The sequence below is a fragment of the Anomalospiza imberbis genome, chromosome Z, assembly GCF_031753505.1.
Source record: "Anomalospiza imberbis isolate Cuckoo-Finch-1a 21T00152 chromosome Z, ASM3175350v1, whole genome shotgun sequence".
Classification (NCBI taxonomy): domain Eukaryota; kingdom Metazoa; phylum Chordata; class Aves; order Passeriformes; family Viduidae; genus Anomalospiza; species Anomalospiza imberbis.
Window position 1 is genome coordinate 14,498,003 of NC_089721.1, and position 144,179 is coordinate 14,642,181.

The window sequence follows — 144,179 nt, forward strand, 5'->3', positions numbered from 1 at the left end:
TATGTCACATGAACATGTTTAGAAAAATATATAAAGAAGAGAGTTGGGGAGAGAACAGGGTGTCCTGATGCTTAATGAAGTATTTCTAACAGCTTTACTAATAGGTGGGAAGGGGATAGGGGAGTTATTTCTGGCATAAAATGAAAGAAATCTGCTTAGTCTAAAAAAGGCAAAATGCATTTATGAGCAGAAATTGTCTGACCTATGCTTTTCCTCTCATTCACTGTTCACACATTACAGAAACACACTTACTGTGCTGTTTCTCTTTTATTTTTCTGTGTTACATTTTGGGCCAGTCTCCCCACATAAGTTTTCTAATCATGTACCTCCATTAATTTAATTTATTTTCACTTCATTTACACCTCTGTAAATATTTTCAGGTTTCCAGGAGGATAACATAAAAGTTATTTGTGTTTCTTTTTTACTTAAATCAGTTCAATATAATATAACTGAACTGAGCTGAGCTGAGCTGAGCTTGGGACAAAACTAGAAGTGACATGAACCATTTTTTAAGACTGAAAAGCAACTAGAAAGACATAGTCTGAATTCACTTGAGCCATGACAATTACTTTCAAGTCCAATTGTCCTATGGTTCATGAAATTACTTGTAAAGCTCTTCAGAAAGTTTCTTCATGGCTGTTCATCTCAGCTCCAGCCAAAGCCAGCACAGGGGCTACATCCCCTGTGGAGGGATTACAGCATGCAAACAGATACATTTGCAATAACACTTAGGGCACCTGGATGCCAACATCTTGTCAATCCTTACAAATTTAGGGATCAGTTCTATGGGTTCACCTTGACTTTCCAACACCTAATTTTCAGTATTTTAATAAATGGAATGACCTCAAGCTATGATTGAACTTTTCCTCACTGAAATCAGCAATTGCTGCCATAACTGTAGTGAAGTCATCAGGTAAACCAACAGCTAAACTGACTTAAGAAAATAGGAATTTTAAAGCCACTTACAATAAATAAAAAGTAATAGAATAAATAACCATATTTGCAGACTTCTTGTTCAATTCAGCTGATGCTGTGAAGCCAAACATACTAACATTCTGGAACATGGTGTTTTAAGTTTGTGGATGACTTTTTGATTCACTGTTACCAAGCCTATGAAAAGAGTCTGAGGCTTAAAAAGGCAGTCAAGAATTGTGCTAATTGTCATGACACTGAGAAGAACCCTGTGGTTAGAATAAACTGTTAGCAGAATTGTCAGCATAAATATGCTAATATTTATGAGAGGGAGGCTAATAACCTGTCCCTTTTCTGATCTACCTGGGCAGGATAACAGAGACCTTTCACTACAAAGTTCAGGACCAAAACCCCACCAGAATAAATCAAGTCCTGATTCAGTCTTTAAACTGTGATGAAGGGGAAGGCAGCGAATAATGGCTGCTGATATTGTAGTTGGAAGAGCTAGAAAAACACCTCAAGAAGCAGCACTTCTTAACCAACATTGCATCACTTTACAGAATGACAGTCTTACCATATTATACTATATTTTGGACTATAGTGACAATTTCTGTATGCCTTGGAAAAATCTTGCTGAGTAAAATCATAGAACGGTGCAATGATTTGGCTTAGAAGGGACCTTGAAGATCATCTAGTTCCAAATCTCCTGCCATGGGTTCCTCATATAAATCTGCTGAAAAACATTAACCTGGTGCTCCCTGTTACCAAAGCAGAAGAAAAAAAGTAGAAACTTTCATGGTAAAAAATCGATTCCTAACTGTAAGTAAGTTTTATCCAAGGACAGACTCGCATGTAAAGCAGTCTTGTACAGTTTCCACACTGAAAACTCATCTGGAAGCATCCCTTCAAGATAAATTATTTTATTAAGAGGCAGATAGTCTTATCAGGTGATGGATATAAAGTTCCTTTCTATTCCCCCCTATTGATAGAAAAAAATATGGAGTTAATTTTTCATAAAAATACTGTTTGTCATCTGTGTTTGAAATCAGTAATACTTGATTAATACAGACTTCCTAAATGAAAAAGAAAACCCCACCCACTAGAATGAAGAACCCCACCCACTATGAATGAATAATACGTAGGAGCTGTTCAGAGCAGGGTGAATACATAAAACCAGAATGTTGTGATTATTCTTTCAATGTTATATCAAATCTGTTTCTACTACTTTCAGATCTGATTTTATTAATTATAAGCATTGCACTGGGGTGGAAGAATACCTGTTTTTGCGGACTTGATGATTCATTCCAAGTTATATTATGGTCATTACTCCCCACTGGGGCTCTGCATTAGAGCCCCAAGCCTGTAAATTGGATGAGCGCCCACTGCTAGGAACTGGACTGCCCGAGCCCTCTCCCGAAGCCCTTAGGTCTGCGAGACAGTTTTGCTGGAGAATGAAGAGAGAGGAGCGCAATTAATACCACGGTGGTCACAGAGATCCCCCTTTTACTGTTTCCACGGGCACGCACACCCGTCGACAAGTCGGAGAGGGAGGCTGGCGGGGGACGGCACTGGGCCAAGGGTGGGCTGCCGGGCTGTCCTGCCCGGGAACAGCCGGGCACAGCCCTGCCCGCGGTGCCGGCCAGGAGCGCAGCCGCCGTGGAAGAGGCGCGGGGACCGGCGGTGGGAGAGCCGCAGCCCCGGCAGCGCAGCCCGGCATTCCCAGCAAGGGCGGCGCGGGTCGGCGTTCCCGCCGCGGGCACGGAGGGGAGCGGGCTCCGCGCCCCCGGCGGCCGCAGCCGCCCTTCTCCCCAACCCCGCCGCCGCCGGCCTTGCGCAACACGGCGCTGCCCGCTTCCTCCCCGGTGCGGCTGGGGAGCCGCCCCGCCGCTCGCAGGACTCGCTCTTGGCATTTCCCCATCGCTCGGAAGGCGGCGGCAGCCTGTGCCCGGGGCCCGGGCGAGCGGAGGCGAGCGGCGAGGCCGGGACCATCGCGCCCGCCGCCGTCTCCCGGGGCGCCCGCCCGGCTCTGTGCATCCGCCTCTTCCTCCCCCCGCGCCTCCTCCGCCGGGGGAGCCGGCGGGGGCCGTACGTGCCGGGCCGGGAGCGAGGGGAGGGTCTGCGGCTCGGCGTCGCTGCAGCAAGCGCCGGCCCCGCCGCGCCGCCAGGGACCGGGTGCGGGTGCCGCTGCCGGCTCTCCGCGCTGTGCTGCTACTGCGCGGCGATCGCCGCTGCTGGCGGGAGGGGCAGGGATGTGAGCGGCAGCGGCCGGGTTGGCTTGGCCCCCCGCCCCTTTTTTTTTTTTTTTTTTTTTTTTTTTTTTTTTTTTTTCCTTGCCTCCAGAAAAAGACCAAACCAGCCAACCAACCCCAAAAAACCCAGAGGGCGTCGAGGGGGGGGGGGGGGTGGGGGGATCCCGTGTCGCCGCCGCCACCCTTCGCTGGATCCGTTGTGAGGAAATTGCCATTCACCGGCAGCGGCGGCACATCTGGGCGGGCGTATCTGGGCAAACGACGTCGGCTCCCGCCGCCTGCCTCCAACGTCCTCCAACCGGCCGAACGAATCTCACCGGACCCCCGGGGAGGCTCCTGCTCGTCAGCCCCGGGCTCTTTCGGGCTGAATCTTAAAAAAAGCCTGTCAGCGCGGGGGGGGGGGGTGGGGTGGAAATAAAGGCTGCTATTTTTTTTCCCCTGGGATTTATTTCATGGGGATGTGTTCAAGACAAGAGAGGATTCAGAAGGATATTGACGTTGTGATCCAAAAGTGCAAGGCGGAGAAGGACTGCCTGTTTGCAGGTGAGTTTGTCCCCGGGAGCCAGGTTGGCGGCGCGGAGGCTCCCGTCGCCGCCGCCGCGCCCGCCCCGCTCCCGCCGTGCCCGTGCCCTTCGTCGCCGTTCCCGGCCGCGGGGCCGCTCTTAGATCCCGTCTTCCTCCTCTCCTTCCGAGGGCATATGAGGGCAGGGGAGACCGGGCGCCGGCCGGGAAAGGGGCGGGCGGGGTGGGGGGGACGGCATCCCGAGCCGGGGAGCGTAGCGGTGGCCACGCAGCACCGGGAGTGTTGGGTGCGAGCCCGTGTCCGGCGCAGCCCGCGGCCGAGCGCGGCTCGGCGGGTTTCGCTACGCGGCTGTTTCCGGGCGGCCGCCCTCGGCTCCTGCCCTGATCCGCGGCCCCAGGCCGGTGGCACACCCAGCCGCAAACGGGGCCCTGTCCGTGCCAGCAGCCCCCGCCGCCCTCCCCTGGGGATTCGCGTCGCCCCGGCTGCGCCGGTCGCGATGAGCCGTCGCAGGAGCCCGGCTGTCGGCTGCCTGTTGCCGTGTGTGACAATGGAATTCCCTGCCGTTGCCATAGCACCGGGCACTTGTTGCGAGGGGCTGGGGGGGAGATGCTGCATTTCCTCTGGCTCACCCTGACTCCCTTTCCACCGCCCCCGTGTCGGGAGTTGAATGCTGCTCCGTAAAATTTCGGCTACTTCAGCCAAAATCAAGACAAGTTGTAATAAAGCAGCTCTTTGTCTTTCAGATTTCAGGTACTCAGACTCCACCTTTACTTTCACCTATATTGGAGGCTCCAAAAGGTACTTTTTTTACAGTAATGACTCCATTTCCTGGTGGCAGTAAAATGCAGTGGTTCAATAACGTGTCAGGTTTTTTGTTTCCTTATCTTTTGCAAGGATGATTAAATCATCAGCATTCGTGCAAGCGTAAACTGAGGAAGAGGTGTGGAGGGGGGTGATGAGAAAGGTGATCCTAGTCGTCAGAGGCTAGTTCCTCAGAGTCCTGCTCTGTGAAGCTTTATGACTTTTATTTTTTTCTCAATTTATGTAGAGACGTAGGATTCCTGCCATATGCAAACCTAACAGAAACATTGCAAAGGCATCAATGTATGGTGTAAAGTTAATTCATGTTAAGAAGCTGGGAAAAGTTATGATTGTAATAACAAATAGGCCAAATTTCCCATCAGCATTTTACTTCAGTGCATGAGAGCCATATTTGGTCCCATGGCAGATGCAAGGCTGTCTGCCATTGACCAGATTAAATTCCTGAGACTTTAAATGAAATGTCAGTATAACCTAGAAGGCTAAAAACATGTTGTATTGAATGTTTAAATGTTATTTTTAAGTGGTTCCAAGCTTGTGGTTATAAATTGGATTGTACCTGCACACATTTTCAAAATATATTTCAGTATTTGTTGTGCCTGTCAGTTTTCAAAAGGAATTATATGTAGAAACTTGAACACATTCTTCTTCTTTCCTGGATTGTTAGTTATCATTTACTTAATAAGGTGCTAAAAGTAAATGGTAAGTTGGTCTCCTTTAGCTAAATTTTTAGAATTTGATGTAGCAAGAAGTTTTGCATTAATTTTTTTGTTCCTTTTTTTTAAAATAATTCAGTTTCTCTGGTATCTTTGTCAGTTATTTTTCTTTTGCAGGGTACATCACATTAAAGTACTGTATTCTTTCATATTCTTTGCAAGTAAACCTGTCAGTGGAGGCAGCGCTCGTACAGCCATCGATGCTCCCTCTGTGCATACTTTGGGATCTGGCTGTAGGACCAGACTCCCAGATGGTCCCCAGGCTCCAGGGTTGCTCAGAAAAAGGTTTTCCCACCTCACTACCTTACCACTTCCTACTAAAGGAAAGGACAACTTCTGTCATTTTCAATGAAGTAGAATATTTCAACCAGTAGCTGAGAACCAATATATTTTGGGTTGCTCATAGTGTACTTTTGCCATCAGTATTTTAATATATGCTTTGTTTTGGTGTGGTTTTAAGACAGTTTCGAAAGGATTGATACTGAAACACAGGCCTCATGTGACATAAGCACCTTAGCATATGTATGAATTCACAAAACCTTAAAGGTGCAACTGCGGTGTTTAACTGTAATCACTTTTGCAGGCAGGGCCTAGCCCTGGTGGGCTAAGGTGATAAGGAGGGGGAGGCACGTTAACTATCACGAAAGGCAAGAAGAATGCACAGTCTTAAGTTTTATTTTAATAGATAGAAAAGAGAAGAACATAATCAATAAAGCACAGTTATAGCAAAGCGTAGTATCAGTTGGATAAATCTGATGAATATGATAGGAGCTATCTACCATGTTTGTAACCCTAAGATAATGAAACCACAAGTTACTTAAGATCCCAGCCCTTAAAACTGTACCTTTCAGATAAGGAAACAAAAAAGAGCAGATGCCAGAATTATACGAGTATAAAAGCCTGTGTAAAATGAACCACAGTCAGACATGCATATGGAGGGCTAAGTCCTGCATGTTCTTTTGGCATCAGTAAAAGTATGCTTTTTTTTATAGTACCTGCTGTGGAGTAGATTCCTGTGAATCAATATAGTAAAAACTATTTAACAGACACACCATTTATCATTTAACTAAAATGATTAAATTTGAAAGTTACTTTGAACTGTTCTCTAAACCAAATATCATAGCAAGGAGAACAGGAAGTTAAACCTGTCTATTGTTTCCATTTTCTGAGCTGAATAAAGTGAAAAGCCTAAGGGTATAACTGATGGCAAACAAACTGGTTTATCAATGTTGAAACAAAGTGTTGGCACTTGCTCAATGAGAAACGGAAGAGGGCCTTACGTTCTCCCAGCCTTGAATTTTAACAGGGATCAGCATTTGCTTGGTAAATTGATGGCTGAAAAACAGTCTCAGGACCTTGATTTTTCAAATAGAATTGAGAAACTATCGGTAATGCTTACAGAAATTGGGGGAAGTGGGTTGTTACTTAGAGCACACTCAAATTCCACTTTCACTTTAACATTTTAAGCACATTTAAAAAGCGTCCTTTTAGAGAAGGGTTTCATGTTCTCTGTCTTCCCTCCTTGTCTATATTGTGATTGAGGAAGTTGTTCTGTGGTATTCCTAGTGTACAGTGGTATACTGAGTGGCAGGCTTAAGGCAGTAAGCTCTCAAACATATGAAGTGTGTAAAATGAAAGCTGTTCAGAACAAAACTTCAGCTTCTTACATGAAAGGTGTGTGAGTGGTTTCTTCTTAGAGGAGGTTCTTGTGAAGCAGCAGCTGTAGTGCAACTTGTGCAGCATTTGGGCAAGTCTCCAGTACAGGGTCAACAGCAGTGACTTATACATGGTAACGGTTTAGGAGAGGACAGGGTCATCCTGGGACCTTCTTTTTGGCCTTTGGTTATGATTTTTTTCTTGCTGACACTGCTGCAGCTGTGCATTTTCTGAGTGGAAACACCATTTTTTGATTATTGCACTCAGGAGCTGTCCTGAAATCATATAGCTTCTTTTAGATCTTGGTCATGGACTCATCAGCCAATAGGCCCTGTTCAGTTGCTTCCCATACTCAGCCCAATGACTTTTGTTTTTCCAGTCCACAGGAGCACAAGCATTAGAGTAATGGGCAGAGGAGTGGATGTTCGCTGAATGGGTGTTCAAACCAAGAGAAGGTCTGAATGAATAAGAGTAGAAGGGTTTTTTAGGAAGATTACAGTACTTTAGTACTCATTATTAGCCATGCCTGGAACTAAGAATTTTTCACACTTTGTTTCCATTAAATGCTTTTTTTAGGTCAGTGTGTAATATGGCCTTGGTTTAGCCATAGTGCTTACATGGAAGAGCAGAAGCCCTTGAAAGAAAGGAATTTGTTTGAGAAGCAGGATTCTTTGGCAAGTGATGATTCTAGCAAGTTAAATATCTCTTTGGGTTTTCCTCAGCATACTGTAGTTGCCTCTAGTGCCCATTTTGTTTGTTTATCAATGATCTTAATTTATAAACCCAGAGCTAGATTAACAGAAGATTTGGGTCAGTGTGCCACTATTATTTCAGTTATTATGAGGACCTAAGGTTTATTTGTGGTTTTTTTTTTTTTCCAAACTGCTAAGTTTATTATCTCTGTGAGATTTTTTTTCTTGGGACCAGCTTCTCAGACTTTATCTGATTTTTCCCTTGTTGCTTGGATTGATTGCATAGCCTCTTCCTGCACTTTTGAAATATTGAAGTAGTACATAAGCATGCTTCAGATCCATCCAAATAGATAAGCCTGATACAGAGGACATTTATTATTGCTTATGTGGAGTTAACTTGTAATCCCATAGTAACTTAGTAGCAGTTCAGACAATCCTTTTAGACTGTATTCCTTAATGCATTGTGTTCACGCTTCCAAATTATTAAATTTGTTTGTCACTGCAGAGATGTGACCTGTTTTGGGAAGGTTGTAATTAGCTATTTATTAGTAAAAGCACGTCTTTGTGCTTAATGTGGGCACTAAGTAGAGGGCAGATTGTTTATCAATTTAATTTTTTCCCATTGTCAGAAAGCAATAAGTAGGTTGCTTTCTTATAAAAAGAGGTGTTCAGTCAGGTGCTGTGACTGTGCAAGATTTACTTTCCTTTAACTATATCTAGAAGAAAATTTAAAAATCAGTATTTTTTTTTCTGCAGGATCTAAAACAGATATTAAATTGTGAATATGTGGAGCTCTTCACTTTAGAAGAATCTCTGGTTTCCTTTTTCTGTCCCTGTATGAAACACTGTTCCTCCAGAAACCAAGCAGACTGAATAGATATGCTGATCTGTCATTTTTCAGATAAAAATGCATGCTGCCCTGAAGTTGTTATCAGTTTATATGTCATTTGACATTCTTACATAGAAGCAGTGCTTGGTTGTCCTGGAGAAAGATATTTTCTCTTCAGTATTTTTCCCACCCTGCTCTTTTTTTTCCCTGAGGCTAAACAAGGACATCATATCAGTCCTGAAATACTTCTTCATTCAAATACGTTCTTAACTCATTGGCAGTGAAGGACAATGACGATAAGGTTGTGCATGAGAACTAATAATGAGATCTAATACCGCAGTACATTGCAACTAGGTAACACCTGAACATACAGTTTAATTTTGCCAGCAAAGTTCTGATCTCCTATTCATGCAGTGGATTTTTGTTCTGCCTTCTGTACTTCAGCACAGTGATTGTAACAGTGGCAGTTAAGAAAAAGCTAGGAAATTTTGGTCTGAAGTATTTGTTTATTTTTGCTTAAAATAATCACAGTTTGTTATCTTATGTGGTTTTCATTTTGAATATTTGGCTTTTTGTATTTTATTCTGGAGGTTATTGTAGTACCAGACGCTGTCACGTAAAATGATGAGTTACTTCCCATTTTACTGTAGTAATGAAGCATTTCACAGACAGGGAACTTTGCCACTGAAAGAGTGACTAAATTGCTTGTAACTTTATAGCTAGAGATGAAACCACTAATTGAAGCTCTAGCACAATATGTCCACTAGGTATTTAAACCACTTGACAATAAATAGGTGCAGATAACCTTTTTCTCCCCTTTTATGGTATGCTCTATTGCTGCTTCTGTGGATTTATTTATAAAACTGCCTACATGAGAGATTCCATTTGGTGAATTTTGAAATTCTGGTGTAACTCTGATAACACTGAAGTCTTTGGTACACAAAGTTGTAAAGAAAAACATGTTTGGGATAAATGAAACATATCTTAATATTGATGTTCAATTTATGTAAAATATAGGAAAAAAGAGAAAACTGAAAAACAGTTTTTAAACTGAAACATGTAATTGTGTCCATCATAAAATACCAAAATGAAACACATTTGTTTGGTTGGTTTTCTTTATTTCCAAAATCATGTAGTTTAAGATCAACATCTTTTGGATTGGACTCAGCTCCTCTGTCAGTTTTGTTAAATGGCAGTGTGCTTACAGGCTGTGCAAGGATTGGAAAGGGAAGATTGTACTGTTCCTTTTGGAAACAGTGGTAGCTTACATAAGATGAAAGTGTTCATGAAAGTATGACTTACCAAGGTGAGAACTTGATTTTAATGGAATCCATTGCCCTGACTGATTTTAGTTTAGATGTAATCAGTTTTATGCAGAGCCTAGGAAGGGCAGGTGCAAGCACAGTTCATCTCCTGGTGCTGATGGCTGTGTGTAACTTTGTGTTCAGTTTATTAAGTAGGTAATTACATTCCTGAAATCTACTCTTACAGTAAGAGAGGAGTGAAAACTAGGTACACAGCTTTTACCTAGCCATCTATTAGTTGCTAATTCAAAATACCTGTAAAATTTCTACATATTTCAATTTTAAATTTCCTATCAAATATGACTTAACATTTTTGCTGTTACTACACCATTTCCTACACCATTTCCTACACCATTTCCTACACTGTTTCCATGAAAGAGAAGTCTTTGATATGAGATGGGAATCTAGTTTAGCTGTAACATGGCAAGAATTGTGATTTCAATTTTTTCACTAAAGATTCTGTAGATAAGGTAATGTTGAATACAGCCTTGGGTACTTAAAAATAGCAGTTTTGGGTCAGGCATTACTAAAACTTCACTTTTAAAATCTCTCTCTAAGACAAGTGTTTTCCATTCTATAAGCTGCTGTTAATGTACCTTCATTCTAATGTTATACTACTTCTAATATTGTCTGCGTGTAGTACGTACATGAAACCTAACCACACATTCCTGTAGATGGTTTTTTTGGTAAATACTGCAAGAAATTCAGTAGGTGTGATTTAACAAATTACTCATCCCAGAAAGAGGTCTAGTTGAACACAAAAGTAAAAGTGCATCATTAAGTCCAATGCTGAAAGGTTGTGAAAAGCATAATCTCCTTTGCCATTCTGCTCATGGTGTTACTGAGCTTGCCTTATTTTGCTGGGTTTGTGTCTGACAGCTCCTTCTTACCTTGCTATTAAGAAGTCTGTCTGAAATGAACTCTGTTCCCATCACTGCATCATGTAAAAAACATATACTTGAGGGAGAGCATGGTCTTGTGGAGATCCTGTTCAGGTCTGGTGAAGCAAGTTGCTGTCCTCTTTCAGCTGCCTACTGTACTGATACTAAGAGCAGCTACTTTAAATTGTGAACCTCTTCCTTTCAGTGAGAAAAATGTGGTTTTAGGCATTTAAATTAATGGTCTAGTTTTCGGAAGTGTCAAGCTGCCGCACCACGTAACAGTCCTCGTATTAACTTTGAGCACGTTTTATAAGCATCACAATTTTTTTTGCTATACAGATGTATGCACTGTTTTATGAATAGTTTTCCGGCACAGAGTTGGGGGGTAGAGCTTGAATGTCTTTACAGAAAACAATTTCAGTAACTTCTTTCTCTAATTTCATCACATATTTTAACATATTAGTACCTAAATATAAACCTGTAGGCTGTCACTGCTAAAATGTTAATGTGGTAAGACAAATAAATTTGAAAGCAGAGTTCACTCTGCCAAAATTAATTTAGATCATTTTTCTCTGTATTGGGACTAATGCCATTTCTGCCTTTTCCTGTTAGTCTCTACTAATTTCCCATATATTTAATTCCTCATAAATAAAGATCTGAAGATACCTATTGGCATTTTTTTTTCCATGGATTACTTACTGTGTAGAACATGAATAGTCATTTGAGTCAGAGTCTAACCACTCCCGAGTCCAAACAGTTTCAGCACCTAGAGTGAAAGTAAATTTAAACTTGCTGGGAGAGTTCACTTAAAATTAAAAGTAAAAAAAGGGTGAAATGTGAGTAAATCTGAAAAAAATGTCCAATGTATAATTCTGCTTTGGCATTAAATAAATCCTGTGGAAGGACAATTTATGTCCTCCTTGCTACAGAAGGGTGAAGATTTTTACAGGTATTTCATGGAATATGCCTCATCTGAGGAAAAGGAGATCCTTTTTAATGACATAAAATTGACTCATAAGGGTAAACTTACTGTCCCATGTAGCAGGAGCTAGAAAGTCTTACTGAGAGTCCTAACAAGGTACAGAATTAACATCTCCTTCCCCTGAGAGCTTTCTGCATGCTCACACAAGACAGCATCCATCCCACTTCTATGGGAGGAAAAGCAAGAAAGAGCTTTGAGTAAGGAGTGGGGGCAGTTGTTTCTTTTACAAGTCAGAGTTCTCCTGGGAGTTTTGCATCAGAAATTGTATTCCCCTACTCCTAAGGCATCCAAGTAAGCCATGGTCTTGCATGTGCTCATTCAAGGCAGCAGGCAGAAAACAGCCTTGGTCCAGTGCTTTGAGCACTTTTCTGTAGCTTGCTTGAAGGCAGAGGATCTGCGTGAGCCTTCCTTGTCTTCTCATGTCTGTCACAGAAGATGGTGGCATATCCTGGCAATTAGGATGGCACTGAATTGTTCCAAGGGAGAGGTCTATAATGTTCAGTGGGAGCCTGTCTGGAGCCAGGAATTAAGGGCAAAGAAGAAGCTCAAAGAAACTAGCTAACCCTTCAGATGTTTTCTTCCAGCCTCAAGGCACTGATCAGAAATAAAAAGGGAAACAGCATATCACCTGGATAATGAAGTATACTGTTTGCCAAAACAGAGTGCAAAAAATGGTCACATACCATTTCTAGAAAGGAGTATATAATTAAAAGATAAATTCCTTTCAGATTGTGTAGCATTCTGCATTTCATCTTGTGCAGGTTGCTATCTTCAAATCTTGTTGCTTTAAATAAGTGTTCCATTTTAAGCTTTTATAGAAGAATTTTTTTCACATTAAGAGCCAAGCTAGAAGACAGCATTGCTTTTCACCATTAAGCTGTCATGTTTCTACCCAAAAATGTGTAAGGTGTTTATGACAGACACTGGTCGCTGTCAAGTAGAAAAAATAGGCTATGGATTAGACACAGTATTTCAGGTCATTAGCTTTTCAGCAAATTACATATTTTGTGTGTGTGTTTCATCACTCATTCTTGCTTATTCTTCTTCCTTAATGCTGAAAAAGTCATCTTGAATAGGGAATTCTCACCCTAGAATATTCACACATACAGTGATACACTAAAATAATTAGGATGCTTTTCTGGCAGTCTGGAGTTGATAAAGGTGTTGAAACCAGGAAGCATTTCATTGTAATAAAAGTACCTGTTGATAGTCAACTTATTATCTGATATACAGCTCTGAGTCTAGTTCTGATGTGAAGAGACTCACTTGTGTGCACAGTCATACTGCTGAATATTTGATTTCGTGCTGACTACTCATAGTGAACAGTAGTTTGAGTGATTTTTTTCATCTGAGTGGGGGAAATTCTGAAGACTATGGTGTGATATTCTCAGTTCAGTCAGAGAGAAAAAGAGAAGGTTTTCTAACCAGGTAAGAGCCTGGGAGACAGTTGGGAAAGAATGTAAATAAATCTCTAATCTATCTTGTTCACATTGTTTATAGATATGTTCTGCCACCGAGCATCATTCATTGCACACCAATAGTGTGAGATGTTTTTACTCTTAAGACCAATGAAATTAGTCACACAATGTTCTCTGTATATAGAGTGGTGCATTTGAAATAAATCAGAGTTCATTCTCTTTGCCTTCTAATGTGGAGTCGTTCTCATTACTGTCCTGCTCTACAGCGACATCAGGGTTCTGTTTTCTGTCATCTTTGCAGATGTTTTCTCCTTTTTGAATACTTTTGTGGATGGTTGGGGAGCTGCAATCTATCCATTGGAAAAAAACTGTGTTTCATGCATGCTTACCAGATTGCTGATGTTGCTGAGGTCATGGACAGATGGCCAGTTGTCAAACTCATGCTCCTCCTCTGTCTTTCTAGCCTTAGCATCTGAAAACCTGGTTGTCACAGAGTCATCTTTTAAGAATGTAATCTTCTGGGCCACATTAAAAGCCTCTTTAACTGTGATTCAGTCAGAATCAGTATCAGTTCTTAAGCTGAGTCTGAAAATGGTTCAAGATCTTTTTGTAGGTATAACCCATTAGTTGAAAGAGAAATGATGATTTCTTCTCAAAGATGATTCAGTGAAAAAAACTAAAAGTATCATTCTGATTTTTTCTATATTTAAACGGTGTGAAATCTGGTCATTTCAATATATATTTTTGCAAAACAATGGAAACATAGGAAAAAAAAAATTTACAGTATTTCAGACCAAAAAAAAGTGGCATTCAGGTATTAAAAACTTCTGGAAGACATACTTGGTTTATGCTGTAGTGCAGCACTTATGGGCACTATCAATAGCCTTCCGTTACAGACGTGAACTTATATAAAGTAGCTAACTGTTTTGATGCAGTTCTATGAATATTACATGAACTCTTTCATACATGGTTGTACCTGTAGTAGAGTTAGAGCTGAAAATTGAACATAACTAATTCTGCTCTTTTAATAAAGTATAATGTTAAAGAACTATTTTGCTGTGAAGACTTTTAACTGTTCTGTAGAAGACAGCTTGTCAGACTTGGCATAAAATTTCAATACTAGGATTTTGTAGGCTCATGCTCAAGAAGGACTACTGTTTTATCAATGGGTGTCAAGAATCGTGAAATTGGATATTTTGATGTGTAATCTAGGGACATTTACAATTCCATGTTTTTGCTGTTGCATTTTATTTGTTCATTTTGGTATTCTATTTTTAAATTATGAGTTGTGAGTGAGTCTAATACTTTTTTGGTTTTAGCTAGATACAGTGAATTAGAAGAATCGCGTTCTCCCTGTGAATCACAGATGAGGAGGAAGCAAGTACAGGGAGACTCCAGGCTTTTTTTGTACCTGAATTTACATCTCACTCATAATCATTTACTTGTTATGGAATGTCCCTCTTGTGATGAATAATTGCTTATTATGCTGTTTCTATGTTTAATTATCAATGATTAGATATTAAAAAAATATTATTTTGCTAAAATGTATGCCTTTATTTAAGACATGAAGAAACACATTCATTCCGCAGTTCAGCAGAAAACTGACCTTTGCCAAGGGCAGCAAACACAAAGAGATATGTTGGGTAAATATATATCTTCTATATCTAGCACTGTCTGGCTTCAAGGCAGACATGGATGTGTAGAAGATGCTGGCCTCCCAGGGGAATGCTAAGGATTAGGCATTTTCTGTCCATGAAGAGAACAGGAGTTTTAGCTAAATGAGTCAGGATAAAAATTTACAAAAGCTATTGGTTTTATGGAGCACATAAATCGATCACCATTTGGGGTCAAGAAAAGCTGGCTACAGTCTTTACTTATTTCACCTATTAAAAAGTCATGATCAGCCAGCAGCACAATGAGTCAAGCTTTTGACTGGAAGACCACTGTGAAAGGTGTCATATGTGTCTTGTGTGGCGTGGCAATTTCTAAAGCACATCTCCAGCATATCTCAGTGTGTGTAAGTTGCAGAACTTTTGACATAAATACTGAGCAGATCATCATAAATTGCTGGCATTGATGAGCATTTTGTCCTTCTTGTTGCTGCTGACAACATATTCCTGTCTTTATTTTGTCCCAAGTTAACTTCTCTTGTACTTTTTGTGATGTAACATTATTACCATATTCTCAGCTAATTTAAATTGACAAATTGCCATGGAATTTGGTGAAGTCATGCCAATTTACAGCATTGCGGACCTCTCTATAATTATATTCGTCTTGTTAAGGAAGTGTAAATAGAGCAAAGCTAAATATAAGTGTTATATGCTTTGCCTTCTAAAAGGAAAAGTTGAGTATATGCATGATTAGTTACATACCAAAGTGAAATTACACATTATTTCTGTTTGCATTTTAGGTGACAAGTAAGGACAAAGTGCATCAAGGCTGATAAAGTGAGATACAAAGTACGGTTTTTAGGAATGGCTTGTATTGAAGTAAGGAGGACCAAAATGGTGCAGAGATGCCTGAAGTGCTAGGGACTTGAGATGTTCTCCCACATAGCAAACAAGTGTTCTCAGCAGAGTGGCATTTGGGTCTCAGGTTTGCATGTGGTACAACTTGTAGGCAAAGGCCAAGACACCACAGTGGTCTCTTTTTGTTTTCAGTACTAAGCTGAGCTTGGTGAAGCACTGACCAGTTTGTTTGTAATGTTGGTGGTCCCACGGGATACCTCTGGCACAAGAAAGACTTATCCCACAGAAAATACCACCTCTGTGCTCCCCCTTGGGCAATAATGATGACCTCAGTCTGCAGAAGTTAGAGAAAGTTTGACACCAACTCTGGCTAGTTTAATTTTGTCTGTGCCACTGGGGAGCATAATCTCCTTGCAATTGTCTTCCTATTTTTTCCCAACTTGTCATTTTCCACCTTCTTTCTTACAGCCTTTTGTTTTCCAGAAGTGCTGTGTGTACTGATTTATCCTGACAAAAACTTCTGGTGATTGTGTTTGTATTGTTGAATTTGTATTGTTGAAGCAGACGTGAAACAGTTGGTGTTACACAAGTGTGCCATGAAGGTTAGGAGTGTGGAGCAGCTCTAGACCACACATCTCCCAGTTCTTTTCAGTCTAGATACGGATTCTGAAATGCTTGTTTCAGTTCTTCAGAAGTTTCACCAGAATAATGGATGCATGTGTTCGTTGCTATGTGGCTAGGAAAAAATCACAGAAATCACTGCTGAAATAATTACAGCTGCTGCCTGAGTTGTTTACTGGTTTCAGTTTAAAAGTCCTTTTAAGCTGGGGTGTTTTTGTGATTTTTGTTGCACCTAAGTCTAAACTTAGATGTTCAGAAATGGTGTGTATTTCAGATCTTTAACTGTAGATGCTGCACAGGTGTAAGAGTAAATTTTAGCTTGAACCAGTAGAAGTTGCATGCTCTTAGTGTGATAGAACATGTAAAATAGAATGACAAAGGAAATAAACCCAATGTTGCCTATGTGGTTTCCCATTCTTCATATAATAGACTCCTTACGTTTTAACAAGCAGCCTCTGTAGACCTTTGTGAGTCTCTCTCCAGTAACTATTTTTAAATTCTGTTCCCCTAAATAAAAGAAATCCAGTATTTCGATCAGTAACAATGCATGGTTCATTAGGCACATGGTGGTCTTAATTATCACTTTGGACACTGAGGGTGCTTACTCACAGTACTCACTTTGGCAATCATGACAGTATTCTTTTCATGTATTTGGTCAGTAACAGGACTGCTTGATTGTGACTATTTACTACTCTCTGTAATGTTTGAGCTTTTCCTTGGTTGTATTCTGCTTTGATTTATAATAGTATAAGTCACAGATGAATTACTCGTCCTGTTAGAGGAGTCCTGATAGTGGAGTTTCAATAGTGTGAACTGGACACCTTGGGTTTGTCTGTTGTGCAGATCACCAACCCCAAAGGCAGAGTGTGGATGAGGTGTGCCCTCCATACACAGGGCCTGTAGTGCCCAGGAAATCTGCTGTGGGGGGTGTACCAGTAAGTACAGCTGGAGGGGTGAGCCATGGACCGTGCCCTGCACAGCCATGGAAATGGTGGGAGTGGGAAACTCTTGTGTGTGCACCTTGCGCAAAGGCTGCTCTGTCGCACCTCCATTAGTGCCCTGGCATCCACCTGCAGTGACCGTCCTTTTCCGAGCTTTTAGAGCAGGACAGAGAGCCATCCCAGCTGAGCTGTCCTGTCTGTGGGATAGAGCCTGGCAGTCTGCCACAGGAGACTGCACTTCCAAAAGGCTGCTCTCCTCCACTCTGAGGGCAAGTGGGACTTGAGTACTAGTAGCAGGCTGGCAGATAGCAAAACCCTGCAGGGCAGTTTGATGGAATCAGGTAAAGTAAAATAAACAATTAACTTCTAAGAAATTACATTGGGGCTGGGGGAAACATTTTGTTGTCAGCAAAAAGCATGCCAGGCTAATAGAAGGAATTCTGTAAGTTCAGTATCAGTGAAATCTGGGAAGAAAGGAGTTGAAGAAGGATCACAGACCTTTTTTATTGCCTCAGCTTCCCAGAGGTCTTGGAGTCCTTCAAGCATAAAATATTTGCTGCTGAAGAGGAACTACACAGAAAGTATCTCTTTGCCATTGCTAATCTTATGCAATAATCTAGCATGAACCAACCTGCAGCATTTGCAGCCACTCCAAACTATATACAGTGTGTGCACACACGTTGATTTTTGGCAAATGGTTCAGCTTTCTTGTTAGAATTCCGTCCTTTCTGAGAGGATTTATAGATCTGAATACATCTGAGCTCTTCATAATAAGTTTTTTTTTTCCCTTTCATTTTTTTTTCTCATTCAAATCTGTGTGTTTTTAAAAATACGCATGCAAATGAGTTTTCATTTCATTTCCCTGCTAAGTTGTCACAGTGGCCCTGAGGCTGGCAAAGGTTCTGCAACATTGCTTAGGGTGTTGCTAATATGTGACTGAAGGTGGGAGATCCTTGTCACAGGAAGAGGTTCACTGTTTTCTTTTTGTTGCTGCTACCATTGCATGAAGGACTACAGAAGTGAAATCAGGAGGAAGTAGGGCAAAGAAAGATTACAGGTCAATATTCAGTTCTGTTACATCAGTTTAAGGTGCAAGCCTGCCTGTGTAGGGAAGGTGTCTTTATTAAAGAGATCGTGTTACACAGCAAAGACAGAGTAAGATGTACTTTCCTCTACAATTAATACACATTAAAAGACAGTAAGGACAATGAAAATATCTGTTTCTGTTTACCTCTTATTTTCTTTGAGTTATTTTTAATTTATTTTTGATGGCAGTGAATAGTTCTGGCAAGAGTTTGAAGCCGGATGTATTACGTGCTATAGTAGTGTTAATTCCTTAAGTGATACAATGCCAGATTTTGTATTATTTTAATCTGAAGGGCTGAGCATGACTTATACCACACTTTGTTCAAATTTTCCACCTAAAATTCAAAAAGTAATATTTTTTGCACCTGACTGATGTGTGTTCATGGCTCAGATAGATAAAATAGTTGAGCTGTTCTACCCCTAATATCCTGAAGTTCCTTGTTGGGTGTAGCCCATCCCTCTGTACTGGCACATTATGCCAGTGATGGAGACATTTAGCTGCTACTGGCTGAGTGAGAATCCTTTACAGCTCCCAAACTTCAGTGATTTCAATGTCTAATGAATGCAATATGCTTGTGATGAACTAACTACATAATATACTGTACTGAAAAAATGCTTGGTTGGTGAGGTGAAGGCTGAGTGGGCTGGGGTGATGTTGGGACTTTCCTACCTAGATTGTTTCAATTTTGAAGTGAGTTGGTCAGAACTGCTAAGGTTTTTATTATAGTACTTGATAAGTTTCAGGAGATTATCACAGAAACATTTTCATTTTGCTGCTGATCAGTATGTTGACTGAAACAGAATATATAAAAGGTTTCTTCATTTAGCCTGATCCTCTCCACCTCTGGACTATGAAAGGAAACTGATGAGATGACATAAGCTAATTAAAGAGAAAGCACAGTTTAGTTTCTTTTATATGGTAATTTTTTACCTTTACTATTCCATTTTTTCAGTTAAAGTTTATTGGAGTAATTGAGGAAAATATTTAACTTCTGGCCAAATTTAATTTAGAAATAATCCCATTTATAGTTCAAATTGCTTTGATTATTTCTGTAGCTGCAATCATCTGTATAAAGTTGAAGCAATGATACTGGCTTCATTTACACTCCAAGAACTTAACCCAGTGTATCTATCTGTGTATCTTGGTCATCTATCTAGCTAACCACCCCCCTGCCCTGCCTTATGTTTAAGCATAAAATGAATTTATTTACAGAGGTTCAAGATTCTCTCTGATTCCTTAATATAATTTTCATTAAGATTGGCCATATCACATGGTCAATGTCATCAATAGCTTTTTGAGAAATTCAGTTTGCATTATTTCATAATCATCTGCTTCACAGTTACATTTAGTAAAGTGGCAAATGAGCCTGCAGAGGTGTCTTACAAAACAGCATGGTAGAAACATTCATCTTTTAAAATAAAATCTAGAACTTTATTTTCCACTGACAGTGAAGATGGATGAACATGCCAAGCAAGTGCCCCTGTACTAGTAAGAAAGCAGTGGGGCATTTGGGTCAGAGAAGCTTACACTTGTTGGTCTTTTGAATAATTTGCAAAGTAACTCACTCAGGTCTTACAGTACCTATCTCATAAGGTGTACTGGCCTTTCTCTGGTTTCCTGTGCACTGGAGCTGACAGTGTGGGGACCCAGCTCTGGGTGGGACTGTCAGGGTGCTGAGGAGAGGCTTTGCAAAGTTGTCCAGTAGGAAAAACTGCCAGGCTTGTGTCAGGAGTTGCACTCCCAGGGAATTTAGGTACTTGGCTCCTGTCTAGAGTAATGTAGCATTAGGTATCTATGCAGGCCCTTTTTGTTTCAAAATATGACTAATATTTTGTTCTCGTGGTTGCCCTCCATTCACTGTTGTAGGATCCCGATCTGTTCCTAGCGTAGAGTTGTCAGGGTGCTCAACTGTGTAACAGCATAATCCAGCCCCACAATTAGGTTGTACCAGCATGAAAATAGAGCATAAAAATTTCTTAAAACCTCTGCATTGTCAAGTCCTTTCTCATTTTTTACCTTTTACGTTTTCTAAACTTTGGTGTCAGGATCCTGAATCCTTTTGTAAAGATTTTTGAGTGTGACTAATTGTGCAGGGCTGCTTGGATGCTGGCAGCTTGGATGAATGCTTTGGAGCAGCAAGAGGTGCTTGGTGGAGATGACTGGTTAGGAATGGAGATGTGAAAGACTTTTTACTGAGCATTCAGTCTTTTGTCTTCTGGGTCATCTAAAGAGTTCTGTTGGTGAAGTGAAACCCAACTGAGTCAGTTGACATAGGTTCCTGTATTTTTCAACTGGATTTTGCTCTTAATCCCTCTTTTACTACAAAGCAGTTGTGAGATTCATGCCTTACTGTGGTGTTTTGAGTAAAATGACAGTGCATGTCCAGCATACTCTCTGTGTGAGGTTCAGGTGCCACTGAATTGTGACATCAGGCCTTTGACATCTTAAGATATATTTCACAGATCATAGAATTTTCTGGGTTGAAAGGGACAACCCATAAGCATGGTAGAAATATGCTTGTCCACAAGGATTATGCAGTCCAGCTCATAAGTGAATGACCCATATGGGGATTGAACCCACAACCTCAGTGTATTAATAATTAAAGAAAAATAACAGTTGATTCCCCCCCCCCGACCAGTAAAGTCTTTACATTGTGATCTCCAAATCTATATATCTCATTCTACAGCTTCACCTCAGGCTGCCTTGGTACAGCGTGGTTTATAACCTGTTTCTGCTCTTGTGTGTTCTTCTCTGATGGTATATTTTAAAAAGGTTAGAGATAATGGAGGAGAAGGTCTGGATGAACTTGTCTTTCACAGCTGGGTATTGCACTGATGACATAAAGTAACTTACGAACTCAAGCATCTATACTGTATGAATGCATAGAGTTGCATTCAGGTATTTGAAATTATGTTTAAAGTGGTATCTAATGGAATGAGGAAAAGTGCCATACCATTGCATCAGCATGAATGTCTGTGGATCTCGATGAAGAGTGCTGTTCTACCAATTTTAAAACAATATGATTATGCAAGTCTTGTCCTAATGTAGCTTTGGTGAATGTCTCATGGCTCAGTGAATGCTGTTGTCTCATTACAAAATCTACTGATGAAAAGGTTTGGTGACCTCAGGGGGTGTCCCTGGCTTTACTGGAGTGCTTTGGGATGTTTCAGGAGTAATGATCTTTCATTGCCTCATGTCCAACCTCACATGTTTCAGCAGCTAGGCAGATTGGAAATCTGACTTGGGAGTATAGCTCAGACTGGACACACAAGATCAGTGCTCAGGTGGGTGTGCTGGAGCTGCCTTACTGATTGGGAGCCAGGTATGGGTGCCCAGAAGGGGTTAATCAGGAGACAGCACGGGAGAATCTGAGGGAACTGAAGATGGCTGGCTATTAGTAGAAAGGGCAGGGGGAGTGACAAGGAGATAAACATATGATTTGAAAGGGGAAATGGAAAGATAGGTGTGAGAGTTTGAGTCAGAGAGAAAATGACACCAGTATGAGCATGTGAAGAAAGATGGTGTCTCAGGCAAAAAGAAAAGTAACAAGCTTGAGAAAAAAGGAGAGGAATATATTCTGTTCTAAGGAAATATAGCATTCCATATTGATGGGCTAGGAATAAAGAGAATAATAAACTTTGATGCTCTAGGGAGAAAATGGACTACACAACAACAAAATAGAGTAAAAATCAGAATCTGTAAGTGCATACATACTCAGTGCTACTCTGTAGATATGACAGGTTTTATCAGTATATATTATGGAGAGAAGTCTGTATGGATAGATACCTGGAACATCATCTTTCTCTTAATATCATATTCTTGATCTAAAGCTTGAGGCCTCCAGGTCTGGCAAATAAATATATATTTTTTCATGTGGGTAAAAAAATAGGTCTTAATTAGTCTTATTCTTAGAAATAATTGGCCCATTTTAGATTTTACTTTTTTCAAAAAATAAAACTAAAGATAATCTGTTGGAGGAAGTGCCCCCCAAACATTACAGGTTGATAAAATCTTAGGATATTTTTAATGGTGGCCATGATCAGATTCAAAATTGGATCTAAATTAATTTGTGTCCCTATATTTTGTAAGTGTGATTGCAAACTGTAATGTAATCACTAGATCTAACTCCTGGCTGAACTAACATTTTCATTTCAGGCAAACAAATTAAAATTGAGTTAATTATGCAAAGCCATTTGGGTGTATATAGTGTAGGTTTCTTATTAAAATACTTTCTTGTCTTCAGTCTGAAAACAAAATACTTGCATATTTGCACGCATAAAGTTGAAGCATTTGTAATGTTTGTAACATCTGTCAGTGGGATTTTAAATAAGGATTGTAATCCAGATTCACATAAATTTACTCATATAACAGGTTACTGCAGGGAATGATCAGATAAGGGTTCTCAACGAGGCCTGAAGTGATGCCTTAGGATTTTAGCTTTTATATTTTTCATATATTTGTAATCCTGTAATTCTTTAGTCTGTAACTCTAAACTCCATATTCGGTGTTAACTAGTGTCTTCACATTTTGGTCAGACAAAACAATTCCTCTCTAGGCCTGGGAATCAAGGACACCTCACTGTCTCAGGCCCCAAGAAATGTAAACAAAAGTGAGCTGGGGGAGGAGCAAACTTGGGGTAAATTACTTCGTCACCTGAAATTGTAATTGGAGATTAACTCCCAATATGCAAATGGACCAAACTTACAAAAGTCTGAAAACCTGTGACCCATCATCCATTTTTGGGTGTAGTCCATGGGTGGGCTCTGTCTGCCCCAAATGTACCTGAAGGCCCTTCAATAAGTATTACTGCTTTTTATTCTCTTAATTTTGTCTGCTTTCTGTTTTTAGGTAGTCCCAAAAAGGCATCAGCAGTACTACATGGGGACTATAGTGAGCCACAGTGGAGTGTAGGTCTGTTCCTGGTCTGTTATGTGTATTTTAAAAGAAGCTATCACAGTATTCCAAAAGTAACACCTGAAAAAAGACTGCTTTTCATTGAAAAGATGTTATCCTGAATGGTATTCAAAGTTGCTTCAAAGCTGGAAGTGCACGGTTGTTCTCGGACCTGCATGAATTAAAATGGAGAAGGGAGATAAGAAAAGCACATCTGGATGTATTTGAAATTTTACATAAATACTTGAAGTGCTGCTATATGAGGTGCTGCTATATGAAATCCAAATTCACAGCATATACTGTTAGGAGCATCTTCCTTTAGCTGTCCCAGTGAATACCATGGGGCAGCTCAGCCCCACAGGGCACTGCCAGTCATTTGCTGGCCCCAGCCAGAGTGACTTGGGGTTGACCATGCTGGCTGTGCCCTCCCCTAGACTCTTGCCCACCCCCACCCCTTACTTGATGCTGTGTAAGCTCTGCACAGCAATACCTAGAAGAGCCCTGTGTTACTAACACTGGTTATCACAGAATCATTGAATGGTTTGGGTTGGAATGGACCTTAAATAGCATCTTGTTCCAAGACAGGCAGGGACACTTCCCTCTATACCGGTTTGCTCTAAGCTGCACCCAACCTGGTGTTGAAAACTACCAGGGATGGGGCATCCACCACCTCTCTAGGCAACCTGTGCCAATGCCTCACTGCCCTCATAGTGAAGAATTTCTTCCCAGTACCTGATCTAGACCTACTCTCTTTTAGTTTGAAGGCATTCTCGCTTGTCCTGTCCCTATCTGCCAATGTAAAAAATCACTTTCTGTCTTTTTCATAGGCCCCCTTCGGGTACAGGAAGGCTACAGTGGGGTCTCCCCAGAGCCTTCTCCAGGCTGACCTCTCAAATCCCTCAGCCTGTACTCATATGAGAGGTGCTCCTAGCCCTGTGATGAGTTTTGTGGCCTTCTCTGGACCCACTCCAACAGGTCCACATTTTTCTTGTTCTTCAACATCTTTCCAAGCATAGTCTTTCCCTGTTGATATTTTGCCATATCCTTGTTGCAGTCTCCTTCAACCCTGCATGAAAGAGTTGACTGGTCTCTTCTGGTCACATATCCAAAATACAGCATTGTACGCGCTATTGTGAAGAAAATTAACTTGAGCCCAGCCAAAGTCTGTACAATGCCATACTTTCACACATACATTTCAAGGAATAGGTAACACATAAGCTAATAGGATATTTGTCAGTCTGCACTGACACTGGCATTTCTGGGAGTTTTTCTTCCTCCAGGAAGAAGTAAATAAGTTGGTAATTATTCACAGCTCAGCAAGTCCCTTTCTGCCCTCACTAACATGTGAATTGTGAACTATTTCCTTTTAAATCAATAAAGGTTGAAGGAATTAGAGCAAAGCAAAAAGAATAAACTTCTTTCATCTTCTGTGCCTTCTTTCCCACATCTTAGACTGCAGATCGGTGATCCTTAATTGGAACCATTGCTGCATATCTATTTTGGCATTAAATCCTAAAAATGTTTTAAAGCATGTTAAACAAATACTTGTATCTGTTCCTAAGATTGCTTTAATTTCTATCCCTCATGTTTCATATAGGTCTAGAGAATAAATTTACATAAACTTAAACTCTGGTGAAGTGAGACACCAAGTGCACTGCTCTGGGTTCAGGGAAATCAAGTCAGGTCAGGACATCATTGTGCATTTCATTCTTCAGAGGATTTTTTCACATGACCAAGAGCTATTTTCCTTTACTGATTCACTTTAAATTAGATGTTAGATCACTTCTGTTTAATAGACATAGGAAAGAATATGTCTGAAGGAGAATATTACTTAATTCAGATCTTTCTTACTTCAAGACTTCTCGTAGCAACAGCAACCCAGAGATACATAGTACACCTGAAAGAAAGATGATTGACGTTTTTATGTCATGTATTTAATCCATCAGTGCTGAGACACTTCAGAATTAAAATATATGGTCCCATTATCTGTTTATGTTTCTTAAAGAAGAGTGTCTGATATTCATCTATAGAGCATCAACAGGCTGTGGGTTGGAGACAGCATCTGTCTCTGAAGGTAGCATTGGGAATATCAACTCCCTGGCTCCTATTCTTTGAATTTTCCTGTTTTCTGCAAGAGAAATAAGATGTATTTACATAGCTGTTGCCAGTGCTCTTCTTAACAGCATCCCTTCCAAATTGTCAAAAGTCTGCCTCTGAAACTGTGTGATGAGTGAGGTCTGTAGGTAGTCACATTTGCAGGCAGAGCAGCCGCTCTATTCCAGCTGTGCAGAATGCTGTATCTGAAGGGTAGGTAGGGTGTAATGGTCATGCTCTTAGTCTGCTCTTTGCTTGCATAGGAATCCCAGATGTATATTTTCTCTACCTAATGTTAGACTCCTAACCTTTCTCCCATTTAACCATAAGTGCTCAAATTCTGCTGGGAATTTGGCCTCTGTCTGTCTGGAGATAGATATATGTTAGCTAGTCTTTGGGTTTATAAAATATCTGTAGATATGTGGCTACTCTTCCTATGGAAGCTGAGGCTCCTCTTCACAAAGTAGTTCTCAATATCAAATACTTCTCCTTTCATGAAAACTGTTTCTACTGCCACATTTTCTACATAGAAAGCATTTTGTTCTGTAAATGTTGTTTTAGATAGAAACTGAAAATTGTGTTAGAAATACTTTGATAGGAATGGGTTATTGTATATCCTAGAGATGCTCAGAATGTGGATTCAGCTGATCTTCCTTAAAGAAGTGAAATGTTCCCAAATTATTATTTTTTCCTTGTCTTTCATAAAGAAGTCTACTTGGTCACCCATGGTAGTTTTGAAATGCACTATTGTCTCACCTTTGACCCAGGAGTGTCTGACAAATCTCCCTAGCTAGATCAGGATCTTTCAGAGAGACAGTTTCTCAGCCATGTGCTTTAATTCAGAAGAGGCCTTTTAGAAACAGGTCAGATGTGGTACTAGCTTCAGCTCTTGACTGGTGTGAGTCCTCTTCCAAAAGCAAGGTAGTGGGGGTGGCAGTGAGAAAATGGTGAACCAGGACAGTGAGTTAGATTCCAAGACACAACAAGGAAAGCTGCAGGGCTGCTGTTACCTCTGCTTGGTACTGTACAGACAGTAGGAGATGGTTTTTGGGTCATATAGCTTTTGCCTTTCTTTGGGTTTTGTTGAGGCTGCCACTTTTTTTTTATTTCCTGTGTTCCCTGGGAATGGCCACTCTGTTGTGACTGTTCCACATTTGGAACCAGGTAGCCTGCAGTTCATGAAGCACCTGCTGATGCCTCAGACTCTGCCCTGCTGATTAACATTGATTTCCAGGCCTTCATCACTAGGGAATTTTTATGTTTTAATAAGTAGCTGTCAAGTGAGAGGTAAAGAAAGCAAGTAGAAGGTAGGTTCAACATGGGTTTCTTGTCTCAGTTTTGCTTAATTTAGTCCATATTATACACAGGGGCTCACTGTCTTGTTTTCTTTGCTGCTGTGTCCTGTGGCCTTAAATCAGGGTCAGGCTCTTTGCTGATGTATAAACCACCTTCCCAGATTCCAGGCTGATTTCGAAACTTGGGGGTTGCTGATCTGCTGGAAAACCCTACTTCAGCCTATCTTTGGCTTGGCACTTCTGTCCATGTGTCCTTCCCCTCAGTCCCATGGATATCACAAAATACAACAGTGGAGCCTGGACTCTATGCTTTTTGCAAATTATTTATTTCCAGACTTAACACCTTTTCCAGAGAAATCAGAAAAGCCATGGTGTGTTGAAGTAACCATGCTCATTACTTACTAGCTCTTAATTACTGTGTTGGCTATTTTTTTCTCCCTGACAAATTAGTAGTTGGTATTTCTCTGCTTTTAGTGGAGGGAGCATGGTTCAGTATATTTTGAGAGTGAAAAGCAGCTGTAAGACATAAAAATAGAGGCAGTTCATTAAGGCAGAACATAATTCCTATATTTTATGCACACAGATTCACTCACAGCATTGCAGACAGCGTTTTCAGTTTTCACTTCTGCCCTCTCCTTCTTTCTTTACAGTTTTTGCCATGCTTTCAGTTTTTCATGCATTTTTTTATCTGTAAAACTACAGGCTTAAGATGCCCAGTGCAGATATTCTTTTTTCTTCATGCTGTCTCTCTTGCATGTTGCCTCTGCTGTCTTGTAGTTCTTTGGATTTTATGTCTCTGCATGGAGACTGTGAATTTGGACAGGGGGTACTCCTAATACTGTGCAATGCTCACTTTCTCTATCTGCAGTAACCCCACACAGCAAACTCCACACAGAATCACAAAGGTCCTGGGTCTGTGGGCTAAAGGAAAGGCTGAAACACTTGTTGGGGAAGATGATACCTCTGAGAAACAGTTTTGAGGAAGGAAACTATCAATTTCAAAGGCATATATGGGTAGGACCTCATAGTGTGTTACCAGAATTAATGTGATGAGCACAGAAGATGTGTTGCTGTTTACATGGTGACTTCACAACTGAGATTTGGCAGAAAGATTAGTATGTTCTAAGCAGTGGAGTTCCTATTTTGTAGTACATGATATTCAACTGTGTTGGTAAAATATTATTTCTCTTTTTTTTTGTGCCTCTCAGCTGTCATATGCTTAACCTTTGTGTAGTCATAGACCAAATGATCAGTCTGGTGAGTTCAGTTTGTTGCAGAAAATATTTGTTCTCAGAAAAGCAAGACTAGAGTATATGCCTGGTGGCCAGGCATGTTTTAAGTATCAATTAGTACCTCAATTTCACCAGTATTGCATGGGAATGATTTGATTTTACTTCATAGTAGTATTCTGACTCATTAGTTCATGAATTAATTAGTTCATTTTGTTAATACAAAGCCATGACTGTTAACACTTGTCATTGTTATGATGTCTGAGGTTGAGGCAACAAGAGCAGTTGCAGTTTCAGCACCAGATGATCTCCGCTTGTCCAGCTGAAATCTGTACTCCCCTGCTGTGGCTATTGTGAGAATTGTAAGGTAGTCCATTTGTCTATCTAGCAAACATCATTGTATTTTCTTTTTCCTTTCATTTTTTTTTTTTTTTCTTTCCTTGAGCAAAATTTACATTTCTTTTTTTCTTTGGGAATATCCACTAAATACTTATGCAATTGGTACTTTAAATCTCTGTGGATACATACCTTAGAACCTGACATTTCAGGGCTTAGCTTTTCAACGACTTAAAAGAAGAAAATTTCACAGTTCATGCCTGTAGCCATGCAAGTTATTCTCTCAGGGGTTCTGACATTCCTCGATACATCTGAAAGCTTTTTGTTGCAGTTCTGATACCAGACGGGGAAAACATCTTCATAACCAAGATGGTCTCTCATGTGTACAGCTCCCCAGATTGGAAAATTTAAGGCAGTTAATGCAAATGCAAGCTTGAAATGAATGAAGTATTTAGAGAAATGTGGGTGCAAAGGCTGTGCAGTTCCAGAATGTGGTTTCTCATTGTGTGTAATCCAGCCTAGCACCAGACTGCTGCCCAAAGGCAGCTTTTTCATTACCTCCTGGTAAAGAGTGGTACACAGCTATATTAATGCACCTTCACTTCCACCAGTGCCTTGATTTACTAGAGAGCTGGTGATTATGGCTACACAGTTGTTAGATGCAGTACAAGGGAGAGATTAACTAGGTTGCTGGTTCTTGGGAACAGTGAGAGTGGTGAGGGGAGAGAAGGGAGAGTCTCTTGTTGGTGGTGGCCCGGTGTTTAGGTCAAATTAACCACAGTACAAAACTGCTCTCTTGGGTGTCTAATATTTAGTAATCTGTGAGATGTTTTAGTAGCACTGTAACTCACTGCCCTTGCTTGCTTATCTCCCTTGTCAGTCAGAACATTGCATTCTCCCTTGGTTTTAGCTCGCTTTGCCTCATCTGTTACATATTTGTCATTGCAGACATAGCTTTATGCCGTACACATTCTGATAGAGAAAACCATAAGCATCTTGACTTGTTCCCTTGTGGTCTGGTTTGGATTTCATTAGGCATACACCTTCTGGTTCCTCTGATGCCCGAGATGTGACGCCTGCTGTAACATCTGCTCCTTCAGACTCGTGCCTTTATGCAGAGAGCACGTTCAGACAATCTCTCACTGTCATGCTGCAGCGGCAGGACCAGGCACGTCCTTGCTGCACACAGACCAGTTAAGGATTCAGGAACAGTTCTCCCACTAGGCTCTCATTATAGCTGTTGGGGTGAGAATTAGCTATCAGAAAATTTTCATACTCTTAATATTAATCACTGTAGGGCAGCAGTGCTGGCATTATGACTTCCAGCTATTTGTTTGTGTTTGTAAGGCAGGTAATTGTGATAACTAGGTAGGCACGTGAAGAGAGAACTGGGAAAGGAGAAGGCATGTTTTATTGATGTGCTTTGGATTTCCCTCCTTATAATACTGCTGAGAATGAGATGGACTTCCTGAAGATAATGTATACTGGTGAGAGATCTGGCTGGAGCTTTGAATGTAAGATTGAAAAGATTCTGTAACACTGAATCCAACCTATTTCTGAGCAACTCTTTTGTGGTAATCCACTTGGTAAATGTATAAATCTCCAGAGAGAAAATGATGACATTGGGAGACAGTTTAGACACCTTCCTTTTAATTATTAGATGCTTTTCCAATTTCTGACCACTCTATAGGTAGTGAGCCAGCACCTCAGCACTTGTTCTTACAAAAACATATTCCTTTACATTATACAGTTGCTCTTCCTTTTGCAATTTTGTCAGACACATCACTGCTTTGTTTTTGCTTGGCCTCCTTGGTTAGATCCCTACACCTCATTGTTCATATGACTGTGAATGCCTGTGGAGAGCCTGGTACTTGACATCTTATTTCAGGCTGAAAAATAAACTCTGATCTTTGTCTTTGCACTTTGGATTAGTGTGTTTTTGCTTTGGGTTATCATGTTAGGGCCTGTTGAATCAGTAGTAAATGTTTGTTAACTGCACCTTTGATGAGTGTATATGATTAAAAGAAAGGGACTTCTAAATGAGAGGGTTGTAACTGAAAGACGTAGCTTCTTGTTCACGGCTGCATTTAATTTATTCTGCTCAGTTCGAAAGAATTCAGTGGTTTAAAATGTGGCAGCCATTAATGCCGTGGCACCTTAGTGTTTGCATTTTCTGTTGAGCCATCCATTCTTAGTATAAGCAAATAGTGTAAATACAGGAACTCAGTGTTCCCTAACATTGTGTAACAGTCTTGTTTGTTGGACCTGGTTGTTCCATTGTAAGAGCTAATTTATAATACAGTTTAATATATTGCAGATCCACATACAGTAGAGGTGGAAGCAAGAGCCTGTGGAGAGAAATTTCTCAATACTTTAAAGAAAGTATGTCTTGCACAGGGTTCTGCTAATAAAAATTGGATGAAAAATCTATCGTGGTGATTAAGGGCATGGCTGTCCTTTTATATAAAAAAAGGAAATGATAGGATAAAATTAAGACAAGTGTAAGTATGTAAGAATACTTGATAATCTGTGTAGTTAGTTTTCAGACATTGGTGGAAAGTCTTAATACATGGAGTGTAGACATAGCTCCAAAATGGCTGTAGAAGTGCTTCCTTTTCTCACAAGTCAAAAAAGAAAAAAAAAAAAAAAAAGCTGCACTGGCATTTTTGTTTTCTTTCGTGGATATTTTGTACTTTTCTCTGATACACTATGCCTGATAGACCTATACTTGAATTTATATTTACAGGTTACCAGCTTCTACTTTGCATATTAAAGACTGCAATGTACCCAGCTGCAGACTGGGCCCTCAGCCAAGATGCTTTTCACATGTGTGTATCTTTCTGCAAGGGCATGCCTTCATTTCTCAATGCACGTCTTCAGATTAGGGTTTTTGTTACACAGATGTATTCTTTCTAACTTCAGCTATTTGCTTGTAGCAGATGCTCAAATGAGTGGAATTGATTGAAAGGTTTTCTCTCTAGATTTCTTGATTTAATGTAGTATTTTATTCTTTCCTGTATTTTCTGTGTCATATTTAAGGCTGTGATGTTTGATTAAGTGAACAGTGAATGCTCAGAATAAGCTGTTTTTCTCCATGCATTCTCAACTGTTTGGTTTTACTAGTGGAAAAATAATCTGTTTTCCCATCTCTGTGCATTTAAGAGAAAGCAAGGAGTACAAATCTCCTTTTGTGTCTTTCAGATACCTGTATTAAATCAATAGGTGCTCCTGCCTTTGAAATCCATGATTTCTGGACTGTTTATTGAAGTGGGACCATTTAGACTGTCATGCTCTATCATATGGTGCACTGCTGTAGTTTTTCTTTCAGTTCTGTATTGCTGTAATGAAGATGATTTAGCATTGTTGACACAGTCTACACTTCTGTTTGAGTTTTGTCAATAATATATTTCCATGTGTAGAAAGATTCATTAAGAAAGGAATTTTAATAATGCATGGAGAATGTAGGGGTTCTGCTAATGAACACACTCCAAAGCAACAAAAATAGTTATTTAGGTAGGATCTTTTTTAATGTGTCTGTAAGTAGGCAAAATGTTAAAGTTGTTTGGAACTCTGGGATGGTCGTATTAAATAGCCTTAATAGCCTTGCTCTAATATAATTCAGTTATTATGGAGACAGTGGGATTTGAGTTGTGTGCTTGATTTCCTTACTTGACCACTATATCCTATGTTCAAATCTTAGGGGATATACCTTATATACCTTATATACCTTGTATACCTTAGGGGGTATCCTTAGGTTGTGGTGAGTTTCCTCTGCTTGCACTAGCATAATAATAATAATAATAATAATAATAATAATAATAATAATAATAATAATAATAATAATAGTTATTAATTATTAACAATAACAACAACAACTGGCTCTTAAATGGGAATTGTTAATTCTGTGTCCTAATATGAATTAGGAAAAGAGGGAGACTATTAATTTGATACAAAAATCTGTGTTCTCTAATGAGGCTCGTGCATCTCATCCCCGTGAGTGCTTGTGTGTAAAGACTCTCGAGTACTTGGAAGTATAGCTCGGGGGGGGTTAATTGTCAGGTGCAGTTTTCAGCCAAATTTTGTTTTTGTTGTCCCATGAAGGGGCAAAAAAGTCCCCTGTTATAGTGGTACTGAGGTAAATTTTAGACGGACTGACTAAACTGAGGGGATGGAGCAGTACTAGGCCTCCCTTATAACATAGGTCAGTCCTCCTTTGCCAAATGTCTTTTTTTGTTTTTCAGTCATTGACATTGACTGAAAACTTGTGGAGGACTGATCCTACTTGCCTGGCAATTTTTATTGTACAGAAATAGTCATGGAAAGCCATTACACTTCTTTTCACTGTTCAGTCTCCAATGGTATTAGCTACTGTAGTGAGGTTTTATCAGTGATTATCTGCAGGAGTTTGAAAAGATCATCTTAGTGCCTCCTACCAGAGCATAGAATATAACTGCTGAATTTTATGGCTGTCAACTCTAGGCTGAACTCTAGGTTGAAATATTTGAAAGGTCTAGATCATTTATCTGTCCAGTATATGTAAGTGAATGTACATTAAAGTCAGGAAAGGCACATCATTATACGCCTTGTGTATTTGCCAAGTCCTGATATGGCCATTCCCTTTCTGTTTGACTTCAGTAACTCACATCTAAATCCACAAATTTTAGTCCAGTTTTGCTGTATATTTGTGTGTTCATATAGTAAGAGACCTTGATTAAATGAGGTTGTAGCTTTGCTTGGATAGATAGTGTTGAAATACATATCTATGAAAGACACAGGGAGCCCCATTTTTGCCTGAGTTAATGTTATTGATGAAGTGTTTAATTAACTCTTCATAATAAAACTCACTTAAAGTGATTTTTAGTAATAAATTCTCTAATTATAAAAGTTTGTAAACATTTCAGTTCAGATATTGGCCTAATATTATGTCTTTTCTTCCTTATTGTGTTGTTGGCAAGAAAATGACAAAGCAAACAAATGTCACTGTTCTGGTGACCCCTGGACTTTTACTGCCGCACCCTTTGCGCTTGGTCTACCTGGCAGCTGAAGGCAGAAAAGCTTAAATTTCTTATTTCAGCCCAAGACATTTTGCCCTTTGTCTCCTGTGAGGTTTCTGCGCCTTTTGTCCCTCTAGAGTTCCTTTTATTATCTCTTTGCAATGAAATGTGGGGCGGGTTGGTTGATTGTTTGCCTGGGGTGATGGATCGTGTGCAAGAGAGACTGACACTGTGTTAAATATGGGATGCTTACTCTGTTCAGGCCACAAAGGACATGAGATGTCTCAGCTCCAGTTTGCAGAATTCATCAAGGCTATATAAATATATTTCAGCTGTAAGATATTTACCATTTTGATTAAAACCCATCTGTATGAAGGGTATGTTTCTCATGGAATTTTTTGTTCTTCAGAAACATAATTTTCTGTGGTTAAATAAATGTTGGGGAGTTTTAAAATTAATTCTATTTTGCATTATAAACTACAGCCCTTTTAGAGCTCTGTGCAGATCACAAAAAAAGAAATGGATGTAAAGAGAAGGTGAGAAAATAAAATGCAGAAGAAAATTGGAAAGAAGGAAAGAATCTGATATGCAGATCAGGAAGAAAGACTTCATTGAGGAATGAGGGAAAAGAGAACTTGACAGTGTCGTTGTAGTAGAATGAAATTGATTGTATGTTATTAAGTGATTAACATAACATAACAAAGAAAAAAATTACTAGTATTAAAGCAATGCAATTTTAAGTGCAGGAATCCTTAGCAAAAGTAATTTTAGTAATTTAATAAGTAAATGTGTACTTTAAAATCATAAATGTGAACTATGAAAAAAATGCATTGGAAATCTTTATTTTCTACAAAACTTGTAGACTTCTATTTGCATAGCCAGCAATGGTTTCCTAATGTTATTTTGTATTTGAAATTCAGACTTTAGAAACTGTCAAAGTTATGCCACCAGCTTTTACTTTTATGCTGAAAATATATGTTATGTGAAATAACTTACATATTTTTAAGTTAAAAGTAGTCCTGATTTTATTGCCACTTTATGGGGATTTTTTGCAAGACAGGGAAGCAAACTGGCATGGAATATGAATAGTATTTTTTCAGGCTGCTCAATCCTGAGAATTAAATTGGTAGGGAAAGTGAAAAACAAGTGTTCTTCTGTTTGCTGGCTGTGGGTGACAGAAACCTCAAGCTGCCCAGGCAGAGCTCAACAGGAATTCTTCTCATCAAAACAAGTGTTGCACTTCATCTAAACATCCTGTTTGAACTGGGGGAGAGGGACAAGGTTTTTTTCCTTTAATCTTAAAAATAATCTCCAACACAGGATTGTGTGGATTGTGTGCCGTGTTTGCCATTGGGTTCTTCTGGTTTTCCTTCCAATGAATTTCCCCCCTGCCACCTTTTCCTCCTATTAATCATTGTGAAATACATGTCAGAAAAGATGTTTCTGCCAGACTTCTGACCTCACCATATCTAGATGGGGTGTCAAGGGTGAAAAGTTTATCTCTCTGCAAAGGGCATAACATGCTATCACTGAAAGTACAGGATTGTCATCCTGATTAGTTTGAAATTGAGGGGATGAAAAATAAGCTATTCTCCATTCTTGCTTGTGTTGGGGCATAGGACATGAACAGATTAAAAAACCCTCTGAGATACAGATGTCAGGATCTTTCATATTCAGCAGGAGGGTTCTGTTTTGACCTGCTCTTAAAAAAATAAAGTATGATAAACCACTTGAAAGAATGATAAATCTTTAAACTCTGTGCAGACAAATAGTGTTCCTCAGTGATAAATTGTTTTGGAAATTCTCAGCTAAGGAGAGATTTGTCTGCAAGTATTTCAGATGAGTTATGACTACTCATGACTAATACAAAATCTGGATCCCGAATGAAGACGTAGTTGGAGAGTGGTCCAGTGACACCAAGTTCTGCTGATCTTCAGAAAATAGTTGTCTCTTGTCTCTTGTTTAGCAGAGGATAAGTGTTTAATTATTACTTCTGTACAACAAATTCAAATAGATATGGTCTGTGTTTATAACTACAAATTTATATGGTGGATATGTTCCATTTATTGTGGCTTTATTCCTCATTCTGGGAGATACACAAAGGATAATTTCTTCTGTGAGGTCAGTATAGAATAATAACTCATATGAGATTTTCTTGGCTTAGCACCTGCATTTGTCAAGATTTCAGAAATTAAAATGTTCACCAGGAGTTTTAAGCCTCCATATTATGACAGCTGTCAGTGCTTTGACTGTGTCAGAAGTTTCAAGAACATCATGGATGTGTTGGAAATGCAGTGAACTTGGAAAGCCTTAATACTTGCAATTTATATTTACATACAAAGCATAGGACCTATTGGAGTAATCTGAATTTGGACAGCCTGCCCTGTGGAGAGAGTAACTTTGCCTCTTGCCATGCCCAGAAGTATTTCTTTTTGATGCTTGCTTCTTCCATGGTGGAAAAAAAAAAGTGTACTGGCTGCCCCTTGTCTAGCCTCATCCTCTCTTGTCTGTGGCAGCCTTAGTACTTCTGATACACTTTTTTGCAGTTTGGAACCTTTCATGTGCCTCTGTTTTTTCTTTTTTGTTGTTGTTTGTTTGTTTAGTTCCTTTGCCATATCACATACAGACATTAGTAAGTCTATTTGGTGTTACCCACTTTTAGGACTGCATACAGTAAGAATTCTATAGCATATTCTCATGTTGGGAAGTCTGGGAAGTAATCTATGGATGTGTATTTGGAAGTGACTTGAGAGATGAAGAGTATGAAAAGACATCTTCAGATCTGCACTCAGATCAGCAGTCGCTGGGCTGAGGAGTTTATGCACACAGAAGACTGATTATTCCATCTACATCTTTAGGGCTGCTCACACAAGTGCTGTCTGAAAGCACTGCTCTTTTGAGTGTACCTGTAGTTGCTTCTGAACATTTTTGTCTCTGCCTGAAAGTACCTGTCCTCTCTCTCTTTGTATGATTGGACTTTGATCTTTCCCCCTTATAAGTGTAAAATCACAGGCTGAAAGACTGTACTATCTCAGACAGGGATCTATGCACCATGTCAAATATTTGTTATTGAACAGGTTTAGCTGGATGCCTATGTTTTCAGTGATTCTAACAGAGAATGGACTTGGTGCTGTGTAATGTTTAAACTTGAATAAATAAATAAGTTTATCTAGTAAGTAAAGAGAGAACATGGGAAGGAATTCCTGCATTTTCACAGACAGCCTTATCAAGTAGTGACTTTGCAACACAGCAAAGCACTAGAGAAAATTGTCTCAAAGTAACAAGAAGTACTTCAGTTAAATTAATGTATCTTATTACTTCATTGAAAATGAATTTATATGGCTTCCTTCTTAAGCTAAGAATAAGGCAAATCTTGATTTATGTTTACTTACAAAGCATAGAACCCCATGGGATAATCTGAATTTGGATAGCTTGCTCTATTGAGAGAGTAACTTTGCCTCTTGCCACACCCAGAAGTATTTATTTTTGATGCTTGCTCCCTCCACAGTGCAAAGAGCAAAGTGTACTGGCCTGCCCCTTGTCTAGCCTCGTCCTCTCCCATCTGTGGCAGCAGGGAGGCAGGCACCCAGGGTGATGGCAGAAGGGATGCTCAGAGTGTGAGATGCAGCGTGGCTTTCCAGGTTCTGCTGCAGGGATGCTGCATACTGGAGGTGTTTAATAACAGGGGTACTGGAGAGCAAGCAGTGCCCAGTCCCTCTTTCCATCTGATGAGTTTTCTGATCCACCTTCAAATAAGCTTCTTCCGCACCCCAGCCGTTCAAAAAACCTTTGTTTTTCTGTCGCCCCTTACAACTCACTAGAATTTCATTACAGTCACTGCAGAATGCTTTGCCACTGCTGGGAAAGACTCTGAGCCTGTGCTGCTGAGAAACCATGAGTCAGCTTGCTCAAGGGAAGGAGGAGGAGGCAAGGAAATCTCCTTTTATGATGAATCTTCCCACACTTCCTGCTGTTTCTGTTTTGGGCACACTGGTTCAGAAGCTGTGGGCTGTTCTGCCTGGCTCTCACTGTGTGAAAATTTCTCCTTCCCTAAGAGGGATCACCTACTTGTCCTGATACGAGGTGACAGTATCCCACGCCTTTCCCCATCTAGAACAAAAGGGATAATCTTTCATCTCGACTCTAAGCAAAGCACAGTGTTATGGGGGAACTAGGGCAGGAGAAAGCCCTTGATGAGCTCTGTAGAGTTTCATAGGCCAGCAATGTTAGAGGTTTTTTGAGTCACTCTTTATTCTGAGAGGCTGCTGTTTAGTCTAATCCTGTGGGATAAATATATTCTCATTTAATTCACAGTTGCTCACATCCTAACTTAACTAAGGCATGACTGGACTCACAACACTAACAGCAAAGAGATTTTTGCAAATACCATACATTTGTGTAGGTTATTCAGTGAAAAGCCCCACTTCTGCCTCTTTGCTTGAAAGGTCATATTCTGAAGGTGAGCGCAACAGTGCTGAAATGGTTTTAATATAATATGATTCTGGATAAAAATGATGACAAAGAGGTAACAAAACAGTGCAGTTCATTTGCTGGAAACATCTTGCAAATGCTTCAATTGTATTTCATGCTCGAATTGAGAGGTGCTACAATAGTGACAGGAGGAGAAAAATAGAATTGCTTCAATTTTTTTCTCCCACCCACAGACGTTTCTTAGTGTGGAAACTTAGTCATCAAGAAGAGGTATTTTTACTTTGCAACAGACATTAGAGAAATGTTGATCTTCAAGCAAACTGTGTCAATTGATCTACTAGGCAAGAGGTCTGATCCTACTCGCACAGATTTTATTTCTTTTGGAACCACTGCAAATTCATAGCAAGAAACAACCAACACAAACTCCTCAGGATTTACATCTCAGGTGTGTCTCCCACTGTGGCAGCTGTGTGACATGGCTGAGCTGAGGACACTGCCAAGTTTCTGGGGTGTGAGTCTGCTTTGACAAAACTGGGGTAGATCCTCAGCAGAGACTGATGGTCCCAGGCTCCTCTGCAAAAGCTGCCCCAGCCCATTGTCAGTGGCATGATGGGTCTGTCAGGACAAGGCCTGCTTTCCAGCTTGGCCTCAGCTCTGTCTGATATGGCCAGGGACATCTGTTATATTTTTGGAGATGTAGACTGACATATCCCAGCTTTCAAGAAGTTTTTTAGAAGTCTCCTGTCACAATGAAAAGTTAGCAGCAACTAAATCATGAGGTGGCCTCTTGGTTTGAGAATATAATCCGCTGGGATGTCTGGGCATGCTGCTGTTTGCCATCTGAGAATTTTAGCGTTTAATCTGCTTTTAATTAGTATCCCATTTTGGAGTGTAAGTCTTCAATATAATGTGTAACAAACAGAGATTTTATCTGTCATTGTCAAAGCATTTTGCAGAAGGGGAAGAGGAAACTTGAGGCTCTGGGTTATGTAAAGGAGTTAATCAAATCGATCTGCAAAGCACAGACCTCATCCTGATTGTTTCTCACTAGACCACACTTTTATTTCTGTAAGCTCTTCAAAGGTGCTGGTGGCTCAGAGGAATGTAAAGCAACAAACCTGCAACCACAAACTAGTATTTCTCACACCCAAACTAGTGTTTATCACCCAAAACATGTTTTTCTGGCAAGCCACTGTTACTGTTGAATTAATGTTTTCCCCTTTTACTACCTGGTACTTTTGTTGTTTCTCAAATACCAAATTTGCACACATCTGGAGAGCTTTGTAGTTCTGTATGAGATTTGCTTGGCCAGGTTTTGGTAGCAGGCAGACTAATAGGGGTGACTTCTGTGAGAAGCTGGCAGAAATCCAAGATGAATGTGCTGCTGTTCAAAGATGGGCCTATCAGAAAAGGTGTTAATGCCTCTGTGATATTTAAGAAAGGGAAAAAAAAGTTATTGCACAGATGTAATTGCAGCCAGAGAAGAGAGGAGTAAGAAGATGTGAGAGGAGCAACTCTGTAGACCAAGGTCAGTGGAGAAGGAGGGGCAGGAGGTGCTACAGGTGCCAGAGCTGAGATTCCCCTGCAGCCCGTGGTACAGACAGTGGTGAGGCAGCTATGCCCCTGCAGCCCATGAAGGAATCCAGGTATTCAGAGATCCACCTGCAGCCTCTGAAAAAGACCTGAAGTGAAGCAGCTGGGTGCCTGGGAGAGGAGAAGGCTATGACCCCATGGGAAAACTCTGCAGGAGCAGGGTCTAGGCAGACCCATGGAGAGAAGAGCCCACGCTGGAGCAGGTTTCCTGGTAGGACTTGTGACCTGTGGGGGACCCAAACTGGAGCAGCCTGTCCTTGAAGGACTGCACCCCATGGGAGAGAACTGATGCCCATGGGATGGACTCATGTTAAAGAAGTTCATGGACAATTATCTCCCATGGGAGGGACCCATGCTGGACCAGGGGAAGGACTCCTCTCCCTGAGCAGTGGCAGGAGCAATGTGTGATGAACTGATTGTAATTCCCATTTCCCCCTGCACCACTGTGGAGGGGGAGGTAGACCCCTCCTCCTAGGAGGAAGGAGAGGTGGAGGGAAGGTGTTCTTAATTTTATTTTAATTATCCTGCTCTGATTTTGATAAGTAATAGAATTCACCTAATTTCCCCAATGTGAGTCTGTTTTGCCTGTGATGGTATTTGGTGAGTGATCTCTCTCTCTCTGTACTTATGTCGTGAACCTTTCATTACATTTTCTCTCCCATCTGCACTTGTGGAGGGGAGAGATGGAGAGGTGTTGGTGGGCACCTGGCATCCAGCCAGGGCTAATTCACCATGATAACTGATTTTTGGAAGTTTGTGAGCTGTGAGGATTATAGTTAGGCTATCCTTAACCATGCTTTGGTGGATATATAGTTCTTTTTTGGGCATCACATAAGGAGTTCACACTTATTTGTGCATCCAGCACAAAGACTGTGTCTGCCTGTAGCTGTCAGTTGTGGTAGCCTGCCAAAGGTGAGGCTGACACAGCTTGATGTCACTGAGTCCAGCTGGTAGTGAGGTTGGGCATGTATTCCCTATAGGCATGATGCATGTCTGCATCTCTGTATGACTGTCCCCCCATCCTGCTCCCAACTAGGCCAGCTTGCTGCTCATGAGGGGCTTGCTGCTCATGCTTACCCAGTGCAGGGCAAGAAAACAACAGTTCTGGTGACACAGGGCCAGCCTCTTTTATTCACTTGTCCTGTTTTCCCATGCTTGTTGCTGTTACCCTGTTGCTCTGTTTTGTTGCCTTCCAGACCACCTTTGCCCACCTTGGGTCCTTACCATTGCAAGACTTCAGGAGTTCCCAAGTGCATTTCCCAGGAGCCTTGTAAAGTGTCACCTGCCCTGCCAGTAACTTGGAAGATACTGCAGGAAACATCTCCCACTGACCCCTCGTGTTGGGTGTCAGCCCCCAGCCATGGAGCCAGTAACTCGCTGGCTCAGCTGTGGCTCCCCTGGGACTCCCTTGGTCAGACCAGGCTGTTGGTCTGCCTTCACTGAGTGGTGTCACTGAATGGAGATGATCACCCAGTTTGCCAGCAGCCCGAGCCCACTTCCAATACATCTGTTCAGAGCTTCCCCACTCCCAGGGAGCTGCATGTTGCCTCCAGTGGCTCCGGCTCTAGATCTTGTCCTAGGTATCCTTGGTGTGTGAAAGCTGTGGAGATTTCCCTCAGCTGCTGAGTTGTACTGACTCATCAGGCTATTTCCATCTGTCTAATAATAACCTTTACTTTCATTTTTTCCTAGGCAGAACTGAACTCCTTGAACCCTTGTGTCAGTGTATTTACATTTTGATTTGAGAAATTTACAATTTCTTTTCCTCTTTTTTTTATGTTTTCTTCTTCTTTGCCTATATCTCTTAATGGATCACAGAGCAGACAGCTTGCTTGCATTCCTTGTCCTGGATTTTCACTTACTGAGACATCCCCTTGCCTGATCCTCTGTGAAGATTTGTAACCACATGGAAGCAATTTTTCCCTATGGAAATGAATGTTAGGGCTCCCATTGATTTTAGGAAGATCTCTATTTAGAAATTTAATTGCTAGGCATTCCCAGTTCATTTTACTCTCTATGTCTTTTCAGTCTCACATGTTCTTTGGGTTAAAGCATACCTCCTCCTTGCCCCTCTGTTACAGAGAAAGGGCTGGCAAGGTGTTCTCTATTCTTTCTTTAAGAAAGGAGGTTCATTTGTGTCTGTGGATTTGAAACAAGAGGTGCAAATAGAGAGACAAAAAAGCTTTTGCCTTAGAATTCTGTTTTTCTGAGGGCATAAGATCCTCTGAGATCACTGAAGGGATTGCATGACCCTGAAGAGAAGAATGGACTCCTGTTAAATACTTTATATGCCTAGACCTCCAGTTGCCTGAATCAGCTGTACCCTTTTTTTCATATTCAGATTTAGGTTTAGACTGTAGTTTCTGCTTGCACAAATACTTTGATGAGAGCAAATACATCTCAGTGGAAATACATTGTGAGAGTAGTTGTTGCCTATGTTTGCCTACTTTATTAGGCACATTAACATATTACTGCATTTTTGTTTCTCTTCTGATCTAATATAGCAAAAATAGTGCATCAATTAAATTAGCTTCATTTTATACTTACTCAGTAGTGGATGTAGTGTCTTGCAGGATCTGCTTTTTATTTTTAAAACAAATCAAACAAATTAAATGTAGTTATTTTCCAGTAATTTAATTTCTTTCTAATTATAATTTTCAGAGGCAAGTGGTTTTGATATTAGAAAGTTTATGCTGATGTTCATTAGGTTAGAATGAAATGGTGAATTCACAGAAGGGGAGGAACAACAAATTGTTTGGGAGATTGAATTTGAATTACCGTAATTTCTCATTAAAGCCTGGATTCATTAGTGAACTATATCTAACAAGAGCAATTTTCTTTCTCACATTTCAGTGTGATCTGTATTGCAAAGAATGTTTTCAAAAGAAATTGAAGACATTCTATAAAGCAAAGGATTTGTTTTTCTTTGGATTAAAGTCACATAGCTAGCTCAGTATGATCTTTTCTTTCAATTTTGCTTACCAGATTTCTATAGCATTGCTACATCTCTGAGCTCTGCATTGGCTTTGCTGTTGCTGTAGAGCTTTTGGCAGTGTTGGGATGGTGGCTGTGGAAGTGTGCTCATAATCAGTAAAGTCTTGTATGATTACATTGTCCCAGTTACAAGCGGTACAGCTACACCTCGTCTCCCAGTGCAATTACTTCTTGTTTCCATTGTCTCTTATGCTATTTACAGACATAATGTTAGTAAAATTTCAAGCTTCAAAAAAATCAAACTGGTTACTACACATCTGGTTCTCTTTGCAGATTAGCAAATGTGAGGACAGTAAAATCCCCTAGCTCTGAGAAATAGTGGCAGTTGCACGATCAGCTGTCATGACCTGATGTTTAGTGGAAGTTTGGTTAAAATGTATAGGGACTGTTCCAAAGGTAAAGCTCAGTCTTTATTTTATTGAAAATGCAGTCACTTTCATGTGAGTCTTTTCACTCTTCTGAAAAATGGAAGTGGCAGGGTTTTGCAGCTTGCGGAGGAGCAAAGCTGTGTTGTCTGTATTATGTAGATTTTTGTTGCATAACATACCCATGGTCAGATATACCTGGCTAAAGTAGGCATATGGTAGATGTAACATTCTGGTTGTGTAGCAAAAACTCAGTCAACCTACCTGTTGGGAAATAGGTACTAAATCACCTGTTGGGAAATAGGTACTAAATCACCTATTGGGATTGAAAGAATCTGCATTTGGCAGGAGACTGTCAATGTGAAAGACTAATACCCTGTGGGTAACAATAGTTTTGGTGTCATTGAAGAATGTGCTGTGAGGAACGATGATTTCTATCTTGTACTTGTGATAGAAGAGGTCTTTTGTTATCTATCACAGACTATCTGTGGAGTTTACACGATTTTGTGTCATTGCTGAGTATTTGTTTCCCACTTAGAAAACAGAACCATCAAGGAAAATACCTCCAATATCAAGCCGAACCAACAACACAGCACTGTGAAGTTTACAACCAGACCACATTCCCACGTGCCACATCCGTGTGTACCCTACAGTCCCCCCAGAGATGGCAACACCACCATCCCAGAGGGCAGCTGTGGCTTTCCCATCGGTGTTCTCCCGACACCTTTGATAGTGTTTCCACAAGGGCAGAGGCCCAGAGAGAATGCAGCTGAGAACAAGAGCAGGAGGCGTGTCCTGTGGTGGTCCACCAGCTACACAAGTTGGGAGGAGAGGAGGAAAGGTTTATTTCTATTCCCTTTGACTCGGAGTTTTGAATCTGAGTAGCTCGGGGTGAAATAGTCAGGGATTTGTGTGGTGGTGGCTGTAGTTTGGATTTTTGGGTCTTCTATGTAAAACTTGAAATTTATTTGCATTTACTACTAACTCCATTGTTATTGAATGTTGTTAAATAAAGCTTTTTGATCTGATTGAGTAATTTAGGCTAAATTTTGTTTAAATTTTCTTTTGAGCACTGAGGATCTAACCCTGCAAGCTGCTAAATAACCTTATGCTCCCACAGCCTTCTCAGTAGGAGCTGAGAACGCAGCACTGCCCTGGGAGGTGGCTGGATCTTCATGAGGCCAGGTCACACACAGTCTAGCACAATTTTAAAATAGGATGAAGGTTTTCAGATGTGTTTTAGTTAATACGTCATGGCCTCTCCTACAGTAATAGTTCCTGTTGCTTAATATATTACCATACATATTTTGTTTAATAGTAAAATCTTGCTAAATTTTCCAGGCCCTCTGTTATTCATATCCTGTTGTGAAAGAAGGCTGCTCTTTTTCCTTTTAATTTTGCTGGTGCAAATAAGTGGTACTGCTTTAATGTTCCATTTCACTGCAGGCAATAATTTCAAATGGTTATACCACTTCCTTTGGGCTTAATGACACTATCAGATGATGGAAAGTGAGTGACCTTTCAAAATGGAGTGAACTATAATCACTCTGCAGCTGAGTTCCTGGTTTTCTGTTCTGGAAGGAGCAGCCTCCGCAGTAACCTTCTAGCCCCCGAGGAGGCTGTGAGAGAGATGGGGGTGTTTATTGATCATGTACTCGCATGACTCACATCACCAGTGCCTCTGTAATAAACAGTCCTGTAAGCAGGTGAGCAGTGTGACCCATGCATATCTGCTTGTAAGTTTTCCAAGGGAATTCTTTTGAGATGAAAGTGTGGTGTACCCACCCACAGGTGCCAGTGTATTTGACACTATATTACAATACTTGTGCCGGTATTACCGGAAGGTTTTTTTGTGTGAATTCTCTTTCCTCAGGACCCCAAACCTCAGATTTGAAAAACAGTCTTCACATGTGCTGATACTTAAGTTATTTGAACTCTTCCTACTTGTAACCATTTGCAGTTGGGTGTTTGTATATTTTGTGTGCCCTGACATGCCTGAGATGACACTGTATCTTGGTAAAACTGACCCAGATTTTAAAATGTAGATGTCTGAATCAGATTTTCTTAATCTCTATATTTGGGTTCCTCTGTACAGTGGCCTCAGTAAAAACAGGATGACAAGCACTTGCAGCTGCATTACTGTTTCCACTGATGCATTCTGTGGAGTCTGGGCCACTGCTAGCCGAGCAGTCTTTCAAGTCACTGCAAGTGTATGTGGTGTCAGTGAGACATCCATCTTCAGTGTTTGAGCCTTTCTTCTTTCATTCTGTTGGTTAATTGGTTTTGTTCTCTTCAAGTCATCTAATTTTTCTTTACATTAAGTCTTCATAGCTCTGTCTTTATTAAAGACTCTGAGATCTTCAGATTAAGAGTTTAGTGTTAGTGAAAGGCTCACTGGTCTTAATCTCACATTAGTGGAAGACTGACATTTTCTGGCTGTGTTTGCTTTCATTCTCTAAACTTACTAGAAATGTTTAATAATAGAATGCCTGATTACAAAACTTACATGGTTGTTTCTCATCTTCTGGATGCTTTCCATATTTCGGTGATAATTTTGGTGGGTGAACATGCTAAATAGTGCAGTCAGAGCAAAGAGTAAGGAAGAGATGAAGGGAGTACATCATGTTTGAAAATTTTTAATTGCAAATTGCTCATGAAGAAGTGGAGAGAAGGATAAATATTCACTTTTTTCCAGGGAGTTTTGCCTATGAAGTTTCGTGGGACCAGGATTTCACTGTGTGTTTTAAAACACATGTACCAATTTTGAGTACATCAGCATGAGTCCTGTTTTGCCATTTTCTCAAAGGTACTTAAATTCTGGCTTCATAAAAGGTGCTTAGGTAGCCAGATCCCTTTTAAGATACCTAAATTTCTACTGAAATCTGCAACAGAATGGAAATTTTTGTACCGTACTGAGTACATTGCATTGTCTATAATGGTGGATATGTACTGATGGTATTTTCAAGGGAATATGAAGTTTAGTTTTCTAACTGCCTTTTCTGCACAATTATTGTTGACCAATTATTTTTAAAATCTGGACTCTAAGCCCTTTTTTCAAAACTGCTGATGATTGCTGCTGATTTGTCTTGGAGATGTGGTTCAGCACACATGAAAGGTAAATCAATGACTATAAGGCTGTGTAGTTACAGATCACTTTTTGAGAAAGTGTGCATTTTTTCTTGCTGGGAGGCATATAACAAGACACAGCTGGGAATAGAACTATCTCTGCCTTTGCAAGAATACAGGGGCTTCCTAAACCAGTGCTTCATCTGACATGTAATTAATTTTTTGAGAAGGCAGGGATCTAATTAAGACTGGTAGAGGGTTTTTTTAAAAATTTTATCTTTACAAATTAAAATGTATTTAAAATCTTAACTACATGTTGGAGTAGGGTACCAGTGTTATCTGTTGTTTTTTGTTCCATACTTCGCCTAGCATTTTCTGTAGGAATGTCTGCCAGGCAATATTCAAATATGGTGTGTTTGGGTATAGTATAAAATTAATATTCTATGAACAGTCATGCATCTTGAAGATTCTTTGGCTCAAGAACAGCCCATATCTTTAAATTTGTTCTTTATTAGATGAGCTGCTACTAAATGTAGCTAAATAATAATTAAAAAAAAAAAGTTCAGCATGCATCCTATTGCTTTCTGTCAGGAAGAAGAAACAGATTGTGTGATATTCAGGATTAGCTAAAATTTGTGAGAAGGTGGAAGAGCTGTTTCAGATCCTCACCAATGCTGCCACTTTGAATGTATAAAAAGCTCTTGAACTGAAATTCCCTGCTGCTGTTATTCTGCACCCTATTGAAATATAGTACTGGGTTATGCTTTGAATTTTTTCCCTGAGTCACACTGAGAGTTGTCAATGTCATATTCAACCTACATCTGTGCTCTCTGAGCTACTAGTGAGAAAGGGAGATAATGTTTTGCTCATTAACATTTTACTCATGGAAATTAGCAATAGGAAACACAGTTGTTAGTAACCTTGCCAATGGAAAATTTTTTCCATTAATTTCAATTAAACTCCTTCTCCATCCTGGCTTTAAATGATTATGTGATTAGCCGTCTACCCATTCCCTGGAAGACTAACTCAAAGTTTAATGGGGTTCTTAATTTCCGATACTCCGTCAAGTTATAGCTTTGCCTCTGATTTCACATTGGATATGGCTTGCCATTTTTCCCTGGGCCATTGTGTACACCCATCTTCATGCTGGCACTCTGCAGAACATGTTCATCACATTTCCCACTATGCTTGCTAATTGATTTGCCATACTCTTTATACCTGCCTGTCTGGACCCACATAACTATTTTTGATCACTGGCCATTCTTCCAGATTTGTGATTGTTTCTTGATGATTGCTGTATTCCCCTCAAATTACTGTCATCTTTCTAATTTTAAGGACACCAGGACTGAATATTGTGTTAGAAGGGTATCTGTGCCCTCAGACTGAAACTCTTCTACCTGAAAAGAAAGGAATATTAAAAAATGCTTTCTTGTCATCTTATACTGAATTTTCATTTTATTTGCTGTTTGTGAGTGCGTGCTCTTCCATGACCATGGTGTAGTGGCAGAGATGGGTATCCCAGTGAGGCTTCAAGTGTGAGGAATGACCTACTCGGCTTTTCATGTTGCACCTTTCATCCCTGTAGTTCTTGGGTCTTTTGGGCAGAGGTGACAAACCCCACTGGCATTGCCCCAGCCATGTAGCACATCCTTTTGTGTGTGTCTCTAACCACAGAAAACATAACAGTTTTGACCATGTTAGTGTAATGGGACAGGAGGATAAGCCAACCCTTCAGGTCTGCAAGCAGTCCTTGCATCTGTGTGCAGGAACAGCAGCTGTTGTCTTAGATTTAAATGTGTGCAGGATATGGGTCAGTGCTGTACCACAATCTAGTCACTTTCAGAGGTGCTGGACTTTGCCTTAATGATTAGAATATCTCTGTGTACCTGTAAACAATAGATAAATAACTGGCTGTAGGTATGCCAGTGGTCCTGAATTATGTTAATGGATTATATTGGCATAAAGGAACTGCTGTGGACAATTCCACAGGTAACGTGTATTAAAAATCTTGCTCTGTGGGATTTTGTCATGTTGAATGTGTGCACTTTTGGTTTAGAATAGTTTTAAAAGCAATAGTTTGACATTCAAGTAATATATTTGGAAGTTACATATTAAATTTGTACTAATTAAAATGGAACCTGAAAGTATGGGAAATAGAAGAATAATTTTAGTTTAAAAATACAGCATTTCAGCTGTACCAAGTATTCAGGGCTGACTTTAGGGGGAAGGGAAAAAGTTTGAGTTCTGTGAGATATATCAAAGAATGAATGAGAAAGAATACTTAAATTTGTTACTTTTCCCCTGGACAGCAGTGCCTATTGCACATCTCATTAGATAAATGAGTAAAATGCCAACTAATTAATGAATGTATAGAGTGTTCAAAGAACAATGCCTAAGACTTTCCTCCTTTTCTGAGCACTGCATGCAAAGGAAGGAAGTCCTTCTGCTTGTCAGGGATGTAATGAAGTTAAACAGTGAATATCTCCAGAGATTTATATGGGCTTAATTTTTGGTTTTCATTACTGCTAAGATGCTGAAATTATAAAATTATCAGGTAAAATTTCTTATGTCAAGCTTCTCTCTTCTTGGATAGCTGTAACTGTTCAGTTTGTAGTTTACCTTGTGTCTCTGCTTTGTGTTTGTGGTTTTTTTGTGTTCTTTTATTTTAGTTTTGAAAAATTACAACACAAAGTCTTTGTACAGGGGCTAGACAAGGTGTTACTCTTCAGTTGATCTAAATTGAAAATCTGATTACTTGAATTAAAACCATAGGAGCCTCAAAACAGCCTTCTAGTAGGAATAATGGGGATTAAACCTTCATGGCTTTAAAATAACTCTTAAATGGCTTCGAAAAGAGCATATCACAGTATCTTTTAACAGCAGTGCTCCAAAATTAAAAAGTGGAAGCTGAAAAGAGGAAAATCTTTCTTCTCTAAAACTACCCGCAAAAAAAACCACCCACAGAATCATGAACAGCAGCAAAAAAAAAAAAAAAAAAACAAAAAAAAAACCTGAAACCCCCCCAAAAACCCAAATTAAAACAAAATCAACCTCTAAAAAGCACATGGTGGAAGAAAATGGACCCCATCATGTAAATAAGGTGGCCAAAGGCACATGATACTATGTGCTGCTCTGGCTGCTGCTGAGCTGAGACAAGAATTTACTGTTCTGAGATTTTTTTAGTGCTCTGTTTCCTGGGAAAGACTGAAATTGGATAAAGAACTAATGGGGAATACACAGGGAGAATTCAAACCCACAGGTTCAGCAGGGAGAAAGAATACAGACCAGAAGTATAAAATATATCCATGGTGAGAGGAAGGAGCTGCACCTGGTCAAATAGGGAAACTTGACAAACAGGAGGCTTTCGTAGTTCTCAGTAAAATGGTCAGATTCTGGTACCATCTGATTGTGGGGAACCTGGTTTTGTACATGTAGACATACTTGAATGTGTCACTCACCACAGTGACACACAGGAGATGTATTTCTTCCCCCCTCCCAAGTGTTCTTGATTTGCTAATTTTACTTTCAGAAGTGCCCTCATGTTCGCTAAAGTAATGATCAGTCCTGTAGACTTTGATGTAGTTACTAAAACTTTTTGTGCCTTTTTCATTGGAAACTTTCCTAAAGGGAAATGTTTGAGCTGCAGTTTTCTGTGTCCCCTTTATTTGAATGACATGCTAAATCCAGCAGGGGTTTATTGAGTAACATTCCCCTTTTGATTCAGGTGCAATTCAGGTCCATGAGAGGACCAGTAGTTCAATTATTCTTAGTGACAAATGCAAACTATAATAATTTTGACTCAGTGCCTCTGTACCCCCAGGTAATGTCAAGAAACTAAGGCAGTGCCATTTTTGACGCACTGACACGGCTCGTCTCTCTTTGGAGTAGTTCTTATCTGTCATTAATAGATGTGGCTGGGACTTTCCATATGTCACCACACACGCACATTCTCCATCATCCAGAGGAAAAGATTACTCAGAATCACTTGTTATTCTTTTCTGTATAATTGCTGGTGCATCATGGGAAGTTATGATGTATGGTGAAAGGGGCTTGTGCACAAATTTCAATTCTTCATAGGCATATGTCTGTATCTAGCAGCAAAAAATAGCTGTGACTAATGCTGGGTCATCAGTTGTCGGATCACAAGGAATACAGAAACTCATTGAACTAAGGTGTTTCAGGAGATCTAAAGTGGCCTGAATAGCTGTAAAAAATGTGCTGAGATGCAGACATGTACATTCAAAACATTTTAAAGGGTACTTCAAAAGGTGTTTAGAAATCCATGAAGATTGTTTTAATAAAGAATCTAGAAAATGGTATGAATGTGAAATGGTTGGCAATCCAGTTGTGTAGCAAGATGCAAATACTAAGGGGGAAAAAAAAAGGAAAAAAAGTGCTCAAAAAGATTTGCGTCCTTCGGAATACATACTGAAATTTTTAGCAAAGCAAGGAAGTACTTGTTTCTAGAAAATAACAGAAGTATGGTAGGGGACCAGAAGTCTTTTATTTTCTCTGCAACTTGCCTGTAATCTTCTTTGACAAGGACTAAAGTCTCCCTTGGACTTCAGTGGGATTTAGTTCAAGTTCTAAATTCTGTAAAAGAAAATAAAACAATCTTTAATATTGTGAGATTATTCTTGCTGTGCTTGACTGACTATCACTTTTTCTATATCTGTGCAAATATATGCATGAAAACCCAAGTCCAACTCCTTTTAATTTTTGTCTCATTTGTGGCTTCTGATGCTTTCTCCCAGAATATTATAAAGTTGTTTTTCACTAATCATTAGTCTATTTAATGGCATCAGATGTAAAATCGCTGCTTTCAAAAAAGGTGCAAGTCCTGTGCTTTGGTAGTTATTTCCCCGTGTGAAAGACCAAAATCCTGTATAATTATTTGTATTTTAAAAATCCTTATGCAAATTATTCTTTCCAGATGCATGTTATGAGATAGGCTCTCTTATATATGTCTAACTGTCATGACTCTAACACTGTTTGTCTGTCATTGTGTTTGGAGATACATATCACTTTGTGTTTAGTGCTTTATGCAACTAAAATATTTACTTAGTTCTGCTTATGGTTTTGTGACATTACTGAGACTGTATTGTAATGGTATAGTGAGTGAATGGAGTGCAGCATGTACTGATTTGTACTGCCTAATAGTATTCATGGATTCACTAAGTTTTGTGATTTTTTTTTTACTGTTTCCCTCAACTTCAGCAAGGCTTTGGTCACTGTCTCTCATAATACCCTCATGTTAAGCTCAGGAAGTGTGGACTGGATGAGAGAGCAGCGAGGCTGATTGAGAAGTGGCTGAACAGCTGATCCCAGAGGATTGTAATCAGTGGCACAGGGTCTTGTCACCAGTGCTCTACTCCAGGGGTCAAGACAGGGCCCAGTATTGTTAAACTTTTCATCAATGGCTTGGAGGAAGGGCAGATGCCCCCTCAGCATGTTCGCTGATGACACAAAGCTGGGAGGAGTGGCCAATACCCCAGAGCTCGGCAGCCCTTCAGAAGGACCTTGGCAGGCTGGAGAGATGGGCAGAGAAAAACACTCCAAATTCAATGGAGACAAACGTAGGGTCCTGCACCTGGGGGAAGAATAACCCCAGGCGTCAGCACAGGCTCAGGGCTGACCTGCTGGTCAGCCTGGTCTCCTGCAGAGAAGGACCTGTGGGTCCTGGTGTCCATGAGCCAGCAGTGTATCCTTGTAGCTGAGAATGACAATGGTAATCCAGGGTGCATTAGGAAGAACATTGTCAGCAGGTCAGGGAGGTGGTTCTGCCCTTCTCCTGAGCCCTGGTGAGTACATGTGCTGTGCTGAGTTCTGTGCTCTTCAGGACAAGAGAGATATGGAACTCCTGGAGCAGGTCCAGTGGAAGATGACAAATATGATCAGGGGACTGGAGCATTTCTAGTATGAGGACAGGCTGAGGAAGCTGAGCCTGTTCAGCCTTGAGAAGAGACGACTGAGAGGGCACCTCATCCCTGTCTGTCAGTGTCTGCAGGGAGGGGCCAGAGCAGGGACCACGCTCTGCTCGGTGGAGCCGAGCAACAGGACAAGAGGCAATGGGCAGGAGCTGATGCGCAGGAAATTCCACCTGAATGTGAGGAAGAACTTATTTTCTGTGCAGGTGAGCAGGCACTGGAACAGGTTGCTCAGAGAGGCTTTGTAGTCTCCTATAAAGGAGATATTCAAGGACTATTTGGACACAATCCTGTGCCATGTACTTTGGGGTGATCCTGCTTGGCCAGGGAGGTTGGACCAGATGACCCACGGTGGACCCCTCTAGTCTGACCCATGCTATGATTCTGTGATATGTAACAGAATAATAGCATAGCTGAGGTTTGAAAAGGCCTCTAAGATCATTAAGCTCAACTCCTAACACAGTACCACCATGTTTACCACTAAAATATATTCCCAAGTGCCACATCCATGCACCTTTTGAATACTTCCAAGGATGATGAGTCCACCACTTGCCTGGGAAGTCTGTTCCAATGCCTAATCACCCTTTTAGTGAAGAAGCAGAACAAAATTTGTGTTATATAATTTTAAATGTAGATTTAAAAATACATTCTAAAAGTCTCTGTATTTTTTTGCTGAAGACAAAAGTGAATGCCAGAAAGAGTTGTTTACAGAATCTGCCAGGTAAGAAAATGCAGAATGCTGCCATGGTTCTGTGTATGTTTCTGAATATGAGCTTCAGTGGACCACTTCCTCAGCTGATGTGTGCTAAGTGGGATACAATCTTTCAAAAGCTCCAGAGTGGAAATCAAGATTATGTTCCCCATTCTTTTATTGTTTTTTAAGAGCTCCACTGAAGTGTAATGAAGTGTTTCTAATCCTAGCACTCATATATACAAAGTGGTGGAGTATCTTGCTAATTTTCTTGTTCATAATCTATTGAAAAACCTAACATTTATTATTCACTCATACCTGTGGCAGTTGAACTCCACATAAAGAGTTTTTATTAAGTTTCATTGTCGTAGCTGTACATAACACAGTAGCATCTTTTGTTTATTTATTTTGTTGTTGTTAAAGTTATTTTGCTTGTTCTGTTTTCAACATAAAATGAAAGGGTTGTCCCCAGGCTGTGACTTTATAAGACTTGTCTTTTGGTAGTGTCCATTAAACAGGAGATACCTTTTTACCATAGAAAATTGCTGCTTCTGGCTTCTAAGTCTCTTCTGCTTTTATTTGCATGCATGTAATCTACATACAAATTGGAAGAAAGACTTGATATTGGAGTCTTTTGCAGTGTGTTTAAATATTAGTTATGAATTGTACTTCACATAATCTAATTCACCTGAGGTCAGTTACAAAAAGAAAAAAAAATTGTTGGGCTTTTTTTCTGTTAACTAATGCAGTTTTTTGTGTAAATACTGTACCTAGTTTTTCACCTGGTCAGTTTCTAAATGCCTTCATCTTCTACCGATTCTCAAGTCACTTCTTCAAGGGTCATCTATTTCAGAAATGCAATTTGAAAGTTTTGTTTGGGTGCAATCCCACTGTATGTCTTCTGAAAATCATAATTTTTACCCTTTGTGATGTGATTTATTGTCAGGTTATAAGGTTTCAAAGTGTATCTCAGAATAGAGAGTGTTGAGAGTGGCTTGTGTTTATGGTGAAAGGCTTTTTGGAACCAATTCTGTTTTGTTTGAGGAAGATGGCTGGTCAGAAGTAAAGCAATATGAATGGTCTGGTTTCAGGATCATATTGCTGGTCTTACTGAAGTAGAAAAGGAGACTAAAGACTGTATTATTGTGTATTATTACTGTAGCAGTAATAGGAATCCACTGAAGAATTTGTAAGCACTTTCAAAGATAAGAAAACAAAAACTTGAAGATGGAAGTATTTACTGTTTAATTATTGAACATTCATGAAATGTTGATCTGCTGTGTCATGTTGTATGCAGATATACTGAAAATGTATGAATGTTGTGAGTTTATATCTAGTAAAAGGTGAAAGAACACAATTCCAGCTGCATCTTTTCAGCTGGATATTATTCCTTTCTACTGTTTCACGTAGAAAAGAGTAAAAGCATTATGTCTATATCATGTTGTATTTTCAGAAATATTATGTAGATCATTAAAGAGGTCCTTTGGCCCAGAGTTGTTACCAACATACTTTTTTTTTATCAATGTTTCAGTAATATTTTTTTCATCTCACCAACTTGTTCAAAAGCTGACCCAGGCATATAATCAATACCACAGTAGCATTTCATATTTCAAGTTTATCCATAGCTTGCTTTGCTGAGTTTTAGTGTTCTTCTTAAGGTATAAAATGTAGTGCTGATTGCATTAAATCATTGATGAGCTAGATCTGAGATTTTGGCATATTGTAAACAAAATCTTTTATGAATTCTGTAGCTTCAGATGTATTATGGTTAAATCCTATTTACCCTTTCTTTTGTATTTTATTATACATTGACATTACCATCAGATTCCACATGACAAAAAATCTTGTTTTCTTTCTTCATCAAGTTTGCAAGAAACATTAGGACATAGAGCTCTGGCTCTAATAGAGATGACTAAAACTGGAATAGAAATTAGATCACAATTTCCACGCTTAATAAGGCAGTAAATCAGTTGTTGCCATGGGACAGAGCTGGTTGAATTGTCATAACTATTCCAAAGGCATAAATCTTAGACTTGCACCAGATGTTTCACACTGTTCCTGCTGTGCAAAACAGCTGGAAGTTCAGCTTAAAGGATTTCTTTCTTAGAGAGAAACAATGAGTGACATGGAGCTGAGATAACCTGAAATTGATGGGAAGCTACATTCCAGATACAGCATCACTGTTGTGGCTTTAGGACGTATATCTGATTCTGAGGTTTGTATCAAGATAGGTAAAACTGCAGTTCAAGTCTTGGGAAGCAATCTTGCAGACAGATAAAGGGAGGTGAAACTGGTTGGTTTCCATTTTTAGGAATGTGCTTTGCTGCAGTAACTTTTGCTTTGCTCTCTTTTTCAGTTTCCATGACTATTTTTCTTTGCCCTGGAGATGCAATTTTGGGGTAACATTTTGCCTGGTAGTATAATCAGTTAAGACTTTCCACTCCTTTTTAACTAGCTTTGAGAAATTGTAGTAATGTCAGATGAAGATGAATCTGCTTATTTTCTATTCAGTTGGGAAAGATTAATTTAAAAAATAGCAATTACATGGTGCATACCCATCTGGTTGATGAATTAGTTCTCCACTGGAGATTAACTCTTGCATAATAATTTTTCTGTAGAAGGAATAGATGTGGCTGAAACACATTGGAAAATTCTTGCAATGAGACCCCTGTGAGTAAAATTGTTACTAAGCCAAGGCTGTCAATGTTAATATTATTTCAAGAAATAAGATGTTTACATTAAAAACGTGAAACATGGCAGTTCCCACTAATTTCTCATTTAATACTTTACTATTTGTTAAATAACAAAAATTTTACTAGGCTGTTTCGAGTATGAAGCTTGTTCTAAGTTTAAGGGTTGAGAAACATATGTATTGCAGAATGCCTTCTGCAGAGGGTCTGAGTAAAACAGAAACAGCACCATCATGGAGGCTTTGTTTGCACCCAAGAGTTTAACTGTTCCTGTAGCTAAAGCAATATAACTGAACGAGCAATGGTGAACATGTTTATGGGAACAGGAATAAATTATACTGCTGTAATCTATATTTAGTAACTGCAATAAGGGTGTACTGAGGAACTGCATTGCCAGAAGGAAAAATCATTTCCCTCACTGGAATAATCATATTGTACTTCTGTGTGAGGGCCAGGCCTAAATTAATTCCAGTTGCATTTCTGAGTTCTTAAATGAGAAAGCTGCTTCCAAAAAGGCTTTATTTGGCTTTGGGAGGATTTGTCACTGAGAGGTGTTGAACATCTGCATCTTCACTGAAGTCTGTACTGTTTAAGGTGGTATTGTGTTTGTGGCTTGGCTCTAAATCTTGTTAAAGTCAGTGGGAAAATGCTTGGGTGGCTGGAGGACAGAAACCTTTGGGAGACCTTTGTTTGTCTGGTATATCTTGTTCTCTGACAAATCAGGTGTGCAGGCAGTAGGAAGCAGTTTATCCTCAGAGCAGAAAAATGTGCCAAATGGTGACCGTGTGTGACAATCACAGAGGCGAGCAGAGATAAAAATCCAAGTTTTGTTTTGTTCAGTAGTTTTATTTCCACTTTTTGCTTCCATGGTCCACACATAAGTGACACGAGTTGACAAGCTGAAGCAAAGCACTACCACCTCTTTCTGGGGGAGGTGGAGTAGGTTTATTCTCCCTGTTGCTGGATTCACTGGGCTCTGGATCAGGTCCCGAGTTTGAACAGTCAGGTTTGAGACTAATTCTAACTTGCATTTTCATTAAACTTTTAATTTATTCCACCTCACAAGACAAAAAGTATGTTGTTTGGTTACTAGTTTCTGTTTGGCAGCACCACAGCTGCTGCTGGCAGAGCTAACCACATGATGAAGAAAAAGGAAGAGAAAACTCAGTTCTGTCAGGTTTCTGCACATGTGCACATTGACTAAGCAGAAATTAACTTTGAAATCAAATCCAGCTTCAAAGTTAGGTTAGGTTGCTGAGGTCTTTACCCAGCTGAATTTTGAGTATCTGCACTCATTAAGTGCACACCTTTCAGCCCCTGTTCTTGTTCTCAGCATTAGAACAAACACATGCCCAGAAATTCTGGAGGCAGTGAAAGAGGTATGCAAGCAGCCAGTCTAAAAGAGTAAGGCTCTTTCAGTACCTCCTTCAGTAGCAGAAGGAAGAAGTCATGGCTACAAATGTTTCTAGAAGATGTGGTTTGGTAAGAATGGGCACACGGTTAAGTTCTCAGGAATTTTTTGGGATTTTTTTTTCTGCATCTCAGCAAAATTCTCTATAAATGACTGCACTGAGATATAACATTTCCTTATTTGGGAATATTTCCTTATTTAAAATAGTGACATTTGACATCATCATCTGACATGATGACAGATGAATCAGATTTAAATAACCCAGTCCTTAGGGAAAATACTCCAAGATGAGGGGATACAGATGCTGCCTATTCAAAATGCCTAAAACACAGTTTAAACAAAAAAGTAATAAAATGTTGAATTTGTACAGTGATGGGATTTTAATCAGCAGTTGTGTGGCAAAATCCATGGTCAGCTGTAATAAATTCTTCTTCTGCTTCAATTTATGAGAACATTTGCGGCTGTTGAAGAAACAGGCATCTTTGTGTCTTAGTAAAAAAATACATAAAGTATTCTAGAATAGATGGTGTGCAATAACAGGTGACAGAGCTGTGTGTTAATTGATCGACTTGCGGAACCAAGTGTGAGGGACCTACTTTTTCATATTGATTGCCTCTTACAATCACTGGATTGTGAAAGTGGAACTCATTTAACAGAAACCCTTGAGAGGGAAACATTAAAAATCATACTTTGCTTCAGTATCTTGTCTATATGGAAGCTATATTCATGTCATTTAGAAAGATTGTATGAACCAATTTTCAACAATTTTTCAGCAAGTGTAATACATGCCAAAATTTCTTATGAGGACTGTGCTATCCTGCTTTGACTTAACTCACTGCAGACATGAGCCCACACCATATATTATTTAAATGTGTAAGTTGACACAATATATAGGATTTAAAATTGGAGAGAATATGAATTATACAACAGAAACCTTTCAGTTTGCTTCATAGTTGAATGCTTTTAATGCAAAAATTAAGATGTACACTAAATTTAAAACCAGAAGGACTTGGTGGATAACTGGATAACTAGATAACTGAGCAAACCATCACGCCTATTTGTCCTGCTCTCAACAGTGAGTTTAATGAAGGTCTCACTGGAAGACAGGGAAAGCAGATGTGAACTGAGCTGCAGAATCAGGATGGTGCTTTTGAGTGACTGTTTTCTGATGAAACAGATTCAAGGAATCCATGTAGTGAAGCTGCTCTTCAGTGTGACTGTGGCTCTCTCAGATTGTAATTTGAACATAGTTTGACAAAAAGGTACAGATACTATGTAAAATACAGAGTTTTGATGGAAGGAAGGAGCTCAAGACATCCAGAGCCTTTGCTGAACCAAACAGAAATGTACAATGAGAAAGACCTCCTGCTGAGTCTTGAGTCAAATACAGAAACCAGATAGAGGAAAAACTGGGCTTTACTGGTTCTCTAGTTCTGATGTTCAAAGAGTGACCTTTTTTAAATCAGTAGTACACATATTGTGAAATGTACTCTAAAGGCAATATAATGCAGCCTTGATACCCCTTTTAAGAACACTGAAATGAAGATATGCCAGTTTAGCAAAATAAGCTTTCAAAATGGGCATGACACTTTTTATTTTCAGCTGAGCACTTCAAAAGCCATCAAAATAGATGTTACCTTCTGTTCTGGAAACTGTCAGGAAGCTATAAATAAGCATAAAATAATACAGGAGCAGGAAAAAGTGTTGTGCCGGCAGTTAATGTTGTTGTTTCTAATTTTGTTGTTTTTTTTTTCTTTCTTACAGTGTGTCGTATTCAGTGCATGTCTCTGAGGATTACCCAGGTACAGTGCAACATTCTTGCCTGTGATGCATGTATACATGTTACCACAATTTACTATATTCAAATGAGAATATTTGAAAGGGTGTTGATGTCTTCCAGGTACATCTTGTATGAATCGTTTTCTATTAGTTAAGATTATTTTCACAGTCACTTCTCCTTTTCAGGCATCATTTATCAGCTGGGTCAGGGTGAGAACACAGGTTCACAAGTTTAGGTAGACTGTAGCTTGGGGTGCTGGAGCCAACAGGGATAGGAGTGAGGAAGTGCCCAGCTTCTCTTTGGCATGGTAGATAAAGCTTGATATTTCAGGAGCCTGAGCAGGCTGGCGCAGGGCCGGCAGAGCACTTGTGCTGGAGACCTTAATGAGGCTCCTGATGCTCTCCAGGTTAAGCCTGCAGACTGCACTGGTGCCTCTCGAGGTCAGCCAGAGCCAAGCACTTGTGTGCAGCTCTTTGGTAGTGCTGGCTCCCAGAGGGGGTTCCCAGCTGCTCAGCCCAGCCGGCCTTTAGTACTTTGAGCTGGGTTGGCAAAGGTATTTGCGTAACCACATGGCCAGTCTTGACAAGGCGTGTTATTCATAGGAAACAGCAGCAGGTGAGAGCAAAAGTGAGTTTTCAGGGAGCCTGTTTCCTCAATTTCCTTCACAAAGACACTGCACAGATACTTCAGGCAGCGCAGGCTATCAGAAACAGAAGTGGGAAGCGAGGATGACAGGTGCTGTGCAAATAAAGGTTTATGGTAGTACTGTTGGACTGAACCACATTGTGCACCTGTGATTATTTAACAGTGTAAGAATGATATGAAACCCTCTGCCTTTTTGATCTTTCTCTGTAGCTTTTCTGGAATTTTTTTCAAAGAAGCATTATTTCTTTTAGAAGCTCTAAAGAAGTGTGACTTTGATCTTCTTCACTGATAGCAGCAGATTCCATCTCATCAAAACACTACTGTTTGAAGCAGATAGAGAAAAAAATCAACAGTGGTGCCAAAAAAAAAAAAGAATTCTGTGAAAGAATGCTAACAATCTCTATTAGATTTATTTTTTTAACCAGTAAAAATTGTGGAGGAGAATGATATTAGTGTATTCAACATTTAGAAATGGGACAATCTGAGATTCATAAAATGCACAGTCATCCCAGTGATAAATAGACTTACAGATTCCTGCATTGAGCTGACAATGAAGAGATGGACATATAGTTGAAAAAATCTTCACCGTGGGTTATTAACAGTTTCTTCCATTAAATATCACAAAATTCGACCTCTGGGAACTTCTAAGTAAATGGTAAGCTGAAGCACTGAACCAGCAGCAGTTACTCACACAGGACATGAAAGCTCATTTCCTGGGCAACTCTTCTGTCTGATAGACCTCAAAATTTCCTTGTGGGTGTTATTTGCAGCATGTCCTGATAGCCTACAAGCCTGAGTGACTTTACTGTCCCTGAAACCTGATGAATATTCTGTGCCATCATGCCCTATATTTTAAAGGCAGATAGCAATTGAACATTTCACACTGTAGTTAGCTTGGAGCAGGGAGTAAACCAGTACATGTTACTGATTAAAATACAGCCCTTCCGGGCTTTAGAAAAGCTGATTTCTTTCACATCTCCAGCTTTTGCAGGATATATATGTGCTTTATGAAGAAGAGATGTTCAGTGTGTTGGGAACAGTAAGGACTTTTTGCCATTTTGCAGCTTTGATCATAAAACACTCATTTTGACTCAGCGAGCCTGACTCTTTGTCACCTGTTTTTGTCCTAAATTTCTAACCTAACGTTATTACTGACACAGGCAGCTGTGTCTCCCTTCTATAACATATATCTTAAGGAAGGTTTCAGGGACATGTCAGTGTGTGATGGTGTCAAGTCTGGGAAGCTCTGTGCTGATGTCCTCAGCTGGAAGGTGTTCTTCAAGTACTGCTGCAAGTTGATAGAGTTCAGAGCAGCACGTGCTCTCAAATTAAATTTCTCACAGGGTAAACTCCTACACATTAAGGTTTAAGTCCGTTAGTGCATAGCTATAGGAAACTTGTATCTTGTGTAGATTAAGACTGTGTAATACAGAGTAGATCAGATTTGTAAATCCAAGACAAGGCTGTCAGAGTTGATCATTAGATAAATTGCTAATGTGTGCAATAAATATATGAAAATAGAAGAGATTAGGCCACAATACAAGTGGTGTAATTCAGCTAAAATGCTACCACCAAAAGTAAATTTTGGATACTAAAAGAAGAGCCTTGAGTAGTATACATACTCCCACAGCCTGCTTTGCTGTAATGTATGCAGCATCACCACTTTGGTACTGACAACAGCGTGTAGCTGTTGCTGAATTACTTCTTGAAGCATCAAATACAAGCAGCTGAGTTTTAAATCATACCTATGGAAACCATGTGACGTGACAACTTTCAATAATGGAAGGTGTTTGAGGGTTTCATATTTAAGAGTGAAAGCTAAAAATCTGCTGACAAAGGCACACTGAGGACTTAACGGGAATAGTGTTGAGACAGTAACGTCTGAAAGTTACCTATCTATTGCTGGAGTTGTGAAAAAATAATTGAAAATTTTAGAGCCAGATAATAACAGTTTCTTCAAAGTATCGCTGTAACAATTTTCTGATGACATTGACACAGCTGGGGAAAATAAGCCTTCTAAGGAGCAGTTACAGAATATAATGTCCATGAGTAGACTGAAGTCCCACTTCACACGAGTGTGTCATGACTCCTGTGGGAGCTAGCAGACCAGCAAGCATTTTGCTAATGAATTTATGTTCAGAATGATTTGTGTTGGCTGACAGAAACTTGTAGAACTGCTGTAGTCTTTTATCCCAATGATTTGTAGGTTACACACCTTCTTAGACCTCAGTAGATTGCAGGAGAGATGGAGAGAACCAGTTTGGCCACTAGTAGTTTGCTGCATCCCTCTGCTAGGTCCAGGCACTATGTCCTCCAGTGAAGAGGATAAGTAGTCCTAGGTGTCAAGTGTTAGAAACGAGTTGTTGAACAAAACAAATTGAAGCCATTACCTTAATTTCAAGTTTCATCATATTGATGGAAGGAAAAAAAACCTGAATAGCTGCCGAATAGCAAAGGAAAAAAAACAACTTGACAGTGAAAGTCATATTATCCAGCTGCCAAGAAAGAATGACAATGGACATAAAAATATAATTAAAATCTATAAAACCTGTAGCTGAGCAGTCCTTTTAACATATATGTATGTATATTCTGTACAGAACATACTCTGTTCCTGGTTTTCTGTACAGCAATAAGCTGTAGCACAAGGATTTCCTCTCTCCCTTCCATGTATGTGGTGTTAGGTCTATTTAGAGCCAAATGATGGCCTCAATTATCTCAGCTCATTAGACTCTATAGCAGTAACTTGCACACCCAAAACTGGGAAACAGATGTGCTTGTGCTGTATGTGCAAGGTGGACACGGAAATGATGGTGACAAGGTGGAGAATATAAACAGAGGCAAGGCAGGGCTTCTTGCAGAGGGCAAGCTGCAGCTGTCCTATGGGTACAGCTCACAGCCTCTCCTGCCAATAGACAAAAGTGGGAGAAGGAATTAATGCTGGCAGGAGGGACCCCTCTTAGTTTACACAGTGCCATGGCTGTAAAACATGTCCCTGTGCCCTGTGTGTAGCTGAGCAGCCTCAGACTGATGTTTTGCTGTGCCCACAGGAGTGCAGGGCTTGGGCATCAGCGGTGTTGGCCTCCTGCAGCATTACCCCCACACAGGCTGTGTGTGTGGAGCCAGCCACAGATCCCTCAGATTGCCTTACAGGACAGCACAAGAGTGGGAGTAGGTGAAGGTGTGGGACAGAGTCAGACCTGGCAGGTGTGTGTGAGTGTGGCAGAAAGGCTGTTTTGCAGGTGGCAGCCAGGAAAACCCATCTCTGTGTGTGGTGTAGCTGCTGCCCTGCCCAGCCTGGCACATGGTGAAAGGAATGGCCACAGCCCCATGCTCCCTCTTGATAAAGGTGGCTAAGAACTGCTGTGATACAAAGGTTGATATTACTGAACTTTCTTCCCAGTTAATGTTAACACCTGCAATGTTTCACTGGGAGCACTCAAAAGGTTTGAGGCTGCAGCAGTATGCTTAAAATTGCATGTGATTTCTTGCACATTGCAGGTGTGGGACCAAAGTGTTTAAAGGTATAATACATTAGTCCTTCTTTGAGTTCTCTTATTTGTCACTTTATCTTTGATTGTCTTAATTGTCAGGCTTCCTGTTCTAGAGCATAACATACATTTCAATTCAGCCCAGACCATTAGAATACAAAGTATCATTGCTTTCATAAGCAGTTTAGCAACACATGCAAAATTAGCTCCTGCAGATAGTACAGAAGACCCTGCTACTTCTTGGTTTTTGTTAGGAAACATTAAGTTGGAAAGAGAAAAAAGAAACCAAACCAAAAATACCCCAACAGACACACTCCTCAGTCTAATCCCTACACTTGTAAAGAAAATTTGGTGAAATAGTTATTATATTCATACATACAAATGTTTTGGTTAAGTGGGAGGGATCTCTTTTCTCCCTGAATCGGGTGGAAGAAAGGTTATCCACAGATTTGAAGACACTTCAAATAACCTTTGTGACTAGGCAAAATGAGGCACAGGTATTTGGCATAATTGGCTGTTAACACCCAGCTCTCAGTGCAGCTTTCACTCTGCATATCAGATCTAGCTTGAGTTTTGGTGTCAGACATAGCAAAAAACATAGAACAAGTACTAATTTTGGGAAAGGTTGGCCAGCCTAAGCCTTGTGGATGGGTTTAGAGCAGTGCTTGGTGTGATTCACAAAACCCATGACATCACACTCCATGGTTTTGCTTTATAAAGTTTGGGTCTGAATCTCCTGTACTTATAATAATATTTTTGTTTTTGTTAATAATTTCAAGAAAAAAAAGCCAAGCACACCTGGAAGGTGGTAATGCTCAGCTTCCTTAAGCATCTGGGGAGTGATTCCTTGTGACAAAAATCTGGGATAAGAAAAATTGGAAGGGGATGACAAAGCACAATGGAACTTCACCATGCAAAGTGTTTTTCTTTCGTAGATAACACTTACGTTTCCAGTTCTGATAACGATGAAGATGTGTTAGTTACAACAGAGCCAATTCCAGTAATTTTCCACCAAATTGCTACAGGTAATTCTATGTCTGGAGAGTTTTCTCAAATTCATAATTTTGGAGGAAAACTAAGATGTTGTCTGTACTTAGAGAGAGATATGATGTTAAAGTGTTCAGCTGTACAGTTTGCTCTTTTCTCTGGGCTTGTTCTAGTAAATTGCCCTACATTTCAGAATAGAATAAATTAAAATATTTCTTTTGGGGATCACTACAATTGTGTGCAGAATGTATTTTTTGCTTTTAATGTCTTGCAGCCTGTGCTAGAGCAATTCCCCTTGAATACAGCTAGAGATGCTTAATACTTTCCAATTATGAGTTTTCATGATCAGTTGCTTAAAACTTCACTAAATCATCACCACTGTGATGAAACAGTCTATAACTACCACTGCCTCTGGTGAATTATTTCAGGAAATGGTTCAGCTGTTTCACTAAATTGCACTACAGAAAAATGATTTGTTTTTTCCCAGTGATTTTGGGGGCCCTCTCATTATAAATCATTTCCTTATTTTCAAAAAGTACTTGATACATGAAAGGGTATGCTTGTCAGACATACAGGCACATTTGTATTGTATTTAATAAAGATTTGTGTACACACTCCATGGAGACTGTTTAGATTCTAGTAGACAAATTATCTGATAATTTCAGGCTGCAGAATAAACTGCGCAGAGTCTTAATTCTGGTAGTTCAGGTAGGAACACTTGACGTTGTAATTTTTTATTATTATTATATATCTTTAGGGCATTTTTTTACATAACAGTGAATTATTTTGAATTTCACTGGGGGACCAGTATGATCTTCACTCTCTATCTCATCTATACAGATGTAAATCAAGAATAATCCTACTGAAGTTATTGCAGCAGCACACAGACAAAATCTTGCTATTATCATCAAAAGTTTATGATAAATTTTACTTGTAAATATTTCTTTACTTCGAAAAGAAATTAAGCCTGTAATTTACAATAGAGTAAAAATCTATGTTTTATATAGAAGATTTTGTTTTCCTGAGGAGTATGATTTTTCATTTTTTTATAAATTATATTAAATTAATGAATGACACTAAATTGTAAATCATGAATTGGGAAAAACAAATGTCCTAGATGGACCTGCTGAGTTTCAATTGACACTTAAAAAAAGTCTTCTGGGAATTAGAGAGTTCCTAATTTTAGACTGTTGCGTTGTAAATTCTTTGGTGAATTTCATATCTGTAACTTTTTGTTCCTTATTTGCTCTACTACTGCATCTAAGAATTCCAAGTCTGCCAAACTATTTCACTTTTTTTTTTCCATACATATGTTCTTTGTTTTCCTTTTTTTTTAAGAATTAAGAAAAACCAGTGATGTCAACTATTGCTTATCCATAAAGTCAAAGTTACAGAGGGAGAATGGAGAGGTATGTATTTCTTGTATGAATATTTTAACAGAAATTATTTTAAGAAGCAAAAAAAAAAAAATAGAATATGAATATTTACCATAGACTTCCTATCAAAATGTGCTTATTCAGTCTGTGCATGTTTACATGTTTTAGAAGATGACCATATTTCTCTGGGTTTCATAAATGGATTAACCAGTGATTCACTTAGTTGGAATAGAGATTCTCCTCCTACCCTAGGAAATAGGGTTTTGGTGTTTCATTTTTTGTTCAACAGTGTTATAGACCCTGTTGGCCCTAAATATACTACTCTCCAAGAAAAGTAGATTGTGATTCCATTGCCTTTTAATCTACTCTAGCACATGAGACCTCATCTCAATTACTTCCTACTCAATGCTTCTTCATATAGCTTGCCGCAGTCCTGCTGCAGATTCTAGACCTCTGCAGGACTCTTCTCACCATAAGCAGGGTCTTGAGTGTTAGGGTCTTCCAGGCATGGTGGCATTTGCCCCGTGCCTCTTGCACAGCTGACCAGTCTCACTGAGACATTGAGAAAGAAGTGACACTAAGGTGAAATCCACACTTGGGGCTTGACAGTGTCATGGCCTCAAAGAAGGTACTACATAGGCTCTTGCCTCAAGCAAGAGATTAGGCATTGTTAGGACTTCAGGTGCTTGACCTAAAGTCTTCCTTTGGTAAGGGTGGGTGCTGAGTTTCTTACCCTGGAAATGAGAGGTAAGCATGCCTAGATTCTATGTGTATCGTTTTTTTAGTAAATGAAATGTCATTTGACATGAAAAGCTGTACTGAAAATACTTTGCTTCTACTGCCTCATTGTATTCAGTACTCTGTGAGCATAAGAAAAACAAGTGTGGGAATAATTTACCCATTTCCTTAAGAGCCTGAAATACAGTTAGCTTCTGTGGGACTGAGTTTGAGCTTCTATTTTGTTTCTAGTTGAATAAGGTACTTAAATGTGAAAGTACTGAAAAAAAAACCCTTTATAAAAAGTCTCTTAACACTGATTATTTCTGTTGGCTAGACAGTTTAAGGTTGGTTAAGATATGATGGATTTGTCACTATTCTAGTGTGAGAGTTCTGTGTGGAATTTTTTTTCAGTTCATTTCTGTTTTGAAACATACTTTTCTCTGAAATAATTTTATTGTAAGATGAAGAAGACTAAAGTTATTTTATTTATTTTCAGTAAAATAGAAGTAGAAATTATTTTTTATAATAATTTCTTGCCAGAAATCGCCATGAGATTGGATAAATACACTTTTGCACTGTATGTATACATACAGTGAATAGAGCAGGAATTTAGAGGCAGAGGTAGAAAAATGGGATTACAATGTCTGACCGCAGAAATTGGTGATAAGTGTATTTACATACTGACATTTATGGCTATGGAATTTAGGGGTAACTTCTACTTTTTTGATTAATATTTCTGATTTCTATTCCATTATAGCATGTCTGTGTAGGACACAAATAAGAAAAAAGTGGTTATTACATTACATTCAGGCTGAAAGTGAAGAATTATGATTTTACTAGGTGTTCTTTAGGGGCTACTAGTCACCATATGGCGTAGAAATAACACATGCAATGTGGGAAACAAGAATTACTCTCTCAAGCAATCATATAATTGTAAGTAAAAGTTCTAGTGGTGGGAAACAGAATATAACATTTCATCTCATGCTGAGTTGCAGTCAGTACCAGGATCGGTTCCATTTACTTTATGATGTTATTCACAAAGCAGCCTATTTGGAGCAGATTTTACTTAGGTAAGCATAGGACTCTCTAATCCTTACTTTTCACTGTCTCAGAGAAGAGCTACTCAGAAAATTAAGTTTGAAACTTTCCTAGCACCAGGATGGAACTTCTGTTAAAAATAATAATTAAGCAGCAGAGTATAAGGTTTTCACAGAAGGAAACATAAGATATTCCATGCTTGGACTTGGATTATTTCCTGAAACTCTTAGAGTTTAATTCTGAGAATAAAGTAAAATAAAATTGTAGTAGGTTGCTGACACACCAAAAGATCTCCGTCCAGAACCAATCTTGATGGGAAAGTTATGCTTTGTGTAGCAAAAGCACAGATTGAAATATCCCCACAAAGTCTGCTGAATTATCCAGTTCTTTAAGATACCATGCTGTGTTTCTAACCACACAAGTATTATTTCTCCAGCATATATTCAAGGTGTTTTTATATACCCTGTGTTAGATGCTTTTTTCATGTGATATTTCATCATTTTTAAAATGGGCCCTCTGGAAAAATTATACTGAAAGATCTTTCAAGAAAGGATGCCATGAGCTTATTTGTAAAAGCATAATTCCTGTAGTTACCTTTTGATCTATACATGCAAGGTCAACATACTGCTTTTATCATTAACTTTCCTTTTCCATTAAGGAGTCACGGCACAGCAGCACAGTTGAAGAGGACTCAGAAGGAGATAATGACTCTGAGGAATTTTATTATGGAGGACAGGTAATGCAGGAAATTTTTTGAGCAAGTTCCAAGAAAGTAATATTTGAGAGTTCTTATGTTCATTCCATTACAAATTTATAATAATATTTAATTTCTTATATTTTTTCACTGTTGAGTAGAGTGGCATGTGTATGTATGTACATACTATTTTATGGCATATTGAAATATTAAATGTGTTCAAAGTAATAACATATGCAAAATAAGATTACTTTGCTTAGTTTTGCAAAGCTATAAGAATGAAAAAAGCAAATACCCTTCAGAAAGCTTGAAAATAGAAGCTACTTGCTTAATTCCAGGAAACAGATAACTGACTCTGTAAAGCTTACCCCATTATTAATACAAATGGGAAGTCAGGCTGGATCCAAATCTGTTTCCTTGTGGAGAATTGCCATTTTTTAAAGTAAAGAGCACTGCATTTTTATGGTGAAAATCGTTATTACAAAACAATTTTGGTCTAGGCAATAGTTGATTCTTTTTCTGAGCTCTAGAGTAAAATTCACCTTGAAAAATGCTGCATATTTTAGAAGATTGTACTGCTCTGTGCCTTTCCTTCTTGTTCCCTCAGCAGAATTAATTCTTACATTCTCTTGTGTATTGGGAAATAAAATCTTATCATGCCTTTTTTTCTTTTGCAGTGTGCTTTGCACTGATAGTCTCTTTATTCAGATTTCTCTTATTTTTTAGCCTCAATGTGGCCCCAAGGAATCATTCCTCGCTTATGTTTATTAGAACTGTTTATTTCTATGAACATTTTAGTGAATTACAGTCGCTGTTTATGAAGGTTGTCCCTTACCTCAGCCTTGAGGCTGAAGCCATCCGTGCCCTGGGTGCAGAGCCAAGGCTGCAGGAGCACGCCAGCAGTGCCAGCAGGGTGGGTCGGTGCAGAGAGCGTGGGATGCTGATGAGCAGGACATCACTGAGCCTCTTCTCTTACAGAACCAACAGTGCAGTGGGGTTAGCACACAAAATTCATGTTGAGGTGCTGTACAGTAAAAAAAAAACCAAACCAACAAAACCCCACAAACAAACAAAACAACCCCATGCCCCTGAAAAGCTATTAAAAGTTATATTGAAGCTGGAACTGAAATAATTTATTTTCATTGTTTGAAGTAGCCGACATGGGGAATTGACTCATGTTCACTTTAGAAATGACTGCAGGAATTGCCTCCCTTCAGCTGCCGACTCCTACAGCCCCATGCTGGGGAGTGCTAGGGAGGACCATACACATAATTCACTGCAAAGAGATATGTTTTATTTTAATCTGCCTGAGAGGAAAAAGCTTCTGATCTTGTCCTGTAGTGATGAGTCACGTGTACTCGGTTCATTTTTCAGCTCTGAAGGGCAGTAACCTCAAGGTGAAGGAAAAGGCATAAAACAGCTGGGAGTGCTTATTTCTTGAACCAGGGCTGATACATTTGGTAAAGGATGCCTGGCAATGCCCAAATGAATTAATAAAAATTAGCACTGCCTGTGAGATATGAACACAGATAGCAGTACAGCATTTTGCAAGGCGTAAAAGACCTGTGTAATAGACAAGACTGGTTAGAATTTAAGTGCCTTATATTAAAATGGAAACTAGATTATATTGCATTGTCTTCGCTATGACATAGTACATTTAACTGAAGGAATAGTAACAGGCAAAAAAAAATCAGGTCTTCAATAAAAATAAAATATCAGTTGATTATTACTGTTTTGAATATAAAATATCCATAAACAAAATACAGTGAACAAGAAGAGAAAAAGAGGACATCACAGAAAGTGTATTTAAAAAGAGGAAAAAAGGACATGACTAATTTAAAGTTTCATGGTCAAATGAAGACATTTAGAGTTAAAAACTAATACTGGGGACTCAGAAAATAAATAGGAAATCAGGTAATGAGAAAAGTTCCTTGAAAAACAAAAAAGAGCAATCCTTTTTCAAGCAGAGGGTTTGCAGGATTTGTCAAGTCAACACCAGGTGTATTGGGGAGAAAAAACATTTGACCGTATACGTGGGGAGCAAGCAAGGCGGGCTCCTTCATTTTATACGAGTGTCTGCTGTGCCCACAGAGAGAGGGGGCAGAAATACTGACTTTAACAAATAGAGGGAAGAGATGCCAGTGTAATTGTGTGCAACTGAGTTGGGAAGGATGGAGGTCAGGATAATTCTTAGCATTTTCTAAGCTGCAGCTGGAAAAACAGGAGAGCTGCTGCTGATGAAACAAGGCCCATGGAAGCTGGGAAATGGCATCTGATGGGCAGTGTAAAAAAGATGCAACCTTTTGCTCGTAAGTTAAATGTTTGTATCCACTTCCTAGGCACCTGCTTGTAATCCTCCCTACGGATTTAATGGATAAATACTTTAAAGTAGATAAGTAGTTCAATAGTCTAAGACCTATTGATTTTCAATGGGATTTAGGTTTGTAAATCACTTAATCTCCTTCTAAATAGCACCCTTTTGTCAAATAATCTGAATAAGGTCTCAGATTAAAAACAGAGACTTTCTGAACATAGACCTTTCAGTCACAGCAAAGTTACCAGATTTTTTAGCTTTTATATTCACTTTTTCTGCAACTCTGTTAATTCTTGCTTTGAATCTCTATCTTCTACATTTGCAAATAAGAACAGGAGATGAAAACAGAAATACTACTGCCTTTGGCTTTCTCTCTGCATGTCTCTTGTGCTTCAGCTACAAAACATACTTGAAAATGCAGAAATACAAAACTGTGACAGCCTCCTCTGCGTACATCAGTATGTCTGTGGCAGAAATTCAGGACTGGGAAGTACCATTCAGTGGTCTTAAAATTTGCCAGAGCACTGCTTTATTTCCTTTTTGAGTTCATAGCCTCTTACCATGAGAAAATAGATTAGAAAAAAACATTATTTTGAGCAGTGTAGTGTTCTGCATAATGTTCCTTTTGTATTTTACAATTACTGAAACATAAGACTGATTTTAAAATCTGGTTTAGAACCAACAAAGGTGGCAATTGCCCCACAGCTACGATTTGTGAAATGATTGCTGTGCTTTCTTTGGAAGCAGGACAGCAATTATTTACGCATCTTTAAAGAATTCTTCTTTTAGTAATGAGCATGTAAAAAGGATCGGTTTCCCCCTACCTAAAGTGAAAAAAATTACAATAACAATTTTCTTCCCATGCTCTTCTACTTGGAAAATTGTTTTGACATGCCCTGCCCAAACAAAGGTTATACTTTTTTATAACCTTCTGGTCATTAATATCATTGGTATCTCTAAAAAATAATGCCCATGCCATACTGATGAAGTTTGTGCCTTATACTTAAAGAATTCTAGGTCTAAGTCTAATCAAATTACTCTCTGCTGATTTTCAAATGTAAAAAGGTGATCATCTGATTATTATTTTAAGACTACTGATATTTAATTAAATTGAAAAGTGCATCTCTTAAGTATCAGAGCTGAAAGTTTCATAGAACTGGTTTCCTATAGATTTGGGTGTACAAATGGAAGAAGCAGTATGGATGTGGCTCTGCAATAACAAGGATTCTCTGCAGGATTGCTGTATAAGGTTATATATATGTGTGTGTGGGTCTAAAGGGATAAATTGTGTTCTGCTGCTTTGCTCACTGAATTTACAGATTTACAAAGCTACAGATTAAATCCTATGCTCATTTCTGAATTCAGATCTAGGGAGTTCATTGATTTCTGTAGAATTACTGTCATTCTAATTGTTCTGAAGACATAGATATAAGTTCACACAATCAGGATCATTTTGCTTGAGAAGAAGGTAATAATAGACAGATGATGAATAGATTATTACATCCCCAAAGAGGTTTTTTGGACCTTGTAAAAGATAGAGGATATTAATTATTTTGACTTCATACCATCCAGCCAAACCAGTTCACAAGTTTTGCTTTTTGGTGTAAGCACAAACATAACATTTTCCATTTTCCATGTAGAGTTTGAAAAAAAAAAAGGGGGTTGTTGGTTAGATGTGTACTTCTTTATACCTTCTCTGGTGTAATACTTAACATGGGAAAATGTTCTTTCAGGTTTTTTTTTTTCGTCTGATATTACTGCACTGCTGGGTGGGCAGAATGTAGCCAGTGAGTAAGCTAAAAAAGTAATTTAGATGCTGAGGTGACAGGTATAGAGGAAAGTTTCATGCTTCTCTTGTGCCCAAGCCATTCTGTTTCTAGCATATATGAGAATGTGACAACAAACAAGAGCGAGCAAACTTTTGTGCTGCAGTGGTTGGACTAGGGTGACAAAACCGGGATCATCTGATTCTTATCCTACTTAACATTTTTAAAATACAGAAGTGTCCCAAAACAAAATAGGACTGATGGATGAGTCCTTTGCAGCTTCTCTTCCCACAAACAGGAAGAAAACTCTCAAAACACTTCAAGGCTGAGGTGCCTCCCTTGAAAATCTTTCTACTTTAGCAGATGAGGTGGCCCCAGGGCTTCAACTTGTCCCTTCTGAGTGTGGCATTAAGGAATCTTAATGCCACGAATTTTACAGAGAGTAAATAGTCTAAATCAGGTGCCAGAAATGAACTACAGAACTCCTAAGATATTCTTCTTTCCCCAACAGGTTAGCTATGATGGAGAACTTCACAAGCACCCACAGCTGGAGGCTGATCTAACAGCAGTGAGAGAGATCTATGGACCTAATGCAGTATCTCTCAGGTATGGCACTGGTCTTTCTGTATTGTGGAACCCTTAATGTTTTGGACTTTGAATTCTATATGGACCTTCCCTGACTGCTAAAGCACAAGTCTTTTCTGGTAATCTTTTCATGTTGTGTGACAAAAGGAGGGAGCACTGCAAACCAGTATCAGTGCTGGGTTTTTGGAGATTCTTTTGTTGTTCAACATGGTTACAAGTAGCTGTACTGAGAACAGCCCTGTTCTAAAACATCATTGGCTTTTGCAGTTCTAGTCAGGCAGTTGTGTTTTGTTGTAAATTACTATTCAACATTTCCCTAAACCCTTGTTAAACTCTTTTTCTGTCATAGTCTGTATTTTGCCCTGGAGGTGAACAAGAAGAACCATAAGAGATTTAATAAATACTTTCCCTAGGGAACAACTGAAGGAATTTGATTTGTCCAGTCTAGGAGAAAAAGAGAGAAGACACAATAATAGTTTTTCTTCTTCATAAAAGCTGTTTGTAGGTATAAGAACTGATCAAATGCTCTGTATTGTCACCATGTGAGAGACAGTAAGAAGCTAGGGTTTGATCAGAGATTAGGGAAGTTTTTAGGTTGTGGGGATCTAGAGTATCCTACACAGGGAAGTAGTAGAACCTTGGCCAGATGTGAATTGCTAAGAGTAATTACACACTAATTCAGTTGGGCATATATGAATGTACATGATTCTGCCATAGTGCATATAGCATATATATTTTAATAAGCCTCAGATATTTTATAACTTCATTTTCCATCAATGTAATCTTAATAATTCCATAAAAATAACAGGTAGGTAAGATGTAAAAGACCTGTTAGATGTATTGCAAGGAAAATATCAAAGTTGTCATACAAAGCAAGTAAGAAGAAGAGAGAGAATACCTACAGCTATGGTGTACTATACCTTTTTAAATTAAATGGAAATTTATTACACTTCAGGAACCTGGGGAATCAAAATCTGAATAGTTGTATATAGATTTAGGAAATTAATACATGTTTATTTGCTAAACTGATAACTATGAAATTCCTTCAAGCTCCTAAAATGGAAACATGTGTAACCTTTTGAAAACTTAAATGCATGTAATTTACTGAATCAGCTGTTTCACTGGAAACTCTGTGATCACGTTGAGCTCACTCCAGTAGAAACTGGCACCTGTGGCTGCTTTTGGCATGTGTAAAATTTTAATGCTTTATCCACTGTATTGCAGCTGAAAATATTTTCAAATCCTTGGAAATACACCCCACAGCTTTAAGCGTTCGTTTTCATCCTTCTTGTGCAGCTCCACTTCTCTAAGAAGAGAGAAGTTTGTCTGACAAGAGTATCCACTGAGAGTGGATATTTCCTAGACAGTTGACCCTCCTGTCAGTAATCCCTTGCTGTCACAGAGTCAGTTTTACATGTAAAAGTAAAGTTTCTGTACCTGCATGCTTTTCACCACTGCCCTTAGAAATCTGGCCACAAAAGCCCTGAGAAAGTGATCCATCCAGCTGATCTTTTGTTTATTCATTTATGGGCAGAGGACCTCTGGAAGTTTCAAAATCAAGATGTGTGATGAAGCTGTTGTAGACAGCAGATCATAAGATGCAGGTGTTGGAATAAAACATGATTTCCTCCTCATGTCAGCTTGGGAAATTAAAACTAGAGTTAGCATCATGTGTCTAAAATCCATCTTCGAGGATAGTAGTAGTGGGGTGAGGGCAAAGCGATTTCAAGTGAGTATGGAAATGTCACAGTTAAAACTAATTTTTATCTTAGTCATTCTTCACTAATCTTTCTATTCCATTAGCTTAACCATTCCTCAGTTTAATTTATAAAATTATTCTTGTTTACAGCCTTTTGAATCTCAGTTTTGTGAGTAACACCAGCCTGTATTCATAAAAATTACTTAAGATACCATAGCAATGTTTGGATATTCTGGAAAGTGAACAAAAAATCCTGATGCCCCTGTTGCATAGGGCAGTGGCTAAGCCATTCAGTAGGTGGAGAGCTTCCCTGTTTCAAAGCCAGTTTTTCAGTGAGCTGTAGGAGGTCAGCTAGTGCCTGTGTGGCCCTGGGTGAGATGACACTGAAGCAGCACCAAAGGTGGCTGGGAAGTCTCCTATCATACAGCCCTGTCCTGCCCTGTGTGTGCCATGTGTGGACAGACCTGATCTAGAGAGTGAACTTGGGTTTTCCCTGACCAGAGAGAACCATTGGGTTGCTGAATTTTGGTGGAAGGGGCTCCCTTCCACCAACTCCCAAACTGCACAAGAGCTCAAGCAATTACCAGTGCAAACTCAGCCCTGCCACAGCTGAGAGGTCACTTTGGTAGGAAACAGTTACATTTTACTGTTTCAAAACTGCCTTGTTGACTGATTTATGTACAACTGCTACTCTGTACTTGGTCAAGTTTAATCAAAAAGCATGGAAGTCACTGTGACAACAAGCATAGAAATGGAGTTTTAAAGTTAAAAACATCCTAGTGGCTGGAAGCTAATCTGTGGAAATTTGAGCGATAATACTTTTACAACATTGTCCACTTCAGTAACATAAATGAAAAGAAAACAGCTTTTTGTTTAGGTTTGTGAATAATTATTTTGTAGCTCTATTTTTCAGAAGTCTTCAAGTACATTGGGGGAGGGCAGTCAGAGTGAGTTGGAAAATAAGAGGTAGAAAAATCGCAGTTTAAATGTAAGATTTCAGATGGTAATGAAATACCTGTCAAAACCGAATTTTGCGATACTGCACATAACAGATAGAAAGGATAATTATTGCTCTGAGCACATTACAGGGCAGTCTTTATTTTTGACAAACAAATGTTTGAATGAATGAAGCAATCCCCCAGGTATAACATGCCATCCTATAGGCTATGTTGTACTTGTCTTCAGTGGTTTATCTGAAGCCTGTTCTTAGGTTACTGGCTGTTAACCTGAAATACTCTTGAAAATTAACAAGATTTTCTTGTGTAATAAATGGGAGCAGCATGTGACTATTAATTTTTCTCTGTTCATCTCTGCAATACATGAGGCAGAAATATATAGCAGCAGTGGAGAGGTATTTTGGGGGAATTAGTGGAAAAGGTTTAGCATGTTTAAGCAAGATCTCTGAAAAAAGCTTTTAAGTGCAGAAGACGGTCACCCACTGGGAATATTGATCCGATCTATGCAAATGTGTATTTTATAACTATTCTGATTTTACAGATAAGATAATCCTTTATAAAATCTTCAATGTTGTAAGTACTCCTGGATTGAGGAGTGTCTTAAAGAGCTCTAATGTAATGTAATTATTTCCTTTCAGGGAATATGGAGCCATTGATGATGTAGATATTGATCTACATATTGATGTTAGCTTTCTTGATGTAAGTAATCTAATCACAGAATTACATAATTAACATTAATACCCATTTAATTTTGCTACACATCAGACTCTCTAGACAACCACTGATACTTTCCTTTTTTTTGAGACTTGATCTTCACAAGTGGTTGTCACATTGATTGATACACGGTGGAAAGGTTTTCTTCCCTTTTATGACCACATTGTTAAAATGCTGTGTTAGGCTTTTATTTGCTGCATGTGTATTTCCTTCCAAACATTTTTTGTGAATAGTAAATGTTTTAATAAATATAAACAAAACACCGTTATTTTAATGTTAACCTAGACATGAGTCAGGTGAAAGCACTTCTTACAGTCCTGATGGGAAGAGGACTTGGTCAGGAGTGCTCCTGTATACTGATTACAGAGAGGCTGGACTGGCAAAGGAACAGTAGTGCTGTTTGTTGGCTGGCAGCATGGCTTCTCTAGCTGTAATGCTGTCATTCAGCTTCACACTTCTTCACCTCATCTGTGCAGCAACTTCCTGGCCTCTATATAAAGAACAAAAATGAGAAATTCTAAGGTCATTATTAGCTTCAGCGCAGATATGTCTTATTTCCAGGTCCACACAGCATATAAGACAGTTACTGAGCCTTACTGTTCTGTCTTTTTTGCTCCTTTGCTTCTCAGCTTTGAAGCAGTACCTGTTGGTAGATGGGAATGTGTCTGCCTGTTGTGTATAAACCTCTGCTTGGTTTAAATGAGCTCACTCAAGAACTGGAAATAGTCTGACACTGATCTTCAGGGGGCGTTGATGTGCCATAATTTGTCCTGAGACTGATGATGTTGGAGTAGATACTAAACAGCTAGGCAAATGGTTGGATGGTATTTATAGCAACCTTAAAGTAGACTGACAAAAAGCAGTGGTTCCTCACAATAGCTAATGATGTCTGTTGTTTTCTTTTTGTCTTAAACTAGGAGGAGATTGCTGTGGCTTGGGATGTAATTCGCACAGAGCCTGTAATAGTGCGACTGCACTGTTCACTTACACAGTACCTAAATGGTCCAGGTTGGTCAATTTTGTATGCTTCTTGTGCCTTTTGTGCTGTCCATGCTGAGCCATGGGTTAGACACTTACTCACTACCAATTCTTTGACCCTGCATGTGCTCAGTTCTACTGCTGAGAGGAGTCCTTTTGATTTGAAATGTGGCTTACGTGTATTTGCTGGGCTGGGCCCTTCCTAGTGACACAGGCATCTAATTTAAACTTGCATAGGTTGATTTTGGGAACTTATTTTCCTGATATCCTTTGAGATGCAACTGCTTCCCCTGGGAACCAAGGTTAAGGAATAAAGATAGAGAGTTTCTAATATGTGATTCCCTCATTTTTGAAATCAAACATCATCTGCACAGATGGGATATGACTGATAATGAAGACATGCATGGACTTGTGCAGCACGTTAACATGCCCTTCGTGCAGCTTTAAAGAGTCAGGCCATGGTAATTCCCCTTTCAGCTTCTGGTTTCTACATGAGTATGTGAATTCTGGAAATCTTTAGATCTGAAAGAATTTTTAAGTTAGTCAAATTTCCCTGTGAGAGAAAAATGGTCAAGCTCATGAAGAATCAACAGATTTTGAAGATTTGGAAGCATTCATATGCGAGAGTCAACTTCAGATATATTTTTACAGTCTAATTCAGACTCAGTTTGGATAATAACTTGCCCAGCCTTGGAGACTTGCAGTACAGGCGGTCAGTTCATGCTTTTATCTGTGGGAGAATTCTTCCTCTGGGAAATGAATAGATATTTCCAGTCCTGTTTAGCAAAATCTGTCCCAATGAGCTATTACTATAGGATATGTTGTCCGACAATTCTAACTATAAGCTCTGTTCTGTTCACTCAAATAAGCATTTCATTATACCAATATTTTTTTCCCCTTGACTTTGGTCTTTTTGTCTGTGGTTTATTAGTTCAATTGTTTTTGTTAATATACAAATCTTAAAGTATGCATTTGCGATAGCAGGAAGCAGTGTTAGTATTCAGAACATTCCTATCAAAATGTAATTTAAAAAATAAAGAAGTGCAGCAAATATGAGAAGGTGAAGTGTGCAGAGCAGCGTGCAGTGAGAAATGAGAAATAACAAGAATATATATTCTGCATCACTGACAAGGTTAAGGTGGCAAACATAGTTCCCAGTGCTGCAGCTGACTGCCTGTGGGAGTGCCGGAGTTCTGAGAAAGGCAGGAGCAGGGCCACAGGCAAGAACTTTGCTGACGTTGGTTTTATGAGCTCAGCTGCTTTTGCAGCCATGTCTCTTTACTTACTAGCAAAGCACAGTGAGAGCCACCATCTTTTGTGTTAATTCTCTGAATTCCTCTTCTGTTTTCTTGAGAATACAGAGCCAGAATTTTTTGCTGTATGTTTTTCTCCTATACTACATTCTGATTGAGAAACAGGAACACAGTACATTGCAAAGCACAGTGGGGGACATGAGTACCACCCTGTAGCTGTGTAATATACTGATTTTAGATAGTTCTTCTAGTTAATAGCTTGTCTCAGTAGGGTCTGCGTGGGCAGTTAGTCCCTCATGCCTTAGAAACCTGTCTTAGAGAGGATGAATCAGCCAGTGGAGGTATTGGTATGTCTCATCTGAATGCAGAGTCTAGACAAAAATTTTGGTCTAGATGTCAGATTTTAAGATTACTGATTGTAGGTATGATGGTATTTAATGTATTCCCATCCCACCAGCCCCCTGCAGTGTGTCTGAAAATTGACAATCCTAAGATATTGCTATACTTAATGAAATCATTCATCCCTTTTGAAAAAAAAAATCATCAGTTTGTATTTAAAAGATGAGTTTATGTTTCGTGTTATTTGAATAATAACATTAGAGGAGAGGTAACTACTAACCTTTGAACTAAGTTAAATTGCATGGCAAACCTATATGTATTGTATTTTATTATCAAATTTAATCTGTTAAAGTAAAATTAAAATACAAACTTGGATATTCTGAATAAAATTCTGCTGAGTGATCAGAATAACATCAAAATACTGATTTTCCATTTCTAATAAAATTTGAACAAACCCTAGATTTTTTGTTTTAATTTCTTTTTGATTTTACTTTGGTCATTGTCACCTTATGCAATACCAAGTATGCAGTCTTTCTCTGCTTGTAATGTGTATTGGTTGTTGTCCTGCCTTGAGGCCCTATGGCTCTGTCAACAAGTACTGGCTTCCATCTGCCACTTCAATCTAGCAAATGTTATTGAAGGATTTTAGTAATGCCACTTGCTAATTTCCATCCTTTACACTGTACATTTGCAATTTCTGACATGAATATGGATATACTAGTATTAGGACAGGCCTTGAGGAAATTTCAGGGTAATATTTGGCCACTGGAATGCACATATCAGGCACTTAGATGATGGGTTTTGGTCTTGTATTAAAACACCTTCAGAAACAAAATCCAGATACAAATGAATTCAGTTTAAGTCTGGACTTTCTTCATAGCCACAGGAACTCTATTATTTATAGACAACTTCCTTGGGAAAAAAGTTTAAAATGTTAGGTGAGATAAATTGCCAGTCCAGATACATTTAATCTGATGCTGCTTCCTACCTGCATAGTGTATATGTAAAAAAAAAAAGATACAGTTTTGTAAATAAAATGCGTGGGAAGAGATACATTTGGGATAATTCCATGTGTAAAATTGTAAATTATATTGGCTGATGTTCCAAAAAGGACCACTCCTTTCTTAATATGCTTAGATGACATGTCCACTCTTGCCATTGCTTCAATTTAATTCTCTGTAGTCAAGCCCCACAGGGAAGAGGGTCCTTAAATAAGACTTAGGTGGTCATGAGTTTGTCATTACTACTGCAAGTTCATATATCAACAAAATATCCTTTTTCCCTAGTGCCAACTGTGGATGTATTTCAGATCTCTACTAAGGAAAGATTTGGGCTGGGACGTCAGCTGAAAAAGTAAGTCTAGAAAACTACAAACCCGTGTTTTTAGGCAAATATTGCAATCTTTTAGTTTCCAGACCATGTCAAGTAGAATAAAATTCATGTTGTCAGGTTTGTTGTTGGATCAAAGTACCTTGTTTATCTTTAAATAAAAGTCAGTATTTGCCATTTTACTTTTGTATTTGACAGCTGTTGATGAGAACCTGATTTATGTTACTTGCCAGGGTTTTCTGTCACTTTGGTGCCTTTTAGGAAGTAAGCTATAAAAGGTATAAAGGCTGTATCTAGGAATTTTCAATTTCTTCTTTCTGCTTTTAGATGATGAAGCCTCTGAAACAGGAGTCTCTTTGAGCTTCTTGCATACCCTGAGGGGGCTATGCTTTCATGGTTGCCTGTAGGATATACAACAGAAATTAGGCCAAGATGGAAGGATAATCAAAAAAATTGGCAGTTTCATGTGGTCATAGTACAACTCTTTTTAATACAAGTTCGCTGAGTCCTCTCTTTACATATGCTTTTATACATGTAATACATTTTTAAGTATATAGGCTTTAGTATCTCACCATTACAACATTAAGAAATCCCTGAGGAAAATAAAAAAATCCTATTTAGTGTTTTAAGAAATTCAGTGCAACATTTTCATAATCTTACAAATGAAGCAAGTTATTAAAATCTCTATGGTACATAACTTTGAAGGAAAAAAAAAAAAAGAAATAAATGCTCAAAATGAATAGTCTCTTAAAATGTTTTGCTGTTTTCCTGTCTGTGATTTTTTGCAACAGGTAATTACTAAAGGTTCCCATATGACATTTTCAAGAACATAGGTGCACAGTTCACAACTGAGCAGGAGTAAAAATACCCGTGAGCCCAGTGGTCCATCATTGCTGTGGGAATGGCATATTTCTTTTTCACACCAAATTGAGCTTTGATATTTATCACTATTAAGACTCCCACTACCAGATTACAGTCAGAGAACAAGGTTCTGCTTAGCCATGCAGATGCAGTAGCCTGTGGTCATGTGAGAGGTAGACCCCTGTAGCTGGATTTGATGCCCTTGACTCAGTTTGTCTCTAGATCCCCATGAGAGTTATAGTCTGCATAAGTTTTGCAGTGGTTCTTTACACAAACTGTATTCTCATTAAGAGTCACATATTAAATTAGTTCTATGTGGAAAAAAAAAGGGTTTTTGAGGAGCTGGGGCACCCAATCACTAATCCACATACATGACAGAAAACTTCAGCTGTAGAGTGAGAACACTGCATTGTCACCTGCATGATGATCACTGAGACCATAGTATTAAAATGACTATGTCCTGGCTGGGATAAGAAAACCTTTCTTTTCTATCTTAATTTACAGAATCATGCAGACATTTGTTACACAACAGTGGAAGAACAGTAAAGAAAAATCGAACTGTACGCACAATAAGAAGGTGTCTGACAAAAAGGTGAAATCCCCTCTGCACATCTTTTCTACATTGCGCAGGTAATTGCAGCAAGGAAAATGAGCTGTTACCACCATAAACTGTTCAAAATCCACAGCAGACTTCACAAGGTGAAATCTTGACTTTACTCCACAGAGAAGTTCTCTATTTATATCTTACCTCATGGGTTTCCTGTCCTTGCATTGCATGACATCAGGAGTGAACTAGGTACTGTTGCAGCTTCTAAGATTATTAGAAGCCAGAGCATTTCAGTGCCCTGATATCTGAAACAGCCTTGTTACAACTAGAACTGGAAATAATTAATTTTATTTTAACTTGTGTTTGTATTTTTATCTTTACTTGAATAGCAAGAATAAAAATACAAGTAATACATATGTATAGCATATGTTGTGTATATATTAAAAAACTGTGTTTTTCCAGCTCTTCTTTATACAGCAATTTGTAGATTTAGTTTTTTAAAACTGGAATGGTCATAATTCAGTGAATGATTTTTAAAGATGCTGAGCACCCTCCCCTCTCCAGTATTTGACTACATTAATGTTTTCCGCTTCTGAAATGCAGGCACAGAATTTCAAAGAGAAAAGTCATTAGAAAGCTTAAGAAAGAGTTTATGAATTGTTTGAATGAATTTGAATTTAATACGACTTCTGCCAGTTGCTCATACTCGTAAGTGTATGTAGAATCAGGCTCTGATTTTACCTCTTTCAGATGGTGACTATTTACTCTAGTGTGTTTTCCTGATTATGGAGGGTTGTCAGATCACCCCTTCAATTCAGTTACTGAATTTGAATTGAATGCTTCTTTGAATATTCCTTCTTTTTGATTAATTTTACCATTCTAAATTCAGAATATGAAAAAGAGAATACAGCAATCACTCAGACTGAAAAAGGAGAGAATGTTAAAGATGAAAAAAGATTGTAGAGGAGGAAAGATGGTGTTTTAAGTAGAAGTCCTCCCCATTCCCTACCATGCAACACACGACTGCCAAGCACAGGCTGTAGCTTGGGGCTTGTTTTTATTCAGAAATGGCATACAAAACCAGCCCATTCTTTTTCCTCTTGGTTTGGGAGCTTAAGTCCAGAGATGGCTTAGCCCAAATGCAAGGACCCTCTCTGTCACCGGGGCACCAGTCCTACCTCCCATCTGCAGGAGGGTGAGAGTGAGCCAGCTGCTTACAGTGAATCAGCAGCCTCCACGTGCCTCCTCCACTGTCAACACTTGCTAACAGGGTGGGGAAACCTGCCAGCCTCTCCCTTTGGATTTTAACTTCTCTATTTGATGAAAAAAATCAAAAAAAAGAAAAAAAGAAAAACATACCCCCCCAAAAAAACCACCTAACAAAACAAAAAAAAAAAAAGAAAAATGAAACTATACATACAAAAAACACAAAAAAAACCAACAGAAAAAAGCACAAAACAATAAACCTCCAAAGATTGGTGTTGCTTATAAAACATAAGAAAATGATTCAGCATACCTGTTACATGTTCTTTGCAAGAACAGGCAAATGTAAACTTTACAGAAATGTGACAGTTTTTGTGAATGTTGTTTCATAAAAACCTTTTGTTCTTTACTTCCTGCATTCATGTTTTAGGTCTCTCACATTCTCATTTCTGGTAGTACACAGTTAGAATTTGTCTATAACCAGAAAGGAGGGTATAAATTTGTGTTTTACAAAGTACCCACGTTATTATGATGGTTTTAAAATAATACCCTTTTCATCTGAATTAAATTTAATGTCTCCAAGTTTCACTGCTTGTTGTATCTTCCATTGGATCTGAACATAGAATTTCTTATGCTGTGTCCAGAATACAATAACTTGTATGGGATCATGTTATGATCATTACATAGAAAAGATAAATTTTGATAAGGAGAATGTGTTATAAGAGGTGGATTTCATTTCAAAGATAATTTCCTGAATAATTGGTTTGTTTTGAGACATAGAAGACCTTAGAAAAAGCTGTAAGGTCACAGCTCTAACTTCTACTTAAGTAGCTGATTGTCTTTTTGATTGATGAGTTTGTGTGTAAATAGGAGTAAGTTGCTTATTTCGGTATTGGAAGATGTTTTATATACAATTGTTTATTAAAAGTTTGGGTTGCATTCATCACTAGTGAAAAACATGGGTGGCCCTTAGAGGTCTTTACATCTGTGTGATCTTGCTTGATTTGCCCAGGATTTTGATTATTCTCCAACTTTGCAATGTTCTTTATTCTAAGGTCGCCAAGTTATCCTCCACCTGGCTGTGGTAAGAATAAATCAAAATTGAAGCCAGAACAGGATGGCATCTCCAAGACTCAAAAACTATTGAGAAGGACTTGCTCTAGCACAGTGAAAGCGGAGGATGTGTGTGCCACAAAATCTCACAGAACCTTTGGCCGCTCGTTGTCGAGTGACCCTAGGGCTCTTAGATCGCACAAACTGCTGAGTCGTGCTTGCTCTGCAGCTGTCAAGCAGGAGGAGTGCATCACTTTAAAGCCCCATAAGGTGTTAAATAGGTCGTGCTCTGGGGATCCTCGATGTGAGCACAACAGCACCTTGAAGCCCCACAAACTTTTAAGCAGATCCTACTCCAGTAACCTTAGAATGGAAGAATTAGATGGATTGAAGAATCACAAGCTGCTCAGCAAGACTTACTCCAATGCCCCTAAATCATCCAAAATGGAGCCTTTCAAGGAGTCCACCATGGCAGAGAGCAGGAGGCTCTCTCTTACCTCAGGGCTTATTGGTATCTTAACACCATCCTCATCATCACCTTCACAAGCTGCTGTAAGTAATTTTTTTTTGTATTCTGATCATTTTCCTTCTATTATTTTCCAAATGTGCTATTATGCTTTTTGTGCGAAGGCATTAATACTTAGGGTATATGATAGTGACTATATTAGGTATAGTAGAAGACAAGAGCAACGAAGTCAGCTTTTTAAGGAGGAGTCAAACAGATGTGCATACACATATACTTAAGTTATAAAATCAGAATTTGCTGGGGTTTGGACAGAGATTTTATGTGTCGTGTTGAAATTCACACAGCTGCTGGTCATGGGAAAACTTCAGTTACCCACTTCTTCCCTGCATACTTTCTCCAGGAAGAAGGGACAGTGTACACTTCTGTGCTGCAAAATTAGGTTGGTTGCAGAGGACTTTTCTCATTTCCCTGCTTGCTTCATGGGGGAAACAACTGTCCATTAGAAGGTTTGAGTGCCACGTTTCCTCTCCTTCTAATCTTTGCATCTGCCATCATCATCATTATCATCACCATCATACTGGAACAAGTTCAGTCATGGTTCCATTCACCTCTTGCACATTTGTGATTTGTGAAGGGTTAAACTTAAACCTTCAAATGTGCTGAGGGACATCAGAGGCCACACAAGGAACTGGGCCCATGCTGGCCCTCTTACTTTCCTCAGAGACATGATCAATTGGGAAAACAAAGGGCAGCATATACTCTTGCATTTGAAAAAGAGCTTTCAAAATCTCAAAATCGATTCTTCTGCCTATACCTCTTTAAAGATGGCTTTTTACTTTAGAAGGAAGAGTGTGTTTGTTTGCAGTCTTTGAAGGCAACAGCCTGTTTTTTGTGTGTGATCTGGGGAGAAGTGTTTAGAAAATAGTTCTCTCTACTCCTTTTGCCTGGTGGTACCTTGGAAGCTGATTCTCCCTTCAGATGCCATACATATGTTTAAAATAGTGCATTCTAAATAATGAAATTACATTGAGTGCACTATGTTTCATGGTAATTTAGTTTAGTAAGCTTTAAGCTATAATCTTAGATCTAAAAGCAGGGATACACTATCATAAGATCATTTATATGTATGCTGTGTTGTTGGATTATGTGATGTGCACAGCAAAATTAATTTAAGATGAGCCATCAGACTTTATTCTTGTTGCAGTTTAGAGATGCATTTTTTTTCTGATTCAGCAGAGGATGTATTAACATAGCAAGAATTTTCTCTCCTAACATTAATAGAAAAAGTCCCTCTTTTTTTAAGATAATGAAGAGCTAAGTAGGTTTCATTACTGATGTTATCAGCTGATATGGAAAAAAGGCAAGACCTGTTTGGCAGCCTATAAAAACTACCCATAATTTATTGCTTCAATGCACTTACTTTGAGGGAAGATCATCATATACATGGTGAGATGTAGTTTGATGTTAGTGGAAGGGCATCAAGAGTCTATTTCATATTTTATATGCAGGCACCAGATATATAGGTAATCTGGGTGCTTAACTGCAATTTGAAGTCAATGGAATGTAGGAGTGATGAATCAAGATACTGAGTTCTCTTCAATTCTCAGTTAAAATATGAGAGTCTCATATATGAATACAAGTAGGATTGTTTCCCAGAAGAAAAATGAAAAAGCAGTCAAGCAATTAAACAGTAGAAAAATGAAAGGAGATAACCCTATTTTAAAAAACTGCCAAAACACTGTAAATGGAGCTGATCTAACTCTATTCAAAACAATGTTTGATTGAAATAGATGTCAGTCTGGAGGGAAGTCTGAACCTTACTGAGTCTTGTTAGCAGAAGTTACTTCTAATTTATGTTGTTGTGTGCTGAAAGAAAAAGAATTTGAGTAGTGTCTGAGTATAAAGGTATGTTAGTCCAGTGTTGCAGAAGTGAGACCTTAGTACATGTAAAATAAAAAGGTTTTCAGCATTACTGAGAGTTACAATAGTCTTTAAAGCCTTAACATACAGCCTGTATATGGATAGGCAATACGCAGTGAAAACACAATGGAAGTTACCAAACATCAGTTTATTAGGATGGAGTAAAGGCACTGGTGTTTTCATTTGAGATTAAAGTTTCTTGAATGATGAGATACAAATCTCCATCATATTTAAGAGCTAGAAAGAAATACTAAAAACCTACCCCATATCAGTCAACAGTAAAAGGATTGATTATTTCTAATGCCTGGTACACGCAAACGAGACCTCTCTTTAGATGCAAATTGTTTACATATTTAAATGCAAAAACTTACAAATGCTTTACCATTTCCTTATAAATAGTCTGCCAACACTGAAGTTGCCTCAACTTTTCCATTGCAGCAAAATTATGGTGCAAAATGCATTCCGGTGCGAGACCGTGGCTTTCTTGTGCAGGTAGGATGTCATATCCTATTCATATATGAAACACTGTGGAGCATGAGCTGACTGTTAATTATTTTTAAGCAGATGCTGTTATTCTCATTTTCATTGTTCTCAGAGTATTGAATTTGCTGAGCAGCGGATACCAGTATTGAATGAATACTGTGTAGTTTGTGATGAACCTCATGTGTTCCAGAATGGCCCTATGCTGAGGGTAAGTGGTGTGCTGGTAAAACAATGCATTTTATAGTGCTTTTAATAGCTGTGGACTATACAAACCTGTTGGAAAACCGTTAAATTATTTCAGATGAGTTTCATCCTAATACTCTTTTGAGATGCAAAAATATGGAGCATATTAACTAGGTTTTGCTGTAAATTTGGAAACAAAAAAAAAGTCTTACAGGGAAGGGAGAGAGAAATTAGGCTTGTATCATACCACAGAAATGTAAAAGGGCATGTTTCCACTGAACACTATTGTTCTGCAGTATTCACAGCCAGATAACACAGAGAAGTGCGTTGGAGTGTTTTCCTGGTGCTCTGGCATTCTTCTGAAAGTTTAGGGCACCTCATCCCTGAGCTTTTATCAAGTCATGACCATGGTATTTACAAACACTGGTGTTAGTGCCAGCACTCTGTGAAATTCTTCTGACCTTGTTTTGCTCACAGGCTGCTGTAATGAGCCATTCTCAAATGTGATAAAAAGGCAGTAGAAGGACATGTTCTGTGAAGTGTCTGATCTAGCAGTGACCCAGTCTAGGAGCACTGTTGTGGCTCAGTATGCCCAAAGTCTGGCCAGTTAGGCAGCTCCTTCTTTCATTCCTGTATGACTGGGAACAGAATTTTGCCTGCTGATCATTGTAGCCTCTCTCATGTTGTTGGTGGAACAGTGGAAAAGAGTAAGATCAGTCATAAGAGACACACTGCCTGGATCAGTGCATCTTTGTGAAAGAGTATTTTAACAGAATACAATTCTTAGCTTTAAGACTGGTCTTGCAGTTTAAAATCCTCTTGTTTCACCTGCCCTTCATCCAGTAATGAAATATGAGTAACCTAAAAAGATTTTAAAGCCATGGAAAACTAACTCCAGTGAATGAATGGTCTGATTGATATCAGACAATTTCTCCACAGTGTGGCCAGCAGCTACATATAAGCTGAAGCAGATCTTATCTGTGATAGTTCCATGGAGCTGAATTCAGGAGGACTATTGCTCTACCTGGTAGCAGAAGTCACCTCAGTGTCACTCCCCTTGACACTGACTGGCACCAGGGTCAGGCATTCTGACTGCATGCAGGGTGTACAAATGTGCTGCTGGTAGGATTTGAAAAATAATATATATATCCAGTAACACTGTTTACATCATGGTGGTTAAACCCCTATAGTTTTGAATATCCAATCAGAGTTAGTTTTGCTTCTTCTAGCTTGTATCTGTCTTTTAAAAGCAAGGTTTTCTGACAGGTTTATCAGTAGCCAAAACTGATTAGAAGCCTCTAAAAAGGTATCAGTTCCTCACTGTTTGTCTTTGAATGCACTGCTATGTATGCACCCGTGACAGAAAGAGATAAAACAAAATCAGTAATGTTTGAAGAGTGATTAAAAAATCTGACCTTGTTTTGAAAAACATAATTATGTAAGTTATTGGAGTTTATCTATTATCTGTAAGTCAAAGCAAACAGTAGGATTTATACTATTAAAAAGAACCAGAATGTAAAGTTATCTGCTCTAAATGAAAAAATCTAAATTCCTTCTTTCCCACCATAAAGATTAAAATCTCTCAGAATTACTCTTTTGTGTCTTCAATTTAAAGAAGGATCATTTTATAGCTATCTGTGTAAGAGTTTGTCAGCATTTCATAACAAAAGAAGCTGCAACCATATTTGCTTCTGAACATATATGCATCAGTGCCTTTGAAGTAGCATAACCTGACAATCTTGGTAAAAACCGAAGAGTGTCATTATAAAACCTAGGAAAAATTAGATACCAGGAAGAAATCTAGCATACTCTGTGTATGCTTGAATGACTCAATAAGCAATATAGAGCCATTAATGAGTTTGCACTTCTGTAGAAGGTGAGAAAGGATCTCAGTGTGAATTGAGCATTAGCTTGCCTTGGAGTGTGTTAAGGAAATTTATGCTTAATTCTACTGAGAGTTCTGGCCAGGGGCAGCTTGAAGGTAGTCAGTTTGTGGGGTTTATATACATGCTTCAGCTGAACACACACATACACATACATGCATACATATATATGTGTATATATATATATAACGTATGTGAGGAGAAAGAGCATTTGCTCTTTAGTATCGCTGCAGGAGCAGATCTCAGAAATTGAGTATTTTTGTTACAAGAATGCAGCAAGCTTTCGTTTAAGGCATGGCTACATGCAGTGTAGTTTTATTGAGGGTCCCTGGCCTTTGTAAAGAGTTCTCTCTTTGGATACCACTGTAACCTCACCAGGTTTTGCAATGGAATGTGCTTTGCTATGGTGTGCTTAGCAAGAGTATCCAGATCTTGTTTTCTACAGATGCATGACAGGCTCTCTCTGCAGCAGGTTTTGTCACGAGAAGTGCTACAGGCTGTATAATTCTGGGTCATTCACCAGTTTCTCCCTTTAAAGTTTAGTTCCTCCACACAGATGCGCACAGGTTCTTGTCTAGGTGTGGGTACTCTTAATGGTAAGTTTCCCTTCTATGTTTTGGACCTTGTTTTTTTTAACAGCAAAGAAGACATATGAAATTATAAAGGCATAATAAAGTTACTGCCTGAAAAGTTACTTTAATATGTATATAGGTATGATTTTCTGATCTTCTATAGAGTTTTATGTAGTTATAAAGAAGCCACTGAGAAATTTGATCCTCTGATCCTCCCATATGTCAGCCTGGTGCCTTTCCTGAACTATAGTATAGTTTATTAATTGTCTTAAATGCGGTTAAAAAAATTGAACAATTGCTATCATACAACAGTTACAGTCTTTTAATACTGCAAACTGCTATACCTACTTACAAACTCTCATGCTGTACATAGTTTTTTGTGCTAGTTATTACTGACTTGGGAAATTCAGATGTCTCATCCTCACAATAGCTGAAGAAACCATCTGAAACTGAGAGATATTTTTTTTTCTTTCTGCAGACTATCATTTTATCTTAGTTATGAAGTATTTGTCAATCAGTCTCTCTCAGCAAGCTTTCTTCTCAGTATTATGTTTCATTTTCCTAAATAAATTTTTCTGGAGGAGTAGTCTGGCTTTAATATCTATTTCAATTTAAGTTACTTTTTAAAAATCCTGACATCTTTTTTCCCATAAGATGACAACCACTTGATGACAACAAGATGTCTCCTTTTGTATGGCTTTATTTAGGCACTAGATCCACATGGCAGACATGTCACTGTATGGGGGATTTTGTTGCAGAACTGCTGCATGACATGATTGCATATTTTTGACTTGATGATTTTACAGTGGACATCTATCTTGCTCCAGAGCCCTCCATAATTATCTGATCATGCAAATGTTCCTTACTGGTTCAGGGATCCCCACTGTACATTGAAATCTTTGGGTGTTGTTAGGCCTTCTTAGTCCTTTAATGAGGATAAATAAAGGGGCTGCTTTATTGGCTTCCTGAAGATGAATAAGTAAGAAATTCTTATATTTCTCTTAGGAATTTCTTTACAGGGCGAAGTGAGAATAACCAGTTTTCTTTTGAGCTCCAAAATTCCCTGAAATACGGAAGACCAGAGTTAAATACTCAGTTCCTCTGTGTACTCCACAAGTTTGTGCGTGTGTAAAACAAAACATAATTGATAGATGGGGTGGCCTTAGAACACGCCCAAACCTAGTGCCCTCATGAGGAACTGCACCTGTATTAATGAGAAGGGGAAAAACAAAGGTTCTCTTGAGTGGAAGAGGGAGTCTTTTATCTAAGTATAAAAGTCTTATAACACATCATGAAGTTGTTACACTCTTCTTTATAAAGGCCTGTGGTCCACTGCTTCATTCTATCCACTTAAAAAAATCCCACAGTAGTAAAGTAGGCAATGTTTTCCTATAAGTATTCACACCTTCCCCAGATATGATGGGCATCAATGAAAGTTCTCATCATAGCATGTTCCTTTTGTATTTTTTAAAAAACACAGTGAATTCTAAGGATTATTTGCAGTATACCAGAAGTTATAAAAGCCAAAATGGATGTTTAGAGATACACACTTATATAGAGTACCACCAAAATTGGAAAATTATTTGAAATCACTGTGTGGAATGATTTGCAGTTGTTCTGCAAAGCAGAGGAAAAACACAGTGAATACAAGGATCCTAAGAATAAAAAATATTATTTAAGCTCTTACATAACATGGACCAGTGCTATTTCATGCAGTCATTCCTAAATGATGATTGGAATCCTGCATATTTCGCTTCTCACAGAAAGATTAAGAAACAGCTTTGAAATCATCAGCAAGTGTTGGGACTGCAGTCTCTACATCCAAACAGCTCCCTTAACTCATGTGAAGAATCACAGTGCATCTTCGTGCAAGGCAACCTGTGCTACAGAGCTCTCAGGAGCTCCGCCATCTTCTGAAGTAGCTCCTGTCTATGTTTTGAAAAAAGGGAAAGTGAAAGGTCAAATACAGGTTTTATGGAGGAGATACACAGAAGGCAGATATGGCAAATCTACTGAAAAAATAAGGGTCTGGTCATTTGAATTATTAGCCTCATGTTCCTGTCTTTTAATTTGTTTTCAACAGAGAAGTTGTTTAGATGAGTGAGAATGGTCTATTATTTGTTTGTAATTAATGGCTAGATTTGGGTTGTTTCAATAACATTGTGAAATGCTTTTTTTCCCCAAACATTTTCAAACAGTTCATAGTTCATTCAAATCTGTGTTGTTTAAATAGTTATATATATTATCCTGATTTCTTTCAAGCTACAATATTAGATTAGATATTAGAAACTAACTTAGGAAAGTTGAATGACTTCCACAAAACCCATTCTGAAGTACTGACAGATTCTTACATGGGGCATGCATCTCTAGTGAAAAATTCCTGAAACTGGAAATTGTTTCATCCTCTGCCTTGCACTGGCTTTTGAAGATCTCCAAGGATGGAGACTGCACAGCCACTCGGAGCAGCCTGTTACAGTGCTTGATAAAGCTTTAGGAGAAACTTACTTTAGCTTTATCTAGAATTTTGGATAAAGGTTAGACAAAGTTAGTAGTGTATGAGACAATAAAAGTACTGACTGACCTCTAAAGGTCCTTTTCAACCATCTGCTTTGGTTCATCTAGCTAAAACATGTATTTTCACGAAGCAGATTTAAGAATGTAATAAAGAAACCTAAGGATTATTTGGTTCAATGTTAGATGGCTGTTTACTTATTTTAATGCTTTATGAAAGTCTTCCTTTTATTACTACTAGAATATTCTAGGAAAGGACTAAGTTGCATTTTAATAATGCAACAGTTCTGCTGCTGTTACAGTAGAGAAATAAGTTGTTTTAGGAATTCAGCATGTACTTTTATTACAGACATTTAATATAATGAGATCATGAGTCCTTAACAAAAGTGGTTATTATATTTAAGGATCTGATTAAAAGAAGTGTAATAAAAATGTGATATCATATTTGAAGACTGGAGTAAAGAAATTGTCAGTCCTCTTTTAAAGAAGGGCAAGAAGGAGAGGATCCAGAGAACTCCACCCTGGTCACCCTCACCTTGATCTGTAGGAAGGTGATGAAGCAGCTAAGCCTCAAAACCATCATCAGGCACATTAAAGACAAAAAAATCTGCACAAAGAGTCAGCATGGTTTCACCACTGGGAATTCATACTTGACTGACTTGATTAAACTTCTTTGAGGAAGCGACTGGTCTGGTAGATGAGGGGAGAGCAGTGGATACTGTCTGCCTGAATGTGAGCAAGGCTTTTGACAATGTCTGCCATCAGATCCTTTTAGACAAGTTGTTGATGGGTGGGCTCATTGAGGAGATGGTGAGGTAGTCTGAAAACTGGCTGGATGTCTGGGCCTCGAGTGTGATGTTCAGCTGGGTAAAGTCTACCATGAAGTCAGCAACTCAGTGGTGTACCCCAGGGGTCAGTAGTGGGTCCAGTGCTGTTTAGTACCTTCATTAATCACCTAGATGATGGTGCAGAGTGTATCCGCAGAGAGTTTGCAGATGATGGAAAAAAATGGGAGAAGTGTGCAGTACTCCAGAGCGATGGATGCCGTTCAGAGGGACCTTAACAGCCTGGAGCAGTGGGATGCCAGCAACATCATGCAATTCAGCAAGGAGAAATGCAAAGTCCTGAAGGTGGGGAGGAGCAAACCCAGGCACCAGTCTATGTTGGGGGCCAGCCAGCTGGAAAGCAGCTTGGCTTGGGCAGAAAAGGACACCAGCTTGGACACAAGAAAGCAATGTGCACTTGTGGTATGGAAGGCTACATTAAACAATAGAATTGTCTGTGTGTCTGGAGAGATGTGATCCTGCCCCTGCACACAGCCCTGGTGAGGCCACCCTGTGCCTGTTCTGTGCTCCTGAGCATGAGAAAGGGATGGTGCTACTGGAGAAGGTCCAGTGAAAGGTCACTAAGATGATTAAAGGGGCTGGAGCACATCACACAGGAGGAAAGGCTGAGAGCCTGGAAAAAAGAAGGCACAGGTGGGATCTTACTAATGTCTATAAATATTTGAAGGAAGGGTGCAAAAAGGATGGGGCCAGGGCCTTTAAGTGGTGGCATGACAAGGGGCAGAGGATACAACTGAAACACAGGGGGTTTCAGTGGAATAACAGGACACACTTTTTACCTTTTTCACCTTTTCTGAAGGTGACTGTGCATAGGAATAAGTTGTCCAGAGAGGTTGTGGAGTTCACTTCCATGGAGTGCTTGAGCAGGGATATTGGACTAGACGACCTGTGGAGATCCTTGCCAACCTCAATTTTTCTGTAATACTTTGATCTTATTCAGCTTCTACATAGTGTAATTTGTAAAGCTGATGTCTATCTTGCTGTACTGTGCCTTCCCAAATTCCTCATTTGCATATACTAAGGCCATTAACAGAACAGCATGACTGAATGGGTTTTAGACACCTGTGAGACAATTATACAGAATAAAATAATCTCAGAATATATTCAATAAGGTAAAAGACGATCTGTGTATCAGTTTTTCTTTTTTTAGTAAAGAAGTCTCCATAGAGTGCCATCTTGTGTTGAAACCTCAGACTGAGACCTTCTTAGAACAAAGAAAGGATTAGTAAAAAAAAATCAACAAAATTAAATATTACAGCTAGTTTCTTTGAAATCTGTACAGCATACATTTCTGCAGTTTTTTTTCCCCATAGAATATGAACAGTAAAATATCATAAAGTCATATCTGAAATACCTGTTCTTATTATTTAGCTGTAAAAATAAGCACTGTCCTGTAATTCTGAGAATTTTTTTTCCATTAGTAAGCTTTCATTTTTTAATTTTTTTTTTGGTCTCAAAGTGCTCTCAGTTATGTTTTATTTACTAGCGGTGAAATCTTGCCCTTCGTGGATTCTTGTTGACTTGAAGAGGTCTTGGATTTCTCTGTGCTTTGCATACAAGAGTCTTACACACCACTGAAAACACAGGAGCATTGAGTATGCTGCTTAGTCCTGAAAAATTTCTTGAACAGAATAAACATCACTGAACTGTGGAGAAAAGTGTAGGTGTACAAATATGTTTAGTCAACTGGAGTTAAGCCAAGATGCTTATGGAATTCCAAGATTTTTGTGGAATAACACTGTGGTCTTTCTAATCCTTATGCCACAATATAGGCTGGTTTTACCTCTTTTTATGAAAAAAACCTTTCCAGCTACAACCTCTATAGAGTTGTAGAATAGATTTCAAATAATTTATATGTTACTGACAGAGTAAAATGACTGCAGTATAGCTTTTCCTGTTGCCAACAAGTTACCAAATCCAGCATCCCCATCTAGTATTCTTTAAAGCTTGTTTATTCACCATTTTTTCTGTATCTGTGAAGTAAAAATATATTTTTTTTAAAGTGTGTAAGATGCATTAAAAATCCCCCCAAAAACCCAGAAAAAAAAACCAAAAATCCCCCAAAAAATCCCAGAAAATAAAATTTGTATCAGGCAAAATAAAGCCAAACAGAACAAGTGACATTTCTTACTCAGCTACAGAGTACTCTCATCTTTCTTCAGTTGTATCTGATCACCATTGTGGTATCTCCCATGTCTTTGAGCAGTGTGTTCCATGTAACACATGAATACTTATAAACTATTCAGAGAGTTTACCTTACAGTAAAACTGAGACCTGGCACGGTGAAAAATAGGAAACAGAACAGAGATTTGAAGTTCCATTTTGTTTCTTCATCTGTTGCTTTCATTAAGAAAAATGGGATGGTCGGTAATGGTTTCACCTTCACCATTTATTACATTTGCTGTATGTCAAGCAATGAGCCTTGCCTCCTGAAGCATCTCCTGTTAGATCAATAGTTTTTAGGTGTGTCAGTCATGTTACAGCATCTTTAGTGTCTGTGTGATATCCCTCAGAACACAGGAAAGCGTGACATGTTGCTTTGAGCACATCTGCAGCCCACATTAGAAAGTTGCTAGATCAATATAGACTATGAAAGTTTCAGCTTTTTCAAATTGAAAGAATGTCTAGAAAACATTTGAGGTAGTGTATTAGTCCAGGAACCAGGATATGTCATAGTGTGTAGGTGGTTTGTGTGTCTGCTAGTCTCAGTCATTGCAGAAAGAAATGACATTTGCATTGTAGCACACAGGAACTCTTGTGTTTTTTTCACCACAGCAGCAGTTGGGTGGGAGCTACTGATCATGCAAAGAATGGGAGTGGCTAAAGGAAAAGTCTGAAAACTTCAAACATTCAGAAGATGCTCTCTGGTTTTGTCATTGTCTTTTGCCTCCAAGCATTTGCAGTCTCATGTTAACTGCCCGTGTCTTATTTTTTTTCTGGTTTTTCCCTGCTGGAATAATGATACTTCTAATAGTGTTTTAGCACCCAGTGATCCTCACTTAGCTAATAGTTCTGTGAAGACCAATGACTTTATGTTAATATTTATGTTCTATTTTCAAGACAAAAAATAAAGTTTTTGTGAGACCCTGGTAGCTGCTGTTGCTGAGAGGAATTACAGTTGCCTTCTTCAGGAAGCAACAAAGTCCCCCTGCCAGTCAGCTTGTATACTCAAGGTGGTGGTTGTAATCTGTGGAACTGTGTGCACCTAGGATGAAATTCATATTCAGATATAAATATGTGTCGAAGCCCTATTTTTGGTGTCTTTTCCCCTTGAAAACAATGGGAGATAGTAATCCAAGAAAAGGTAATTAATCTGTACATTTGTGGCTGTGAATTCCGCATCAGTAAGAACATACTCATTGAACATTTCAAGTACAGACACAAAAATTCTTAGAAAGTTTAGCTTGTTGCATGTTACATATAAATGAACCACAGTAAGAGTATCCAAAAATGACATTGGAACAACATAGCTTTTATAAATGTGTCAGCGATGTTCTTGTTTGTTTAGTGTGGCTAGGGACGTTTCTCATATTTATGATCTGAAGTCAGAGCAATACTGTTCCCATCCCAAAGGCTCGCATCCTGTGACAAGAGCAGAGTGGACACCATATAAAGGGAAACACACAATCAATATGCAAAACATTAGTAGCAGAGTAGGAACAGCCTTGAATCCCAGTTTCCCCGTAATGCTTCTGTTTTTCTTTAAACTGTCTTCTAGAATTGATTTATTAACTTAGTTTTCATATGTTTTCATTAGTTCTAGCATGCACAATTGCAGGCAAAACATAAGTAAGGAAATTAAACACTAAATAGGTAAGTCACAGTGTGACAAACAAGACGCCCTCAAACAATTGCTTCCTATGCAAGCTAGTATTTTCATTTTGTAGGGATTTAAACAATACAAATGGTTGAGCTTAACTAGTGACTGGAGTAGAGGACATTGAAATGGCCATACCAATGTCTCTTGGAATACATTGCTAACACCTGTGGGAAATTTAAGTTAAAAACATCTTATTTTGGTAAATTGAGACAATTCCTGAAACAGAATTCAAAAGTACTTTTAAAATGACTGTAGGGTGGGCTAAAAGGCGTCCAGACTAGATACATGAAGACAGACTCTTGAAATGTCCCTTTAGCTGTAGGTTTGGAATTATTTTCCCCATTTTATTGTTTTGACAAAATTCGTAGTGGGTGGAAAGGTTCATCAAATACACAAAATGGGAAAAATTGTATGGATCCTAACAGAAGTATCTGTTCCATTTTAGGGCTGAAATTCTGCTGTCCTGCTTGTCCTTATATCTAGAGTTGTCTAGTGTCAGCCTTAGGCAAAAAAAAAAACCCCAAAAAACCCACAAAAACCCCACAAACAGAACAAAACAAAACAAAACAAAAAAACCACACCAAAAAAATCCTACCAAAACCAAAAAGACACCAAAAAAATTTCCTAAGTCAAACATAAGTGCAGTGTCTGTTTTCCTAACTTCCCTCTTCAGATTCTCAGACAGTTCCAGGATGATAACAAAGAGGCACGAAAAAGAGAAATGGTGACAAATTGTGTATTCCTTTACCATCATTTAGTTTCAAGATAACTTACTTTGCTGAGACTGTAAACAAAATATCAATAATAAGTATTTTCTTACAAGTTTTCTTCATGACAATCATGGCCAAATTTAGATTGCTCAGCTATTCCAGAGTTATTCCTTGCTTTGAAATAAAGGAAGTCTGCATATTCTGTTGATTTCGATAGTTGCCCCAATGAACAAATTATTTAACCATCTTCTAAGTGAGGAAAACCCAAGAATAATGACAGTAACAGATACTTCTTGTCCAGCTTGCCATGGCACAATGAATTTGATCATGTTTGACTTCATCTGCTGCCTAATGCAATGTAACAGGACAGATAAAACTAAATCAAATGGGTGACATTATCAGATTTGAAAGATGATAGCTCTTGTAAAGCAAATGAAGTGAGACTGTATCAGTCCAGAAGATTTCATATGTTTATTGAGGTCTTGAATCTTTGAAACCCAGCAAATGAATGTTTTAAGTCCTGCAAAGCAAGTGACTGAAGGACAACAGTATGCTTATTACTGGCAAAGCTGTTGCCTGAAACAGGGTTCAGCTAAATTTTAGGTTTTCTTTGTGTGTTTAATTAATTTTTTTCATTTCTGCAAGTGCTTTGTAGAGGCAGTGGCTTGAACTTTAAAGCATACTACTACAAATGCTTTTGTACTTATTGTGATCACTGGACTCTGAACTTTCAGTTACAAAGATAAATTTACGTTTCAGTGAGCTAGGATTTAATACTATGCATTCAAATAAATAGTATCCAGGAAGTATCTTTGATTGTTTTCAGCATTGTCATAACAGGTTGTGTTTATTGGGTAATTTTAAGGAAGGTTTTAATTTCTTTCAACTACTTGTTCATTTTGAATACTTGTAACAAATCATGATATTACTTGAGCATTTATAAAGTTGGTCTGCTATTTATCTTTCAGTAAATAAGATGGAGTTGCTGCAAGGGTTTTAAACAGTTAGGAAGCCCATGAAGACATGCCTATTTTCGTTACCTAAAGCTGCATTCCTTTTTGTTTCTGCTTTGTTTGCTTTATGAAGGCAAAATGTTCAGTTCTCACTCAATATGAAGTCTAGATAAAGTTTTTTTATTTGTGATGACATCGTGAATTATTTTTAGAATAGGCAAAAGTTGGTTCAACAAGTAGGGGGTTTTATTATTTAATACCTGAAAAAAGACTCAAAGTGTCTTTATTGCTTAAAATAAGTAGGCTTCAAAATACGGTCTTTATGTTGTAAAAATGTAATGGATTTTCTTATAGTCTACCAATGATTTGTTAAATTGCAAAAATTTAACATAGCCTCTTCAAGAAATTTGTCTTCCAGATCAGATTTTTGTGTGTGTTCTGATCAGCAGTGTAAGAAGCTATGAAGAATAAACGTGCTTCCATTAGCTTCAGGATTTGTTCTCTATTACGTTTAATTATGTAGGAGGTTCTCAGATAGATAGTCTTAAGAACATTTGAGTACTACGCCAGTAATTTTGGTTTTGTAACTGTGCTGGGATTTATTTTAAATTTAGCCTCTCTGAGTACTTACAAGTTTTAGAGTTCTTCACTTTTGCTCTTCAGGTTATTAAAATGTTTCTCTAATGTATCTTCCTCAATAATTGATATGTATTAATTATTTAAAATTAATGTTGCAGTTAAAATATGAATAATTAGCATTAATTAGGGTTTTGTTGTAGGTCATGACATGCTAAAAGCAAGAACTCAAATTAGAACAGAAATAAAATTAACTTTCTTTCTTTGTATAGCCCACTGTTTGTGAACGGGAACTCTGTGTATTTGCTTTCCAAACATTAGGAGTGATGAACGAAGCTGCTGATGAAATTGCAACTGGGGCACAGGTAGGATTATCTAATGATTTCTGTAGTTTACTCAGTCCTCTCTGTCTCTTCCATAATGTGTTTTGACTTGTATGCGCCATATGAGTACTGTTTGGTAAGCATTATTTATTTGTTCACTGTTATAGCTGTAAATGCACTGGTTTATTCAGTAAATGTAAATGTAAATGCATGGTGTATTCAAATAGTATTAATGAGGTGTTTCCATTGTTTTGCTTCCATGTAATTAGAGTAACTGTTTTTGTGCCCTGTTGTATTCAATTAGTTCACCTGGCTTGTTAATAAAGGCAGCCATTCTAATTTGGAGATAATTCACTGAATGAGCCATTACTACTTACATGCATTAGTAAGTTACTTCCTCTTCATGATCTTGGGATGCAGGGATCCACTGAGCATCTGTTGTTTCGATCATTACATAGCAGTGGGAAAGTCCTTACTGATGTTACTACATAGGGTTCTTCCTTTTTCTCAAGGATCAGAAATTTAATATAAGCCTGTTTCCTGACTCTAAATTCAGTTATTGATGTAGTTATAACCCTATCATTGTTTTCTTAAATTACGCTTCCAAATCACGAACCTAATGTTTCATTAAAAAAAAAAAGTTAGAAGATCTTATGTTTAAGGTCCCTTTAAGATCTTATGGTAAAAGCCTGCACATCTTAAGGAGAAGTGCATTTGAATCCAATTTTCTGGTTACTGTGCTTCTACATAGTAAGCAGCATGGGTATTTTGGAAGGGCAAACCTTCAGTTTATTTAACTAGCACTAGTGAGTATAGTCACTGGAAATAAACTATTCAGGTAGGTGCCTGAATACAACCATGAACATATCCTCAAAGGCAGAAAGTTGCAACAGTGTAGATCAGCTTCCTCACTTGAGAATATGACTGTGGAATCAGAACAGCAGCTCTTCATCTGATGTCTGAAGACCACTGGATTTGTAACCTCTAGGTACCAACCATTGGGATAATAGTTTAGGCTTGTAAGAAATTGAAGGAGGTGTGCAGATGAAGCCCCACCTCTTCCTCAGCCTGACGTCCTGTGAGCATTTAATTTTTTTAATTTAGGCACATGTTACATTACACATGTATTTAGAATCATAGAATCATAGAATAATTGGAGTTGGAAGGGAGCTGTGAAGGTCATGTAGTCCTGCGCCCTGCCATGAGCCAGGACAACTTCAACTAGATCAGGTTGCTCAGAGTACTCTCCAACTTGACCTTGAATGTTTTCAAGGATGGGGCATCTACCATGTGTCAGTGTTTCATCACTCTCACTGTAAAATCTTCTTTATATCTAGTCTGTATCTCCCTCCTTCAATATAAAACCCTTACCTCTGGTCCTATCACAGCAGGTTCTGCGAAAAAGATTTTCCCTATCTTGTCAAAGGTTTGCAATAAGGTTTCCCAAAAGCCTTCTCGTCTACAGGCTTAACAACCCCAGATGTTTCAGCCTGTTTTCACCAGGAGGGCATTCCAGTCTTCTGATCATTTTTGTGGCCCTCTTCTGGACTTGCTCCAACGGGTGTAGCTCTTTCTTATGTTGGGGACCCTAGAGCTGGAAACAGTGCTCAGGTGGACTCTCTACAAGGGCAGAGGGGCAGAATCCCCTCCCTCCCCTGCTGCCCACGGGGCTCTGGATGCAGCCCAGGACACGTTTGGCTCTTTGGGCTGTGAGTGCCATGGCCGGGGCATGTGCAACCTCTCATCCACCAGCACCCCCAAGTCCTTCTGGGCAGGGCTGCTCTGGATCTGTTCATGCCCAGCCTGTGCTGAAACCAGGGGTTACCATGACCCAGGTGAAGCACTTTGCCCTTGGATTTGTTGAACTTTGCGAGATTTCCATGGGTCCATTTCTCCAGCTTGTCCAGGTCCCTCTGGAGGGTTTCCCATCTTTCAGGCACATCAGCTGCACCACTCAGCTTGTGTAATGTGCAAATTCACTGAGAGAGCACTTAAACTCACTCTCCATGTCATTATAGTACTGGTCCCAGTATTGCCTCCTGAGGGACACCACTCATCATCAGTGGCCATCAGGACATTGACCTCTACCATCTGGATGCAACCATCCAACCAGTGCCTTATCCACAGAACTGTCCATCCATCTAATTGATCTCTCTCGAATTTAGAGAGAAGGATATTGGGAGAGACTGTTTTAAAGACTTTACAGAATATAAATGACATCTGTAGCCCTTCCGTTGTCTAATGATTTGGACACTCCATCACAGAAGGCCACTGGGTTGGTCAGGCAGTACTTGCCTTCAGTGAAGCTATACTGGCCGTCCTGAATCTCCTCCCTGTCTTCCATGTGCCTTATCCCAGATTCCAGGAGGAGCTGTTCTATGATCTTCCCAGGCATAGAGGTGTCAGGTCCGTAGTTTCCAGGGCCCTACTTTCTACCCTTTTTAAAAATAAGTGCAATATTTCCCTTTTTCCAGTCACCTCTGACTTCACCTGAGTGCCATGCCTTTTGAGTTGGCATAGAGAGTAGCTTGGCAACTCTATCAGCCAGTTCCCTCAGGATTCTGAGATGCATCTTATCAGATCCCATAGACCTTTCTATGTTCACATTCCTCAGGGGCTCTCAAATCTAATCTTCACTGATGGTGGGAAGCACCAGCAAAAAGCTGTCAGGTTCCTTGGTCTTCTCATTATCTGCAGTTACCATTTTGCCAGTCGTGTTCAAAGAGGGATGCACTTTCTTTGACCTTCCTTTTCTGTCTCATGTGCCTTCAGAAGCCTCTTCATTATTCTTTGCACCTCTTGTCAAGTTCATCTTCAGTTGCATCTTGGCCTCCCTCACCCCATCCTGACACAAGTAGGCTATGTCCCTATATTCTTCCTAGAATATCTGTCCCTGCATCCCTTGCCTGTGCATTTCCTTCTTTCCTTTTAGTCTTACCAGCAGGTCTGGAGTCATCCATGCTGACATGTTGTCTTCCTTTCCTGATTTCCTACACATGGGGATTGAGAGCCCTTGCACTCTAGGGAAGGCATTCTTAAAGATCTGCCAGCTCTGATCTGCTCCCTCGTCCCTGAAAATGGTTTTCCATGGCATCCTATTGAATAAGTCTTTGAACAGCTGGAAGGTTGCTTTCCTAAAATTAGTAAAGAATTTAGTATGAGCTTTTTTAACTAGAGCTGACTAAGTAGAGGAGAGGTGGTCCTGGTTTTATCCTTCACTCTGTTTTATGTAAGAATCAGTATTGCAGGCATGTGCAGAGCTTGCTGTAGATGTCTGGAGTACCTCTACATTTAGAGAGCTTTACTGTAGAATTCTGAAGTGATTACAACCTTAAGAGTTCTTAAAAGAGATAAGGGTTTTTGTCTGTTGTCCCATTGGACCTAGGTAGCTAAATTCTGCAAAGTTTCACTCTAGTGATAGCATTTGCAGCTATCTCACTGTATTGGATCTGACTGAGCCCCCCATTCCTGTTTGCAGAAAAAATTCATCAATTCTCGAGTTTGATCCATCTGAGCTCTTTTTGTCATTAGTTTAGGACAGTGTGAATCATGGTGAAGACTGTCAGCACAGTGGTTATTTCTCTAACAGCCTAGCAAGCTTAGGCTGACTAGTAAAAGGTAGGTGTTCACATTTTGTCTGATTAATCCTCCTCCAAATCATTTTGTCTAGTGAAGGAGCCTAAATACAGGTTCCCATCATTAGAAATCATATCCTGTTTTGTCTTTCGTGCTTTCAGCTAGTTTCCTGAGGTGCGCAACCCTACTTTGTCATTCCAAATAATCCAATAGCTTCTCCTTAATAATAAGTGATTGTACTTTCTAAAACTTTCCATCCTCAGGTTGTCTTGTATTAGTCATGTAGGCAAAATGCTTGAAAATTAGATGACTGACTCCTTGATAGTTCCTACTCCCGGTAAAGAGTCTCTTGAGAGCGAGAGGCACTGTCTGAGGGACTGATGTCATAAGAGGAATTGTCATCAGCAAGTGTTGTTCTTGTCCTTCATGCAACTATTTTAATCCTTACTCACTTCATTACCTCCAATTGAGGAGGAGTTCATGCCCAGTTTTAAGGACATCTGCTAGATCCACAGCACTTCCTATTCCCTAGGAATGCATATGCAAGGCTCTATTGTAGGATTTCTATTAGATTTACCTCCCAGTTTAAGTTGTTTTGCATTGCATCAACTCAAAACAATGACCTCAGGAGAAATAAGGTGCAAAAAAAATGCAGAGTTGGAAACAATCTAGGAGTCAACTGTTTAAAGGCGGGCTTAGGGATGGTGTCTGAGTAGAACTGTGCCAGTTTTAAGACAATGTCCCATCATGTAAATCATAAAGCAAGATAGCTTTGAGTCTCTGCATCAAAAGATCCGGGGACTCAAACAGCTCTTCCCTAGGAGTGTTTCGCGACAGCAGACTAAGAAGTGCTTCTCAGAAGTAGGGTGAACTCATGCTCGATTTCACAATAATACATTTACACAAGGACAAGTCTGCTGCCTGATCTGGTTGCTGATCTCCTTTGTAAATGCTAGGGCATATGCCGTATTTCAAAACATTCATCTCACATACAGATAGTATAAACTGGAAAGTAATCAGAGAACCATTGGGGAAGGGATCATTATTTAAGTAATTTCATTTTTCAATATATGTGAGATATTTAGTAACTGGAACTAACAGAATATATTAAAACTGACAGAGAAGATTATCGATTAATGCTGAAGGAGCAGAGGAGGAGAATGGCAGCTATATGACTCACCACAGCACAGTTATTTTTCCCCTTTCATCATTATTCTTATTTTCATTCTGATTCTCTAAAGGGCCGTCATTTTTTTCCATCCAAATGATCAGATACAGTGACAGATGTAGAAAATCTTCTAGATGAGTGTGAGCTGTGAGATGAGATCTGATCCGTGTGGAGTTGTGGGGGGAACCAGGAATATCTACTAGCTCCAGCTTGTCTCAGCTTTTCCTTTCTTTTGTGGAAAAGTTGTTTTCACACAGGAATGTTTTCAGAAGGCAGAGAAAAAAACATGTGGAAATTAGTTAATCTGCAGCTACTTTTTAATGTAGCAGTTTTGGATCTCATTATGAGCTGGATTTATATTTCACAGTAGCCAGAAAGCTGCATTCTCTCGTGTTTTGTTATTGCTGTGTTTTATTTTTAACCTTTGAATTACGTATTTTGAAACAATTATATAGGAATCTGTGTCTAAGTGGTATATGTACTTATATACACATGTCTATGTGCATATTACGTGCACAATCCTGGGGAGAAATTGTGAAAATCAAAGATACTCAAAGAAGTGTTGTAATTTTGTACAACAGGATGGAAAGAAGAGGATGCCCCAGTGTGAGCTGTGCAGATGACTGTTAAATCATTGCAGTATTCTGGGTCTAGCAGAAGCAATATTTTCAAGTGTTTCTGTGATTACAGTCTTCAGGAGAAGAGCAGAAAGTGGTGCAAATTTGACAGACTATGCCTTGTTCTTGAGTGAAATTTTTACTGGCATCTCTACAGAGATACACAGATCTAGCACAATTTCATTTCCTTAGTGAATAACTTTGATACATGAACTCACGTGTGCACAAGAGTAAGCAATACATCAAGCAATATATTTGATGTTGTAATACTTCTAGGACAAGATACTGGTCCTACTTATATGCACATGGAATAATATGCCATGGCTGAACCCAAGCTCTGTTGAGGTCAGTGGAAAAAATTTAGTCCTAAACTACCTCCTGTGGATAACACAGTTTGGGCAATATAGGTAACAATGGAATACAATATATCTATAATGTGTTAAAAAAAATGCAGATTGGAAGATACATTATAAGTACTTATAAAAGTACTTATTTTGAATAAACATAATAAATATGTCTTTATCCCCAGGTGGTTGATCTGTTAGTATCTATGTGTCGGTCTGCATTAGAATCACCTAGGAGAGCTGTCATTTTTGAGCCATATCCTTCTGTAGTTGATCCTAATGATCCTCAGATGCTGGCCTTTAACCCCAGGGTAAGTAGCTACCTTTAATTATGTCATCACTTGGTTTTAGTCATACATGAGGTTTCAAAGCAAAGACTTCTCATGGAGGAGTCCCCTTTATTATGTGATACAGCTCCAGAATATAGCACAAGTGTGTTTTCAAAAATTTGCATCTTTTATTTATTGTCTATGAGAAAGTACTTGAATATAGGCTTGTCCTGGTTCTGGCCAGGACAGGGCTAATTTTTGCAGTAGCCAGAATGGGGCATGGCTGAGACCCAGAGGCTATTCTATACCACCTCACATCATTTCTGGGAGCAGGGGGAAGGGAGTCTCTACCAGGAAAAAGTGGGAAAAGAGCTCCCATTTTACTTGGCAGAGGGAGCAGTTGGATATTGTTTGTTGCTGGTTTTCTTATCTCATTGCTGTTTTCAGCTGATTGTTCTTACCTCCACCTGTGATCTTTACCTTTGTGCCTCTCAATTCTCTATCCCACAGCAGGGAGAAAGTGGAAGGAGAAGAGGGAAGAGGACAGTGAGCAGTGCTAGGTCTCAGTGGGAACAGTAAATTGGAGAATACCATCCCTAAACCATGACAAAATTGTAGGTTATGTTAAAGCCAAGAAACTCTTCTAAGAGACAAATTCTAGATGCAAAAATCTATATTCTAAGTGTTTTTTTTCTCAGTGTGCACATTGGACACAAAATGAAAGATGACCTTTGAGAGATAGAGGTCATGTAAGCCAGGGGATTTCCAGTCCATCTTTTCATTCTAAGTAGTGTCATTGCTGTCATCTCATTTTCTCACTGCAAGCAGTTACTTCCTTGTATATAATTTTATCAGATGTTAATATTGAGTTTTGTACAAGCATTAATTATGAAATAAAGAATTGTGCTTGCATTACCTGCTCCTTGGGCTCCAAATGCTGCCATTCGGGAAAGCTCTCAAGCCGTGAAAATCCCATCTCCCTAGAGCCATCTCCCCAAAGGCATAGCGGAGATCTTGGCATGTCCTGCACTGGGATGCATTTCACTCTTTCTGAACAAAGGCCAGCTAGCAGGAGTTCTTTGTCAGGAGAGGCTGAGGTGTTCTGCAATGTGTTGGCAAGACCTGAAGATGGGGGACAGTGAAGCTGCTGTGGAGTGATGAAGCACGGACTGTTTAGCTTGTTCACTCAGTACAGGTGGAGCTGTCTGGTAGTGGTTCCCAAGCAGTAGGTCAGCAAAGGCTGAGGCAGAGGGACCACTGAAGGATCGACGAAGTTTTATAGACCTGCTAGCAAGGAAACACATCTGTTTATATGCATTTTATTTAAAATCTGTTTGGGTCACTCCATTATTTACCTCAAGACCATGTTGTCCAAATAACTGCATTTAGTTACAAATATTTGTTTAAAAATGAGCTGGTTTTTGGAGTGTTTTGGAGATCCCAGTGAAATTCAAAGAAGAAAGATCATAACAATATTTTTTCAATGAATTTTTCTGGATGATGAATGAAAGTCTGTGGAAGAAATCTGATGGTTAGAAAGGTTTGAAAGAATTGATTTGCCCAACATTTCTCCTAGCTTTGGTTTTGTACACACTCAAAGAATTCACGTTTTTTTAGAGCCAAATACTAACACTCTTTGAACTTCTTTGTGTATTTTATGCCACATCAGAAGAAGAACTATGACCGAGTCATGAAAGCATTGGACAGTATCACTTCCATCAGAGAGATGACACAGGTAAGTTTAAAAATATTTACCTAACTTAATCACTGTTTCTAGAACTTGAAAGATCTTTGTATTGTCTGCATTTGATTGGTTGAGAAGTCATCTCTTTCTTATATAACTGTAATGATATTAAAATGTTTATTCAAAATAACAAACCTATACCTAATGCCAATTAAATAAAAGTAATGAAGTAGAACTCAGATATTATGAAGTTTAAATAAGAGATAGTGACAGCAGAATGAGACATTGTAATGAGGTAATCACCAAGTGCTGCATTTCTGGAAATATCAAAGCCAGAGACTTGACTTCCAAAGCAAAAGAAATTGATCTTGTGTCAATGTTCTGAATAGTTTTCTGGATGACATTATATATATTACTATTATAGAGAAATTCTCTATCAACTAAGAATATCTGGGGACTTGGAAGGTTGGGTCTCTTGGGTTTACTGTCATATTATTTCTCATAGCATATCTGATGGTTGTTTTTCTGTTTATTTTGACACTCCTTTCCCAAACAACCCAGCTGATTATAAGTTGTTGTTTAAATCCCTTCCATATATCTTGCTTTTCCAACTGCTATATAAATGTATCACAACAGTTTTCGATCTTGCTCTGTGTATTAACAAAATACTTCGGGATTCTTGAATGAAGAATTTATAGAGAGAGGAATAAAATAAATTGAAAATTAAAATTCACTTTTTTTTTCTTAATTTATGTAACATTTTGTAAAAATTTTAAAAATCAGGAGTTTCTGTGATTTCTTATGATGTCTTTTAAAAACAAAATATAATTACCATTCTGTTTTTTTAAATGTTAAAACAGTTCTTGGACTGATGAATTTTAAAGGGATGCTTTGCATTGTGATTGAAATCAAGAACAATTTTCAAAAAAATTATAATATGACATGGTATTTATACCTTGAAACAGTTGAAAATACCAAATGGATTATTTTGGGTTTCTTTGAGAGACTTAATTTTGTGAAGTTCCAGTCCAATTTCTTAATCAAGAGCCACACAAAAATAGATGTCTTCTTCTGTTCTCCCTGAGATCACCATTGTTTGCTATAATATAGTCATTTTGATGCTAATTATATGCTTATTATTTTACTCTAGGGAAAATAATTGCTATATTAATTATTGTTGTCAAAACACATTTATAACTCTACTAGGCTGTATATCAGTAAAACTGTGATTTAAACCTAATACTTTGTTCATTTTAATAGATGAAATAATGGGCAATATAACATATAAAATTCAACCTAGAAAAAATAACATAATTACTCTTTTCTAGGCACCTTACTTGGAAATAAAGAAGCAGATGGATAAACAAGACCCGCTTGCACATCCTCTTCTACAATGGTATAAAGTTGATTCACATGAGATAATAATTATTAAATTATCATTTGTAATGAATAATCACTTGATCAGCATAATGTGGTATAAGGTCAGCCTAATAATTAACGTTGGTATTTTCAACTGCAGCTATTGTGGACTGTTTCTGGACCTCGTCTGTGTCCTCTGATCTCATTTTCTAGTTAAGGTTTGGCCTACTTTGACCTAATAGGTTTAGAGGCATGCTGCTGGGTGCTTTGTGATGGCCATTCATAATGCATTTTTAAGTTTGGTTTGGTTACTACGTTTAATGCATCTATTTCTTATTTCAGGGTTATTTCTAGTAATAGATCACATATTGTGAAGCTACCGGTGAATAGGGTAAGTGTCTGTGGGTTTTCTTATTATTTTCTGATTTTTTTTAATGGCTTGCATTAGCATTTTAGGTGGGAGTTTACTAGCAAAATGTAGGTGTCTGCATTCAAACTGATTGCAGGGACTCCTGTAATAGACAAGGCAGTTTCGGTCATTATTTTTAGAAACATATGAATATCTGAAATAGATCAATAGGTTCATAAAAAACCCATTTGAGATGAGTAGCTCAAATTCAGGTGTCTACCTTGTAATCATCTGGGATTAGATAAGAAAAACATCCCTTTTTGTTTTGTTAACCATACAGAATATTAGATGCAGAATTGTACAGAAAGCAGTGCACACAAACATGCTGTATCAGGAGATCTACATATAAGTAACTCCTGATTAAGGGCATAGTAATATGCAACCTTCCAAATAACCTTCATTCAAAGTTAGCTCTGATAGAATACTATGATGAAATTGTTCAGTTTAGTTACTAAAGCCATTTTAAATTGAAATCTAGTTTCCAAAAATTTCCGTATGTTTCATAAACTGAAAGTCATTCTTACTATTTGATTTCAGCTTGAAACTCTGGAAGTGAGACCAGTTTCAACTTAGTTCATGTAGTTATTTAGATGCAGTCATGTATTGTGTGGAAAAGCACAATACCTTAAGTATTGCTATCAGAGAATTACAAGACTTTCATATTAATCAACTTCTCTTCCCATGTGCACTCTTATATTTTACAGCAACTGAAGTTTATGCACACTCCCCACCAGTTCCTTCTTCTCAGCAGTCCACCAGCCAAAGAATCCAATTTCCGAGCTGCTAAAAATCTCTATGGAAGTACCTTTGCATTTCAGTGAGTATATATATTTCTAATACCCAAAGGTTAGTGAAATGCTATTTTTTTACTTCTGGCATTTGAGGTTTGCAGCTGTGAATCTACTGTTTTAAAGGATTTCTGATGTAATTTTTACATTTTACACTGTGAATTTTACCTCTTTCTTTTTCATTTTATTCAGTGGTTCACACATTGAAAATTGGCATTCCATCCTGAGGAACGGCTTAGTTGTTGCTTCCAACACGAGGCTGCAGGTAAATAAACAAAAGAGATTTTAGCTAATCTGTGCATTCTTGGTTACATACTAGTTTTGGCAAGTTTTCAGGGAGTTTCATTCTAGTAGCTATATAGCTGGAAAAAGGGATGATTTCAAATACCATCTTGTTTCCTGGGAAAAGTACTTTTCTGATGCAATTAAAATGAAGTAATGTGTCTGCTAAAACGTCTAGAAAATCCCATTGTAGGAATCAGTGTTTCAGTTTTACATTGCAGTGCAGCACCTCCAGGAGGCTTTGCTCGGTACTGCTCAAAAGCAGTCGCAAGTGAAAGTCAGAGCTGCCTAAACTGTCTCTGTGTGATAGGATCCAGAAACATGCTAGCATTATAGGAACTGGGCTTTCAGCACTCTCTGCCTCTCTGATTTCTTTGGGAATGGAAGCGTGAAGTGTGCTGGCCAGAAGGGATCTGGTGCAAACTTCTCAGACTGAATCATCAGGAGACCACTATTGCAGAGCAAAGTAGGCACTACAGAGGGACTCAGGAGTTCTAATGCAGAATATTTTAGCATTGTGGGTTTGGTAGCTCTCCCCAGAGCTGAGTCCATGTACCTTGGAGGAGGATGCCAGGGCATATTTGGTCATGTACAGAAATACTCTTTAGTAATACTAGATTTAAAAACAGAAACCACAATTTTATATATGTCTTAAGTAGAATTCTGCGTGGGCAACTGGTTTTTTATTTAGACATAGTTTCCAGGACAAATATATGTATATAATACACACACACACACACATATATATGTAAGTTTTATACTCAGGGCATGATTTTTAGAATACTTTGAACACTGTTAATTACCCAGAATAAATGAGTAGGGTGGGCAAATGCGCTGTGACCTGTTCCTGTAATTATTATTATTTTGTTCAGGTAACCAAATTAATGCTAAGTAATCACTCTGCTCTTTTTCAGCTCCATGGTGCAGTATTTGGAAGGGGAATCTACCTTAGTCCATTGTCAAGCATATCATTTGGTTACTCAGGTGATATTTATAAATCAGTCCAAAGTTGGACAAATATAGGGGTGTATCTTCTTCTACTGTTTCTTCTTACAGCTTCGCTGTTTAAAACATTATATTTAAATAATCTTTGTTGACCGTGATTAATTTTTTTTTAATTATATAAATAATAAGAAAATACAAAATTACCTTGTTAAACACTGTCCTTATTTTTCAAAGTGCTTAGAATTCTTAAACTTGTGCTTGGAGTAAATATTAGCTAATACTGAATGCCATATGTAGTAGTACTTGATGATTCAGCTGAAATCCAACTTTCTGTTTTTTGTCAATACATGCCTAAATTCCATCTAATATCACCTATGAATTCATGGTCTTTTACAACTTTATCTGACAAAACAAGTATTGATCAACAGACATGTTCAGCCCTGTATATTTAAGAGTATTTGCAAATATCACTATGTCAGGATTACATAGAAAGTACAGTTCAGTGTGTTTATTTTAGCCTGAGAAGGAACATAATTTTTCCCACCAGTGAATCCGAAAGTGAGTTGTGCAGAGTTTTCCATGTAAGAATTAAATATTAAATAAATGCATGTTGAAGACGAGACACTCAGATATGTACATTGAGAAATTAAAGGGACTTTCTTCTTTAGGTATGTGGTATTTACCATTTCCTCACATGTGAAAGTGCAAGTATATAGTTGAATGTGTGTTTGTGTGTATGTTGATTCTGAGAGTTTTAGTTATGCTTTCTAATACTCAGTGTTTCTAGGTCACGTTTTAGGAGCTCAACTTTTTGAGCTACTATTTGAGGAACTTCAACATCAGTTATCTCTAGATGCACTTTTAGCTAATCAGAAATCACATGAGTATGAAGGCTTCCTAGGTCTCACTAACTATGGTGGTTGAAGTATCCTTATCTAACAAAATGTCTTTCTTTTTGGACAATACTGCTTTGTCAACTTCAATGTGTTATTGCTCCTCTCTCTGCCTATCATGGCCTCTTCCATCCTGTCTCCTCCAGAAAGGAGGCTTGTGTTCCACTGAAGTGTGTAAATCCTTGATGTCAGCAAAAACCATGAAGGAGTCCTACACATTCTGTTCCTTCAAAGAGTTAAACTTCCCCATAATTCAGTTGTATTTGCAAAGTGCCAAGTAATTGGAAGTGTTCAAGGTCAGGTTAGATAGGGCTCAGAGCAGCCAGGTCTAGTGGAAGGTGTCCTTACCCATGGCAGAGGGGTTTGAATGAGATGATCTTTCAAGTATCTTCCAACACAAGGCATTCCATGATTCTGTGAAATATAGGATGTTGGAAACTCAAGGAAGCCCATAGTATCATGCAAAACAGGAATTTTATTTAAACCAACATGAGGGACATGAATGAAATCTAAGGCACAAATGTATATATTTCAATTTCTGAGATGGAACTGCATCAAATAATTTAATATTTTATGTGTGGATAAGGAGATCAAACCAAGGTAGATTTCAAAACTTAAATTGCCTATTCATACAAATTAATTAGACTTCTAATAAAATTCCATAAAGTGCTAAAACTTAATATCTAAAGTTCTTTCTCTCATGATTTTTGCCTTCCCACTCACAGTAATTCAGACTTTTATTTCAGCCAGAATAGGGTCAAGTGGATTGAGGACATACTGACCTACAACCCTGTTAAGCCACCACATAAGAATATTCCTGATCTGAATTCAGTGGCACTTAGGCTCAGGTTTATCTGCTTTTGCACCTACTTAATGCTAACTTAACTTTGCTAAAGTCTTTACAATACATGCTGAGGTACCTGTAATTTACAGGATTTATATTGTGATATTCTGTGACAGAGTTAACTAGCTTTTTGAGTGCCATGCAAAAGACTGTGATTCTCACTGTGCTACTTCTTCCATTCTCATACTTAAATCTGCTTTCTATGGTATTTATAGGCCAGGGTATCTTACATAATTTTAATATTCCTAGGGATGAACAAGAAGCAGCAGAAGGTGTCAGCTAAAGATGAACCAGCTTCAGGCAGTAAGGGCAGTAATACATCACAGGTATGGTGCATCAACTATCTCTGGAAGATTTGTGGGATTTATTACTGGGAACTCAGTAGCTGAAAGAGAGGTAATATTTCCTTTGTGCAACTTACCAGTGTTATTGCATTGAATGAAATCAACAACATCAGACACTGCAAATATCAAATACAGTCCAACTGCTCTAATAAAAATTTACTGAGCATATTGCATATCTTGTGCCATTCTTTTCCAAGCAGAATTTAGGAAGAGAATGATGAAATACATAGGGGTTGCATTATGGCCCCTAGCAACCCCTTGCCCTCTGAGTTTTAGACTTCCAGAACACCGATGCAAAACAAATTGAGAATGGTTATTGCTGGGAAATGAGCAGTATGTAATTTATAGCAAGTATTTTTTTCTTTTTCACAAATTTTACATGTTGAACTATTACAATTCTGCTATATCTAAAGCAAACTCACAGCATTTGTGCATAGAGCTAAATTTCAAGAAACTCTTACATCTGTCTCCATGATTACCACATAGAAATTACAAAATAATCTGGCTTTGAAGGTAGATTGGTATGTCCCAATAGAAGCTCTCAGAAGTAGGAAGGCAAATAAAGTGTCAGTGTAGTGACCAAAGAATTAGTGATTAAATTTACCTTTCTTTTCCTTTTTTTGTCTGGTATCAATTTGTTTATCAGTAACACTGATATTTCTGATAATATTTTTAATTTTGTAATAATGAGGGACTGTTGGATATTATTTTTCTGGATAAAGGAGTTTAAATATCTCCTACAATAATGCAAATAAGTAATAAGGTTTTTTAATAAATTATATTATATTTAGAAATAAAATAGAGACATTTTAGAAAGACTGCCTCTACCTTTGTTCATTAATAAATCTCTGAAAATAGCAGCTGTTTCCTTTGTTGCTTTTTGTCTCTGTTTGTTTTACTGCACTAATTCTATTTTCTCACTTTTTTACATCTCAGTCACAGAAGAAAGGACAGCAGTCACAATTTTTGCAAAGCCGTAACTTAAAATGCATAGCCTTATGTGAAGGTAAGCTGAAAGCCCTTGAGAAGCTGTTTTAGTCATGGCCACAGGATGCACAAATTACAGGGTGCAAATCAGTGGGAGCTTTAGTTGTTTGTTTAGGTAAGAAACTACTGGTGGATGTAGGAGTACCTACTCAACAGGTCACCTTTATGCTTAAGTAAGAACATTTCCACCTGTTTGAACAGAACCTGTAGTAAATGCTGAATTTTCATGGAATATCATATACATATAGTGACTGATCATCTGGTCTGTGTTTCAAATGTGATCCTCTTCTTAAGCCATCAAGAAAACCCAAGTCATGTCCTTTTTTTGAAGCTCTGACCTCTTGTAAGCTCTTGACAAATGCTTTAAACACATGAAAGTCAGAAAAAAACACCTTTCATACAGAATTTCCAAATAATTTTTCACTGTTCAAACAAGCATACTGATTATCTGGCAACCAGTATGTTCTCATTGTTTCCTTCAGAAATTTGGGAAGTTAAAATCTAGTGCTTGAGTACAGTCACTCTTGAAAGAATTGGCTATTCTGTTAATAAGTACTGAAACCTCAGCAGGTTTTGAGAACAAATTGTGACATTTGAATAAGCAGTGCACCTGTAGTTAGGAGCTAGTCTTAGAAATTATATTAACCCAATTTGCCCATCATTTGGAGCATTTGTTTGTTTTAAAAAGTGAAAATTAAGGCAGAATGTAGAAAATGCATTATCTCAAAGTAGAATCTTTCAGCTGTACGTAAGTAAGGATGTGTCATTTAACATGAAAATGCAATTTGAACTGTACAGAATACAGAAGTTTAGTTCTAAAACTTCCATAAGGAACAAAACTGATTACTTGGCCTTTAATGCCTGAATTTTTAAATGTAAATTACATCTTTCACAAGGACTTTTTCATCCATGTTGTTCTTTCCTTGCACTTATTAATGGATTACAACTTTATAAGAGAGAATTTTAAATATTTGGTAAAATACTTTTTGCAGCTTTCATATTATTTTCTCTGAGTAAGAAGGTGGTTTAGGGGAGATGATTAATAAATATTTTATGTAAAATTAATTGCAAGAAATGTTTGTTTAAAATTGCAGTTCATGAAAGAAATAGTATCAAAATTGAATATGCATGCAATTATGTTAGTGTTAGAATAAAATGAACCAGGCTATTTCAGTGCCTGACAACTGTCACCCAAGTCCAATCCTGACCAATTCAGAGCTGCCCAAATGTTAAGGCATGTCACTAAGAGCATTGCTTAAATGTCTCTTAAACACTGACAGGCTGGGCACAACAACCACTCTGTAGGAAGCCAGAGTTTGACCAGCTATTGTGGTTCAACCCCAGCCACCAGCCAAGCCCCACACAGCCACTCGCTCACTTTCCCCCAGCAGAGCTGGGGAGAGAGTCCAAAGGGTAAAAGCCCAAAAGCTCATGGGTTGAGATAAAGACAGGTTAATAGGGAAAGCAAAAGCCCTGCACACAAGCAAAGCAAAACAAGAAATTATTTCACTGCTTCCAACAGAGCTGTTCAGCCATCCCCAGGAGAGTCCAGTCCCATCACATGTAGGGGTTACTTGGGAAGACCAACACCATCGCTCCCCTTTCCTCCTCCTTTCCCTCACTTTATATGAGCATGATGCCACATGGTCTGGAATATCCCTTTGGTCAGTTTGGGTCACCTGTCCTGTCTGTGTCTCCTCCCAACCTCCCAGGAATCCCCAGCTTTCTTGGAGCATGGCAGTATGAGAATCAGAAAAGGCCTTGGCCTGTGGCCAGGGCTCTGTGTGAGCCCTGTTGAGCAATAACAAAAACATGTCTATACTAGCAGCACTGTGTTCAGCACAAATCCAAAAACTGCCCCCTGCCAGTCACTGGGAAGAAAATTAATTCTACCCCAGTCCAACCCAGGATACCACCCTCTCAGTAAAGAAATGCTTTGAAATGTCCAGTCTAAACCTCCTCCAGCACAGCTTTGAATCATTCCCACACATCCTGTCACTGCATACCAGGGAGAGGTGCTCAGCACCTCCCTGTGCCCTTCCCCTCCTCAGGAAGCTGCAGAGTGGTGAGGTCACCCCTCCGCCTCCTTTTCTCCAATCCAGACCAGCCAAATTCCTCCATTAGTCTCCTGGACATGTTTTCCAGACCTCCCACCAGCTGTTTCCCTCCTCAGGATGCATGGAAGAACCTTCCCGTCCTTCTCCACCTGCAGGGCCCAACAGGCCCCAGGTGAGGCCGCCCCGAGGCTGAGCCCAGCAGGACCATCCCCTCTCTGGGCTGTGCTCGCTGCTCTGGGATGGGGTTTGTTGGGATGGGGTTTGTCCTCGGGGCTGCCCCGGCACTGCTGACCCACCCTGAGCCATTCCTCTCCCACTCCATCCCTGTGCCCGGTGTTACTCCTTCCCAGGTGCAGAATCCACCATTTGGACCTGACAAATTTCACCCCATTTAAGACTGCTCAGTGCTCCAATCTATCTAGATCCCTCTGCAAGGCCTCTTGTCCCTCAAAAGAATCCACAGCCCCTCCCAGTCTGGATCATCAGCAAACCTGCTACTGGTGCATCCAGTACTCCCCTGCTGCATCCAGATGGTGGATAAATACACGGAACAGAACTGGCCCTGGAATGGAGCCCTGAGGAACAACCACTGGTGTGACCAGTCACCAACCAGATGTTGCCCAATTCACTACAACCCTTTGGGTTCAGTCCCTTAGTCAGTTCTTCACCCACCACACCATGAACCTGCCCATCCCACACCTTGACAACTTATCCAGAAGGATGCTCTTCAAATGCATTGAGATATCTTCAAATGTAGATTGATGGTATAGCTTCTAGTTAGCAACAAAAAGCTTTCTTTCCTATGTTGTCCTCATTCTGCTGGTAAACAACCTGTCATCAAATACATCCAGCAAGTTTTGGCAAGGTTTTTGAACCTATTGAGTCATAATTGCTACTTGTTTTAAATATTTGGTAGTATTGCACCACCCACATATAGCAGTTTCAGGCATTGCCTTAAGCAACTTATATCAGCCATCACTAAACACAAATTTCTGTTCCAAGTGCTGATTAGATGTCTCAGACCCTCTTTAACAGCCGTATGGCTTTTTAAATTCAGTTTTTAATAAATGCATTTTTAAGCTTTCATTCAACTTAACAACTTGCTCCCATACATCAAACATTGTGTTTTTGGAAAAGTATATTTTGGAAACAAGAATCAAGTTCATCTCCCTTTTTGTACTAGCAGTCAACTCAAAATTTGCACTGCATCACAGACATGTAGAGGAAAGCTGCACATTCCAAAAAGACAATTTAAAACATATAAAGCCCAAGATCTTTTATCGGAGTGTTTTCCAGGCATGTTTTCATCACTAGGAAATTTTTTTCTTTTTCTGATAGTGATAACCTCACCTGATCTGCACAAACATGGGGAGATATGGGTAGTTCCCAACACGGATCACGTGTGTACAAGATTTTTCTTTGTGTGAGTACAAAGCTTCTCTTAACATTCAACTTCATACTAGACCTTTTTCTTATGTTCCGTCCAATAGTTGTAATTAAAGTAGATAAAAGACATTTCTGCCTAATTCTGTTGAGTATTCCTTCATTTTTTATCTTTTACTGTTCTTACTTGCAGTAGAAATGTATGGATAAGCTAGTGTCAAAGGTTTAGTAGATGTCTTCAATACAAATGGCCAGAGAGTTCATGATTTTTCCTATTCAATATCATTACTTCATGTTATAGTAAGTCTGTCCATGTATTATGAAGCATAATTTCTGTTTGGCTGTGTGTATTTAAGCTGAGGAATTCATTAAAGGCTTCCTGTCTGTGCTGTGAGCATTTCCCCCTTTCACCTAACATTTGTCCCATTTGGGTCCTAGTGGATAATTCAGCCTCAGGGTTTCAGTGACGATGGCAGCCTTACCACCTCCCACTCTCCAGAGTTTAGGATCTGCATCTAAAGATGCAGCACAGCAGAGCACTTCAGTAGAAACATCTGAACATATGGAATATGCACTTAGAGAACGAAAGTTTTTTAATGTTTTTATGTAGATAATAAAACACTAATATGATATTATTTTCTGAACCTTTTTTTTTAGTTATGAAGATGGTCAAGTGGGTGATACAAGTATAAATACACAGGAACCAAACATTCATAAAGAGATTCTTCGAGTCATTGGCAATCAAACTGCTACTGGTTAAAAGGACCACTTTAATTTAATTGATGTGAAGCCTTCCTCAGTCTCAAAGCTGGATTTTGAACTGAAGAAAATGCAAAAAACTAATTTATTATTGCTACACTAAGCAAATTAACCATTTGAATACTTACTGTTTTCTTACTTAGTATTTCGTATCTCATCAAAATACCTGAGATGATATAAATTAGCAACTGTAGGGGTGCAAAGTCTATTATTATACAAAAACAATAATTAAACAGGCATTTGGGTTGCTCACAATAAACAGATATTAAAAAGGACTTTTGTGCTGATATTTTTATACTAAACTTCAATTGGAGGTTTTAGTACTGTATACTGGTATTTTAAATTTAGAATGAATTACAAGTAAGAGAGAAGATTTTATAGCGGAGCACCTGTATTATGCAGGATACTTTGCAATAAGTAAAATATTCTCATATTAAAACTCAATAAAAGGTTGTCTGGAATATGTAAAATTGAAGAGCTTGGTTACCTGCAGCTATCTTTAATTATTTTTATTTTACACAAATGCAGTTAGCATTTCGACTCAAAGGTGAAAACAACAATGCATTTTTTATTTACTGGGTGCAACAAAGCAAAATGAACGTGATGGTATATGTTCAGCTTTCTTTATCTTTTCTGGAACACTGTCTTACCCATTAAGCAGCTCAGTTGCATTTTTTAATTATACAAGCCTAGGAAACACCTGGAAAACCTAAAGCTGTTAATTTCCTTTTTAGAATTTTCATTTATATATACTAGATTTTACAGTTTCATTAGATCAATAAGGTTTTTTAATGTTTGCATCTTAACTTCAGTGAAATTGCTCTGTGATTAAATTTATCCACACATTTTAAAGTATGTGCTCAGTTAAGGCTTTTACATGGTTGAGTTGATTGTTGGTGCATCAGAAAATATATACAAATGCAAAATTCGACTGATTTTGTATTGGTAAAATAGTTTTAATAGTTAATTTATAAGCGATAAGAAATCAGTTTAAATATCTCTGTCTTTTAAATTAACAACTTTTTTCCAAGTGAGTAGGATGGCAACACAGATAGCGAAGGGTCCAGTCTCCAAGACAAAAAGCATACCTTGTGCCCTGATAAATGCCCTTGGCAGCCCTCATAGTGGCTATCCTGAAGCATCAATCACACCCTTGAATATGGAGAGCAGTTGAGCTTACCCATCTGTGCAACTACTACAAGCCACCTCAAAAAGCAAAAATAGACTGAAACGTCTCTTATGTTACTTTCATAATAAATAAGATACTAAAGCACCAAATAACAGCACAACAGAGCACAAGTGTGTTTGTTTCTTTTAAACAGAACTGAATCAGATCTGCTGTAATGGATTAGTCCTTCTTTCTAGCTCATGCTACGCTCCTGTATTACTTACTGCAGTTGAAGTGCCCTACAAGTTAATAATGGTATTTGGCCTAGGAGCTTATACCTGAGATTTAACATTCTACATTATTTAGCATACCTGTAGTTTAGCATTCTACACTTACTGCTTTAGTGTTAATTTTTCTGGGTTCATATCCGGAGTTGTAAAGCAAATTCTTTGTTTGCATATCCTCATTTTGCTGTTAGTTCTGTTGACTTACACCCTCATTTGGTGGACCTCTAAATTAGAGAAGCACTACTCTTAATTGTTATCTTTCATGCTGGGACACAGGTTAACATCTAGAAACAAAGGGGTTTCCTGAAATTTGTCTGTCTATATAAGGACTTCCATAGGTTGTGTGACTGCAAAAAGTCAACATAATTCAGAAGTGGAGCTGAAACCCTGGCATGACCATCTCTCTGTAATGGTCCTACCATATGTGTCTGAATCACTCTGTTTTGCCTAACAAAAAGAAACTCAGAAGCAAGTCCACAAAGATGTTCTATGACTATTTGCTGGGCTGATAGTCCACCACTCTGGGATGCCTGTTCCAAAAAAAGCAGGAGAAAAGAGAGATGACCATGAGTGAACTGGAGAAGCCAAGTAAACAGTCCCTGTTCCCTCAGGCTTATAGTTGGGTCAGAAATGAAACCCTTGAAGAAAGGAATCTGAAATGTTGCTAATGAATTGACCTCTGTTTGCATTATGGGGTCATGACACTGGTCATGCATGGTGCCATCATAAGCACAACCCCAGGAAAGGGAAGAGAAAAATGCATAGCTGCCAAATTTTAAGACTGCTCAGAGATTTGTTTTAAATGGATGAAGCACAGTAAGGGACAGTGTGAGGGAAAGCAGGACACCAAGTTGTAGGGAGGCCTTGCTGTTGTGCCTGTCTGAGAGAGCACTGAGGTGACTGACTTAAGTAGGAAGAAGGATGGTGAACAAAAGGTAGAATGTGACCAGCACAGGGGTTACAAACCAGTGGAAGAGGGCAGAGCCTTTCAGGGAGAAAGGTAGTTCTGAAGGGATAAGATGGTATTTGCAGCTCAGGTCCCACATGGTGCATGGCAGAAAAAGGGACTGGCAGAACCAAGCTGCAGCATGGGGATACACAGCCCATGGCAGTGTGGGGCAGCACCATTCTGAGGGCAAGAGGGCCACTTGAAAAGTTGTTGCTAGGCTACAGTGCAGAGACACAAGCTCAGTATCACACATAAACAGCAATTGAACTAGAACAAAATTTTTTGGCTAGTAACTCAGTCACATTTTTCTTTGCCAGTATATTAATGAGAAACTTTCAATGCTTTGTATTATTTGCAGGTGAATTTGAATCTTTTAACAACGGATCATTTAACAGATCATTTAACAAAGTATTAGTTCTCATTTTTTTCAACAGATGAGTGGAAGGAGGGATGTTCATTTGGCATCACTTAGTCCTTATATGGGAAATGTCAAAACTGAAACAAAGACTTTTGTCACCAAGAACTGGAATGAAATAGCCTAAGGATAGTATTTTCTTTGAAGGATTTTTTCTTTGGGGTTTTTTGCAAAGGTGGAAGTTGCATGTTGCCAAACACTTCCAAATAACTTACATTAACATGTATTCCAGGGGGTGAAAAATAAAAGTCCTAGGGTCATTTTACCAAGACCCTGTGTTATGCCCAAAGCCCTGGCATTTTCCTTCCTCAATTGCCATGCACATATAATAGTGATGGGCCAATCATTTTAACTCCTGCTGTAAAAGATGCAGGCTTTCCAAAGATGGTTTTTAATCAAAGCAAGTAGAGCCTCAGGCTCTGCCATCTCTCTTGGTAGAAATTTCCATGAAGTCATTGCTGTTGCCATACCCAGTATGGAGCAACCAAGGGAGTTCTTGGTAAATAACTTTCTTCTTGCTACATCCTACAACAAAATGCAAGCCTTCCTCATGGCAGAAAGCTTTGACAAAAAAATTGCGTTAGTCTTTAATGTTGCACCCTAATTATTAATTGCTGTATTTATACTGCTGAGTATCTTAAGCATTGTGAAAGGAATCCAGAAAGATGATTTTAAATCTTCCTTGAGATTCAGACGAGTATTTAGCATTCAAGGGCTAAATTAAGCAATTTGAGGTATCTTCTATGATACAAATCAACATGGCCCTGTTTTCTTCTACAGTGCTACACTGTTTTGATAACCTGAATCTTTGGCTTCCTATTACTTATCATAAAGTGGCCAGGTTGTGTAATATTTTGGTTAATGTTTTACAGGAGCTAGTCAATGACACTGGCATTTTTTAGGCTTAATTTTTTTCCTCTACAGCCCGTGAAAAAAATCTTAATGAAACTGAATGATTTTAACATATTAGCTGTTGCTACTAAAAATGCATCTGATGAATTATGCTAAGATTGTCCTTTTGTTAATACACCTATAAAGTCACTCCAGATTAAGTCTTCATGCACAGATCAATTAAACTTTTCTTATAAATCACTTACTACTGTGAAAACAATTAGCATAATTCCTACAAGGATAAATACAAAGTAGAATAAAAAGCCAAAAGGGAACAACTGAATTAAGAGATTTGTGGTTTAGAAGGAGATACTAAAAAAACCGAAACCCTAAGCAAATGCAAAAGTAGTATCTAGTTACTTAAGAATTATATTAATTTGGACAGATTTTTTTCTTGGCTCTGGGAAATGAAAGTGAGATACAAAGAATATGAGCCATGACTCACCACGTGCAGCCTCTGCTGGCAGTGCTGCTGCAGCTGGAATGGCCCTGGCCACCCATTTGCTTCTCTCCTGTGGCACACAGCATCCTGTGGTGTTTTATTTGCAAAATTCAGGCGTTAATCTGGTGTCTGTGCAATTTCTTCATTACAAACACCACCTCAAGGTGAAGGCTGAGTTTGTTGAATAAACCGAGCAAGGTCTGTTGCTTTTAGAGCAGTTACAATTCTGTGAAGCACCTGAAGTTGTTCAGAAATGATCTTGAGTCCAGTCAGACAAATTTATTTCTTAAATAAATTCCACTCAGGAGTGGAGTGACATGTGCTTCAGAAGGGGATAAATAAAAGGGGATAAATAAAAGGGGATAAATAAAAACGGGAAAGTTTGCTCCAAGCAGAGTGTTATTCTGTGTGCACTGTTCTGTGTGAAATGCAAAAGGATGTTGCCAGGAGTTTGGATTTCCCAATCTGTGTTTGGAAGCAGGTCTGAAAGCACTGACCTCCTCTGTCCTGGCATGTCAGTGTTGTACTCCTGTTCACCGGCTGCAGCAACAGCCGCTGACAAGAGCTGAAGGAATAAGACTGCTTGAACTGCTGTTCCATAGCATTTTGATTGCATGCTCCTGCTAAGTTTCAGTCTGCCACAGAATAGCTACAATGTAAATTACTGCCCATTACACTTTTGCGTTGGGATTTTGTGTATGTACTAGGCATAAGGCTTTTGTAAAGGGAAAAAAATATTAGTTTTTAGATGAACATATCTACTGTGTTAAAAACCTGTTGAGAAGATTGCATTAATCATTTATCAAAAAGTCAGTAAAAATATTCCTTATACATAGACATTTAATTTAATGTTCTAAAAATAATTTTTGAACTTACCCAGTATGTATTGTATCTTTGAAATTTAACAAACAGACACTCCTTTATGTAAACATAAAATATGCCAATGTTTCTTTTAACTCCATAACCTTTTTTCCTCAAAATAAATTTATTAAATTCTGTGCACAAAATCATACTGCAGCCTGCTATTTAGCCTATGGTGCCTTAGAGTTACTCAAATATTTAACAAAATGGAGATAATGTAAATACTGCCAGAAGATCACTAAGGCCAAATATTTTCTCTATTCACTTTTTACTGCACTTGCTTTCTATTGCTATTTAAGCCTCTTTTATTCAGCTTTGTACCAGCTATAGCATTGTAGCCAATGTAAATGTTTACCTTCAATAAATCAGAATTTGTTCAACAAGCACTGGGCATTTGGGCACTATTTTGAGAACTCTGTTCAAAGTTAAAACAGCCATCTAAGAATTAAACTGCATCTGAAGCAGTTTCTTGACTTTTGCTAATCTCAATGACATCTAAAAGTTATGCCATGCTTTTACACATGTTTTTGAAGTATTTTTTTTTCAGTGATCTTTTTAAAAACACTTATATGAACAGTAAAACCAGCTTTTCTTGCTGTGTTTATCTGAATGGGTTACTCAACTATAATAAAAGCATTATTTCACATGTACAGTATCATAAAATGCATAAAGATGTCTCAAGATGCTTTTTATAATTGCTTTTAAAGAAGTTCTCTGTTTTTCTGTAGAGCTGTTTTTGTCATGAAAACACAGCAGATATATGACAAACCATGTCATACTTTAATATGGCTATGTTTAAAGTATAAATACACATCTGCAACTCATAAAATATGCAGACGTTCGTGGGACTGGTTATTAATTCAGTGAGTGTACTGGTTTTTTCACTGCCTCTGAGCTCATATTAATTATATGGGTGGATGTAGCTTGCAACTTTAGAAAGTTTTACCTTTTGTTTGTTAAATTTATTATTATTGATTGTAGATTGCAGAGTCAAAGTGGCACTTACTATTATTTTGACTGCTGTGAAGCATATTACACAAATATGACTGTCAGAGAGACAAAAAGATACATCATTGCTACTCTAAATGACTGATAATTTGCCTTCGATTTAAGAGTAGAGACTGGAGCTTGAATTCTCTAATGGGAGAGACACTCCAAATTTTGGGGATCTTAAATTTGGAAGCAGTAATTTCCAAACTCACAAAAGAAGAGCTGAGTCAGTGGGGTAGTCGCAGACTTCTCTAGAATTGGTACCCACAGAGAGCAGGAGGGACAGAATTTATAATTGCTTTGGTTTAATTTTCTTCATTTCCAAGTGGCTACATCACAAGTTCTCTCAATATGCACCAATATTAAGCTTTCTGCTGAGAAGGTCTTTGCTACATTGTATTCACCTGTTGAAAAATTCCATGTGGGACCCAAGAGATTAGCAATCCAAACAGTAATTGACAGCAGTAAAAAAATTATTGCAATGAATAAGAGCTACTTTCAAATACACACATTGTATTTTTAACAGGAGGAAGAGCAGAGTATCTACTAAGAAAATATCACCATTGCAAAAAAGGACATATTCTCTTTATTAACCTGTGTTTGCACACTTGACCAACTTCTCTTTTTCGGAATTATTGTGCAGTGCAGATTGGAGTAAGTAATTTTGCACAGGGGTCACAGCCTTGGCCCCATCCAAGAGGCATTTGTCCTCCTGAAATACTGTGAGGCAACTTAAATATAGCTGCATCAAATGAATGAAGCCAGTAGTAGCTGAGGGCCACAACTTTGCTGTACCCCAGCTCTCAGCACAGTGCAAACACTTTAAGAGAAGAAAACTTAAGGAATGAAGCAAAGGGCTCAGTGCCTTGCAAAAACCTAGTGTCAAAACAGATGAAAAAAAAAAACAGCACTTGGGAAAAAAAATTAGCATTTTTATTAGACAACATTGTTGATCCCTTAGGCTGATTTTCTTAAATGTTGCAAACATTTTCTATTCACAGTTAAGGGAGAGAAGTGTAATTCAACACACAGAAATTGAAGCCTCTGAACAGGGCATAAGACCCTTTTAGCATCAGCATTGTTTGTAGCAAACCCATATGCAAGGCGTCAGCTATTGGATTCCAGCCAGTTCCAGAAAACTGGCATTTTGCGAGATGCTGAAGCTGTGGGAATTACACTAGCAGCAGGAACAGTGACTGCTGCAGAAGCAAGAACAGCACAAGTCTCCAGGGATTGTGTCTGGAACAAAAATACAGGAACTCCTGGCATATGGTTTGCTCAACAAAAGCCAGAGCTTATCATCAGCAAAGCAATTCTAATTTGTAAATTTTAAAGAGAAAGCTTTCCATTGTTTGGGAGAAATGAGAAGAAAAAAAAAAAAGTAGTAGTTTTCTTCAACCTGCTGTGCTGTAGCTGGATAGTTCAGTCTAGTAGCAAGTCTGGAGCAGTGTCCCATTGTATTTGCGTGTAGCAGGTTTACTTACAGCATTAGTTAGGAACTTTCTTAGAGATCTCAGGCAGAAGGAGGAATGTCTCAATTAGCGGACAGTTCCTTGGAGCCAGTCACATATTTTATATATATTCTAATGGAGTCTGTACAGGTAACATATTCCAGAAAGGGAATAGGTGGCTGATACTGTCCTTGCTGTCCTTTCTAGTCTGATCAGACTGTTCTTCCCATGAGCTGCTAAAAAACCAATTTTGTTTAAAAAAAAACCCTTAATCTTTCCTGATCTTTCCATCTCTCCTCGACAATAGCTTGGAGTTTGGGTGTCTTTCTGTTCACAAACCTCTACCAAAGTTTATTCAGTATGAAGAGATTCAAAGATGAGAGGAATCAGAGGCTAAACTAATTGGAATAGGTATAAATGTAATTTGAATGTATATAGATGAAAATATGTAAGTATATATTTAAAATTTTGCATATATTTGTAGGAACATAAGTTGAAACAGAACTTTTGACTTAAAACTAAGGATCACAATATCACTGTTTCCAACACTTCTGACAAATGGTGTATTACAAACTGGTTTTAACTACCCTAATGTGATAGGTGTTGGTAGATCTGACTTGCTGACATTTTGTCAAAGACATGTTTTGCTAGAGGCTTTTAAATTTTTCCCTGTGGGGAATACAGTCACTCTTCCTCTGTATGCATTATCACATAGCCGGCATGTTGTGCTTCATGCAGAATTCCATATATTTAAAACTGTATTATGCTCTCCAGCTTTTTATTTTCTTTGATTTCATGCTTTCCGTTCTAATCAGTAGTACATGAGTATCAAAAATCTCAAGATCTTCTAGCACCAGTCTCATTTCAGATTCCTGCTGATACTTTATGCTTTGGAACTTTGCAGCTTTTTTTTTCAGCTGCATGTCTCCTTTTTATGCCCTGGTTACAAAGGTTTTTGGGTGTTGCTAAATACCTTGTTAAACCTGAGAGGTGGCACTTCTGTCTCTCTGAGAGTTGATTTATCTTTTTTGTTAAGATCTCTCTTTTTTTTTTAAGTCTCTAGCGGTCTCTTCCACCACCAAAAAGTTACAAAAAAAATAGAGGCCTTGTTGGGGAGTTGATTTTACTACTTGTTATGTTGTTCAATGACTTCATGTTCTGTATATGAATATGCTAATGTGAGCTGAATTTCTGATTCATTGACGATCTCTTTCCTGTTGCTCTTACTGCTCACAGAGTTAGCCTTTAAAAAAGCATCAGATATGAGCATTAAAGTACAATACTGAGTATATTTCAGTTAAAATGCAAAAATATGCAGCCATGAATAATAAAAAAGTATTGAAATTACAGTCCTTCAATACAAAAAGCATGTGTACAAACTATTAACTTACACATGTAAACAAGAATGTGTGGCCAGATAGGTATGCCAAAAAGGATGCTGTTAAAAGCTAAAGAGTTTTATAAATACTATTTCCTGTCATTATTTTCTTTCATCTAAGCAAATTTGGCAGTGTAAGTTCAAAATACTCCGTACCTTTGTACTTCTGGCTCTGTCTTTAAACAGGGTTCAAATTGAACTGCTAGTCTTTCCTTCACAGATTCTTCTTTTCACATGTTTTTATGAGGGAAACTTACTGGGGTCTTAATTACTTCAAATAGTGTTATTGATCTCCTAAATTAATCTGCTTGAACAATTTTCATAGATTTGTTTGAAATAGGTTTTTTCATCAATAAGCTACCACAGGCATTTGCTTCCTTTCCATGGAGATTTTTTTATGCTTGTAAACCTCAAGTCTTAGTTTTTACTTGAACAAATCTTTTCTTAAGGGGATTGAAAGACTTGATGGTATGTGTGCATGAGATTTATTATGAAAATTTTACTTTTGTCTTTGTAAGTGATGTCTCAGTGGTCTGGGCAGCAGATTCATGGTGTAGTGCAACAATTTATGAATTGGTCCCAATGAGGACTGATTTAATTTTGGCTTTTAGGGTATCATTGACCCATTGGATAAAGTTAAAATTCTGATTATTCTTATCAAATTCTGTTGTCTGTAAATTATGTTACTTTGTGTAAACTCTTCCTTTACATTGCTCTGTGAATCCCTATTCATATATTTTCCTGCCAACTCTACTATGCATGAATGCAAAGAAAGAAACAAAGTTACAATAAAGATGTGGTTCATGGTCCCTGCTGACTGAAATTGTGTGTGGGTTCATGTAGGGTAAAATAGTGCAAGAGGTCACTAGCAGTTTTGTGAGTTGAATGGTTGCCTTTCTTGCCCATCAATGTTCTTGAACCTATTAATTTTGCTTGTATAGCCACAGCCATCCTGGTCAGACTTGATCTGTTTATTTGTCTGGATCAAGAACTTTGCTCTGAAGCGACAAAGGTATTCCTTGGTGGAAGCACATTTCTTCGAGCACTACTGTGCTTGCTTTTCACTTTGTACAGTTTCCTGTGACAAAAGCAAAGGCAAAATGGATGAAGGATACTATTATTTTGCTTTGTAGCATTATTCCTACAGCACGAGTAAGTAAAAGTGATTCCACAGCATTCAGGCCTCTACATACACTTCAGTATCCACAATAATCGACTTATATTTTCTCTGGCTATATATATATATCTATATATATATATATATATATATATACACATGCTTGTATCCTTTTTAATTTTGATATTTTGATTGCCAAGTAGGTCTTTGAATACAAGAAAGTGGGCACCATTGTTTTATATGCACAGAGATTGTCTAGACTTGCTAAGAAAGCTGAGCAAGTAGAATTCAGTTATGAACAACAATTTATTTCAGTGCTCTGCTAAACAGAGACTACTGAATCCTGTGGGTGGTTTTATGAAAAAATGTGAGCAAACATCTACTGGAAGACTGATTCTCTCTGATCAGAACAGATTCAGAACAGAGCTTCTTGAGGTGCAAGGCTTGTTCAATATATTTCATCCCACCAGCCCCAAAACAAGGATTTGATTAAATACTTGTACTTGCTCTTTTTTTCTTTTTTTCTTTCTTTTTTCTTTTTTTTTTCTTTTTTTTTTTTTTTTTTTTTTTTTTCTCTTTTTTCCTCTCCACCAGAAACTTTCTCTGGGCAAATAACTATATCCAAAAACTTTTCTAACTGTAAAAGCCATTGCTGGTTAATCACAGCTATGTCAGTTTAAGGATGTGATTTCCACAAGTTAGTCCCTTAGATTTATGGTGCTCTCTATGATTTTTATTTTCCCCCCACATTATGAATGCCTCATTCCTCCTGAGGGTCATAAAAACTTGAAAGGTATAGTAGCAATATACAATGCAGACTTCCTTGCACCCTCTTGCTGGTCTGCATAAAACCTGAATTGAGGTACTCATTTCCTGCAGTGATTAATCAACATAATGTGATCACTTGATGAAAATCAGGCTATAGTAGTTAGATATTTTGAAAAAGAATGTTGGGCTTGAGGTTTTTGTTTCACAGAGCCCTTTCAGCACTGAGTGAAATTTATTCTTGTGATTTGAGCTCATCTATCTTTAATTTGATTTTATTTCTTTAGGTAAGGATGTTGGGTCAACCAGCTGAGGGCTACTTAACTGAGGAATCAATTTTGCTTCCACCATTGTTCCTTCAATGTCCATTCTAGACCAAACTGCTGTTATGAAATGCCTTTCCAGTGTGTTTCTTGGTGGGCAGGGTTTGCCTTCTGCAGGGTGTACCTGGCAGTGTGTCTTAAAATTTGTCCATTCCTGCAAATTCCCTCTGAACTGAGTGCTACCTTCAGGTACACCAGAGACATGGCATCCTCCACCTTCTCCAGCTAGCCCAAATGCATTTTACTTGTCTCATGGAGGCTCAAACAAAACCTTTTTTTTTTTTTTTTTTTTTTTTTAAATCAGCTCCAGCAACTCCAAAGGCTCACTTACAGTAGAACACATTTCTTGCTCAAGAAAGCACTTAGTTCTGTGCTCACATTTTAAGAATTTGCATAAATACTGTCTTGGAGCTATATTCTATTGTTGCCACAAAAAGTATCAGAGGGTCAGAGGACCCCTCCCATGAGGACAGGACAAGAGAGCCTGGGGCTGTTCTGTCTGGAAAACAGACGGGTCTAGGGAGATCTTACTGCAGTTTTCCAGTACCTGTAGGAGACGTAAAAGAAAGACAGGGAAAAAAATTTTTATCTGGGCCTGTTGCAATAGGACAAGGAGTAATGGTTTTAAAATAAAAGAGGATTGATTCAGACTAGATATAAGGAAGAAATTTATCTACAATGAGGACATTGAAACACTGCAACAGGTAGTCCAGAGAGGTAGTGAATGCACCATCCCTGGAAACATTCAAGGCTGATTTGGGCTCTGAGCAACCTGATCTAGTTGAGGATGCCAAGGCTGATTACAAGGAGTTGGACTAGAGAGCCTTTACAGATCCTGTCCAACCCAAATCACTTTATAATTGTGTGGAGAACCTTTACCAGAATGTAATCACCTGGCTATCTCCTGGCCAATCTCTGAGGGTTGGAAGCCTATCTCCTCTCTTTTCCCAGTACTGGCTAGACAGTATTGCCTCTGTCTTTTCTTGTAGACTCTTACAGGAGTTTCACAGGAAAAGTGTCCATGCCACTGAGGCACAAGCCCTGGCCCAGCATCAGAAAATCTGGCTTTTCTGCTGGCTGTGTTTGCAGCATTACCAGACACACGCGTTTGTTCAAATGATTCTTCTTCTGTGTAAACAAGGTCAGCTGGTAGGAAAACAAAACAAAATGTGTGAGGACCCTGATGGACTTAGGGAGTGATACTTTTGAGATCTAACGCCAGTGTTGCAGTAGCAAAAATATAGCAGCCTGAGCTTTCAAACACTTGTCAAACTCTCTGCTCACCTCAGTATGATCCGATTTGGATTCTCATCAATGCTATGTGAGATTAATGGACTTCTTTCCTCCGCAGTCACATTAAGTATGGGTATGCATGCTAAATTTAAGTCAGAGCCCGTCTTCTACACAGCAGTCTTGAGAGAGATCAGCCTCAAAAACTACAGAAATGCATACAGTGTGTCATACCTAAGGGGAAATAGTGCTAAGAATCTATAACTCTGAGGGTAGAAACTTCTTTCTGAACAGGAAAAAAAAAGCCTTGTGTCAAAGATGTAGGAACAGATGGTAATGATTTATCCTAAGTAGGATGTGGGATTTCCTTCTGTTCCAAGAACCCTTCCCTCTGTTCCAAGAACCCCTTTTCCATTATCCTCCTTGTGGCGCAGGGCAGCAGTTCTCAGTTCAAAACTCGTGGAAAACCAGGCACACCCAACACACACCACCAAAAGAAGAAGAGGGCAGTGGCATAAAACCATACATGTAATACACACCAAAAAGAACTGAAACCACCAAGAGTGCATATTTTACAAAGTACAAAGTGTTCTTCAGCTTATAAAACTAGTACAGTAAAAGCAAATATTTTCTGAGTTATGTCATTGGTTGCCTGGGCAGAGGGAGGAAAGCTCTTCCTCAGCAACACTGACAGTGCAAGCATTCCCTGAGGAAATCTGGCTCAAGCACTATACTGACAACCCCTTCCTTCAGCCCTTCACTCTGGACTCAGGACTGAAAGTCTCAGCCAACACCAGCTGTCAGGAAAGAGGGAGGTTAATCTGTGAAAGGTAAAAACCATAATTTAATAGAACAAGATCTGCAGAAAAGTGGGTGTGTGGGCAATGTGTTTTCTACCAGAAATACCAGTGAACAAATGGATTCTGGGTAGTGTTCAGCGGGTAAAGAAATGTGTGTGCCATTATATTTCCACTAATTTTCCATATAAACAACAGGACTATCTTTATTGTTGTCCTTTTCTTATAAAACTAACTCAAATGTATCATTCTCATAGGACATTCTTTAGTCCTTCTTGTAAAATTTGTAAGTATCCTAAACTGAGAAAACTGACTACTAGAATTTATATAGAAGACTGGATACCTAGACATTTCCCAAAGCTGGGAGAAGATATCAAAGAAAGTGTATACAGCAGGGTGTGTCCCTCACAACTGGGTTTCTTCTTCCCAGTGGAGTAGATATGAAATTTAATTATCTCAATCTAAGTAAGTAAATCATAGAACTGAGTTTTCTACTAGTGATAAACTATATTGTTCTTTCATAAAAGCCAATGCCTTCTTTGGCAATCATTAATAAGGAAAAGGAGATGAAAAAAATCTCAGTTTTTTCCTAAAAGACTATAATTCACTTGCCTTCTCTGCTCATTGTTTGTAAAAGTATTTGCCTGCAGCCACTCAGCAGGTATCTAATCTCTATGAAAGTGCTATCTAATTCATGTTTTCTGAATTTTATTATTGGCTTGAATAGGGATTTATACTGTCATGGGCAAAACAGACTCATCTTCAGAATATTGATTGAATTTATTATTAACAAAATGAGAGCAGGGCAATGGGAAATAAAATAAACCTTAAAAAACACCTTTCCCCCACCCCTGCCCCTCCATCCTTCCCAGCTCTACCTCCTCTCCCACAGCAGCACAGGCATACAGGGGATTACAGTCAGTTCATCACACATTGCTGCTGCCACGATTCAGGGAGAGGAGTCCTTCCCCTGGTCCAGCATGGGTCCCTCCCATGGGAGATAATTGTCCATGAACTTCTTTACCATGAGTCCATCCCATGGGCATCAGTTCTCTCCCATGGGGTGCAGTCCTTCAAGGACAGGCTGCTCCAGTTTGGGTCCCCCACAGGTCACAAGTCCTACCAGGAAACCTGCTCCAGCGTGGGCTCTTCTCTCCATGGGTCTGCAGGTCCCTGCCAGGACCCTGCTCCTGCAGAGTTATCCCATGCGGCCACAGCCTCCTCCCAGGCATCCTCTTGCTCTGGCATTGGTCTTCTCCAGGGGCTGCAGGTGGATCTTTGCCCCTCCTTGCACCTCCATGGGCTGCAGGGGCACAGCTGCCTCACCATGGTCTCCAGCAGGGCTTGCAGGGGAATCTCAGCCCTGGAGCTTGGAGCACCTCCTTCCCCTGCTTCTCCACTGACCTTGGTCCCTACAGAGCTGTTCCTCTCTCATATTCTCATCCCTCGCTTCTCTGGCCACAGTTACAACTGTGCAATAAATGGTTTACCTTCTCTAAATATGTTATCACAGAGACATTTCTATAGTTCCTGATGTGCTTGACTTTGGCCAGCATCAAGTTCGTCTTGGAATTGTCTGGGATTGGCTTTGTTGGACATGGAGTAAGCTTCTGGCAGCTTCTCACAGAAGCCACCCCTATAGACCCCTCACTACCAAGACCTGGCCAGGCACACCCAATACATCAATACATCTTCTTGACTGGTGTAGGATAAAATAATTTATCTATGTGAATAGCTGAATATTTATTTTTTTGTCTGTGAAAAGTGCAGTCCAAAAATGTGTAATGTTTCTGCATATTTCTTCAGCATGAGACTTGGGGGATTTGATTCTCTTGGAATATGATATGGTTTTCTTTCCATGTTCTTTTGGTGTGAAAGTAAGTGTTGTCTTTTCACTGAGATGTCATCTAAAGTAGGACTGCAGAAATACACCAATTAAGGTTCACATGGCCTATAATTTTCAAATTTGTTTTTTATATTATTTATACTTTAGAAGAAGGATTATTTCATAAGATTTTTTAAATTTTTATTTTACTTGGAAAAAACACTAGCAACAGTCTTTAAAAAATAAAGATTTATATTGGCATGCCAGCAACTGTAAAACAAGTATACATTTGTATATATTAAACCCTGGCAAAGAAGAGCAAGGGTTTTGCCATGGAAAAATTGGCCTTGACATCAGCATGAGAAGTACACATGAGATACACATTTAGCAAAACTGACTTGCCAAAATGTACTAACATCTCATGGGGTAACTAAAAGGTAGTGATACAAAAGACAGCCACTCCCAAGCACTCTCTGGATGGTCCTACCCCTGTGTTTCCTCTGATTTATTGTCTGTCTCTTCACACATACATAGGTGAAATGATACATATACCAAAGGATAGGAAAGCTAGACTGACAGCAAAAGTGACTAAAACCAAAAATTACCTTTAGCTGCTGGGAACTGATATCCAAGGCATAAGAGTAGATATAACTGTTCATTTTAAACATTTAATTGTCTGGATCTTTTCCAGAAACTGTGTACTTACTTCTGCATATTTCCAAGGACATTGATTTAGCCAGGTGTTCTTGTTGGATTGGTGGTAATAAAAATTATTTCCAAACACAGTGACTGTGGTATGTTAAATACTTTTTAAAAATAGGTGAGGAAAATCCCTAACATATATTTGTCTCTCATCTGTTTTAATTAGAAATGGTTGCTGCCTACTAGGATGCCCTCATTGTGGCAATGCTTTGATGGACATGTAATGTCATGTTTATGAATGGACATTCTTTTACTTAAGTCTCATAGCTACGAATTGTATCAACTACATTAAAATTTGCTTACAGTACTTCTAAGGGAACTATGAGTCTTTCAGAAAGGGCAACTGAGGCAGAGAGGAGTAAAATTTCTTCTGGTGTGAGGGTTCCAGCATATATGCTGTTCCACAGAAAGACCGTACATCCAGGCAAAAAATGTGATTAGTGCAAAGGTGGAGGTAGCAGTAGGCTGGTAGAATGGACACTGACAGAGCGTGCAGGGCCAGCTTGTGGTTCGGAGCATTTGCATGTCTGACACAATAATGTTTCATTTGTGGCAGAGATTTATGTATGCTGGCACTGGACAATTAACATAATTATGTAGCCTAGGAAAATTCCAGTGTGTTCTTCTGCCTCCAGACTAAACAGCAAGGGAATTTCAGAGTTCTCTACTGGGACACAGGCATTTGGGCCAGTGCTCCTTATTATTTATGAAAAGATATGATGCAGGTTCATGCAGCAGAACAGACTTTTCTGGCACATCACAGCAACTTTAGGTCCTTCACTAAAACAGGAATTTAAATAATCTTTGAAATTACACTGAGGTCATCGGTTCTAATTTATTCCTAAGTAAGGTATTGAATTCACAGAAAAGTAAGGGAAAGAAACAGAAAAAAACAGCAAGGTTTGTCCTTCCCTCCTTTTTTTTTTTTTTCTTTTTTTTTTTTTTTTTTTTTTTTTTTTCTGATAATGACTGAAAGGAACCATTTCCTCAGAAAAAGAGCCAAAATGTTAGGGTTTGCCAAGTGCAGTGGGTAAGGTGCTGCCACCTGGGGAGCAGGCTTAGCTGCCAAGCAGTTGGCTCTGTGGGAGGGGCAGTGTATCACACTATTTAGAAGTCCTTGCAAAACACATTTTCTGGCTATGCAGATAGAATGAAATGGAGGCGACAACATTTCATCTTGAAAATTGTGCTGAGAAGCAGCAGGACATCCTAATGGAAGCTGTGCAAACACAGGAATAGGGCATTTCTTAGACTTATTTTTCAGCTTAGTTTATATAATCAAAAGGGTGTCCTCCTCTTGGCAGCACAGTGAGCTCCACGCACTACCTGAATATCCATGTCCAGGGATAGACTGCTTCCAACTATTTCTTTAGCAAGAAAGGATCTGCAGTCTGTCCAAAGATCAAGGGTGAAGTTGTCATAGGTATTTGATGTGTGGGAACCTTAAATTCCACTTTAAAAACCCTTTTTGCTTAGAGTACTTCTGTAACCTCTTTACTACTTCAGCATATTGATTTCCAGCAGAACTGGATATCTAAACTTTCATCATTTCTGGGCATGAACATGGACAGCTGCAGTCAGTTAGGTGCTGATATACATCATGATATCTGATTTCTTATGCCCCAGAAACAAGACTGCACAGGAATATTTGAAAGAAAAAGCAACTTTATTGGGAAGTGGCAATTCAGTAAAGTTTAAGAATGCTTTCTGGATGCCCCATCCATGGAAGTGTACAAGGCCAGGCTGGCGGGGCTTTTGGCAATCTGGTTTAGTGGAAGGTGTCCCTGCCCATGGCAATTCAATTCTGTGAGTCTACGTTTCTATGTATTGTCTTCTGTGAATTAATATTAAATAGAGACAAGCAGAAGTACTGCCAATGCACAGCTGAGGAGGCTGTGTTCCCAAATTTCTGTCTGCTGGGCAGTCAGCCAGCCCCCAGCAGTGTTAAGGATCTGTGCTTCCAAGGATACTCAAGGATTCCTGGGACTTTGTCAGGGCATTAGGAAAGTAGGAACTGGGGAGGATTTCAGGATGCAGATGGTCAGTGTCCTAGAATTGTGATACAGCACATTGAGCTACCCTTGAGAGTCATTGAAACGCTCACCTCTAATATTTTATTTTAGAGTTTTGTGTCAGATTTCCCACTCTGGTAGCAGTTTTGTAATGCTTTTATTTCACTCTGGGAAACAAGACTTCTCTTCAATGAACTTAGCGCTGAGCGCAAACTCGGGCTTTGAACCAAAAACTATTCTTGAGTTTGGTAGATGCCCGTAAAAATGGGACCAAACTTGACCATCTACAGTGCAGCTCAGAACTTTGTGAGAAGCACACCCAAGCACTGTAATAGGTCTGTTACTGCCACTTTTACAGCCAATACTTATGTAAGTTAAACTTGTGCCTCTGGTAATTCATACCTGATGAATATTGTACTCAGAGTGTTGTATTTTCCATTCCTGCACTGTTCAGTCTTCATAAATCGATTAATATACCATGCTATCATGCCACCCAAAGTCACCTTTTCTTTGGTTTTTCTGCCCTAAATAGTAGTGTAAGATAATATAATATACCACCACCAAACTCTTTAGGGGGTAATCTGTGTTGCATTCCTTTGTAAGCATATTTCTAGCCTACACAAAACACATTTCTTTTCCTACTACAAACCTCTTATTTTACAGATATTTTGTTTTTCTGGAAAAAAAAAAAACAACTACACTGAATTTACAGCTTACAGGTTATTTCAACACATATTAAAAGAAAAATGTCTCCAAGTTTAGTGTCTTGGGATCTTGTTACCTCCTCTTCCATAGCCATTCATGTGTTGTTTTGTATTCCACCTTCTGTCCTGTACCTGATCTGCATGTGACAGCATGAAAAATATGTGGTATAGGTAAGAACTATTTTTAAAAAATCAAATCGGAGTGACTGTTGTTGGACAAAATTTTTTCAAATGTATTGCATCGAGAGGCCAATTCTATTTGCAGAGTTGACTGTAAATTAGGAGGTAAAATGCAGTGACATAAAGCTGGTTTTGTAAATTTCTTTAGGAACAAAACCAGAAATTCTTGTAATAGATTTTTCAAGCCTGGTCCCTTTTCTTCATCTAGACATTCTTACCACTGTTTCCTGCATGGTTCCATTTTGAAATCTGTGCTAATTTTTGAAGGCTTTTGTAATATGTAGCTGCTAACTCGATATGGTTCCATAACATCAGCTGCAACATTTTTGAAAGCAGTAATTGGACAAGCAATCCTCCCAAGGAAAAACAAATTATGTCTGGTTGTAATGGTCTGAGTAGCTCTTATTTCCCATTCTATGTAGTGTTTGTGATATTTTGGTGGAAGCAGGGAAGTAATTCTGCTAAAAAGCAACAGAGGAGTCTGGCAGAGAAAGATCAAGACAATTTTACCCCTAGAAGATGAACAGGATACAAAAATTACACTCCTTTTTTAGCAGATGTAACCAATGGGAATGAAGTTATCTGTAGTTTTCATCTAAAGAATACATGCTTTCCTAAAAGACATCTATAAGCCTTAAAAGAGTTACAGGGAGAAACATAATGAGTTGTCCTCTGCAGGAACTGAGATAAGATGGGTATGTCAATTTTTCCCAGTATTAATTACATAAAACTCTTCATTAGCCTTTCCTTCATCATCTGGATAGGCAAGTAGTAAAATTGGTATCTCACAAATTTACTACCACAGATGTTTGCCTAGAAGTCATTGATAGCTATTCAAATGTACAAGTACTTGCCCACTAAGGCCATTCCAAGTCCATTGACTATAAAGCAGAATCTTTATGGGGACTGCAAGTACAGTAATACAAAATCAATGAAAATATTCCCATATGTATTCCCTTACATGGCTAATTCCCATAGGTAACAAATTCTATACAGGTAACTTGATTTGTTTTTCACAGGAGAATTTGCACTTAATGAGACAAGGTTTTCCCCAAAGATGAAAAAAGGTGAGGAAATAAGTCATTATTTGCAAATTATTTTCAACAAGAAAGAAACTATGGGGTGGTTGTGGATAGTAATTTGAGAATATGAGGTCTGTATTCAGGGTCTAGAAGACAAATTAAGTTTTAGGAGTTACTAGGAAGGAATTTCAGAGTGAAACCTGTGGTATGTATACTGTTCAGATACTTAGTTCTACATATTATATAATATAAAATATAATTATATATAATTATAATTAGATATTGCAGAAGGATGGATATGTGGCTAGGTACTCCACACAAAACAGGCTTTAACTCTTTAGCCTATGGAAAAACTGTCCTTAAGGACAAAAGCTATGTAAAGTTGGCACTGTAGAGAAGGTGACTAGAAATGATTCATCATTATTATAAAACAAGAACCACAAGGCACACAATAAAGTATACAAAATCAAATGTAAAAAATGACGTGCTTTCCTCATGACTCACAATGACATTATGAAATTCATTGCCACAGGGTGTTGCAGAGGCTAAAAAAATAAATGGGATTAGATAAGAGAGGGTGAATTCATCAAATGATATGATCCTACTTCAATCTGTAGTTCATCATATCATTGTCATTCTAGCCAGAAGTCAATGGGGGTAAATCAGGAAAGAATTACAAATCTCTTTTCTATATAGGTGCTACCAGGATTTGCTGTAAACAGTCTACTGATAAAAATGTGGACTCCTGTCAGGTCACACTTTTCTTACCAAGCTATTCATCTGCCTTGAAATGCAGCTAACTCTTTCTGGTGATATCAATCTTTACAATTATTTTCCTTTTATATTTGAGTCATAGCAGGAAGAAATATTTTCAATACCCATTATATATCTAAGTTTTTATGTTGAGTATACAAAAGGAATAATTTAATAGTTGTGCTTGTAAATGCATTTATAAATCTATATGTTTATTGTTACATATTTTATGAATGGAATGTAGAGAGGGAAACCTGACAGGTAAATGAAGGAAACAGGTAGCTGCTGCCTTGATAAATTGATCTGGTTTTACTAGAAATGCAGGGTCCTCTGCACACTTTGAAAGCAATTATTTTATATGTTGGCTCAAATTTTCATTTGAATTTAAATTTTAAAATGAAAAGAAAACAGAATATTTTAGAGAAAATGAGTTTCTGAAGTATCATGTGGATATATCAGGTGTGCATCTATTAGAAGCAGGCTTCTCAGCAACCGTATGAATACAATTCCTTTGCTCATGTTTTTTGTAATAATCTTTTTACAATAAAATATCCAGTCAGTTTCCACTTCCTACCTTTTAATTCTCCTTCCAGGTCTAATGTTGCTAATAGAAAGCAAGATCCTGACTGATTCCCATCCAGCTTTGATGTCTTCCTGCATCCTTTCATCTATTCTAATTCACTTCTTTCCCTTTATTTTATTTCTCTTTCCCTCTGTCCCCTGCTCTGTACTCTCCTCAATCTCAAAATAAAATATAACTTGATTAAGTAAAGATACCATCATGGTATGCTTAAGGAAACTGTAAATATGGAAATGTACACAAATCTAGGGGCTGCATATCTGATGAAGTTCCAGTCCTTCTGTTCAGGTACACAGTGCCCGGTATTTATTTTCAGCATTGTGTAAAAATCAAGCAGGCTTTGATATGCCTTATCAAATAATTGTTTTGAAAGAGCAATCTTGCATGTCTCCTAGAGAAACTAATCCCACATTCACATTAAATCATGGGATGAGAGAGGGAAATACAGAATGTAATTTGATATAAGTTATATAGAGTATGTCCCAGTTGCACTTGCAGATAAGCATGTAGGTGGAGGAAGAGTTTGCAAATCATCAGGAAAGTGGTTCAGGGTTTTAAGCCAATATTAGAGGAAGAGTGAAAAATCCCTATTCTAAAATAACAGAAAACACGAAACAGACATCATTATAAATTGAAAAAAAAAAACTGATTCTAAATCTCAACATGAACATACATGAACTGGATCCTAGCAGACCAAAATGAAATGTCTAAATCAGCAGTGTGCTCCTGGGTTTTCATAATACATACACTGAGAGAATATGAAACAGCAGGGCGATTTCACAACTCTGTCCAGTCTAAACAACAGAAAATATTGTGAATGCTCCTAAGCAGCTGTTGCTCAGCTACTGCCAAACACCTGAGACACACTACAAAAAGGACTAGACATTCTCTGTTAAAACATGGAAAATATGAGTTATTAAGATGGCAGAATGCATTTAATCTCTGTAGCCTCAGCTGAAGTGCCCCAAGCACTGCCTGAAGTTTTGCAGGGCAGGAAGAATTGCAATATGCTGGTAGCTGCCAAGTCCTTGCCTTTGCAGAAGGAGCTTGGTGATGACTTGAATTGTTTGTACAGTAGCTAGCACGATAAGATAGTTGTCAAGAGATGAGAGAGTATACAATAACAGCATGACAATAAAAAAATTGTAATGCACTTAAGTTTCAGAAGCAGACCTTAAAGCCAGGAACACAAATACTTACAGTTAGTATCAAATAATGCCTGTAGTAGTACAAATCGTATCATTGGTTCCCAATTCTCCTCAGAACACACTTCTGCCTTGGGTATTTTAAAAAATTCCATCAGAGTACATAGTGACAAAATAATAAATAGCTCTGATAACCTAGAACAGAAATAGAAAGCTCTAATATTAGAGTATGTGTCTTCCTTTGCTTTGGTAAGGGACAATCACTTAAAGGATTGGTGTAATGATACTATGAACTTCAGCTCATGTAAGACAGACCCTGAATAGTGTCCAATAAACAATCAAGAATTACACTACAAATTTCTTACTAGACCACTGGAGTTCTAGAAAAATAACCTTTGCAGTTGGTGATGACTTCAGTAGTGATAGTGGATTTACACATGAAGAAGCAGTTGCCCTAAGTACTGCCGTGACTGCTAGCACTTTACCTACTAAATTGCTGCATAGTCTAAAATCTTGGAAAATGCAGGCATTTTCAGTGTCATTTCTATGTCTTTTCAAAACAGTTGAATTTTCTTTTGAGAAAAGTAGATCATTCTGATCATAATCCCAGAAAATCTCATACTTTTAAAGCACTGTTTCTAATAATTTTTTCTATATTAGTACTGATTAGTTGCATTCATATCTGTGCTACCTGGACATTTTTTGATTGTCAAAATAGTTTGCTTGTATAAGGACTGTAGCATTTCTTCTTTCTTTATATTTTTGTATTTCAATCTAGCTGGAATGCATCAAAATCTTCTGGAAAGAACCAATGCAACATTTCTGCAGGAAAATTGACAGTAGAAGGGAAATGCTGATAATACTGTCTCAGTGCTCACTGTATTCTGTAATGCTGTCTCCTGTGTGGACCTCACCTGGAAATACTACAGATTTTTTTTTCTTCCATATGGCCCACCAAATCCTCATGCATTATGTTTTTAGTCCCTTATGGTACTTCTTCATAAAACCAAACAACCCAGCCCCGTAGGATCCCATCTCCTCTATTATTCCTACCAGCAGTTTACATCTGTGTATTTAACATACATCTAAGGCAAGCAAGCATAATTCTGCCAACATGAATAGCTGCTGATATTTTGTGATTCATTGTTATGATATGAGTCATTGTAAAACATCCCATTTCTTCAGAAATCATCAAATTGTACTATCAAAGACAATATGATCTGCTTTTGTATTTATATATACACTCTTTGATAAAGCATTTATGAAACATCTTATCTCTGGCTCTGCTTACTTACCTTTGCAAAGTAGACCATGCTCTATAAATCAGGTTTTACAAATCATTCTTATGTTCTGTCAACACCACTCACACAACAAATCTGGATATGTCTATAGTGACCTCCAGATTCTTGCTTTCAGCTGCTTTGGTTCCATAGGCGTGCAACGGGTAAGTGCCACAAGCCAGTAGTGGTTATTTGGCACACAGATGTTCTGAAGTCTGTAACTGATAGAATTTTTATCAGTTTTTTACAGATGCTTTTGTCACAATGTTTTTTGTTAACAGGTGCTCTGTTATTTTCTTCCAACCCTGACACAATGTTCTGAGATGGTTTGGTATTCCTGATTAAGTACAGTTTATTCTTTGTCTAATACTTTTTGTGCTATAATTTCTTTAATATTGATCATCACATTTGGTTTGCTTTGTCTCCTGTCTTCCACAAGATTTAGTGCTGTTTTGGCTCTACTGGTGTTTTGCCATTAACTTTGGGTGAGGCATACGTTATGTGCAGCTTGGAAAGGAACTTAATGCTGTCCATTTTGCATTTTAGATTTTCTCACTGTGGGAGACCTGCAGCTTTCTGGGGCCTATTTCACTATACAAGAATTATTACAAGGCAATATTCTAATTAACAGGTCTGAAAAATGTTGTATGAGCAAAGGTTTTTACCAGATGCAGGAGTCAAAGACAGCTTTTCAGATATTGAAAGTTGTGTGCACTGTCTTTATTGTACTTTCAAATATGTACTTGGAACATATTGTCTAGCTTATTGGCTAATATACTAATATGGTTTGCTGCACTTTTAGACCTAAAATCTCTTAACTATGACTTTAGCAGTTTTGCCTAAAGTAGGATTCTGCACAAATTTATATTCTTTTAAAATACTGTTATAACAGCAACACAAGGTATCGTGGAATGCTGGAATGGTTTGGGTTGGAAGAGACCTTATAAATCCATTAAAGATCTAATAGTGAATAATTGCACAAAACATTAATTTTGGAACATTTGCAACAGTTAAATTACTTCAAGTCTTTTAAGCAGTTTGCTAAAAAGGGGACCCCTTGAAAAATTAATTCTGTTATCTCTGTCAATATGAGCTAAACTAACACATATCAAACGTGCTTGTTGGTATGGAGAAGAGGAAGTCAATTTCACAATTGAAATAGTGAGATGTTGCTTCTGTCATATTCTTGAGCACCTGAACATTTTGTAAGGTTGCACTGCTCTGAATGGTCATGTAATGGTGTTCAAGCGTGACAGAACTGGAACTTGACCAAAGTTGCAGTGAACTATTGCCACCAGAAAACACCTACTACCCCATTGCATGGAGACTTAAAGAAGAAGGTTTCTGGATCACTGAAAATGGTCATGCAAACAGAAATTTTGCTGGCTGAGGCAAGTCAGGACTTGTGCAGTATGATCATGTTCACAGTGTGCCCTCTTTGGTGGATCCCATGCTGGCAAGTCTTCGAGTCAAGACTTCGAGTCATATGTCAATCACTTCTGCAGGAAATGGGAAAAATATAATTTTGTGGGCTACTTCAAATGTTGATGACCATGGAATTTATTGTGGACCTCCTGTGTAACAAGCTCTGAAAATCTCTGCTGAGGGGGATCTTTTTGGTTTTCTCATTTTTATAAACTTACTACTGAGATTTGTGAGATTGATTCTTAGAAACTCAGCATCACAGTTATAATGTGATAATAAATCCTGACATTACTTTGTGATATTTCAGCTACTCAAGCTAGCAGTCACATACATGTCATTCTCTCAAAGAATGTTTTCTACACTGCAAATGAATTTTCTAAAGTTATTCTGATGTCATGATATCCCTTCATTGCTCACAGCCACAAAGAGAAATTTCCATAGATTGATCTCTGTTCTTGTCAAGAAAATCAATTTCTGTGATTATGCAATGTAGTTTACTACCATCAGAGAGACTTTAGTGAAGTTATTTATGGCCCTGATGTTCCAGTAGATAAATATAAACTATTAAGTTCTGTGAACTGAAAATTGACCCAATTCCTTCCTCTTTTGCCATGAATTACCCTTTGCAAATGAAGCTAGTTGTGGAAACCATTGCTTTTGACAAGTGAATTCAGAAAAGGATGTTCATTTATTTTGCTTGTATTTCTGTGTGTTACATGTCTGTCATCAAAACTCTAGCAATTTAGTGTGAGGAAGTAGTTTCAGGTCTTTGCAAGATGTCACACCACTGCAAATATGTGTGTCTTTTTCACCCTTACCACTTATAGTGCTGGAGATGTTACATTTACAGCAGTTTGGAAGATGTAATCCACCACTCCCAAATATTCCTCAATTCATAGTGGTGTCATCAGTAATTTTAAAAGTCATTCCCAAGGCTGCCAGTGACAAAAGTGCTAACTGAGAGTCTAAGGAGGGATATAAGGATATCTTCTGAGGAAAAAGCTGGCACAAACCAGCCAAGAAATCAGGGCTGAAGATTCTCCTTCTTGCATAAAGAATAACATTGTACTTGGTCATGGGGTTTTTTGTTCATTTTGGAGCATGAAGGAAATGTTGACATGTTCCCATGGAGTAGAGAAACTGAATTATGACTACTGCCATCAAAACCAGAGGATTCTAAGAGCAAGGATGGAAAGATTTTCCTATAAATTGAGCAATCATTTTAAGAGGCAGTAAAAAGTGAGACAGTGTGGTGCCATTTCATGCCTCTAGAGGCTGCATTTAAATCTTTTATTTCAGTTTTAATTGCATTATTTCATGCATAATTTTCATCTAGGAGGCTAGGACTTTTCTAGAATAAATACTAAAATTTAGATTGCTTTGTGACAGGAAGGAAAAAAATAGTGCTAAAGCTCGTTATTTATTTGTTTAGTGCTTCACATAATACATCACTTTCCATCTGCATCTGCACTAAAGTAAAAGCTTTTTTTTTTTTTTTTTTTTCCAGAAAATGCCCTTAGTAGATAGTGCCATGTCATAAGAGACTTCCTTAAATAACAAAGATGTTGTCATCTGTCAGGTGCTCTGACTACTCACAACATTATTGATCGAGATAAAAGTGTAAGACAGTTATCAGAAAGTGGGAAACTGAATCAGAGGATGGGGAAAAAGGGAAAATTAATTTACAGTTATTAAACTGAATCATTAGGACTTTTCCATAACACATCGGTCTGGGGAACTGTGACCTATTCAAGGTTATTCCTAGTGTCAGCTGTGAAAATAGCAGAAGTGATTAATGGCACCAGGTGCTGTCCTGCAGTCTGGATAAGGTCTGAGGAATAGTATTTTCAGATACCTTTTTAAAGCAATGCATCAATGTATATATCAACTTGTTATTCTTCTCTGCTAAAATTTTAACATAAATTGGGCCAAATTTTCAGTGTTTTCACTCCTCTTTGCCCAGCAGTCAGAACAAAAACCCTGCCTGTCACTCCTGTTCTTTGTCTCTCCTTGCCTCAGCATGGGAGATGAGCCTGAGGATTGAGGCAGAGCCATGCCCACAGTCAACTCTGTGGTGACCATAGAATTTTTAATTTTTTGTGACAATAAAGGCTAAGTACTTTATACAATTTTCTCTTCTTGTCTTTTGCATTTGGAACTCTTCTGCCTTTTCAGAAGAGCATCTCCCTGAAGAAAGTTCTTAGGGTGTCTCATAATCTCTATACCTCCTGAGGACATCCAGGAAATAATCTAATACTAGAATTCCTCTTCTGGTAATGAGTACTCAGATTAATTTTTAGGTTAGTATGATTCCTGAGACAATTTTTGGGGGTGTAAGGTAGTTATATAAGGTCATTTAATGTGAGTGGCATGTTAAGAGTTTACGTAATTACCTACTTCCTTCTGTCAGGGTAAAAAGGTAAGAACCTCTATAGAATAATTTAGCCCGTCCTAAGATACACACATTCAAGGGAATAAGTCAGAATCTGGAGGTGCTGTTTGCAGCTAGGAATCATGTTGAATTCCAGGTGGGAGTTGGATGTTCAGCTAAGTAATCAAAGGGTAAAGCTTTCAACTGTATCTAGGCACCTTAATAGCATAAATAAAAACAATTAAAAGAAATTCAAAAGAAGTTAGGATCCAAGTTTGACTTTCCTCTCTTGAACCCACTGTGTACTTTGGTGTGCCTTTTTAAAGACTTTTTAAGTTCTCTCTTTGACATTGTAAATTTTATCTTACAGTTTATTTTTAGAAGTGAGCTGGACATTTTGACCTAATTTTTTAACACATTTGAGCATCTTTCTACTGAAGGCATGACAGAGAATTAGTAGCATTTTCCAAACCCCCAGCTAAGTTCAAGTAGCTTCACTAATGTCTTAAATCCAGTGTACGGTGTTTCTGCTTAGCTAGTTCTAAGTCTCCAGCCTGTAGAGAACACTTGGGTCATAGAGAGTCCAGAAAAAGCTCCTTAGAGTCTTAGAATCATAGAAGGATTAAGGCTGAAAAAGACCTCCAAGATCAATGAGTCCCACCATTGAATTATCATCAACTTGTCAACTAAAATGTAGCATCTAGCACTTAGTGCCAGATCTAGTCTTTTCTCAAATATATCCAGGTGTGGTGACTTCACCACTTCTATGAGCAGTCCATTCCAATGCTTTT

General features: G+C 38.5%; 1 protein-coding gene across 2 annotated transcripts; it reads left to right on the top strand.

The window, feature by feature from the left end:
- Nucleotides 1–3,383: 3,383 nt before the first annotated feature.
- Nucleotides 3,384–117,678, top strand: PARP8 (poly(ADP-ribose) polymerase family member 8). Of its 2 annotated transcripts, XM_068176826.1 has the most exons (27): nucleotides 3,384–3,704; nucleotides 4,428–4,482; nucleotides 57,872–57,909; nucleotides 62,956–63,045; nucleotides 64,346–64,416; nucleotides 66,800–66,877; nucleotides 71,427–71,521; nucleotides 74,794–74,854; nucleotides 75,787–75,877; nucleotides 78,726–78,792; nucleotides 80,134–80,259; nucleotides 80,780–80,884; nucleotides 82,435–82,984; nucleotides 85,257–85,310; nucleotides 85,414–85,509; nucleotides 97,627–97,719; nucleotides 103,568–103,693; nucleotides 105,321–105,386; nucleotides 106,664–106,731; nucleotides 107,037–107,085; nucleotides 107,808–107,920; nucleotides 108,084–108,156; nucleotides 109,088–109,157; nucleotides 111,105–111,181; nucleotides 112,136–112,205; nucleotides 115,582–115,666; nucleotides 116,284–117,678. In XM_068176826.1, the coding sequence occupies exons 1-27, from the start codon at nucleotides 3,614–3,616 to the stop codon at nucleotides 116,384–116,386; spliced, it is 2,661 nt and encodes an 886-aa protein (XP_068032927.1). In that variant the 5' UTR covers nucleotides 3,384–3,613; the 3' UTR covers nucleotides 116,387–117,678. The 2 variants fall into 2 exon arrangements, with proteins under 2 accessions (XP_068032927.1, XP_068032928.1); XM_068176827.1 differs by lacking the exon at nucleotides 80,780–80,884.
- Nucleotides 117,679–144,179: the final 26,501 nt, after the last annotated feature.

Bases quoted from the DNA above. Each gene is read 5' to 3' on its own strand.
- PARP8 (XM_068176826.1), top strand. From the start codon at position 3,614: ATGGGGATGTGTTCAAGACAAGAGAGGATTCAGAAGGATATTGACGTT. The intron at 71,522-74,793 runs GTATGGCACTGG...ATTTCCTTTCAG, and splicing joins CCTAATGCAGTATCTCTCAG to GGAATATGGAGCCATTGATG. The intron at 80,260-80,779 runs GTAATTGCAGCA...TCTGAAATGCAG, and splicing joins ATCTTTTCTACATTGCGCAG to GCACAGAATTTCAAAGAGAA.